Raw genomic sequence first — 121,335 nt, 5'->3', positions numbered from 1 at the left:
TTCTTCATCTTCTTCTAGATCAGGGGAAAATGTTCCAGTAATGTATTCTTGCAATTCCCCTCTGGCCAGTCCAACTTGTTTTATCTACAATGCAGATGAAGTTTCTGGCCATTGTTACAGACTAACTTAAACATGAGCCACTGAATTTTGATATGTTAATAATGTGTTCACAGTTCCAGAAAACGTTGTTTATATTAAACTAGCTGGCCCAGCCACGCATTGCTGTGGCAATTGTCCTTCTCATCACAGTCTGCAACCCACACAGATGTCCATACAGGTCCAATGATCCCCAGCATAGCTTTTTGGGGTGGTCAAATGGAATCCCTCTTTCCTTTTTCAATGCACATCATTATATGGGGCTGTCTTGTTTTTTTTAGTATGAGGTAACCCTTTCCATTCCACAACAGAACTGTTCAGAGTGTGAATACTGCTGTCCATGAGGCTGGTTGACATGCACAGTCCTGGCTAGGGTAAGGAAGAACTGGGGGAAGGAGGCTATCCCAGTCAGGCAGCAGAGGCAGGGTGGTGAGATGCTCAAATCGAGGCCAGCTCCCTGGGTTCTTAAAGGGCCATGTGCAAAAGAAGCGGAGCCAGTAGTGTTGGTTTGCCCTCACCCTGCGGATTTTCTTGGAAGAAAAAAGAAGAACTCCAGCTCACTTTTAGTAAAAGAGAGCTGTGGCGAATATGGGTGAGGAAGTGGGTAAGTGGTGGTTGGATGTGAGGGAGGGCAGAGTGAGGTGTGTGAGGATGAGCTGGATGTGTATGAGAGTACGTGTGTTGTGTGGTAGCAGTGGGTGAGGCACAGAGAGTGAAAGTGCTACCTGCATGGGGGGGGACACACCACACCTACATCTCACACGGCAAAGTGTGTATGTGTTTCACTTCCACCTCAGATACTTTACCAATATTACCTATTCACTGTTTCACTGCTCATATCTGCCCATCTGCACAAACATTCTAAGGGCATACCAAGCCCTCAGGCCACAGACATGCTGCATGAACATTCTAAGAGTGACAGTTGAACACAGCCAGCTTCATGGCCTGGTATGCCAGGAAAAAGACGTTTTACCTGACTCAGGTATGGACTTTCGGCGATTTGAAGGTCCGATTACTTGCCCGCAACAGGGAGGGATGTCCTGTGAAAATTTGGGGGCGATCCGTCCAGCAGCTTCTGAGGGAGACCATCAGGGACAAACACACTTTTAGATTTTTATATATATATGTGTGTATCTCAGTACACATATATATTAATTCCGTCCTGCAGGTGGCATTGAAAACCTACAAGCAGCAAATACCATACGGTCCACTAGAGGGCAGAAGAAATCTACAAGACATTCTATTTTTAAAGACACCATGGAAACCAGACATTGCTTTGTCAACCTAGAATTAATGTAGCCATTGGCAAACCTGGGTAATTTAGAATCTGGATTAATGACCTTATGGATGGTCTCTCCTGTGGGGATTGTAAGAACTGAGCCTAGTGCCATGTCCAGATTTTGTGGTGGTTCACTGTTACCCAGAGTAAGCTGTATCCACTTTTAGTTGGGGGAATTAGCTTTTGGAGACAGCGAGAGAGGAGGGTAACTGGAATTTGTAACCGATTTATACCAGAATAATTCAAATGGAAACTCTCCAATAAAGAGAGAGTTTTAATAATAAAGAGGTTTATTAAGAATGAAATAGGAATCAAATCACAATTGATCAATGTATACATTCACAGATGCTGCATACAAGAGTTAACTAAAAGCAAAGGGAGTGGCGGGGGAGAAGGATTTCAGAAATGGATTATATTTATCAAAACCAGCAGCATAGTGGATTCCAGGTTGCAACTCATAGCTGCTAAGCAGTGTGACAATCGAACTCCTCTCAAAAATTAATCCATGTAACAAAAAAAAAAGTTATTTATTCTCTCCCAAACATTATTGGAAGCAACATGGAAGGGACGAACACACAGGGAACTTGGTCTTGGCTTGCCCTGCTATTATCACCGCAGAAGTATGATGTGACACATGTTACACATGACATTTGTTTAAATAAAATTATGGATGGTGCCCAGTAAGATTTTACTGATATTGTACTATGATTTTTTAAAAGTATGTCTTAAGATGCTATTAACAATAGGGCGTTTTGGAGGATACTGATTCATAGGGTCAACCTGAGTCAGAAGCAACTTGATGGTACTTAACACACACCAACGCACATGAAGGAAAGTATACTTGCATCTACAGTCCAGTCAGGAAAGGTAGCCCTTAACTGTCCCCCGCTCTTCACTAGTCTTAACCCTGGACCCTAGCACCCTACTCCATTCCAGTCCCCAATCTGTCCTAGAAATGGCCACAGAACCATGTATATCTCCATGGCAACCCAACTTGGTAACCCTGTGTTTCCATGGCAACTGACATAGCAACTTCTCTATTGGGGAAAAAAGTGGGGTCCAAACAATCAAATACTGGAGCTTGGTTCTGTTTTGTCCTGGCTGCGAGGGGCCCTTCAGGCCAGGGGTGCACTGGAAACTTTCTCTGTGAGTTAAATAGTCTACCCGCCCCTGACTATGCCTGTTTGTCCTGTACCCCATCCTGGTATGTTGACACTGTGACTATACATTTTGGTTTCTGGTTTCCCCTTTGCACAGATTTTACATACCCTGTTTCCCCGAATATAAAACATCCCCTGAAAATAAGACGTAGTAGAGGTTTTGCTGAAGTGCGAAATATAAGGCATCCCCTGAAAGTAAGATGTAGCAAAGTTTTTGTTTGGAAGCATGCCTGACGAACAGAACACAGAAAAATAAGACATCCTCTGAAAATAAGACATAGTGCATCTTTGGGAGCAAAAATTAATATAAGACACTGTCTTATTTTCGGGGAAACACGGTAATATAAATTCAACATAGTGAAACATAAATGGTGTAAGTTTGACTTGCACAAAGGACAAACAAAACTGAAATAGAGTGCTTTGAGTGCTTTGGTTGTGTGTTCCTGCATTGCAAGGGGTTGGACTGGATGGCCCTTGGTGTCTCTTCCAACTCTACGATTCTATGATTCTAAATCAATCAGTGAGCTTTTCTTCCTTCCTGCTGTTATTTATAGATGGGATATTTTAATACCTTCGAGTGGACACTAGAGGGGTGTCATACAAAGCTGAAATGTGGTTGGGAACTAGTTACTGGATGTATGGATGTTGAGGGTGGAATTACTTCTGGGTGTGCTGGTGATAGATATGAAAGAGGCCTTCCAGAACTTACACTGTGAATGATGGAAACCTGGTAACCATGGTAGCCAGATGCAAAAAGGGAGCAAGAACTGGCCTCTGAAAACTCACTTAACAAAAGCAACTCATGTTTCTTTGGAAAAATTCCACTAGCCATCAGAAAGAGGGAGCTCCACAGCAGACACTTCAAATACTTAGGATCTTTCAGACATTATTTTGGTCAGTGACTCCTATTTGCCTTGCCTTGCCACTCACAAATTTGCAGCTCATGATGTCACTTATTTACGGCCCACAGCTTGACCATGTGCTGTTGGTAGCTCTGAGCATACCACCCCTCTGGACATTGGGAAAGCGTGAGAAAGAGTGGGCACAAGCATGCTGACCCTGTCCCTTCCTCTGCATGATTGTCAGCAACTCAGCACTGGGCCTAGGTGTGGAGGAAGGGTGCCTGCTAGGTGAGCAGCACAGCAGCCCCTTCACCTGCCCAGCTTGGCACCTCATATAGGGGCAATGGTCACCTTGCATGCATGGCCAGTTGGGTCATTGTGTGTGTAACCTCAGCTTGTGAGTTCTGTGGGGCAGAACTTGGAATGAGTTTGCAACAACAAATTTTAAAAAAAACAAAATGGTTTACTTTCTTAACATATAACATATCACATCAACATTTAACATCACACTTCAAGGTCCTGTTCAGGTTGCATTTTCAAGTCCTTATATTTACAGTCTACTGATACTGCCAAGTCCAATTCTTCTTTGCAAGTGGGTTGGCTCCTGAAGACTCCAAGGGCTGGATGAACAGGATTCAACATGGTGAAGGTTTCCAGGAGAACTCTCACCCATTACAACCACAAAAAGAAACCCTGAACAATAAACTCCAACATTTACAACATAGCAAAAACAAACAACTACCTTCCCAGTAGTTCCCAACATTATTGCAGTTACCTTAACAAGGTGTTAAGGGCTTATACAACCAAGGTCCAAGTCTGGTAGCCTTGTCTCCTCCAACTACATGAGGTCTGCTGCAGCCTCTTGCTGCTTTGAGTCTCCACCCCTTACTGGGTCAACCCATTCTGAGCATGGGGGTTACATGTGCTTTCTGCCCTCATTCTTGATGGCCTGCTATGGATCCAGTGAGCTGTGGGAGGGAAATGGGGGAAAGCAACATCACGGATGCTTTGACACCAATTCCAGTTGAAGACCCAGAAGTGATGTCACAGGATCCCACGATACTTTAGCAACAGACCCAAACTCTATGGTATTAACCCTGAGTGCCATGTGTGCATGTGTGACACCACTTCATCATAGGGTTGCCAGCCTGCAGCCAACAACCCTCGGGAAGGAATGTCAGGATGGGGCCTCTAGTATGCCTTGTGCCAGTGTGGTTGTACACTTCCAGGAAAAACCAGAAGCAACTTGGTGGAAACTGAGCATTTTGCAAAAACTATGATTTTCATACACTTTTTGCAAAATGCATTTGCTATGTTGCTTCTGGTTTTCACATGAGCATACTGGCATTATACCAGTGACATATACAGCTGGCATGATACCAGAAAGCATTCCTTTCCTCCATTTCCTTCCATCAGCACCTGAGGTTCCAGCTGGCAACAAAACAAAGTGCCAGCAAACCTCCTGAGACCCAGCATCCTATTTTCCCTAGGAAGTGACATCAAAGCTTCAATGACCCTTCCCCTTCCAGGATCAATCCCCTCCCAAGCGGTAATGTATTCTGTACTGCAGATGGGAGCAGGATTGTGCCCACTGACTTAACCCAAATGTCTACACATTCATTCTGGCAAACATCTGCACCCAGTCCTGCACATACAAATGTGAAGGTGGCATCGCAATCTTAAACAGACTGAAGCAAGTGGGCTTAAAATGATGTGACTTTTTAAAGGATTTTTTAAGGCAACCCCCCCCCCCCCCCCCCCAATTCCTAATTGCATGAAAAAACTGAAATGGAAACATGCAGACGTGCCTCTCTGAAAGCACAGATGTTGGTAGATCAATCCAATGGCCATTAACATGATCGCTTCTAGTCCCCCCGAGTTGTGAACTAAAATTTTGACAGAACGGTAGCTCTGCTTTCTGTTTAAGTGAGCAGCAGTCAGGATTTGAATTTGAACACACGGACAGTGGGGAAAGGCCCAATGACAAACTTCCATCCACTTGTACATATGGGAGCCCCCGCAGAGAATTATGGTAACAGGGACTGTGTGGACGAAGAGATGAAACAGCAAAGGAAAGTCTGTGCATTTCTGTCATGTTTTGTTAATCACAGAATTCTTTTGGAGGATGCAGAATGGGTTTCCTTGGAGAGTCACCACAGAACTTGCCTTAACCTTTGCGCAGCCATCTGTCAAGGATGCTGTGGATTTGGAATAATCAGTCCCAATGAAGGCTTAGAAAAGACAGTGAATGCTTTCCAAACACTGTAACCTTTATAGTTTCATCACACAGATTTTTATCCCACATCCTCTAAGGCAGAGGTGTCAAACTCACGGCCCTCCAGATGTTCATGAACTACAATTCCCATCAGTCCTTCCCAACGTGAGCATTGGCTATACTGGCAAGGGCTGATGGGAATTGTCATTCATGAACATCTGGAGGGCTGCGAGTTTGACACCTGTGCTCTAAGGAGTTCATGGTGGTTTTCAAGGTTCTCCTTTGCTTCTTTATACCCTTTCGATGGCTCTGTGAGACAGACAAGAAATAAATAAACTGACCCAAGGTCACCCACTGGGTTGCCTTCTGAGGGTGGGAACCACCAGGGTGAATCCTCTCCAATAACCACACTGGACACTTTGCTGGGATAAACATTTGGCCATAGCCATTTTATTAGCCAACCAAAAACAGAAGCGTGAGGCGTAGCATGGGTCTTGATCTGGCCTGTCTGTTTCATAGCGAAGCTCCAATGGGCGGATGCCTTGTATTGGACTTCGCTCCGCTGAAGGGCTCTGCCGGGCGGACGCTCCTGGCAAGAGGTGATCCCCATTTGCCGGTTCGGCAGGGCGGTTGCCTCTTGCCGCCATCGGCACTTCCAGATCATTACCCATGCGCCACCGCCAAAACGGCTATGACAGAAAAATACAACAACCGGACAAACCCAGGGAGAGGTGGGTGGGCAAATCGCTGGCTGGCCGAAGCACATGGCCAGAACAAAGGAGGGCTTCCCCTTTAAAGGGTCAATCTGCCCTCCCCCTTGGTGACGTCAGCCCTTGCCCAACATGGTTTGGCTTCGCCCTCAGTTAGGCGGAAGCAGTCACCTTGGCTCCACCCATCCCACCCCCAGAGGCAACCGCAGCCGGTGGGTGATTCACAGCTGTCTTTTTACTGGCAAAGTGGGGTTTCATTTATTTATTTAATATTTATTCCTCTTTTATCCCCAGCAGGGACTCAAAGTGGCTTACACCATTCTCCTCTCCTCCATTTTATCCTCACGACAGCTCTGTGAGGTAGGTTAGACTGAGAAAGTACGATGGGCCCAAGGTCACCCAGCCACCTTCCATGGCACGAGTAGGGATTCGAACCTGGGTCTCCCAGATACTAGGACAATGCTTGTAATCACTGCATCACACTGGTGTCATAATTTGAACCCACAGCTGTCAGATCTGACCCCAGTTTGCTAACCACAGTGTCATACTGGCTAAGGGGGCCTTCATAAGTAGACAGGTTAAATACTGTGAACAAAGATACTGAGTCCTATTAGGATTCCGTGGCTTCAACCGTACTGTTATGGGCTTTTACTGCTATTACATATATAATCAACAACTCTTTTAAATGACAGAATAAAGTATGTTGACCTCTGTAATCTGTTAATGAATAATTACACTTTTACATTATTTTATCTATCTATAGGTCTTCAAACTATGGCCCTCCAGATGTTCAGGAACTACAATTCCCATCAGCCTCTGCCAGCATGACCAAGTAGCAGGACTGATGGGAATTGTAGTTCCTGAACATCTGGAGGGCCATAGTTTGAAGACCCCTGATCTATACTGTTTGGATATGCCCTCAATTACTCTGCACACATAAAAATCCACACCAGTGGTGTATTTGCCGGGTGCAACTAATCTGGTTATGTGGGGGCACAAAATTGGCCCCTCACATAACCAGAGGCCTAGCAGCCAAGGCGCGAGATAAACTCACATTGCAGCTGCTGGGCAGGAGACAGGGGCTGCCCATGGCTCCTCTTCCTGGCCACGCAGCCGGGGCACAAGAGAAACTCACGCCCCCACTGCTGGGCAGGGAAGAGGGGCAGGAGCCCAACTCGCAGGTAAGCAAGTTGGGGGGTTGCCTCTGGGTGCCATTTGGCCCCCATATGCCTTTGATCCACACCAAGGATTTTTTTTTCCAACCTGGTCTTTCCCTGGACGTTCATTCATTTTATTTGTTTGATTTATAGACTGCTTTTCCCTGATGGGCTTTCCCCACTCTTTCTCAAGATGTAAAATCAAGGTCTTTGGGGAAAGCCAAGCCAAGGAGGAGAAGGTCTACTCGTGGCCTTTGGCAAAGCCAAACATAATGCAGTTCCCGATTTTAAAATGGCGGAGGTTGTGTGTGTCAAGAGAAGTTGCTCTCTTTGCCTCCATCCCATTTGACTCCAAACTAGATGATTTGGCATCCACCAAAGCCATATTGGTAAAGAATTCAGCCATTTTTAAGTGCTGAGGGCCTGATCCTGGTTGTGCCCACATGGCGCCAGGCAATCTTGCCCCCCTCCACTCCATCCCCAGAATACCTTTTCAAGCGCCAAAATGGTCCCCGTGGCTGTTTTGAAACTTGAAAGGTCCCATTGCCCCACAATTATTGGGGCAGGTGACATTTTTTAATTGACAGATTTCTCTCTAAAATTATTATTATTTATAAGGTTTAATATACTGCCCTACCCCTGAAGGGCTCTGGGCGGCATACAATAAAATCAACAATCAACAAAACAAAATACAATAGAATACAAACAAATTATTATTATTATTATACACATAACAACACAGCACAAGTGTCTGGAATTCATCTCTGAATATCGAGTCCTTCCCAAGGACCTAGGATATTAGGGGTATTTGCGTAGAATATGTGCAGTTCCTAGAAGTGCTGCTTTCTGCAGCATGTGGACTGATGTTCTGTCCAAGTTTAGGCTTTCCAGATGTTTTTCAAGATTTCTTGGGATTCCTCCTAGAGCACCGACTACTAGTGGGATTACTGTTGTTCTTTTTTTGCCACAATCGTTCAACTTCAATTTGTAGGTCCTTGTATTTTGTGATCTTTTCCAGCTCTTTGTCCTCTACCCTGTCCTCAGGGTAGAGGACAAAGAGCTGGAAAAGATCACAAAATATTATTATTATTATTATTATTATTATTAAACAATAACAATAACAACAACGACGAAGACGACGATGACAACAACAACAACAACAACAACACTAATAATAATAATAATAATAATAATAATAATAATAATAATAATAATAATAATAATAATAATAATAATAATAATTGTATACTGCCCTCCCCCGGAGGGCTCAGGGTGGTGAACAAGATATATGAATAGAGCACAAAATAAGTCAAATACCAAAATTAATTAAATAAATAATTATGGCTCTATACTCATTAAAAACCAAACCCATTAAAATGCAGCTTCTGAATACCAAACATGACAGATGGCGATCTACTATCAAATATTATCAAGATATAATCAGAAAATTACATTAAAATCCCTTAAAAACAGTAGCAGCAATGTATCTTGCCCCGCATTTATAGATGGCGTCTTATCCCAACTAAAATGGCACTAGTGTCCATGGGTCAGACCCCATAGATGCTGTAGAGCAAAGTTTGGCCCTGAATCTCTTGACTTTCCTGGTTACCATTGTTTTGGGGGCTTTCCTGGTTTTCTTCCGGTGACTCATCATTTTATTTCCTGGCCAAATACGTCTCCCAAAGTTGCTGACTCACTACCTACCTATCATTCAATATGGTGTCCAGGGAGTCACTTCCACTAAGGGTGGAGACAGGACTATTTCAGTAATTCTAGCTGCTCGTGTTTATCTGGTCCCCAAGGGCTTATATAGCCAGGAGAACCCCTCAGAATTCCAGAGCGGTGAGGTCCAGAGAGGAAGAGCCACCTGCTTTCCTGAGGGAGCAGAAGCCAAAGATTTTCCAACCATTAGGTATCAGTACCTGGACAATTTACTTGAGTTATGTAAAGGTGACCTTGGGTGAGGCATATGTTGGAACAGTGGAGGATGAGTGGAGGGCCTGAAGAATCAGGAAAGGCATTTGGTGGGGATTTATTTTGTAAAAGGAGAGATGGTGAATCCAGAGTTAAATCTAGATTAGTCTGAATGCATTGACTTGCAATGCAGGATAACTGTGGCTACCTGCACTCATCTAAGAATGCAGAGGAAACCTTCCTGGTAGTTGCATTTTGGAAAGTGAGCATTATTGGGTTCATTGTTTTTGGGAGTCACACCTATTAAATCCATTCTGCCTAATTTCAAGTTACAATGGCCCCTTTTGGGTACTTGATACTGAAGAGAAAGCACTTGGCACATGGTCAGAGGAACTATGTTACTAGTTCACATACTCTGAGGTAGAGCAGAGGAGCTGAAGTTTTGTTTCAAATGAAGTTCTGATAAGGGACTGTAATGGGTCAAAGTACCGTGTTTCCCCGAATATAAGACAGTGTTTTATATTAATTTTTGCTCCCAAAGATGCACTATGTCTCATTTTCAGGGAATGTCTTATATTTCTGTATTCTGTTCGTCAGGCATGCTTCCAAACAAAAACTTTGCTACGTCTTACTTTTGGGGGATGCCTTATATTTCGCACTTCAGCAAAACCTCTACTACATCTTATTTTCCGGGGATGTCTTATATTCGGGGAAACAGGGTATAAGAAGAACAAAAGGGGAGATGTTGGGAACTGAGATTCTGGATTAAAAATAAATCTTCCTCCTTTTCATGTTCTTAGCTGGACTCATACTTCTAACAGCCACATGGCAGACAAAATTTGTAATTCAGAATCCTTGTATTTCCATGAAGTAAATGGTTCTGCTAATTGGGCAGCTGTACAGTTCACAGGAGGGGGAAAGGATAGAAAAACAAGTGACAATCCACATTAGAGAAGTGTAGCCAGGGTGGGAAAGTTCCTAGGAAAACTTCTGCATAGCCTGCTCTAAGAAGTTTGTTTTTTTTTCATACCAAGTCAAGGTAAGCACCTTATAGTAAGTCTGAGTTTCCTCACCTATCAGAGCCAGTATTATGTCTCCAAACTGTCTTGCAGCCATGCAAGTTGAGAGAGCCGACAGGACTTCTGTGTACAGTATAAAATGGCTACAAGTCCCCCAAAGGCTGAGTTGTTTCAGTTTGCAGAGCATATTTGAGAACTTTCTGAATTTGGCTTTTGCTTACAACTGACCTGGGGAGAGCTGCTTTAGAACAGTTGTTGTCAGAGCAAGCAACTTTGTAGATTGTCAATCTAGGCTGGGTTAAATTGGGGTTTCCTTCAGGCCAGTCTGTAGCTGGTGACTTTAGGGGTTTCCTCTTATTCTTTGCTTAATAAACCCCGTTCAAAGGAGAGCCATAATGCTCACCAGGTTTAATGTTATGCCTTCTGCCTTGTTGCATGGCAGATTTAATAAGCAAGAAAAGGCTAAAAGATTGTGCCCATGTAACGATGGCTCAGTTGAATCTCTGGCCCACCAATTACTACACTGTCTCAGATTCAAGGAAATCAGATCCAAGTATGTGAATTTTACTCCTTTACATTTACCCCATCTCTCCGATTTAATGATTTTACATTTTATGTTTTCATTACTACTGATTGTTTCCTGATTGCTTACTAGACCTATATGACAATCATTAAGTGCTGTACCTTATGATTCTTGACAAATGTATTTTTCTTTTATGTACACTGAGAGCATATGCACCGGAGACAAATTCCTTGTGTGTCCAATCACACTTGGCCAATAAAGATTCTATTCTATTCTATTCTATTCTATTCTATTCTATTCTATTCTATTCTAATTAGATTACACTACTTGTTGGACAACCCTGCTCCTTCTCTCTGTATGATAGTGGCAGACTTTCTCCTGGAAATTACCAAACGCCATTTTTTATTATTGTTGTACTGTTGTCTATGCCAATAAAGGCTTGCTTCTCTCTTATTCTTTGGACCATCTAAGGCAGGTGTCCCCAACCTTGTTGAACTTATGGACGCTTCTGAAATTTTGTGGGCAGGTAGTACATGATTACCATAGGCAATGGGACCAATCACAAGACTTGGGGATGTTCCACAAAATTTTGGCAGGTTGTAAGTCAAACATCCTTCTATGACCAGAGGCAGCTATTTCTAAATTGGTGTTTCCTACAGGGACAGTGGTGATATCTCCTGTGATCTTCTGAAGCACTACCTACTCGGAAGGGAAGAAAGCCAGGATTGTCTGTTTGATTTGTGGACAAGTGTTTCAGAGAAGAAGGAAATTGGAACCAGGAGAGGAAACATATTTGCTAGTGCAGGAGCAGACTAATTATTAGGGAAATTTCCTGATGGACTGATGTTCTAGCGAGCGTCTAGTAATTAGGTGGATCAGAGCCAAGATCCGGCAACTTTGCCAGTCCCTTAGTGGCCACATTGATCCTTAAGCATCAATAATGGTCAGAGTCAGCTCACTAGTTGTCTTCTCTTGCACTGCTGCCAGCTTGTGGGAATAAACAATGGGTAAGCCAATGTCCATGTTTGGCATTGTGGACCTGAATGGTCCTGCAGTACTGGCTTGTAGCATCACAAGAGACACTCAACAATGCTTTCTCCCAGACCATTTAAACTTCCTAATCCATCCTTGGCAAGTGCCATGATATCCACAAGCACCATATTGGAAATCACTGATCAAGGGCATATTTTGCTAAATTTCTAGGTGGACACATCTTCTGCTAAATTTCTAGGCACATCTTCTGCCAAGGGGCACGTTAGAACTAAACTAGCGGGCCTGGCCATGCGTTGCTGTGGCAATTGTCCTTCTCATCACAGTCCGCAACCCACATAGATGTCCATGCAAGTCCAATGATCCCCAGCTTAGCCTTTTGGGGTGGTCAAATGGAATCCCTCTTTTCCTTTTCAATGCACATCATTATATGGTGCTGTCTTGTTTTTTTAGTATAAGGTAACCCTTCCCATTCCACAACGGAACTGTCCAGAGTGTGAATCCCGCTGTCCATGAGGCTGGTTGACACGCACAGTCCTGGCTTGGGTAAGGAAGAACTGGGGCAAGCAGGCTATCCCAGTCAGGCAGCAGAGGCAGAGGTGGTGGCTCAGGATCGAGGCCAGCTCCCTGGGTTCTTAAAAGGCCACGTGCAAAAGAAGCGGAGCCAGTAGTGTTGGTTTGCCTCACCCCGCCGGATTTTCTTAGAAGAAAAGGCAAACTCAGATGCGGCTTTTAGTAAAAGAGAGCTGTGGTGAATATGGGTGAGGATGTAAGTGGTGGTTGGATGTGAGGGAGGGCAGAGTGAGGAGTGTGAGGATGAGCTGGATGTGTATTGTGTGGTAGCAGTGGGTGAGGCACAGAGAGTGAAAGTTACCTGTGTATGAGGTGGGTGGAACCCCACCTGACGTCTCACACAGCAAAGTGTGTAAGTGTTTCACTTCCACTCGTATTACCTAACAGTATTACCTATTTACTGTTTTAACTGGTCATCTGTGGCCATCTGCGCGAACATTCTAAGGGCATACCAACCCCTCAGGCCACAGACATGCTGCACGAAGATTCTAAGGGTGACAGTTAAACACAGCCAGCTTCATGGCCTGGTGCACCAAGAAAAAGACATTTTACCTGGCTGAGGTATGGACTTTCAGCGATTTGAAGGTCCGATTACCTGCCCGCAACGCCCCAGAAAATTTTAAATGCATCCGGCCCAGCAACTTCTGAGGGAGACCATCAGGGACAAACGCACGTTTAGATTTTTATATATATAGATGACTTGACACTGGAGTACCATAATTATCTCATTTGATGGGAAATGTTGCCCAAATATTCTCCAAAGTGTAATTGCACGTATATTTAGTGACTATTTTATATTAATTAGCTACATTTGATATGGGAAGATTCAAAGTACAGGAAAAGAGATTCTACCTAAACATTAGGAGAACAGTAAGGGCTGTTAGACAGTGGAATACACTGCCTCAGAGTGTGGTGGAGTCTCCTTCTTTGGAGGTTTTGAAACAGAGGCTGGATGGCCATCTGTCAGGAGTGCTTTAATTGTATTGTTGATAGCATCCAATATGGATGGCAAGGCTAGATTGGAGCTATAACATGGCAAATATATGGCAAGGCTAGATTGGAGCTACAACAAGTATTTGTTTGATCATATCTGCTAACAACACTTAATATATTACTGTATCCGACACATGATTTGTGGCACTATCAAGGTATTAAGGTAACTTTCTCCTTCTGAATTCTCTAGGTCTGGATTCTCCTGTGTGGTATCAATATGTCTAGCAGTCATCCAGGGTCTGGTCCACCTGGTGTCCCTCCTATGCCAAAACCCAACAGTCCGTTGGTTCCAGTTCCACAGCAACCTTGGCCAGTGGGACCTCCAAAACCCACAGACCCTCAGCCACTGGGAACTCTGGTGCCTGGGAAGCCCTGGCCAGAAGGACCTCCTGCATCTCCAGAACCTAAGCCCCAAGGATCTTCTCAACCACCTCCAGGACCCAACAACCAGCGGCCATTTCTAGGACCATCTAGTCCTCCTAAGCCACCCTTGCCAGATGATCCATATCTACCTTCTATATTTCCTGTTGCTCCTTGGCCACCCTTGCCTGAGTGGGATGATTCGGAGAAGCCCCCTAAGGACCACTCTGATGAAGACTAATTTTCTTCCAGTTGTTTTCATCCGAGGATCCTTTCTGCTGCTGTGGAACCATGCCTTGTTTCCCCTACCTACACATTCCGATACCTATCTAATGCTACTAAATCTTATTCAGAGTTCAGACTGACTCCTGACTATAAACCTTTCCATTATCTTCTGTTTTTGAAAGCTGCTAAATATGGATTGAGGCCTCCTAAATTTGTATTCTGTTGATGAAGCAATTTAACATTGGTGTCAGTGAAACTGAGCAAATGTCCATCCAGCTTCTAACCAATCAGCCCATCCACCAGGACTTCATTCTGACTTGTAGTTTTATTGTCTTTTCAGTTCATCTGCTCTGAATGTGCGTCTGCCTTTCTATCTATCTTTGTGTTTAGCTTGACTTATCCAGAGCTAGTCTGGATACAATTTCAGCTGTTTCAATAAATGGGGTCAGGTTTTTCTGACTAATATTGTAAAAGAGGCTTCCAATAAAATATCTGGATTACAATTTTGTTTTCTGGACTCTAATGCAAACTTTTGACCTATTTAAATGTCTGTAAATGTTCTGTATGCAAGCAATCAAGAGTTCCAAAATTATCCATTCAAGGTCCCTAACATACTGTATAACTGAATGTCCTTGTGAGATAAATGACTGGGTTTTTTTTCTTTTTAAACTCAGAAATGGTGACCAGCCTACACTGTCTTCTGTTTCACCAAATATCATTGGGGTTTGCAGATTTATAAAGTAAAAAATGACAAGAGTATAAGAAAAGGGAAAGATATGAAAAAAGGAGAGAAAGAATTTAGAAGGTCAGATGCTTGAGAGATGAGATATGTTTTCATATGCTATTTAAACAGCTTCAAGAAGGGGAAAGTAGGTTTCTAAGGCGTTGTCTTGGTAGTATTCTGCCAATGTTAACTTAGACCTGTTTTTTTTCTTGCTGACTTGTATTTTTGTTGTTGTTGTTGTTATTATTATTATTATATTGATACAAAAACAGTTATACACAGCAAACAAGATCAATATGCTGGATTTTGTATTACATCACACGTCGGACACTTCCCCAGCATCTAGGACTGTGTGATACCACTATCAATGCGCGGCAGAGCCAAGTAGGGTGGCCTTTGCAGCTGACATATGGTGATTTTGTCAGCGCCGATTGTTTTTAAGTGCCGTCCAAGGTCTTTAGGCACTGCATCCAGTGTGCCGATCACCACTGGGACCACCTTTACTGGTTTGTGCCAGAGTCTTTGTAGTTCAATCCTTAAATCCTCGTATTGTGTAAGTTTTTCCAGTTGCTTCTCATCAATTCTGCTGTCACCAGGAATTGCAACATCAATTATCCAAACTTCCTTTTTTTCCACAATCATGAGGTCAGGAGAGTATTGTGTTCCAAAACTCTGTCAGTCGGTCAGTCAGTCAGTCAGTTATTATTATTGTTGTTGTTGTTGTTGTTTGTTTGTTTGTACAGCAGAATTAACGTTTCACTGTCCTGAATGAGATTTGAATGTTGGAATTATTTGGTTGGTGTGTTAAGTACTCCCGTGCCCTTACTGGGGACCATCCATGCAGAGCATAAATGCGACCTGCACTTAAAAAAGAAGAAGGGGAAAGTACAGGTGGTAGGAAGGAAGATGCTCCAGAGATAGTGTGGGGCGAGACAAAATGATGGAGGCATTTATTCAAATTACTTACACTCCACTTTCTTGGCATAAACAATTATCAAATTCTGGCAGAAGCCTAAGTTACCAAGTACAGTGCAGACCCATAAAATTCAAAGTAGAGTGGCCAACATCCAAGTAGACCCTGGAGAATTCCCAGAATTGCAATGGATCCCAGAGAAAATGGCTGCTTTGGAGGTGGCATCATGCCCTACTGAGACTGCTGTCCTCCCCAACTTAACCCCACCCCACCCCAAATTTCCTGTGAGTGCCCCCTCTACTCCCCATCCTTGGCCTTACAGGAGCTTTAGCTACCCCTTTGGAACAAACAGGACGCAACTCTGGCTTCTATTCATAAATGTAAAGGAATTAACAGCACTCCTGCAAGCCTGAGCCCCTGCACCACACCAACCTCCTCCTGCTTGCCCTGCCTTCCTTTTATTCCTCTCAGGAGGGTCCCTTCTTCCCGAGAGCTCTCTGCTCCAGCCTCTTAATGGCTGGTGAGCTGTATGTCTTGCCCTGCTGGCCTGAGATTGCCTGTTCAGCCTTCCTGGTTCTCCTCCTTGATTGCAACCCGGCTGCAGCTGTGCCAGCCCTGCCTCACTCTCTAAGGCAGATGTGGACTGCTGATTGCAGCTTGGCCAGGGCTGTGCTGCCTCCACCCTGTTTCCTGGACCTGCTGAGACTTGCTCTTGTTGCTCAGTCTCTCCTTCCGTTTCTACTGTTCCTTCTTGCTGCTGGCTTCCTTAAGGTCCCTGCTCCTTGGAGTAAGTCCAGGGGCGAGGCTGTTGGTTGTGGGATGCTCCAGGCTCCCTGGGCAGGCATTTCCCAAGCAACCATTTCCCAAGCAACCCAAACAACATTCAGTTATAGTTAAGACAATTAACTGGAAGGACTATCCAAGTACCTGACCGATGGCCATCCAGCCTCTTTTTAAAAACCTTCAAAGAATGAGACACTAGCACACTTGGATGTCGTGCATTCCACTGTTGAACAGTCCTTACCGTCAGGAAGTTTTTCCTGATGTTTAGGTGGAATATCTTTTCCTGTACCTTGAAGCCATTACTCCTGGTTCTAGTCTCAGGAGCAGCAGAAAACAAGCTTGCTCCCTCACCAACACGACATCCCTTCAAATATCTAAACATGGCTATCATGTCATCTCTCAACCTTCTCTTCACCAAACTAAACATACCCAACTCCCTAAGTCTCTCCTCTTAAGGCATGGATGCCAGACCTTTTTCCATTTTGGTTGCCCTTCTCTGGACTCATTCCAGCTTGTCAATATCCTTCTTGAAGTGTGTCCAGAACTGTACACAATATTCCACGTGAGGTCTAACCAATGCAGAATAGAGAGGTCCAATTACATCCCTTGATGTTGACGCTATATTCCTATTGATACTGCCCAGAATTACATTGGCTTTCTTGGCTGCCCCAGCACACTTCTGACTCATGTTCAGTTTGTGGTCTACTAAGACTCCCAGATCCCTTTCACATGTAGTGTTGTCAAGCCGGGTGTCACCCACCCTATATCTGCGTATTTCATTTTTTCTGCCTTAAGTGTAGTATCTTACAATTATCTCTGTTGAAATTAATTTTGTTTCTTTTGGCCCCGCTCTCTGTTCTGTCCAGGTCATTTTGAATTCTGACTTTGTCCTCTGAGATATTAGCTACCCCTCCTAATTTGGTGTTATCTGCAAACTTGATTAGCATGCCCTCTATTCCATCATCCGTTGATCGAAATATTGAATAGCACTGGGCCCAGGACAGAACCCTGTGGCACCCCACGGGTCACTTCTTTCCAGGATGAAGATGAACCAATTAATGAGCAGCCTTTGAGTTCAATCAGTGAATGAGTTACAAATCCATGTATTGCTTAGTCCACATTTCACTAGCTAAATTGCGAGAATATTATTGGGCACCATGTCAAAAAGTTGACTAAAATCAAGCTACGTCCACAGCATTCCTTCCATCTACCAAGCCTGTCACTCTAGGAGCATTTTGAGAACTTCACTCAGAGGGAGTGAATTATGGACTACAGGATTGCTCTCTGCCGTTACTTCCAGCATGGCCAATTGGCCATGCTGGAAGGGGCTGATGGGAATTGTGGTCCATAACATCTGGAGTGCCAAAGGTTCGCCACCACTGCTCTAGCTTGTGTCCTCATGCTTGCCGAGAGGGTCTCTGCAGCACTGGTATACCCCCACTTGGCTGTTTCAACATATGTATAGGAAACATCACATTTTCAAATCAGTTTAAAACCATGGCAGTCATGAAGATGCAATTGCATCAAGTTTGGCCCAGAGCAGGGACGTAGGTATAGATTTTTTAGGGGGGGAGGTTCGGGGGGGGCACAGCCCCACTCGCCCCTAGGGCATGGCCACGCCTCCCCAAGCCCCGCCCCTGGCCTAGCGCTTATAAAAACAGCTCTCCAAGGTCGGGGATGGCAGACTCCCCTCCCCTTCATGGGGGGCAAAGTTATGGATCCTCAAAGGTGTAGCCCCCATCTCCTATTAGCTCCCATTGGAAACAATGGGGGATGGGGCACCTCCTTTGGAAGTCCATAGATTTGGACCCCCTGGACCAAACTTCACAAAACCTGGGTGGTATAAATAAGAGACTCTACTGATAATACATTCCAGGTTTGGTGAATTTTGGTTCAGGGTGTCCAAAGTTATGGACCCTCAAAGGTGTAACCCCCATCTTCTATTAGCTCCCATTGGAAACAATGAAGGATGGGGGCACCCCCTTTGGGAGTCTATAGCTTTGGACCCCCTGGACTAAACTTCACAAAACCTGGGTGGTATCAGTAAGAGACTCTCCTGATGATACCTCCCAGGGTTGGTGAAGTTTGGTTCCGAGGGTCCAAAGTTATGGACACTCACAAGTGTAGCCCCCATCTTCTATTAGCTCCCATTGGAAACAATGGAGGATGGGGCACCCCCTTTGGGAGTCCATAACTTTGGACCCCCTGAACCAAAACTCACCAAACCTGGGTAGTATCATCAGAAGAGTCCCACAAACAATCCCTGAAAGTTTGGTGCTGCTAGCTAGCCCAAACAATGCGCCCCCTGCAGGCCAAAAACCAAAAAACACTAAACATGTTTTAAAAACCCACAAACGGAGGGGCGGAGCTTCGGACATGAATGGGGGGGTTGAACCCGAGGGAACCCCCCCCACCTATGTCCTTGGCCCAGAGTGAATGCCAAATGCACGTACCTTGGCCTGGCTGCTAATATGATAACTCATATTTCTGGCAAACTTTGGGGGGGGGGATTCTCTTGAGTTTGCAGAACCTCTTATGTTTCTCATGGCAGGCTTCCAATGTGCAGGCCTGGCTGTTTGAATGGGATCAGCTATTAAATAGAGGTCATGTATGCACTTGTGGTCTGCTGCTCTGCAGTAAGTGTACATTCACTTCAGGTCAGATTCTCCAGTGCGCAACCGTTTTCCCCTGCTCCCAAAATCAAAGATTAGAGAATCCCATAGTTTTTGCAAGCGTGTAAAGCACACATTTTCACCCACCTTTGCAGGGAAGTGAAGGAGATGGCCATGTGTTGCTTTCTCTTTGGTTTTTTTTCATTCCTTCCTGCCTTCCCCCATCCACCCAACAGCTCTTCCGGCCACACTGTGCTTTTATTTTCACACTGCTGGTCTATCAATTCAATAGACCTGTAAAACTGACATAACAACAACAACAAAGCCGCAGGCAATCCCTGGAAGGAAGTTTTATAGACAGGAAAGAAAGCAGCAGGCAGGTGAAATGGTGGATTGGATTGGTGTGGCTGGGGTCACTGCAGCTGGAGATTTCTCTTTTAAATGAAAAAACTGTGGGAAACCCCCGCTGCATAGCTCACAGCTGTGCATAAATGGCCATAGTGATTCCAAATCTGGGATGAAAATTTGGAGATGTGTGAAAGAACACATGTCCGTATTCAGCAATATTGCCCAAATACTTTCCCTTACAATTGACTTTGGTAAAAAAAAGACCTGGCGTAATTCTAAATGAAAGTTCCTTTGGTCACGGATTCATACGTTCATTTTGTGCATGCTACTCAGGAAAATATCAGGTAGATTAATGACAACATATGCTTATATTTTAAGAATAGCAAATAATCCCCAATCGCTTTATTATTAGCATACCTCCAAGAAGACTTGCTTTAATTTTCCTTGTTTTAACTATGAAATTATAAAACAACTTTAGGGAGCCATCCTAAACTGGTCCGTTGAGAGGTAAGTCCTATTTTAATCTATGGGGCTTACTCCTAGGAAAGTGTTAGATAATTTGATTGTTTGATTATTAGTAGAGAAAAAATAATCGACTCAGAGACAATTGCTGTGGTTATATAAAAACAGTTTACTTACTAATAAGGGTAAAAAGGGTTACATGGAATAAGCATAAGCATTTATTGTCATTGTGCACGCACAACGAAATTTACAGCAGCATTCCTCGATGCACACAAATTCAGACTCATACCCCATCCTCACTTTCCCCTTCCTCCACCCATCCCTACACAGCCCCAAACACATCAACACGAAGCCGCGGAGTTTAGCATAGCCACAGTTCTAGAGTAGAAGCTGTCTCTAAGCCTCTTTGTCCTAGTTTTTATAGACCTCTATCGTCTGCCGGATGGTAACAGTTCAAAAAGAGAGTGTGCTGGATGAGACGGGTCTCTCAGAATATTTTGGGCTTGGAATAAAACAAAGAACTGCTTTCTATCCTAGCACCAACAGGATTACTTTACTCAGGCCAATGTGAGCCCACATGGTGCCTATGAGCAAGGCAGGAATTCACCTTGCGTGAATCCCAACAAAGAACTTCTGAGCATGTGAGACAAAGGAACACAGATAACTTTGTCACCTCTGACCTACGTGCCAAGTCTCACCTATGCGATGCCAGGTTAACTAGCCAATGACTTAATCAATGAACTGTGACCTCAGTACCTAATTAACATGCACATAGTTAACCCCTTCTAGTCAGGATTGTGACAGACCCTTGCAAATCCTAACAGAAAGCATTGCTAGGATTGCAGCCTTAAGCTTCTGCTATGTGTTCCGAAGACACACATCATGGTAATATTACAAATGCTAAGGCAGGTGGGTCTAGCCATTGTCTGGTATGGGAGACTGCCTTGGAATCCAGTGTATACAGACTTCAGCTTACTGACAAAAAAGAGGTGGGTTTCAAGAGTAGATAATATAGCATTTTCTACTGTTTGTGTTTTAATGAGACATAGACCCTGGCGACTTTTGCCCTGGAAGCTCTCCCATGACTCAGCATTTGTTCGGTCATTTCTCAACTACAATTCAATATGGCATCTGGGGAGTTGCATCTGTTGAGGGTGGAGACATTGCTATTTTAGTAACTGCAGCCGCACTGGTTTATCTAGTCCCCAGGGGTTTATAAAGCCGGAGGAAGCCACCAGGGTTTGTCAAGCCAGAGGAAGTCATCTCAGGCTGAGAGAGGAGGAGCTACTCACCTTCCAAAGGGAGCAGAAGCCAGCAATTTCCAATCATTAGGTATTACCAACTGGGCAATTTACTTGAAAAGCTCTGTAAAGGGGATCTAAGGGCAGATGTATTTTGGAGGCTGGTCAGACTATCAGTGAAGAGGCATTCAGCTCCAAAAGATGTTAGCAGAGCCAACGAAGGATTATTTTCTAGTGCAGATGGTGTGCCTTGATTTCACTCACTTTCTGTGGGCTGTGGAGCTGTGGAGGCTTATCTGGGGTGACCTTGGGCTAGTCACAGCTTCTCAGAGCTCTCTCAGCCCCACCTACCTTACAGGGTGTTTATTGTGAGGGGGGAAGGGCAAGGAGATTGTCAGCCCCTTTGAGTCTCCTGCAGGAGAGAAAGGGGGGATATAAATCCAAACTCCTCCTCCTCTTCTTCTTCCCTGTCAAGCAGATGGAGAAGAAGAGATGTGAAAAGTTACCTTGTTAAAAAAAAAGTCTGTGCAGGCTATAATTGTCTTGGTTGATATGTCCCTGGTGTGTGAAGTCTGCAATAGATTGTGACTTCTGCTGGTGGACTGAATACTTCTTCACCAAGCCTGGTGTTACACAGATGAACGGACAGGTGAAACAGGAGTAGTGGCTTTAAATTGTGTGTGTGGATGGGGTGGGGTGAGGTAGGGGGTGGAAACCCTGGTTTTAGAACTGTAATCAATTTTTTTGCAGAATTTCAGATGTCTGAATTCAGATTTTGACATCAAAATATGTCACTGGAAACTGCCATTTGAAACGTGTTGAAATTAGACATCAGGGTTATGAAATTCAGCTGTTTTGATGGGTTGAATGAATTGAGTTAATAGTATGAGTTACTCGGTTATAAGAACTCTCTAGTGTAGAGTGGTAAGTTACATTACGGCAGTCAAAGTTCTCCTCACAACCTGAATTCAATCCTGGTGGAAGTTGGTTTCAGGTAGCTGGCTCTGAGGTTGGCAAAATGTGTACCCAGCTGTGGCATACCGCTAATGAGAACATGGGGTATCCCATGTCCCCTGGCACATGCCACTGAGCCATGCCCCCCTTCTGGCCTCCCTGCAGAGCCTGGGGAGGGTAGAAGCCAGCCTGCAAGGGGGCGCGGCGTCAAGCAGATGACCGCAGAGCCTGCCTGGGCTGCCCGCCGCAGTATCCCACCCTCCCAGCTTTCCTGCAGGCCGGCTTCTGCAGGCCAGTGGGTGGTGGTGGTGGTGTGTGGCCGTGGTGCCCCATCCTCCCAGCCTCCCTGCAGGTTGGCTTCTGCCCTACCCAGGGCCTGAGGAGGGCAGAAGCTGGCCTGCAGGGAGGGGCGGGAGGGGGACACTGTGGCAGGCAGCCCAGGAGAGTGTCACAGTGCAGGCTGGCCCGCTGCTGTGGCGCCCATCTGAGCCGCCCCCAGTCCCACCCTCCCTGGCTTCCCTGGTGGCTCCTGTAAGTACGGCGTGAAGAACCAGGTGGGGGGGTAGCGTGGGGAGGTGGTCGTGCCCCCGGGCTCCATTTAGGCCTGGTACGCTTGGTGGGGGTAAAAGTAGATGACTGAGGAAGGCAATAGCAAACCACCCCAAAAACGTAGCCTGCCTAGTAAACATCAGAATGTGATGTCACCCCAAGGATCAGTAATGGCCGGAGACTCCCTTTATCTTTAAATTATCTTGCAAGTTAAATGTTCGATGTAGTGAAATAATGGTTCACACGTTGCACTCTGGCTGTGTCCAATCTTATATATTGATCTTACATATAATTAAACAACTTAACACTTCTATTGTATTTACATTTCCTTATTTCTCTGACAGAATTCTTAAAGATACAGCATAAGGCTTCCAACTATTGTAACTAAAGTTAAATAATCACTTAGTCCATTCGATTCTTTGTTCAGAAACAAAGCTTCAGTTCCATATAGTCCATATTCCAATTCTGTAGGTTCTACATAAAAACGTCTCGCGCATATATAACGTTTTTCGTACGTCTTCCTCAGTATGCCTGCCTCAGTATGCCTCAGTATGTTCAATCAACTTCCAACAGTTCTTTGAGGCTTCTAATGGGTATATTGGCTCTCTGTTAAGAGTTGCCCGCTCCCATCTCTGCCTTCCGTTTGGAATATGGACTATATGGAACTGAAGCTTTGTTTCTGAACAATGAATTGAATGGAGTAAGTGATTATTTATGTTTAGTTACAAGAGTTGGATGCCTTATGCTGTATCTTTAAGAATTCTGTCAGAGAAATAAGGAAATGTAAATACAAATAGAAGGGTTAAGTTGTTTAACTATATGTAAGATCAATATATAAGATTGGACACAGCCAGAGTGCAATGTGTGTATTTTTGAGTTTATTTGGGCTAACGTTGACATTGCACTCTAAAAGATAGTGGTGATTGTGAAATAATGGCTGCCATTTTGCAATTACAGCGAAAAAAAGCAAGTTCACAGAAAGTATTTGGCAGTGAAATTAACTAAAGAGAATTTGAGTGGTCTGTGGCTCAGTGACAGAGCATTAGCTTGGCATGCCAAATGTCCAATGTTAAATCACTGGCATCTCCAACTAGAAAAGGAACATAGAGCTGGTGTTGTGAGAAACCTTTACTAGAGACCCTGGGGAACCACAGCCAGTCTGAGCAGACAGTACTGCCCTGGATAGGCTAATGGCCTGATTCAGTGTGAGGAGATTTCAAGTGATGTGTGTGGTGAATTCTGAAAAAAGGAAGGAGGGGTCATTTCTGCTCTAGTTCTGAAACAATTTCAGAAATAGCAGAAGCTAGAATAATCTTCACTGGGGGATTTCAAAGACAGAATAGAATGTGCCTCTTATGAGTCTGTTGGTCAACAATGCTCAAGTATATGGGAGGGGGGTCATAGCTCAGTAGTAGACCACTTTGCATGGAGAAGTTCTCAGTTTAACTTTCTGTCATCTCTTGTCGAACACACACAGTAGAAATCAGTGCGACAACCTTCATCGAAGACCCAAGAGAGCAACTGCCACCGGAATAGACAGTACTGACATTTTTTTTATTTATGTACATTTTCTCATAATGGACAAAAAATACATACACACATTATTAACTCAGATGGATCTTAATATTAGTCATATTCTATACTGAACAGAGCCTTTAAAGTTTCCTGACACTTTCCCACAAAACCCTTAACCATTAAATTTAGTCTATGATTTTAAAAATCAGCTATTACCAAAAATACACATTGTCAGTACTGATTTGGATAGGCCAAAAATCTGACTCAATATAAGACAGCTTCATATTTTAGATCAGGGGTCTGCAACCTGCGGCTCTCCAGATGTTAATGGACTACCAATCCAATTGGCCATGCTGGCAGGGGCTGATGGGAATTGTAGTCCATGAACATCTGGAGAGCTGCAGGTTGCAGACCCCTGTTTTAGATGGTATTGTGAGCTAGATCGGTTAACCCACTGGGTGCCTCCATTCTCTGTCATTTGATAGACAAAGATGAGGCTGTCTGATAGATGATGAATAACGTCATAACAGTATTTCCTCACACCACCAGCCAATTATAGTTTCAATTAATTATTTCTGGGTCAGACTGGGTGTTGTCCTAAGGAGCTGGGAAGATGTATTGAAATAACACTGTTTCCCTTTTCTGGATTCTACAGCTTTGGTCTTCAGCTGAGGTTTCACCATGTCTAGCCATCATTCTTTGTCTGACCCTGCTAAACCACCCAGTAGCCCTTTGGTGCCAAATCCTGGCCCATCGAGTCCTCCTGAACCACCACTGTCTGATGAGCCGAATCCTGCTTTTCCAGGCGTTCCTGTTGCACCTTGGCCACCATTGCCTGTGTGGTCCGTGAAGCCTCTCAACCCTGACCATCTTCAGCCATCAGGACCTGAGGTTCCTAAAGAACCAGAAGGACTTCCAGCATGTCCAAATCCTAGCTATGCTTTTCAGCCATCAAAACCTATAGAACCCAACAACCCAGGACCACCAACCCCTCTGCAGTCATCCCTGTCTGATGAGACAACCTCTTCTAGGTTTTCTGTTGCACCACTGCCCGAGGGGTCTCACAAACCAGTCAGTCCTCAACAATTGGGACCTGGGAAACCAGAAGGACCCCCTAAATCTCCAGGCACTAGGCACCCAAGACCTCAGCTATCAAAACCATCCCATCCTCCTAAGCCACCCTTGCCAGATGATCCATATCTACCTTCTCCAATGCTTCCTGTTGCTCCTTGGCCACCACTACCTGAGTGGGATGATTCAGGGAAACCCCCTAAAGATCAATCTGATAAAGACTAATTTTCTTCCAGCTATTTTAATCAAAGACTCCTTTTTACCTGCTATATAACCATACTTTGCTTTCCCCAAACGTTCATATACTCCCCCGATGCTACTAACACTAGTTCAGAGTCCAGAGGAGCAGCAGTGGCGTAGTGGCTAAGAGCAGGTGCACTCTGATCTGGAGGAACCGGGTTTGATTCCCAGCTCTGCCGCTTGAGTTGTGGAGGCTTATCTGGGAAACCAGATTAGCCTGTGCACTCCCACACACGCCAGCTGGGTGACCTTGGGCTAGTCACAGCTTCTCGGAGCTCTCTCAGCCCCACCCACCTCACAGGGTGTTTGTTGTGAGGGGGGAAGGGCAAGGAGATTGTAAGCCCCTTTGAGTCTCCTGGGCAGCAGAGAGAAAGGGGGATATAAATCCAAACTCTCTCCTCCTTCCTCCTCCTCCCTCCTCCTCCTCCCTCCTCCTCCTCCTCCTCCTCCCTCCTCCTCCTCCTCCTCCTCCTCCTCCTCCTCCTCCTCCTCCTCCTCTTCTTCTTCTTCTTCTTCTTCTTCTTCTTCTTCTTCTTCTTCTTCTTCTTCTTCTTCTTCTTCTTCTTCTTCTTCTTCAGGTTGGTCCCCAGCTGTAAACTTTCCCCTTCTTTTGTGATTCTTGAAATGACTAAGAAAGATCTGAGACCACCACGATGGTTATCCACTGATTAAGATTTTAGTATCCATGCGCACATGGAAGAAATTCATCTAACCACCAAACAAGCCTTCCTCCATATAACATGTCCTGATGCGTAGTCCTGGCAATGTTCCTGCTCATCTTATCTGTACACACCTGCCTTTCTGAGCATCCACCCATCTTTTTGTCTGGTTGAGAGCTATTTTCGGTAGCATATCTCCCTTTTTAAATGCATGATCATGATTGTAACTTGAATAAGCTTTCAATAAACTACTCAAGCTGGAAATATCTTTTCTCTGCTCTAATGATGTAGTTACCTGACCTTTTGTACCTCTTTTGGACTTGTAAGTGCACAATAACCAGTCTCCCTAGTCTGTGAAGTATTTATGAATGCTGTCACAAAAAGTGGTAGCCTGCAAAAGCTAGTGATCAAAGAGGATTTTATGGCTCAGAATCCTGACTTGCCCACCCAGTGGGTGGAGGTGCATCACACCCACTGCCGGTTTCATTGTAAATAATAATGTACTATTAGCTATATTTATCTAGTGCCCAGACAATTTGGTATTTAGAAAATGTCTTGCAAACTAGTCCCCAACATGGGCTGGGTATGAACGTCTTCATCCAACCAATGACTGAAGATAGCAGAATAAGTAAATGCTTTGGCAACTGAGAGCTTGTGTGGTATAATGGTAAATCAGGGTATCTTCTGGTGCAGATCTTACCACAAACTCAGTAGGTGACCTTAAACACTATAACCACCTGTGCTCGTACATTCTCTGTTGTGGTTTTTACCTTATGGAATGGCCTCTTGTGGCTTTCTGCAAACTATGAAAAACAGAATTATTCAAGAGGACTTTTTGTGTAGTTAAATGGGACTCTACTGAAATGAAATGGTACAGAAGATTGCATTAGTAAAGGGATAGGGATTCTATACTACTCTGTTGCTGCCTATCATTGTAAGTATGGTCTAGGTCAGCCATTCTCAACCAGGGTTCCCTGGTACCCTGGGGTGCCGTGAGCATGTCCCAGGGGTACTGCGGCAACACTACAACCCCACCGGCGCCAGCAAGGACATAGAGCTGGCCCATGGGGTAGGGCCAGCCACAAAGTCAGCAGCCACCCCTCCCTCCGTGCTACCCTTCACCCTGGGAGGGGAAGGTGGGGGTGTGGCAATCAGGGGCAATGGGAGGGGAAGGTGGAAGGTGGCGGCAGGGGTACCATGAGATATGAAGAGTGAGGTCAAGGGTACCCTGACCTTGAAAAGGTTGGGAAACACTGGTCTAGGTTAATTAGTTTCTACACCATTTAACATATCCTGAAATGCTTTGTTTCAGGTTTGTTTCAATTCTGTTTTAGATTTCTGCTTTCAGATTCTGAAATTCAAATTCTACCGTAATGTTAATTGGATATCCCATCTTGTTCACTGTAAGTTGCACCATGTAATTCAGCTTGAGTCTCAGCAAGAAAAGCAGACAATAACTAACCTAAATAAAATAACCTAAAGGCCATTGCTTTCACATCCTGCATGTGAGCTCCCAATGGCACCTGGTGGGACACTGCGAGTAGCAGAGAGCTGGACTAGATGGACTCTGGTCTGATCCAGCTGGCTTGTTCTTATGTTCTTATGTTCTTAAAAGAAAATAAATTATAGAGCTGGCTTTATGAGGCAGTAACCTCAAATGGCAGATGGGGGCAGCAATGTCCAATCCAGCCTGCCAGTCTTTCTACCTGACAGTCAGATGACTGCCGCTCCCACTTGGTAACAGAGATCTTTCTTGCCTCCTTGCCCTTATCCCTCTTTAACAGCAGTGCAGTAAGCCACATAGTCAGTTCCCAGATTCTTTCTTGTGAAAGCTCAGTCACATTTCTAATTATTTGTGGCCAGAACAATGAAAATTGTACCTGGGTTCACAAGAGGAATCCATAGAATCATTGAATCATAGAGTCAGAAAGGGCCAAACAAGCCATCTAGTCCAACCCCTGCTCAATGTAAGATCAGCCTAAAATATTCCTGACAAGTTTTCGTCCAGCACTGCTTAAAGTCTGCCAGTGAGGGGGAGCTTACCACCTCCCTGGGCAGCTGATTCCACCGCTGAACTACTCTCACTGTAAACAGTGTTTTCCCTAATGTCCAGCCAGTGCCTTTCTGCCCATAATTTGAACCCATTACTGAAAGTCCTAACCTCTGTTGCCAACAGGAACAGCTTCCTGCCCTCTCCTAAGTGACAGTCCACGAGTTTCAAATCCTGGAATCCTAAAGACTCTTTCTTGGCAGTCGGCCCCAATAACATGAGCAGACCTACTTAGAATTGCTCATACAGTGAACATGGCATCAAACTAGATTGCCCCAAGACTTCAGATATGACTGGAAGGATTAGAGAGAACTGATTTATTTTATTTATTTAATTGAATTTGTATACCGCCCTCCCCCTGAGGGCTCAGGCCGGTGCCCAACAGTCAAATACAGACATTTAAAATCCATTAAAAGCAATCAACCCCACTAAAAAATAAGGAACCATAAAACATAATTTACATAAGTTCAGATAGCATTAAAAAATCGCCCCCCTTTCCTTGCGCTCACAGGAGGCCAGATGTTCATTAAGAACATAAGAACATAAGAACTAGCCTGCTGGATCAGACCAGAGTCCATCTAGTCCAGCATTTTGCTACTCGCAATGGCCCACCAGGTGCCTTTGGGAGCCCACATGCAGGACGTGAAAGCAACGGCCTGCTGCTGCTGCTGCTCCCGAGCACCTGGTCTGCTAAGGCATTTGCAATCTCAGATCAAGGAGGATCAAGATTGGTAGCCATAGATCGACTTCTCCTCCATAAATCTATCCAAGCCCTTTTTAAAGCTATCCAGGTTAGTGGCCATCACCACCTCCTGTGGCAGCATATTCCAAACACCAATCACACGTTGCGTGAAGAAGTGTTTCCTTTTATTAGTCCTAATTCTTCAATGAATGCCCCCTGGTTCTAGGATTGTGAGAAAGAGAGAAAAACTTCTCTCTGTCAACATTTTCTACCCCATGCATAATTTTATAGACTTCAATCATATCTCCCCTCAGAAGTCTCCTCTCCAAACTAAAGAGTCCCAAATGCTGCAGCCTCATTATAGCAGATTTTCGATGATATCCCGGCTGGCCAAATGCCTGGTGGAACAGGTCCATTTTACAGGCCCTGAGGAAACTTTGTATGTCCTGCAGGGCCCTGATCTCACCTGGAAGCCTATTCCACCAGGTAGGGGCCAGGGCTGTAAAAGCCCTGGCCCCTGTAGAGGCCAGCCGGATCGCTTTGGGGACCAGGGATTACCAGGAGGTCAGCCTTCAATGAGCAGAGGGGCCCAGCGGGGCAATATAGGGAGAGACGGTCCCGCAGATATGGCTTTAAAGGTCAAAACCAAAACTTTAAACATGACCCGGTACTCGATCGGCAGCCAGTGCAGCTGGTACAGGACTGGTGTGATCCGGTCTAGTGCCGCATTTTGCACGAGTTTTAATTTCCGGATCATGGCTAAAGATAAGCCCGCGTATAGCGAATTACAGTAGTACAACCTAGAGGTGACCATTGCATGGATCACAGTGGCTAGATCAGGGCAGGAGAGATAGGGGGCCAGTTGCCGAGCCTGCCGCAGATGATAAAAAACAGCCTTGGTCATTTGGGTGACCTGGGCTACCAACAATAACAATAGGTCCAGGACCACCCCAAGGCTTTTGGCGGACGAGGCTAAAGTTAATGCCTCACCATGCAGCGTAGGCAGGCCAAAGGCCACTGGACACTCCTCCCGACCCAGCCACATGACCTCCGTCTTTGTAGGATTTAACTTCAGCCAACTCGCATTAAACCAACCAGCCACAGCATCTAAACAACACTGGAGAGCGTCAGGGGCCGAGGTCGGGTGGCCCTCCATTGTGAACAGAAGCTGGGTGTCATCCGCATATTGGTAACACCGCAACCCAACACTCCGAACTAGACTTGCCAGGGGGTGCATTTAGATGTTAAAAAGCATCGAAGAGAGTATCGCTCCTTGCGGCACCCCACATACAACGGGCCGCCATTCGGAGATCTCACCCCCCGATGCTACCTGCTGTCCCTGGTCTCAGAGAAATGAGGTCAGCCAATCTAGGGCTGAACCCTGAACCCCAACACCCCAATACCAGTTACTAACCAGGGCTATCCCTACTTAACTTCTGAGATCTGATGAGATCAGGCTATCCTGGGCATGAATAACAATTTTTTTTTTAATATTTAGTTTTTTGTATACTGAAGAAGGTTCAGAGTTGCTGTATGGTGTTATTGATGGATGAAACATCCCCTGATTAAGTACCAGAAAAAAGAATATTATGAATTCTACTGTATGTGAAAAGAAATTATTCAGAATAAATGTAGTTAAACCAGTGGAGCACCTTGATTTAATTATATACTAACAAGCAATACTAACAAGCAATTTCCTCATGTTTTATTATCCCAATAAAGTTTAACATCTTTGCTGGCATAACAAAAACGTTCCAGCAGGTATTGAAATTGAAACCTTATGAAACAGAAGTTTGATTTTTGTAAGATATTCATTTATTTATCCAAGGATGGGGATAGCCAGAGAGATTAATTTTCCACATCGATGCATTAAAATTGTCTGTAAACAAGTGGTCTGTCCATTTGCCCTAAGAGAGTTTCTTATTTCAGGGTATGCAAAGTTGAATGCCCAGTTCTTTAATTCTTTCTTGACCAAATGTATCTGGGATTATGTTTAAAATTAGTCATAAATTACAGTCATGGTTAAATTACAGTTACGATTTTCTGTCTGTGAAACTGTGTCAATGTGTGATTGGTGTTTGGAATATGCTGCCACAGGAGGTGGTGATGGCCACTAACCTGGATAGCTTTAAAAGGGGCTTGGACAGATTTATGGAGGAGAAGTCAATCTATGGCTACCAATCTTGATCCTCCTTGATCTCAGATTGCAAATGCCTTAGCAGACCAGGTGCTCGGGAGCAGCAGCAGCAGAAGGCCATTGCTTTCACATCCTGCATGTGAGCTCCCAATGGCACCTGGTGGGCCACTGCGAGTAGCAGAGAGCTGGACTAGATGGACTCTGGTCTGATCCAGCTGACTTGTTCTTATGTTCTTATGTACTTATGTCATGAAGGTGGCAACCAAGGCTAGAGGGCGCCTTGCCCACAGCAGCTGCTCCAGGATAGGCAGGAGCAGTATGGCGGCCCCAGCAGGAGCAGAGGGGCACCACCCACAGGAGAACATCCCCCCCCCCCAAACTGGCTGCTGAGCACCATGATGAGGCAGGGAATTTTGCTGGCCTGAGGATTCAGCAGAGGGTGGGGCCAACAAGTCAAATCCAAATATGATACAACATAAGGAAGGGGTTAAGAGATGAACAGGGTTCAGAGAGGGGAAAGACAGAGCTGGACCGGGGATAAAAAGATGTTGGGAGAAAAGGGGAAAGATTAGGGTTGCCCGTGCTGCTGTGATGGGAAATCTTCCGTTAGCAGCCCCTGCTGCCAACCGCCACTCTGTCAGCAGGTGGAAGAAAGACAAATTTAAAAATTATGACATTTCTGGAGAGAAGTTACACCATGCCATTCTTGAAATTACTGGAACTCTATGCTTTTTACCACAAAGTTTCTAGTGATTTCTAGATTAGCAAGACATCATGTCTGGGTTTTGGGGGGGGGGGGCACAACTGAGAGACATCTATGGGTCAGCTGGTGGCAGTGTTCTAGCCTTGGTGGCAGACCGATTGGCTTTTTGGCCAGGGGCTAAACATTCAGACCCCTGGCCAAGGAGCCAATCTGGGTTAATACAAATTACAGGCAGAGGTGGGATCCAGCAGGTTTTCACAGGTTCCTGAGAGTAGGTTACTAATTATTTGTGTGTGCCGAGAGGGGGTTACTAATTGGTGATTTTGCCACGTGATTTTTGCCTTAGTTACGCCCCTCCTCTCAGCAGTAGCGCACAGAACTTGAAGCAGTCTAGCAGGAGGTGCACCGGCGTGCGTGGCAGCCTGCGCCTGCGTGCATTCGTTTCCCGCCCAAGGACCGGCGCAGCAGCTTCGTCCTTGTCACAGCCCCACCCAGGAATGCCCCGCCCCCAGAATGCCCCCCGTTGTGCCCCGCCCAGCCCCATTGGCGCTACGCAACAGTTTTAATCCAACCACCATGGGAACCTGTTACTAAAATTTTTTGGATCCCACCACTGATTACAGGGTTACATTACAGGGTTAAAATAAAGAAGGAAGGGGCTAAATAGGGATGCAGGAGCTACCACCCAATCAGCCCTCCAGCTCTTGGGGGAAGTCTAGCCCTCCTGTGAGAGCCAGGAAGCTGTGGGTAGATCCACTTCCTCTTTAGACTGGCCTGCAAATGTGACAAAGAGGCCAATGAACAGAGACCAGTCTGTGCTCCAGGTAGTAGAGGAGTTATTTAGAGAAGGGGGTGGGTGAACCTATCCACAGCTGAGGTCTTAAGAGGTGTAGGTAAGTGGCCTGCTGTATAGGGTTTTGAAAGGTGGTAAAATGCATAATGTGACATGCCAGTGGTTCATTTTAAACTTCTGTCACAAAGATTTATGACACTTGAAAATGGGGGTGGGGCGGAGAGAGAAAAAGAACTGTGGTGAAGCAAAGGGGTAATCAGACATTGTAATTACTTGTCAGGGGGATGTTATCTATGCGATTGAGATGCATCCCCAATTCAATGTAACTGCTTAAAACAACAAATCAGTGCTGCTAGAGAAATATATGTAACTAACCTGCTAAATGTAACCACTGCCATCTGTGCATTCTTTCCTTAATCTTTACTTTATGGTTTCACATGCTTTGTAGACAACTAGGTTTCCCCTGGTACCTCTGTCTGATGAGGAAAGAATTACATCCGTTATCTCATGGGGCAGGAAGCCAGGTGTCTCTTTCTTGCTATCTGTTGCCGACCTTGGGTCGCCTCAGCTCCAAAAACTGTTTTTTTTACAAACTCTTGGGAAACGGGAGGGGGGCTTTCAGCAGGGGATAAAGGGGACTTTGAATGCCAGTTCTGTCAGAACTGACTTTGCCAAATATGGTGCTTCGATGCCACGTCAATAAACACTACTGATCAATACTTCAGAGTCTGTTTATTGGCTTAAGATTCTGAGACATAACATTACTTCAGAAAGTGTCTGCGTATCTGCCACACCGTTCTTGATGCCAGGTTGGTTCCAGCCCTCCTGGAGAGCTTTAGGGATGGCACATAGGGCACAACTGATCTGAGGCAATGTCAGATGATGTTTCTGGCTGAAAAGCTGGACGTGACATTACATTGGACAATGCTTTGGCTGTTCCTGAAAAAGGTACGATAACTAAGATCATGGAGTTTGGGGTGGGGAGGTGGCCAGAATTTTACCTGACGTGTTTGTGCTGCATCTGTGATTTATGGGTCATCATGTGCTGTGCAGCATCATTTCTTCCCCTGGACCTTTCTCCTCCTGGTCCAAAAAGCAAGGGCAGGAGGGTGAGCTCACAAGTAGGCACTTGGCAGCCTTACCACAGTCATTTCTCTTCCCCTCCTATCAAAAAACCTTTAGCTGTCAAATTGCAGCAGCTGCTTTGACCTCTGTTGAGCAAAGGTTCAGGGTAGGGGTTTGCGTCCTATGGCTACAGAACTGAAGATGGATCAGTATGGAAGCGAAATAGCTCGTATAAAAATAAAAGTAAATCTTAAGGTCTGTTGGAGGGGGTTGGTGGGATGTTATAATAACAGGTTATGGGAGGAAAGTGACAGGAAAAGACTTATTGAACAGAGACGTTTCTTAGGCCCTTTCCGCACGGGCAGTTAATGGCGCCCTGGGGACGGCAAAAACGGTGTCCCCAGGGAGCCATTCGCACAGGGGGTGCAGCTGCTTTGCAGCCGCGCCGCCCTCGTGCCGCCTGACTGGTGCAAAGCCGCCGCTTTCCAACCTCGCTCGGGGAGTGAGGTTTCCAGAAAACTGCGGCTTGGAGCCGCTGCCGTACAAACGGCAGCGGTTCCAAGGTGCCCTCCCCCCTCGCACCCTTCACTTACCTTGTCTCTGGCCGTCCGGTGCGTCGCCGAGGCCTGGGGACACGCCCCCTGCCCTGTGACGCTGGAGCAGTCGCGCAGGGCCAGGGTGGCGTGTCTCCAGGCCTCGGCGACGCACCGGACGGCCAGAGACACGCCGGGTTGGCCGGGCGACGGTGCTCCGTGGCGCCGACGTCCCGGCTGTTTCTGGGACTGTTCATGCGAACGGTCCCAGGGGGGTTGGGTCGGCGTGGGATGCGCTGACCCAACCTCCAACGACGCCGTGCGGAAACGGCCTTAGAGACTTTTTAAAGAAAGGAAAATTATACAGGTGATCTGTTGTCAGCAATCCAAACACGAACCTTATGCAGAATTATGCCAGTCAACTAGAGCAATCACACAGGGTATAACTGTGTATGTTTATCATTCATTGTGCGAGAATGTGGGTGTGCCCCCTATTAATATAAGACTCAGCAACCAGAATGTAGCTGGCAACAACTTTTTAATATTAATCATCACATCAGAGGGCAGTAATGTTGTTATTGCACTTTCAGGTATACAAAATAGATCTTTCTTGGTTGATTTTTTACTTTGAAATTTGACCATTTGGCTCTTGAATGTCATGTGGGGTTCCCATCAGATTTGTTTATCCATTTATCCATTTGTTTATTGTTTATCCATTTGTTTATTGTTTAGCAGCAACTCCTCTAGAGCTGCCAGCTGACATGTGGAGGTCTCCTATTACTACGATTTATCTCCAGATTACCAAGATCAGTTTCCCTGGAGAAAATGACTGCTTTGGAGGGCATTATACCCTTCCCAAATCCCACTCCACTCCAGGTATTTTCCCACCCAGAGTTGGCAACACTACCTTAACACTTCCGCAGCTCACCCTATAAACTTGGGAATATACACACTAAGTATGTTCATGACTGGGCATTCAGGAATTTAGGTTATACATTCTGGTGATCTCATTTTGTAGGATAACCAAGGAGCCGAACTTTGTATGCATCAGAAGGAGAGTTTGAGAAACTGGGAAGGGAGGTGGAGAAGGAGAGGAGAAAGAAATCTAATTCAACAATATTGTGATTGCTTTATGCTGTGTTTCCAACATTTTGAAGCTTTTCTTTCTTTCTTTCTTTCTTTCTTTCTTTCTTTCTTTCTTTCTTTCTTTCTTTCTTTCTTTCTTTCTTTCTTTCTTTCTTTCTTTCTTTCTTTCTTTTTTTTTTTTCTTTTTTTTTTTTTTTTTTTTTTTTTTCTTTCTTTCTTTCTTTCTTTCTTTCTTTCTTTCTTTCTTTCTTTCTTTCTTTCTTTCTTTCTTTCTTTCTTTCTTTCTTTCTTTCTTTCTTTCTTTCCATGCTTGTTCAAGAATGTCAATGTCCCGTTGGAGGATGCTCTGGAAGTTACCCTCAGCCCAAGCTTGATGGACCTTGGTTGTCAAGAATAACAGCAGTTTTTCTTGCTATACTCTTTTGTCTTTGCATTCAAGGTTACATATTATTGAACAAGATGATCTGAAGATCTGAGGAGAAGAGCTAGGATGCGCACATCTTAGAAATTATTCTTCTAGAAGAAAGGCAAAAACATATTCTGGTTAGGAGAGAGGAAAGTGGAATTGTAAATACAGAACTAGGATTGACCACTGCTTGGAGGAAAAAAAAAGTTCTGTTCCTTTAACAGAGGTTTAATGGGATACTGTTTTCCTAGTGGTGTTATTCCCTCTATGCCAAGAAGGTTCAGCTGCCAATTTCCATATATTTAGCCTTTATTAAAGGGGCAGGACATTTTTCTCCAGGCCTGTTTGCCAACTTATACAGAACATAGCAATAAGTAATTGGCAATATATTAGGACCAACCAATCAGCACATCTCATGCGACATCCTTGTTCTATCAATTAAGATCAGATCTTATCATACATATATTATGTTAAAGTGTCTGCCAGCTCTTTGAAGAAATTTGATTTTCTTTCATTAGGCGCACATATTCCCATTAAAAGAATTTTTGCTTCATTCAGCATCACCTCCACCCCCACATATCTTCCTCTATTATCCTGAACAATCAATTTGGGTCTTAAATCTTCCTTAATATATATTGCCACTCCTTTTTTTTTTCTCAGCCAACGACACAAATAGTTGTCCTAATTTTCTACATTCTAAGTATTTTCTGGTCTTTTCCCCTTATATGCGTTTCTTGTACACACACCAGATCATGTCCTAAATGTTTTAAATAGTTGAAAACCTTTTTTCTTTTGTTGGGGCTGTTCATACCATTCACATTAATTGACAAAAATTTATATGACATTTCAATTGATAATAATTTAGTTTAACGGAGTGGTCAAACTTATACAAAGGTGTTTTTTTTAAAAGGGTTCAACGGAGATGTATAGATATAAAGAAGTAAAGAAAGATAGTAAGAACTAGGGTTGACCACTGCCTGGAGGGAAAAAAAAGTTCTGTTCCTTTAACAGAGGTTGAATGGGATGCTGTTTTCCTAGTGGTGTTATTGGTGTTATTCCCTCTATGCCAAGAAGGTTCAGCTGCCAATTTCCATATATTTAGCCTTTATTAAAGGGGCAGGACATTTTTCTCCAGGCCTGTTTGCAAACTTACACAGAACATAGCAATAAGTAACTGGCAATATATTAGGACCAACCAATCAGCACATCTCATGAGACATCCTTGTTCTATCAATTAAGATCAGATCTATAGACTATTTTACAGGGACCTATGATCAGGGCTTAGGTCTCAGATGAGAAACCTGGGCTATCTTGTTGGATAACTATATTGAAATGTAAAACAGCTTCATTTTTGTTTTGCTAGAAGATCAGCTGTGCCTTCAACAACTCCTTGATAGGCAGACATTTAATAAGCATAGCCTTCATTGCCTGGAAGGTATTACAAATGAGGAGAGCTCTAATGTGGTGAAGGGAGAGATGGCCTTAGCAACATGCTATGTTTTTTCTCAGACCTTCCCTGGTTCAAAGGTGTATTGGCAATTCTATGCTGAGAATTCAGTTCCTAGGTTCCCAGGCCCAATTTGGAGAAGAACCTGTCTAGGGTTGCCAGGCTGTGCCTGGTAGCCAGTTAGAGCCTGAGTGTGACCAGAACATGGCAGGCATCATCAGTGATGGCATGATGTGACTTCTAGACAGAAGTGACAACACAGCTCTCTAGGAAGTGCTGGAAACTCTATGGTAAATCCAGGATATTTCAGGTGATTCCTAGAGAGGATTGATGCCACTTCTGGCTTTTCCCTGGAAACTCTAAGGTAAATTCAGGACATTTCTGCTGATTCATAGAGAAGACTGATGTCACTTCTGGCTTTTCCTTGGAAGTGACATCATGCTGTTGGCTCAACAGCATTTTTTATTTGTTTGTTTTTCTCCTGCCACCACTTGGTGTTGCCAGCATGAGGTGTCCCACCTGGTGGTAACCCTAATACCACACACCAGGCACATGGAGAGATAGTCTACTCATGGAGAACACATAGGTTTCCCCAGCAGGACAAACAACATATCTCGAGTCAAGAAAAGGACACAGTGGGAAGTCTCTTCCTGTGCATTGCAGCACCAGTTTAAATTTTGCCCATGCATATATGGACATTAAGTTCATGATGCAGAAATCACCATAGATGTCTGATTGGATGGACCTGGAGTAACCCAGGGAAAATTTAATTTGTAGTTAAGCCCTCTGAATTTAGGTGCTATCCCAGAGCAAAGATATTTCCTCCACATTGGACTGCTTGCTTGAAAGACTGCTAATATCAGGTCAGTCCTCCACTCTTGTACCTTCATTGGGAATGCACAATTGAATCTTTGAACAGTTATTTCCATTTTACAGAACTGGCACCTGAATGAAAAAGATTTGCCCAGGACCACTCCACAAATTAAACTCAGGCCTTCTGGGTCCAAGTCTAACATTCTCTCATTCAGAATCATATGGGTGTTCCTCCATCTTTGTGTCTAGAACAGCTGCATTTCCAACTTCACAGTGCTCTGGAACTGGTTGCTATATTCATTTTTGTATTTTCTAGTAAACTGACCTTCAGATACTGAAAGATAATAAGCAGAGTGAAATAATAATCACACTATACTGTAACCAGAATGCCAAAGCTTATAATTAAGAGAATGTTTGCAAATATGCCTGTGTTCTATCATTTATTCCATTGCACAGTTTTGTACTTTGGTGCAATCTTGATGTCTGGGGGCCAATATTTAATCAAAGGCAGAGGGCAGGAATGGGGAAAATGTTTCAGATTTATACAATATTGGGGGGAAGTTTGAGTCCAGTGGCATCTTTTTTACCAGCCAAGTTTTATTCTTGGTGTAAAAACATTTGTGTGCGTGCACACGTCTTCAAAAGTTTATACTAAGAATAAAACTTGGTTGGTCTTAAAAAGTTTGTCACTGGACTCCACCTTTTTTTCTGCTGCTTCAGACCAACATGACTACCCACCTGAGTACAACTTTGGGAAGGCAATGAAGCTGTAAAAATGACTGTCGACATCTGTTGCCCTGCAAAGTTGTGCAGGACTCAAACGTTTCCCACCTTAATTGTTGTTTCCTTTTATTTTATGTGATCATCTTGGAATGTCATGGAGGGCGGGCTTTAAGTACTTCAAACTTTGTCTTGAACGTACAAGGAAATAAGAGGTTATAGGATCAGTGACCTTTTCCCAAGGCTCCAGTTGTTTCTGGGCTGGCCTGGGCCCTTTTCACACGGGCCAATCAAACCGAGATAACACCGGTAAAAAAACCCAGGTTGGGGGGAACTTCTCATGGGGCCTTTCCCCACTTGAGGAGAGTAGCGCGGGGTCCCCCGGCACACCCCACAAGAGGGGTGGCAACAGCGCAGCCGCCACGACGCTGCCGCTGTCGCGCCTCCTCAGTGCGCGGCATCCCTTTGCTCTTGCAAAGGGCGCCTTTGGGGATGCCGGGGCGCGCGCCAGGGATGCCGCGCGCTGAGAGCAGCGCGCGGCATAGGGGGGATAGGGGACAGTGGGGAAAGGCCCATGAATCCTGCTCCTAACACAGATCTACTCCGTGTTCCCTTCAACTCGGGTTATTCAAGAATCGCGATTTCTGTGATTCTTTCGTTTTAACGTGCCTCGCAGCCACGGCTGAGTGAACGGCCACAGCTGCGAGGCGCATTATGCAGCTACGCTTCCCACACAGCCCCCGGCTCCCTCCTGCAGAACCACACAGGCATTGCTGGCTCCAGCAAGGCTCTGGGGGAGCCTGTGTGCCTGCTTGGGTAGTGAGCTTCGGAGGGAGGTAAGTTTTTAAACAGGCTTTTTTTTAAAAAAAGCACCTCTGTGCAAAGGTGCACATCCCGGCAAATGTGCTGGCTGTCCATGGGACACCCAGCCATGTGAATGGCCCAGGGCTATGCCGGGCTGCAACCCCAGTCTAAATTTGCTGTGTGGAAAGGGTCCTGGTGGTTTGGTTCAAAATCAGACTGAGCATTGTGCTTTTCTGTTGTCTAAAATCACAGGATTCTAGCGATCTAGACAGCTAGTCCATTGTAATGGGTGTATGCGCCCTGGAAAGATCCTGATTCAAATCTCAGGTCTGTGAAATCACACGATGGTCATGTACAAGCCACTGTTTCTTGTCTTCACGCTTGCAACATAGGCCGTTTCCCCACTTTTAAAATGACGTCGGTTTCGTCTGGTCCAGGACCTTTTTAGCGTGAGGGTCGTGTTCCCGGGCTTCCACACTGCCTCACGCTCCACGCGGGGTCATCAAAAGGCGCCATTTTGAGCAGCCGAGCCCATGACCTCCAGCAGGCTTAAGGGCGCATGGAAACGACAGAGTCGGGGCTATGCTAAGCGTTGTTGCCGCCCCTGTAGTGGGGAGTGCAGGTGGACCCCACGCTACTCGGCCAGAGTAGCGCACAGCAAACGGTGAGTGGGGAAAGGGCCATAGCGGTTATACTGACTTGCTTTATATCCCAGGAAACTCTAGGTCATTTCTCATGATTCCATGTTGTGGAGGAATTAACAGGAGGGTGGAGCAGCACAAATGCATGGGTGGGGTTATTAATAGCTTGGAATGACAAAATACTTTGAAAGTGCTGTGAAAGATACGGCAATGCAAATTGCCCGGAACCCAGTGCCTCCTCCCTCCCCAATAAAACTTTTACTCAGCTCTGGTGAGATCATCAACCAAACCCTCATTGATTTGAGCAAAGCTGGAACTCCTGCCTTACTCTGAAAAAATAGCAGCACCCGACGAATCCGGCAACAACCGTCGCCGTCACTGCTAACGAGATCAGAATGATTCCCCAGAACTTCAATCGTTGATTCTCTGGCCTTGTGCCTACAAGGGAAAGATGACAAGGGATTGCATTAGAAAAGCATAGACAGATGCTGATCTTCAGGGCTAGAGCTCAAGTATCTGGGATCTGAACTCAGCCAGCTTGGAACACTTATTAAATGGTCTAATTTTCCTATTTCTTTGACTTGCTAGATCTCAGACTGAATATTTCCATGCCCACCACTGGAAATCTTAATCAGAAAGTTAAGATTTCTCGATGTTTCTGTCCACCTTGCCTCCTTTCCATATCCCTTTTCCAGCTGTTTACTGGAGCCATCTTTACATTAGCATGAATATTAATAAACAATATCAGCACATAAACTGATTACATGGAAAATAACACAAAACCAAAATTAAAATTCACAATTCAATCAATTAAATGTAGTCCTAAATAAACCTGTATTCAGCTGTCTCCTCACTTTTGGTCTTTAGGAGACAGTTGAGGGAAGTTTGATTTAGGATTGCTCTTGATTAAATTGTGATTTTAAACTTTGGCTTTGTGTTTTTCCCTGATGTAATCTATTTTATGTATTTTATTAATATTGTAAGCTACCTTGGGCTCCACAAGGGAAAAGGGGGCTAACAGATACTTTAAATAAATAAATGCCATACATCCTGCATGTACATGTGTCTATGAGTTAGTAAGAAAGAGTGAATGTGTGTTCACTTTACAAATGAAACTGGGGACCTGTACCTGGATGAATGTGTGGTTTCAATATCACCTGTTAAAACATAAGAATTACTGAACATATATATACACACACATACACACACACATACATGTACACATATATACATATACATATACATATATATATACACATATACACACACACACACATATATATACATATACACACACACACATATATACACATATACACACACACATATATACACACACACATATATATACACATATACACACACACAAATATACACACACACACACACACACACACACATATATTTGTGTGTGTGTATATGTGTGTATATATATGTATGTACATATGTGTGTGTGTATATGTGTATATATATGTGTGTGTGTGTGTGTATATATATATGTATATATATGTGTGTGTGTATATGTGTATATGTGTATATATATATAAAGAAAAATCAGTTATACACTGTGCCCAGATTGTAGGTAGCTCTTTGGTTACACATTACAGTGACCGCATGTACATCCTTCATGTATGTGCGTATATCTCCTTGTAAGAAAAAGCTAATGTTTATTCACTTTACAGATAAAACCTGGGAGCAACACCTGGATAAATGTGCCATTTCAATCACGCGTTCTGCAGTACATGCAGTAAACATCAAATGAGAATTATTTAATGTGCATGAAGAAGAAAAAAATAAACACCTGTGCTGTACACAGACTGTACATGCATGCACTGTAACCTGTGAACTTGGGCAGACTGCAGTCTTTGCTGTATCTCTAACCAAGCCACTTATGATACTCCTGTAGACAAGTGGCTTTTAGATTTAGTATATGAAGGAAGTACTTTCACATTGACTTTTCTGCTGATGAAGTTCCTTGCATCTTCCACAGAAACCTCTGAGCATTAGATTCTGCAGTATGTTTTAGGACACATAATATACGTGGAACACTGACAAGACATGCTTGGCCTCACTATCATCTTGTATGACTTGAATGGATGACGGACCATCCATTAGTTCTTTGTATACAACATGAGGCAAATGCGCATTGACAGGATGAGATCAGCAAACTTGGTTGGCACTGCTCTCCTATGTGAGCTGAGCTGTAATCTGTCTGTACTGCACATAAGGCTCCTATGGAGCATATTGGATGGGAAGCAGTTTTTTCCCCAGGAAGCTCGCCCTCCATTACTGATCTTCTCACTGAGGAACATTTGGATAAACCTGCAAGGAATATAAGCGTTCCCTGTAATACAGCCATGAATAATAGATCCATAGTGAGCTCTGATAAAGTTTGTCATTGTTGTATTAAAATCCACTTATTGTTCCCAGAAAGAACTCAGATTTTATCACCAAAATTAAAGCATTGGTCTTTGCTCTTTTTTCCATGAAAAACTTAAACAAATTCCAATAAACAGGCCAAAAAAGTATCGACACATTTCAAATGAAACATTTCAAAAACTAAATTTCACATTCAAAAATGTGTAAACTTCTATAATGTCAGTTTGTAACAAAGGTCCCTTCCGCACATGCAGAATAATGCACTTTCAATCCACTTTCAATGCATTTTGCGCCTGGATTTTACTGTGCGGAACAGCAAAATCCACTTGCAAACAATTGTGAAAGTGGATTGAAAGTGCATTATTCTGCATGTGTGGAAGGGGCCTGAGTAGCCAGATGAGTGATGATGGGAGAGTGCTATCAAGTTGCAACAAACCTGTAGGGAAGGGACATTTTCAGGGCAAGAGAAATTCGGAGGTGGTTTGCCATTACCTGCCTCTGCGTAGCAACCTTTAACTTTCTCGGTCGACTCCCATCCAAGTACTAACTAGGGCTGACCCTACTTAGTTTCTGAGATCTGATGAAATCAGGCTAGCCTGGGCCAACCAAGTGAGCACCTGCAATGTTTATCTCTTACCATATGTCCCAAATCGGCAATTTTTATCTCTTACCATATGTCCCAAATCGGCCTCTGCGCTCAGCAGAGGCCAATTTGCTGGTGATCCCTGGCCCCTCAATGACGCGGCTGGCCTCCACTCTCTACCTCCACGCTCTACCTCCAGCTACGTGGGCCCTGCGGGATCTTAATGAATTTCGCAGGGCCCGCAAGACGGAGCTGTTCCACCGGGCCTTTGGGGAGTCCGGCCGCTGATGGCCCCCCCTTCTATAACATCTGTGGACCCTGCCGTCCCCCCCTCTCCCCTTTCTTCTCAGGGGATTTATTAGTAGGACGCCATCTGTACATCTGATATTAGGACGCTGCATTTTAATGGGGTTGGTTTTAACATATAGGGCCATTATTTAATGATTATTTAAATCTTCATATTATGGATTTTATTTGTGCTCTATCTATCTGTTTTGTTCACCGCCCTGAGCCCTCCGGGGGAGGGCGGTTAATTAATAAACAAACAAACAAACAAATTATTATTATTATTATTATTATTATTATTATTATTATTATTATTATTATTATTATTATTGATACAAAACAGTTACACACAGCAAGCAAGATCAATATGCTGGATTTTGTATTACATCACACGTCGGACACTTCCCAAGCATCTAGGACTGTGTGATGTATCGACGAATAATGCATGCAGAGCCGAGTAGGGTGGCCTTTTGCAGCTGACATATGGTGATTTTGTCAGCGCCAATTGTTTTTAAGTGCCGTTCAAGATCTTTAGGCACTGCACCCAGTGTACCGATCACCACTGGGACCACCTTTACTGGTTTGTGCCAGAGTCTTTGTAGTTCAATCCTTAAATCCTCGTATCGTGTAAGTTTTTCCAGTTGCTTCTCATCAATCCTGCTGTCACCAGGAATTGCAGCATCAACTATCCACACTTTCTTTTTTTCCACAATCGTGAGGTCAGGAGTATTGTGTTCCAAAACTTTGTCAGTCTGAATTCGGAAGTCCCAGAGTAGTTTTACGTGTTCATTTTCAGTGACCTTTTCAGGTTTGTGATTCCACCAGTTCTTTGTCACAGGCAGATGGTAGTTGTGGCACAAGTTCCAGTGAATCATCTGAGCAACAGTATTATGCCTCTGCTTGTAGTCCGTCTGCGTGATCTTCTTGCAGCAGCTAAGTATGTGATACTGTTTTCAATGTTGGCAGTCTTTGCCTTTCTTCCTTTGATGCAGCATAGGTCAAAATTTTCTCTTTAAGTTCTTGTTGCCTTGTGGTCAATGTGCCAGGCGTACGAAAAATGACCACAGGTTTTTCATGCAAAATTTCTGCATTTTCTTCTGGCTCAAAATGTTCAGTGGACTCAGATATTGTTAGAACTCCTACAATTGTCTCCACAGTTGCCTGTTCTACTGTTTCATGATTTTTCCGTATTTCTTCAAGTTCGACTTCACTGAACACCTTGTTCCTGGTTATGAATCGGCTCTGGTCAGCAAGTCTCAGTTCAGTTACAGTTGAATCTGGATATTCGAGTTTCCACAGCCGGTACATCCGTTTTTGGTAGCCACGCTTTTGGGGTTCCGATTTATGGTAGCAGTTCATGACAGTTCGATTCTCTGACATTGAAAATTTCTGCCGCTTTGGTAGTTGTTTTGCTTCCAGTTGCCCTGCAGGCCCATGCCCTGGTTGCTCAGCAATGGGTCCTGGTTCCTGTAGCCCACTTGTCGACGGATGCCCAGGTTCACCAGCACCCGCCGCGGTCCTTATTATCCTGGGCGACGACCGAGCCAGTATAGACTTCTTTTGAGTTTGTTTCACCATATTTTAATGGGTTGGGTGCACTTAGTCCTTCTCCTCAATTGAGACCACTCTGGCATGGTTGAACCTGCCGGTAGTTTGCACTACCGCCAGCACAGCTCTCAACATCACAGAAGCAGTTAAGCCCCCCGCCAACGACAAGGCGGCACCCGGTGGGGGTATTATTATTATTATTATTATTATTATTATTATTATTATTATTATTATTATTATTATTATTATTATTATTATTATTATTAATAACAACAACAACAACAACAACAACAACAACAACAATAACAACAACCACCGTCTATTTACTTTGGCAGTATTGGTAGTAGAGTTTCTTTACCTGATGTAGAGTTACTTGCTACGGTACTGGTTCCAGTTGATGCAGCTGAGGTGTTGTTGTCCATTGGCAGGGCAGTGTTGCCTAGTGGCCGGGCAGTGATGCCACTTGTGCTTGATGGGTGGGTGCCATTGGTGGCCATTGGTATAACTGCGGTAACAAAAGATGACCTGATTGATAGTGCTGGCAGTATTATTTGATGTGGTCATGTGGTCTGTTTGTTTCAGTCTGTTTATGCATTCTGCTATTTAGAACTGCTTTCATAAGTAGTTTACAACCATCATTAAATAAAAATTTTTTAAAACCATAAAATTATCATAACCTGTAAAATTATCATCAATCATCAATCAGCAGCACAAAAATCATGAGCACAGCAACCAACAGAAAGGTGGCCTGAATCACAATGATTCAACTAGAGAGGCTGGTCTGAACCTGTTCCTGAAAACAGTCAAGCAAAGGGAATAAGTTCCTCATGGCTACTGAAACCTGGTCCTTATTATGGGTGACAACCTTGTCTTCTCCACCCAAGACAGGGCCAGCAGCAAAGGCTCACCGGCACATCTTAAAGAGTGGGAGACTCCCTAGTGATTCAGAACATTGCACCAGGGTGACAAATTGGTCCCAGCACAAGATCACTCCTCTCCAGACCCACCAATTCAGCGTGTCAAAAATTCTAAAAACGCCTAGCTTGACTCTGCCGCCTTGTCACCACCCCCCCCACAACAAAAGAGAAACAATTTGTTACATATTCATTTATTTTTGAAAAAAAAACATAGTCCAATCATGTGTGGTGCTATGTATTATATATTAAAAATCAAATAATTACAGACATGACTCAAACTCAGACAGGGAGACTAGTTGTTGTCAGGTGTTGGTGAATGCTGGTGTGTCACCCAAAATGTTGTGGCATGTGACCTTTGACACATGTGTCATAGGCCCTTTCCGCACGGGCCAAATACAGCACCCTGGGGATGGCAAAAAAGCCGTCCCCGCCCTCGCTCCTCCCCAGCGGTGCGAAGCCGCTGTTTCCCAACCTTGCTCCCCGAGCGAGGTTTTTGGGAAACAGCGGCTTCCAACCGCTGCTGTGCGAACATCCCTCCCCCCTTTCCCAATCAACTTACCTTCCCTGCGACCGTCCGGCGCGTCGCCGAGGCCTGGGGACATGCCCCCCCTGCCCTGCGACTCCGGAGCGGTTGCGCAGGGCAGGGGGCGTCCCCCTGGCCTCGGCGATGTGCCGGATGGTTGCAGGGAAGGTAAGTCGATCGGGCGATGGCGCAGCGTGGCGCCGTCTTCCCGGTAGTTACCGGGACCGTTCGTGCAAAGGGTCCCAGGGGGGTTGGGTCAGCGTCATGTACGCCGACCCAACCCCCAGCGTGGCTGTGCGGAAACGGCCATAGGTTCAGCATCACTGGACTAGTTGATTCTACACAAAAAGGTAATCTGGATAGGCCTTCAGAGAATCAAAATGTGAAACAAATAAGAAAGAGGTAAATTACCAGTTGTGATGTCCTCTCTTGTAGGCACAGCTGTGGTGTTGGATGGTGAAGAGGTAGGTGTAGCACTGTTGATTGTGCTGACTGGTTGTGCGGTTATGCCAGGCAAGGGGCTCTTGGTAGAAGTGGCATCTGCTGGTGCCAGTGTGGTATTAGTAGCCTGTGATGTACTACCATTGGTAACTACCGAGGGCATTGGTGTAATGGTGGAGGTTCTTGTTCCGGTGACTGATTATGAGAGAGGAAAGGGTATATTTTTGAAGAAGAAGAATCCAACCATGGTAATAGACTAATAGGAAGGCACCCACCAATTTTTTTAAAGAAACCTTTTCCTGTTTTTTTGACAGCAACCTGTCCAGTGGTGGGATCCAAAAATTTTAGTAACAGGTTCCCATGGTGGTGGGATCCAAACTGTGGCATAGGGCCAATGGGGCTGGGCGGGGCACGACAGGGCATGGTCGGGCATTCCGGGGGCGGGGCATTCCTGGGCGGGGCTGTGACAAGGACACAGCCGCTGCGCCGGTCCTTGGGCAGGAAATGAATGCACGCAGGCGCAGGCTGCCATGCACGCCGGTGCACCTCCTGCTAGACTGCTTCAAGTTCTGCGCGCTACTGCCGAGAGGAGGGGCGTAACTAAGGCAAAAATCACGTGGCAAAATCACCAATTAGTAACCCCCTCTCGGCACACACAAATAATTAGTAACCTACTCTCGGGGACCTGTGAAAACCTGCTGGATCCCACCTCTGAACCTGTCACAATAAAGTCAGACTTACTCTCAAGTGATTGTGTACAGAAGTCATCATTTTTTCCATTACAGACACAATGGTGGGGAAAAACTCACATAAATTTTCCTACAGGAGGAAGCTGTAAAAGAATCTGTTACTGAATCAGTAAAAAAAGTGGCAACCCAATAATTTTCTTTCCCAACACTGTATATTATCAGACAACCTGGAAATATACAGGGCTCTTGTCGTGTTTCATGTGTCACTGGTAGTAGATATGCTGAAAACAGGTACTAGAGGCTTAGGTTCCACCATACGCTGCTTTCTTAAAATTTGTCCTTTTAAAATCTTCGCCATAAAATCTTCTCTTTTTAAAAATGCCTTCAGTTTGGAAAGCATTTTTTTGAAGTGACAATTTCAGACCAGCTCTTTCAATTGGAAAGCTTCCAAAGAAGTCAATGGAATGTAAGTCGAAAGTTTTCTCTCTCTTGCTCATGGCTACCAGCTTGCTAACTTGAGAACAGTTAGAACTTTTGAAATTGTCAGCCTTTATTTATTTCAGTTGGATTTGTTGACTGGTCTCCCAATCAAAACGGCATGACTTCCCTAGACTTAAAACACTTAAGATGTGTTTTTTTTTTTAAAAAAGAGATCCTTGGCCATGACAGCTACATTAAATATATGGTATATGAGCACTCATAATTGCTGCCAATTGTAGTTTCCCTATCCATGCTTAAATGTACATATAAACATACTAGCGGGGCCCGGCCATGCGTTGCTGTGGTTTATTGTGGTGAAATGGGAAAGGAACAGTAGCAGCAAATCAATTGCAGAGGCCAGCAGTACGTGCTCATGCAAACATGCAGCCTGATACTGTGCGATGTCAGTGATGTGTGTGCCCGCATTCCTGGGGGGCGGGGAATGGAAAGGCACCCCTCCCACACATCTAGGCTGGCTGGTCATGAACCTTTACCTGGGAATAAGTTTGGTTGGTGGCAATGGGTGTAGCTTCTGAGGAAACCCTCTGAGGGGCACGATGCAGCCAATCAAAGTATGTCACGGTTGCTGTACTGAGCTTACTCCTGAGTAATGCGTGCCTGGTTTTCTTAACTGTAACCACAGTATTCAGGGAATCTAGGGTGCCTGGCCCCTCCCTCCCATCCCTTGCATGTCGTCCCTCACTCTCTTCCCTCCCTCACTTCTCTTCCCTTGCATGCCACCCCTCCCCCTCCCTCCCTTCCCTTTCCCTCCGCTAGGGTGGGTGGGTCATATCAAGATGCTGGGCCCCCTGCCTCCCCCCTTGCATGCCACCCCTCACTCTCTCCCCTCTCTCACTTCTCTTCCCTTACATGCTTCCCCCTCCATCCCTTTCCTCTCCCTCCCTCTCTTCCCTTGCATGCCACCCCTCCCTCCTTCTCCCTCCCTCCCTCCCTTCCCTCCCCCTCATGTGTATGTGTGTGTATGTGTTTCACTTCCACTCGAGTCACTGCCTATGTACTGTTTCCACTGCTCATATCTGGCCATCTGAGTGAACATTCTAAGCAGCACGAACATTCTAAGGGTGACAGTTACACACAGGCAGCGGCATGTCCTTCACCATGGAGCGCCAGGAAAAAGGCATTTTACCTGGGCCAGGTGTGAAATTTCAGATATGCGAACATCTAAAAACACTCTCACCTGGCTGACTATAGTGGCTGGGAATTTTCAGAGGAATTGGCCCAGCAGTTACTGAGGTATACTGTCATCAACAAAAACACTGTTAGCTTTTTATATATATAGATTCCTGGAGCTTGTGCTCTCCATCCTTCTCTTATGCACAGACAGAACATTAGCAATTTCTGACTTTGTGGCAAGACATTGTTGGGAATATTGGCAGCTCTGGACTCCAAGTTTGAATTAATCTATATTTGATATTTGGAGTAGCAGGGGAAAGTGCAGGCCATAATGGGCACGTCTGAATGTAAGCAAAGATTTCTAATACACCCTCACAGGGTTGCTGTGAGACTAACTTTACAATCCAAAGGGGGCGGGGCTGAAGCCACATTGGAAGTAGCAGAAGAGTTGCCCCAGCATCTGTGCCACTGGTGTCCAGCAAACTGGTGTGGATGCCAACACCAAGGGATTTACCCTGGCGGCCAGCCACCACAGTGCCCAAATTTGGAAGCTGGCCCCTGTGACAGCTGGTTGCAGCTGCAAATGCCCATGCTGTCATGGAGAGGGGTGTTCTGGGGGCTTTCCCAAAGAACTGTCAGTTTGGGAATGAGCCCCCTTCCACGGCATAGACTTGGCAGCCCTGTCCCTGGCCACCGCTCTACTCCCCCTCACAACAATCCTGTGAGGTAGGAAGTTGACAGTACAATCCTAAACAAAGTTACATGCTTCTAAGAGGATAACTTACTCAGGCCAGGAAGTTTTGTTGCTGAGGTAAAATATGAACTCCAACCAGAGCTTAATATTTTAACCATAATAAAGCCTTGTATGCTGCTCTAACCTCCTTGTCGATTTGGGCCTTCCAGATTTGGGCACTATGGTGGCAGCTATTGATGTGAGCAAAACATTAGGAACAAAAACTACTAGAGCATGGCTACGCAGCTTGAAAAAACCACAACAGCCAGTTGATTCTAGCATGGATAGATTTGAGCCTTGGTCTTCCTGATTCTGGCCCAGTATTCTAACTACTGTACCAAACTGGATGTCTGGCTGGGGAAAAAAAAAAGAAATAAGCAAATCGCAGAGTTGGTAAGACCCAATTTTTTTTGCAATTCACGTAGAAATTTCCTTTCCTTAAATATTGCAGGTCTGGAGGAAGTCCACACGTTGCAGATGCAGACTGCCTGTTGAAATTAGTGGGATTTATTCCCAAGTAAATAAACATAACATTGAACTTTCAGTTCCTCTGAAAAAAATCAGCTGCTTTGGAGGGTGGACTCTATGGAATGATACTCTGTTGAAGTTCATCCATCCTGCCCCACCCCTGGATGCCACCTCGAAATCGCCAGGGATAGCAGAACCCAAAGCTTTCAACCTTATCCCTGACCAATCCAGTTGCTAACCACTGGGTTCAGATGGCCTACCTGCTAAGAGGATAGACAACAACAGGAAGAGCAGATAATTGATCCCTGATGCCAGGCACCATAGAAATCTCATCTTGCTGTCTTGCCCGGAGCAGGGGCGCGGCTGCATCTGTCCACCTGGGTCTGGATTCTGTGCTCGTAACAGCCGAAGGTCTCATCGATGCCTGTTTTTCATGGCCCTACCTACATACTTTTACCCTCTTGGCATTCCTAAAGGTGCGGCTCCTCCTCAGTGCTGAAAGAAAAATAAAAGCCCTGCTCCCGCTGCATCATCTCCGCGCTGGAGAGGAATGTGTGTGAAGAGCTCAGTTAACAGGAAGAGGTTTCAGTCAGGTAACGGCTGAGTGGCAGCAAGACATGCGCTTGTGGCTCTCTTCAGATTGGCATGCCTGAGGGAAGGATCACTTTGCGACTCTGGAGCCAAGAGAGGGCTAAGAAACCAAAATACGCCTTGAGCGGCATTCATTGCCAATGCCCTGTGGAAAATGAAAGCACTACACATTTTTTTCTTCCTACAGGTCCTCATTTTTGTAGCCTCTTATTTCGTGCCTGCTGTCCCACTCACACAATAGAGGGGCACTGTTATTATGATCTTTACATTTCAGTGATAATTGTATTGTCAAAGGCTTTCAGGGCCAGAATCACAGGATGTTGTGGGCTTTCCGGTTTGTGTCGCCGTGTCCCAGCAGCATTTTCTCCTGACGTTTTGCCGGACAGCCACAGACGCAGGCGCAACGTCAAGAGAAAATACTACGGGAACATGACCACGCAACCTGGAAAACTCACAACGTTCTACTACAATTGGTGGCTTGCCACCCTTTTTTTCCAGCAAGGACATTGCCACACAGCCTGGAAAGCCCACAACAGCCAGTTGATTCTGGCCATGAAAGCCTTTGACAGTACATCACTCCTTGAATGGCTGCATAAGAAGCGGAAGTTCAACACTTTCTGTTTCACTGTACTGTGGAAGGAAAGGTTGTTGTGGCTCAGTGGTAGATCATCTGCTTGGCATGCAAAAAGGTTCCAAGTTCAATCCCTGGCATTTCCAGTTTAAAAGAACCAGGTAAGAACATAAGAACATAAGAACAAGCCAGCTGGATCAGACCAGAGTCCATCTAGTCCAGCTCTCTGCTACTTGCAGTGGCCCACCAGGTGCCTTTGGGAGCTCACATGCAGGATGTGAAAGCAACGGCCTTCTGCGGCTGTTGCTCCCGATCACCTGGTCTGTTAAGGCATTTGCAATCTCAGATCAAAGAGGATCAAGATTGGTAGCCATAAATCAAGGTAGTATATGATGAGAAAGATAGCTATCTGAGATACTGGAGAACTGCTACCAGTATGAGCAGACAATAATGACCTCCTTGGACTTAGCGTCTGATTCAGTATGGCGGCTTCATGTGTTCATGTGCTGCTTGCTTGTTTTCCTAACCTTTGCTCCTTGCCACTAAAAAAGCTACTATTTGTATACTTTGGCCTGCAGATGCCAGGAGGTGAAGATGCTTCTATCTGTGCCAGGAAAAGTTTACAGTCACAAAGATCCTATAGGCAACCCAGTTTGTATGTAGGGGCCCCTAACGTGATGGCTGCAAGTGCCATAGAATGTGCTGACTCCTTTCCTGGTTCTTCCAAGGGTTTTTAGAAAGTGGAAGGGGTCAAGTGGGGCTCCTGTCCAACAAGACTTCTGATTGGCCATTAGAGGTTACATTGACTATGCAAATTAAAACAATGTTATTTGGGTGGCTGTTACCATCACAATGGTGGTTTTATTCTATATCATTCTGCTCTTCCCCTCCATATTTTTAAAAAATATTGCAATGTTTCCTACACTTGGGCTTCCTTTCTGTGTGGATCCATCACCCACAGTGGCTGTTTTATGGTTGTGCCCACCATCTTGAGCCAGAATTCCAAAGAGGCCACGAGCTCAAAAAGGTCGGGGACTACAGTTTTAGTGTCTGTGATGCATCCATTCCTTGATTCTAGCTGCTCTTTTTGAATGCCCTGAATGGACTGTTGACCAGTCCATTCTAGACTATATAGACTACCAGGATAGAGGGCTTGCGGAGGAAGAATAGTGGAATGTTTTGTGTGTGTGTGTGTGTGTGTGTGTGTGTGTGTGTGTGTGTGTGTGTGTACAAAGGAAATGTTGAAGTCTACCATCTGGTTTCTTCAACATCAGCCAGTTATTTTTAACGCTCCCAGTACATCAGGAAATGATAGTGATTACTTGACCATATCCATAGAACCACAGATTGATTATTTTATTTTATTTATTTATTAAACTTATAGGCCGCCTCTTCCCCGAAAGGCTCGAGGCGGCTCACAAAATGGCTGTTCTCCAAACAGCAACTCAAAACAACATAAAACTTAAACCTATTAAACCGGTTAAAACTTAAGCAGCAGTTGCTCACAACAAATATAAATTAAACAGCAAGGTTGTTTAGCAAGAGTTGATTAAAAACAGGTGCCCGATCTAAAGGCCAAAGAGAAGAAAGAAGAAAGGGAGGGAACAGGCAGGGCCCATGATGTAATACAGTAATGTCACTTTTATTTATTAACAGCATCCACAATAAATTAGAACAAATACATTCCGAAGCTCAAATGTGTAAATCTGGAACCATTAGGAGAAAGCCTAACCTGTTTTTAAAGTAACATCATTTTCCATCTAATTTTTTGGTTTGGTTATAGTGATATATCCAAGGGCATTCAGAGAAATTCTTGTTTGGCTCAGCCAGGGGCTGTTCACAGCTGAGCATGGAATGGAACCCAAGTCTTCCTTGGTTTTTTGCATTATGAATCTCAACACTCCTATCCAGATGGTGTATTACTGAGAATTGGCTTAGTTCACAGACTTAGATTCCTGTTGGCTTGCTGGATAAAAAACAAGGAGACAGTCCCCAAATATGAATTTCTTTCAAAGATGCTTGTTTGGACCCAGTGTTTTAGTATCACTGTTGTGCTCTCAGAGGAGACATTACACACTTGGTAAGATGCCCAAATTTCATGCCGAAAAAGATAGGAAGCATCACAGACAATCAGGGGTAGGTCCACAGCAGTGTCTCTGAAGAAGGTGATGGCTAAAATTGAAGATCAATTCCAGATTATTAGTTTATATTACTAGAAGATGTATTACTTTCCCAATGATGATCTCAGCAGCTGTTTCTGGCTTGGTGATTCTGGTAAACAGGACAGGAGGCACTAATGACATTCCCCGGTTTTAGTGCGTAGAAAATCTACAGCAAAGACAATGGAAAACAAAGATCATATGAGCAGAAAACATACTGTGTTTGCTCCTTACGTATTAGAACCAAGCACTCTTCAGTGTCGCTCCGAGGCTCCTTTTGCACGTGCAGAATAAGGCACTTTCAATCCACTTTCAATGCACTTTAAAGCTGGATTTTACTGGGCTTAATAGCAAAATCCACTTTCGAACAATTGTAAAAGTGGATTGAATGTACATTATTCTGCGTGTGCAGAAGGGGCCCGAGATATGTATTGGGATTTGTTGCACACATACCCAACACTACAATCAGTCAGTTCCAGACACTCTAGACCAGTGGTGGCGAACCTTTGGCACTCCAGATGTTATGGACTACAATTCCCATCAGCCCCTTCCAGCATGGCCAATTGGTCATGTTGGAAGGGGCTGATGAAGAGTAGTCCACTAACATCTGGATACTCAATGGCTCCTAACTAAAGCTCTAAAGCACAGATTCAAACTTCGCGGCCCTCCAGATGTTATGGACTACAGTTCCCATCACCCTGCCAGCATGATGCTGGCAGGGGATGATAAAGAGAACTGTGAATCCACCTCTGGCACATCTGGAAGAAGGCCGCGAGTTTGACACCTGTGCTCTAGACAATGAGCACAAAATCTAAAAGTCTTGTTACCGTCACCTTTCCTTGCTACAACCCAGTCCTGTTCAGGTGACATCGCTGTGCAGAATGAAATCGACTCAAGTCAATTAACACTTCTTCCTCTTTATATAATGCTTGAGAGTGTTTAAAGCATATTCATTATTTTTAGCAATCTTTGTAGCAACCCAGCAGGCTGCAATTGATACTCCCATATTACTGATTTTATTTATTAATTAAATTAATTTGTACCCTGCCTTTCTTCCCAGTTATTTTTTTGGGGGGTAAAAAAATAACAGAGTGAAATACAAGCAGCAAGGGAATTATTTGGCATCATAATATGGATTAGTAGTCTACCTTAATACTTTTGTCTCTCTAATTTCTATGGTTCGACTAGCTTGTGCAGAATGCTGGGCTTACCACAGCAATCCTTTCTATGCTGCACTTTTAGCAGTTTTAACATACTATAGACAAGATCCAGAATGTTCCTTGGCAAAACAAAGAAGCCTCCCCGCCCAAAATGCAGCTTACATTGTTCTCTCCTACGTTTTATCCTCATAACAACCATCTGAAGTTGGTTAGGTTGAGAGTGTGTGAGTGGCCCAAGGTCACTCATCAAGTTTCCATCCAGAAGTGAGGATACAAACCCAGGTCTTTCAGATACTAGTCTGACACTCTTAACTACTGCACCACGCTGTGGAGTGAGTAGGGCTGAGAGGTGCTGGCTTGCTTAAACCTGCCTAGTAAATTTGTGGTGCAAGAAAGATTTGAAAGGGAGACTAGGCTTGGAGATTCGGGTGCACCGAATCCTGGATTCGGCCAAAACCTGGGTGCATTCGGGCAAAAATCAGACCGAATATGTCCTGCTTGAATATGAGCACATCCGAATGCAAGGCATTTGGGCTTTGGGTGTGTGTGTGAGTTTTCGCGTTTTGGTTTACAGGGGGGTGCATTTTTAAAGCTAGTGGCACCAAAATGTCAGGATCTCATCTGTCCTGATGAAGATTGACCACTCAAATTTGGTGACGTTTGGATCGGGGGGGGGGCAAAGTTATGGACCCCCAAATTGGGTGCCCCAATCTCCCATTGTTTCCAATGAGAGCTAACAAGAGATGGGGCTACCCCTTTGAGGGTCCATAACTTTGAGGGTCCATAACCCTGAACCAAACTTTGCCAAACTCAGGTGGTATCATCAGGACAGTCTCTGGATGAGACCCTGAAATTTTGGAGCCAGTAGCCTTACAAATGTACCCCCTGACAGGCACCCCAAGAAATTTGCCCAGATTCAAATGTTGGGGGAGGGAAGTGAGAGATGATGGCAGCTGCTGGGCTTCTTTCAGAAACAGGTTTTTAGAGCCCTGGAGCAGCCGTTCAGTCAGGCTGGTTGGGGCTCTGAAAGCCCCCTCGCTCCCCCTCTCCTGGGAGACTATCTCCCAGGAGAGGGGGAGCGAGGGGGCTTTCAGAGCCCCAACCAGTCTGGCTGCAAGGTGCCTGACTGCCTGGGGCTATGAAAGCCCCCTTGCTCCCCCTCCCCTGGGGTGGTGTGATTCATTTAGCCGGTTCGTGGAACTACAGAAAAAATTAACTACCGGTTCACCTGAACCGGTGCAAACTGGCTGAATCCCACCCCTATCTTGACCCTTGACAATGACTTTTGCAAGGCATCCCATTCCTTACCAACCAAGCGAAGATCCCAGAAGCAACAGCAATAGCCACACAGGTCAGAATAATAGCCCAAGTGGGGAATCTGGTTGTATCTTTGACAAGTTCTGCAGTTTTAGGGGGAAAACAAAGGGGAAAGGTATGTAAATTATAAACTGAACAGGGATTATGCAAATGCATCCTTTCCCATACTTGAGGTCCATAGTAGCCATCCGCAATTAGAGTCTCCAAAATCAAATATGACCTCTTGGGGGAGTACCAGTCCTTCTTCCATTTCACCTAGTTGCCAGTCCAGAACTAGGAGGAGAAATTCCTTAAGGATCTGGAATGGCTATAGCTGACTGCCAACGTTGTGCCAAACTAGAGGCTGGCTAGAGGTTTTTAAGACACTGCACTGCTAAAAAGAGTTGGAGTATTTCTCTGCCCAACTTTTCATGCATTTGTGGGCCCTTCATATTTCTATGTTGGGCTTCTGATCTTTGGTCCTAGATGAAGAATATATACATTTGCCAGCTTTAGAAAATTTGCAGTGGAAAGCACTTTGCTACAAAGCACTGCTTAGCTCAAGAAGAGCCTGCACTGTTCCCAAGATGCTAAATAACTTTGCAATGAATCAGAAATGTGCTGCCCAGCATTTTTGTCTTTCTTCAAGGAAAATAAACTGTTGCCAAAACTGATCAGAATGGCACAGAGAAAGGCCGATGAGCTCTGAACACTGGCACCTCAAAACCTGACTGATTAGGGGAAAAGTACTTTTTTTTCTTTCATAGTTCGTTTCTCTCCCTGTCTCATAAATGCTTGAAATGAAGACAAAGCAGACCCTTTACTATGAATGAGTCAAGTATACCAGAAATTTGCTGAGATGGAACAACAGCCTCCTTTTGAAGAAATTCTTTTTGAGTTTTGTAAAAGAGTGAAAAGGTGTAATCCAGGCAGAGGTATTGGTCAGAGGAGATGAAAGTATTGATGTATTAAACTTTTGGTGTGTAAGTTTTCTGTGACTATCTATTTACTGGATATAGGATCCCGTGACATCTGAATTTTGCAGACATTTAAGTCTCTGAGGGAAGGATCTTGAGCAGACTAGGGGTCAATACCACCAGATAAAAAGCAGCAACTTGTGTCTGAGAGAGTCCCCCTGGGGTCTGGTATGTGCCCTTCAGGAAAATGAGTCAGGGTTAGTAACACGAGATAGCTTGATCAACACAGCAAAATCCCTGGAGATACATTTCTACATGATGCTTGATTCCCTTAGCCGATTACAATTGCTGAATCCCAAACTCCAGAGGGGTATCCAGGTTAGTCTGTTGCAGCAAAATTTTGAAATTTAATTCCAGCAAAATCTTTCATGAACTAAAGCCATGAACATTTAAGCTGGAATTTAAAACAAGTTTTGTATTGTACCACAATCTTGGTAACTATAAGGCGTTGTACCTGCAAGACTTTGAACTGTTCCCATGAGGCACAGCTTGCAGGTTACATGAATGGAGAGCTGGCACAAACATATAAATAATATCTGGGCACTTTCATCCCAGTTTGGGAGTTCAGACAGTTGTTTAAGTGAAGAGCAAACGACTCTTACAAAGGGTTAGAGTTTACAGTAGAATCATAGAGTTTGAAGAAACCTCAAGGGCCATTCAGTTCAATCCATGGAAGAACACACCATCAAAATACTCTTGACAGACGGCCATCTGACCTGTTTAAAACCTCTGACGAAGGAGACTCCACTACCCTCCAAGGCAGTGTATTCCACTGTCAAACAGCCCTTACTGACAGGAAATTCTTCCTAATGTTCAGTGGAATCTTGTTGAATCCATTACTCCCTGTCCTAGTCTCTGGAACAGCACAAAACAAGCTTGCTCCATCTTCAACATGGCAGCCCTTCAAATGTTTAAATATGGTTATCATATGAGCTGCTGACCTTCTGTTCTCCAAACTTAACATACCCAGTTCTCTAAATCTTTCCTTATACAGCATGGATCCTAGACCTTTTACCATTTTGGCAAAAGTGCGAAAAACAGTTTCCTGGGCTTTGCCATGTCAATGTTTATGTGGGGGGATCCATGCTAGAATTAGCTATTATGAAGGGGGGGGGGGCATCCCTGCCAATAGAAGAGGATGAGTATGTTTTTATTTCTTACTTTTCTCATTTCTTTTCTTACTTCTTTACTTTTCTCTTTTAAGGAGTATCAAAGCAGCTTACAACAGACTTCCCTTCTCGTTTCCACAATAGGTTCCTTGGGAAGTAGATGGGGTTGACAGAGTTCCAAAGAACTGTGATTAGCAAAAGATCAGCCAGCAGGCTTCATGTGTAGAAGCAGGGAAACAAATCCAGATAACCAGATTAGAGCTCACCACTCATGTGGAAGAGTAAAGAATAAAACCGGGTTTCCAGATTAAAGTTTGCTTTTTTTTAACCACTACACCATACTGGCTCAAATGGAGCAATAAGGAAATACCAAGTCAAATCAAGGCTAAAACCTTCTATCTGAAATGCTAGTGGCAAAAAAACTATTGATATTATTACTTGAAGGTTTTAGTAGATATTTTCTAATGATAGAAAGGAAACCCACCTGTACTGGGTGTTGAGTCCATAATAATGACAGGGACAATTCTGGTAAAAGTAGAAAGAGTACTGAACGCAGGAATAGCAGGGGTCCTTTGGCCAATTCCAGTGATGAAGCCAGATCTGGTCGGGAAAGGAGGAATAATTGGTCCTGGAACAGCAGGGGTCCTCGGGCGAATGCCAGTGATGAAGCCAGATCTGGTGGGGAAAGGAGGAATAATTGGTCCTGGAACAGCGGGGGTCCTTGGGCGAATGCCAGTGATGAAGCCAGATCTGGTGGGGAAAGGAGGAATAATTGGTCCTGGAACAGCGGGGGTCCTTGGGCGAATGCCAGTGATGAAGCCAGATCTGGTGGGGAAAGGAGGAATAATTGGTCCTGGAACAGCGGGGGTCCTTGGGCGAATGCCAGTGATGAAGCCAGATCTGGTGGGGAAAGGAGGAATAATTGGTCCTGGAACAGCGGGGGTCCTCGGGCGAATGCCAGTGATGAAGCCAGATCTGGTGGGGAAAGGAGGAATAATTGGTCCTGGAACAGCGGGGGTCCTTGGGCGAATGCCAGTGATGAAGCCAGATCTGGTGGGAAAAGGAGGAATAATTGGTCCTGGAACCACGGGGGTCCTTGGGCGAATGCCAGTGATGAAGCCAGATCTGGTGGGGAAAGGAGGAATAATTGGTCCTGGAACAGCGGGGGTCCTTGGGCGAATGCCAGTGATGAAGCCAGATCTGGTGGGGAAAGGAGGAATAATTGGTCCTGGAACCGCGGGGGTCCTTGGGCGAATGCCAGTGATGAAGCCAGATCTGGTGGGGAAAGGAGGAATAATTGGTCCTGGAACCGCGGGGGTCCTTGGGCGAATGCCAGTGATGAAGCCAGATCTGGTGGGAAAAGGGGGAATAATTGGTCCTGGAACAGCGGGGGTCCTTGGGCGAATGCCAGTGATGAAGCCAGATCTGGTGGGGAAAGCAGGAATTATTGGTCCTGGAACCGTGGGGGTCCTTGGGCGAATGCCAGTGATGAAGCCAGATCTGGTGGGGAAAGCAGGAATTATTGGTCCTGGAACAGCAGGGGTCCTTGGGCCAATGCCAGTGATGAAGCCAGATCTGGTGGGGAAAGGAGGAATAATTGGTCCTGGAACCGCGGGGGTCCTTGGGCGAATGCCAGTGATGAAGCCAGATCTGGTGGGAAAAGGGGGAATAATTGGTCCTGGAACAGCGGGGGTCCTTGGGCGAATGCCAGTGATGAAACCAGATTTGGTGGGGAGAGGAGGAATAATTGGTCCTGGAACAGCGGGAGTCCTTGGGCGAATGCCAGTGATGAAGCCAGATTTGGTGGGGAGAGGAGGAATAATTGCCCCTGGAACAGCGGGGGTCCTTGGGCGAATGCCAGTGATGAAGCCAGATTTGGTGGGGAGAGGAGGAATAATTGCCCCTGGAACAGCGGGGGTCCTTGGGCCAATGCCAGTGATGAAGCTCGTTCTGGTGGGGAGAGGAGGAATAATTGGTCCTGGAACAACAGCAGTCCTTGAGTCAAGTGCATTGACGGAGCCAGAAATGGCACGGACAGAAGGAGCAGTGGGTATTTCTGCGGCAACGCTTGTCTGAGAAACAGTAGGATGGCTGGAATCTAATGAAGAGATCATGCCTGCCAAATATAAAGAAAATGCAGGAATTTAGGGAAAGGTATACTGTCGTTACCATGTCTTGTATTTCCATGCATAGATAGGCTTCCTTGTATTGGTGGGCACCTTCATCGCTTAGGATAATGTGTTCTGGGCTCAATCCTGCCAGGAAGCAGGTTTTTTTTCTCTTGAAGTGGGCCTGTGTTCCCATGCAACTAAGTTCTGGTCATGGAACTCTCTGATAGGATCTCCAAGTTCCCCTGGCCACTGGTGAGGGGGAGGGGGGGAGGGCTAGAGATGCCAGATCCAAGTTGGGAAACTTCTGGAGATATGAAGATGGAGGCTGGGGGTGGGGGGGGGGGAGACCTCAGCAGGGTACAATAGAGTCCACCTTTCAAAGCATCCATTTTTTCCAGGGAAACTGTCGTCTGTCGTCTGGAGATGAACTGTAATTCCAGGAGATTCCACCAGGGGTCTGGCATCCCTTCTGCCAGAGCACCTCTTTTGATAGGATCCATGGCAGACATAAGCACACCGGAACTACCTCATGTGTGAACTGCCTTGACTGATTTGCCCAGTCAGTCAGTGGCCGAAGTGAGAATTGAACCTGGTTGCCAGCGTACAGGTAATCTGTGTTAGTTGTATGATCCTTTGTGTATTCGGGTCCCTACTCTCAATTATCTCAGCCTGCTGATAACTCAGTTCTATGGAACCTTTCCCATATAAGACAGCCACCATGGTGGGGTGGTTATAAGTAAGTGGACTCTAATCTGGAGAACCAGGTTCGATTCCCTGTTCCTTCACTTGAGCAGCAGAGTTTTATCTAGTAAAACTGATTCGTTTCCCTTCTTCTCCACATGAAGTGACCTTGGGCTAGTCACAGTTCTCTAAGAATTCTCTCAGCCCCAATCACTTCACAAGGTGTCTGTTGTGAGGCGAGGAAGGGAAAGGAGTTTGTAAGGCTCTTTGAGTCTCCTTACAGGAGAGAAAGTGGGGGGGGGGGGGGCGGTATAAATCCAAACTCTTCTTTTTCTATAGCTCCGAACCAAAGAAAATAAATCCTTACTACTCGATGATGTCGCCACACTGCATTTTCTGTAGGCACACAAGGCTTTTTTGCGCAAATATGTAAAATTTCCGGGCTGTATGGCCATGTTCTAGCAGCATTCTCTCCTGACATTTCGCCCGCATCTGTGGCTGGCATCTTCAGAGGATCTGATAGAAAATTCTATCAGTTCCTCTGAAGATGCCAGCCACAGATGCAGGCGAAACGTCAGGAGAGAATGCTGCTTGAACACGGCCATACAGCCCGGAAACCAGACAGCACCCCAGTGATTCCGGCTGTGAAAGCCTTCGACAATAAAGAAGTAAAACGTGACTCACAAATACACATTCTGAAGCTCTTGCCCATTTGTGCTTGTATTTGCCATGGGAAGGCAGAGCGAACACTTTGTGTGTCTCTGACAAACATGATTTTTACTGAAGGCGCTCTTACTCATTCTTACAAATTGTCTCTTAAGGCTGATTTCTCAGTAAAGTTGTAAACCTGTTTCTGCGCAGAGCCGCTTTAGGTTATGAGTACGGAATGGCACAGGAGAACTGTTCCGCATGAGGGAAAAACAGCCGACACACAGAGAGGATTTTTGTGGGTGGTGGTGGTAGAGGGGGGAACCATTCAGTCATGTGACCCACCCACTCCTGCTTCTGAAACAGTACTGTTCATAATTTTTTAAAATTAAAATCTCAGGCCCCTTCCGCACTCACAAAATAATGGGTTTTCAAACCACTTTTCACAACTGTTTGCAAGTGGATTTTGCTATTCCGCACAGCCTCAAAGAGCACTGAAAGCAGTTTGAAAGTGCATTATTTTGCATGTGCGGAATGAGCCTCAGTGAAAATTTAGCCTACATCATAGGAGAGGAGAAGGAGGGAGCACACATAGTCTGGGAAAACGCATAACACCAGATACATTTTTTAAAAATAAATGAAGTTAAGAAATATTAACAACTCAAAACCTAGACTGCTGCTGCCAGCCAGAATACATAATACTGATCTTAATTTATCAGGGGCCTGACTCTGAATAAGGCAGCTTCATGCCAGTTAAAAGCACTGGTTCATCCAATTTAGTATTGTTACCTCTGACAGGTTGAGAAAGGTCTTTCCTAGCACCTGCTCCCTGAAATCCTTTCTACCAGAGATAGCAGAATCTGGGATCTGGGGCTTTCTATGCAAAATAGATGGTCTACTACTGTGCTACAGCCTCTCAACAAGATTTACCCAGGAAAAAGGAAGGAATCGGGAGGTAAGACAAGGATTAAGCCCCCTTTTGCTTTTGATTCTGCCTTGCAGGCCTTCCCAGTTTGCATAACGGGAACACTTTTTCCCTCAAAAAAGCCATCCTGCAAGCCAGCAATGGAAACCCAGAAATATGTTGCCATAGTGACATTTGAAAACCTTTCTTACCTATCAAGTTGAGGCACAAAGACAAAATCATCCATGAAGCAGACTTGGGAGGTTTTCGTAGGTTGCCCATTGCAGTGATAGAAGGCTTCAATGGAGCTCTGGAAATACTGTTCTTTCTTACACGATTTGTCACAAAATGGGTATCATTCCTGCACGGCCGCTTTATAAAGGTGGGTAAGATCAACTGTATGCCACTCGTAGTCCTGAAGGTGTGGCTTACCTTATTCGTGCCGTTTTAATATGTCCATCAGTGGGTAAGGCTGAACATGAGTGTTTGGATGTGCCACATGATTAATCTTCCTGAGTAGGTTTCATGATTAAATCAGCACGGTAATCCTTTTTCAAAAGAAGAGTTTTACAGCCAAGGAGAAACGGTGTGTTTATGTGTTGTTGTTGTTTTAACCTTTGAGATCAGGTATGAGACATTCAGTTTCAAATGTACAATTAGTGTGTACGGAATGGCAAATCAAGTATCTCACAAATGCTCAATATTCGCTCTATATCAGAATGACAATGGACACATACACACAGAGGAACAGTTTATTGTAGAAAAGGAAGATAGATTAGATTAAGGCTACAGGTCAAAAATAGAGTTGTGAACTGGGTTGCCAACCTCCAGCTGGGACCTTGACATATCCGAGAATTATAACTGATCCTCAAGCTACAGAGGTCAGTTCTCCTGGGTTGATTCCGCACTTGCGTTATCGACCTAAGTTCGAGCTGCGTTCGACCTAAGTGCTCCGCACAACCACTGGGATCGACATGGTTTTGTACCAGCTTCACCCCGTGTAATGGTCAAATTTCCGACTCCAGTTGGGAACTACTACTTTTTCAGGGAACCATGCTTGAACTCGGCTCGATTCCAGTACAGTGCGGAATCTCTGGTGCCAGGAGTCCCCCATTCAGCCAATCACAGCTGAGTGTTTCGGGCATGCGTACAGCTGGCCAATCAAAAAATGCCACCTTCGTCCCTCCATTCCTGAGGCAGGTTTTTTTATAACGTGTGTGGAGATAGACGGAACATGGCTGTAGAACAGTAGCCAATCAGAACGGAGAGATGAAGAGGCACAGGATGATTTCGCCCTCCGAGCTGGGATCAAGCTGGTTGCAGTGGGGAACAACAATGGCTTCGACCTAGGTCTGTACCCTTCTCAGGGAATTCGGTCGAACCTATTTTACTCATGTGCGGAATCGCCCCTGGAGAAAATGGCTGCTTTGGAGTGTGACAGAAAAATGATAATTTTGACAGAAACAGGCTTGTAGTTCTCATAAGGGCTGCAATCTTATTTGGTTTGAAGAGTGGAATCTATGGCACAATACCCCACAGGCGTCCCTTCCTTCCCCCTCTCTCCTTCACAATCTCTATCCCCAAATCTCTAGCAATTTCCCATTCTGGAGCTGGCAACCCTGGAGAGAGATCCATTTTTATCCAAGAGCTGCTCAAACAAAGTAAACTGCAGTTTAAAGTCTCTAGTTCCGAGAGACATCTAAATAAATTTTTTAAAAACTGACAGTTACTAAACTGTCATTTGGCAGGTAATGTTAAGAGTCTCCAAAACGTTACCAGCTCTGCTCACAGACACCTTCACCTTTTTTTCCTCTCACATATATATGGCTCATTTATGTGCCCATATGTACACAACATCTCCTGGATTGCCTGTGGGTCTTCATGATCCCTTCTGTAATACATCACAGTTCAAGAAGGATGTTTAGATCGATAGATCAATAGATCGATAGATCGATCGATCGATAGATAGATAGATAGATCGATCGATAGATCGATCGATCGATCGATCGATCGATCGATCGATCGATAGATAGATAGATAGATCGATAGATCGATAGATCGATCGATCGATCGATCGATCGATCGATCGATCGATAGATAGATAGATAGATAGATAGATAGATAGATAGATAGATAGATAGATAGATAGATAGATAGATAGATAGATAGATAGATATGGAGCTAAATAAATTATAATTCTGGAAACTTAAAAGCCAACATACTTGTGCAAATAATCCCAACATATAATTCACTAAGAGATGGAATGTCATGTCATGATGACACACACACCCCACCAACCAAGGGGTGCCCTAGACTCCTGAATTCAGTCCTGCATGTGCATTGGTTGGAAATGTATCCGTCATATTCCAATCACCCGCCCTAGCTGGGATAGTGGCAGGAAGCTGCTCTCCCTTCTGGCCCATCCAACAGCATCCCCTTTCCTGCCCAGCCTCTTCCCATCCCCAAACCCAAGCCCCCATGGGGCTTGGCAGAAACCTCTCATTTTCATGTCCTTCATCTTTCCCCCCCGGAAGACCAAGCCCGGCCCTCCAGAAGCTCTCCCCATTCCCCCATGCACCCTCCACCCACCCAGAAACCAACTAGGGCCTGCAAGATAAAGGCAGCAAGCCACTCTCCTGCTGGGCATGCCAGAAGCCCTCCCCATTTCCCTATCCCAAACACCTGACCCCAGAGCAAACTCACCCAATCCAAAACTGCAAATGGTGAATTGGGGGCTGGGAGAAGTGGTGGAGAGGTTGCGAAAAGGAGGGCAGGGGACTTGGCCAGTGCTTTTCTTCCTCCCCCTGTCTAGAGCCCATTTTATGGCCTTTTAAAATGAGCTTTTACTGCTAGTATTCTATGAAAACATAAGAATACTCAATGGAAGCCAATAATGATTTAAAAAACATTAATATATAAATACCATTGTTGCTATTCATACTTGTTACCTAGCTTAACAGTATGAATATTTTTCTCAAAATAGCAATGGGGAAAATGACTCAGCTTGGCAGTGCGGGAGGCAGGCTAGGTGGGATCTTTTAGACAGCTATACCAGAATTGGCTTTTGAAACGTTCTACAGAGAATACAAAGAGACCAAATTGTAGATTAAAATACTTCTATATAAATTTTGGTTGCAAACAATCACACAGTAAGATATGGAGAAGCATACACACAGTTCCTAAGTGATATAAAAAGGGAGGAGAGGGTTAGATTTGGATGATAGACCCTCTGCTATCCACCCATACAAACATGGAAACTGGCATCTTATAGCACACTGTGTAAGAAATAATATGAAAATCCAATATTTCATAAGGCAGGGGATGAAGGCCATGCTAACATGCTGTTAACATTTTCTTATTTAATGTACTTTTCCATTCTGTTTTTCCCCAATATTTTTTGTTGTTACTGAGCCTAGATAAACTATTTATTTCAAACAGCACATCAACAGTATTCTACTTGATTTATTACTCCTTTTTCATTTATGAATAATATAAGGAATACATTTTCCATTTATCTTGGAATTCTTCATTAGGTCTCTTATTCACATAATTTGTTAGTTTGGCCATTATTGCCTATTCTCTTGATTGATATTCCTAGTTTTGCCTATTCTCTTGATTGATATTCCTAGTTTTCTAAACTAGGGCTTTTTTTTGCTTTCTATTTTGTTGCAAATACAACTCTAGCAGCTGTTGTCAAATAATCTCAGTTTTTTGAAATATTCTTTGGTAATGCCTTGTAACATAGTCCTGGCATCCATGACAAATTTAATCTTTAATTTATTTTGTATTTCTGGTTATATCTCTTTCCATTTTTTCCACTTTACAACATGATCACCACATGTGGTAAAAAGAACCATTATTTACATTTCCAACATTATAGTTCTTGTCCATCTATTTAATGTCTTTCAGAGTGGTATACCAGCGATAGAACAACTTATACCATTTTTCTGTTTAAGCTGTAAATTTTGACAAGCTGTAAATGTTATTCCTTTTACCCAGAAAGGTTCCCACTGTTGGAAAGGAATCTCCTCCATGTTTTGTGTCCAATTAATCATACATTTTCACTTGTTCTGTTTTTGTATCATATTGCAGAAGTAGTTCATATATTGGTTGTCCTTATTTCTGCAGGACTGCCTGTTTAAGATAAAAATCCTCTTATGCTGATTTCTTTTCTAAATCTGAAAGTTAGCTGAAAATATAGTAACCATTGTATGTTCTTTGCCTTTATCTGTTATTCTTTGCCAGAGTTTGATTTTTCCTTGAGCATCTATCATAGTCTGATATCTTAGAAGATCTTGTCATAATATACTTCAATTGGTGACATTGATGAGGATATTGGAGCTTCTGGGAATCATGGTGACATGAACGTGGAGTCTGTTTAGGGCTCTGAGACAGAAATCTGTCAGTGAGAGGAAATATATGCCCTCTCTTCCCACTGTTAAGGGGCCTAATTGTGAAAAGTGGGATTGCAGACTTCTTCGGATGAGTTGCAGTCCTCTGAAATCAGCAAAGATTGGGGAGAAATACACAAGTGGATAAATCCACTTTCCGGGTCAGTCTTGCCCACTCTGAACTGCTTTTATCTTTTCTTTTATCTATTTGCTTTTTCAAAAACAGATCTATCTAACATCAGCATCTGAGAAACACAAGTCATTTATTACCAGAAGTGATTTATACTGGCAAATGTTGAAGGGGGCTCAGCAGACACAGAAATATTGTGGACTGCTTGCTTCTGGCTAGGGTGCTTAAGTAAACACACTCTTTCCTTAATTAATCTGCTGAGAAATTCAAGCTTGATTAATCTAAACTTTGGCAACAGTATTAAGAAAAATATCTGTGTGTGTGGGGGGGGGAGAGTGGGGGAAGAGAAGATAACAGAAGAAAGGACAGATTAGCCACCATTGTCGGTACTTTGTTCCTTAAAGAAAATATGGAAATGCATAAAATGGGGAGTTAGTTTTTCTCCTCCTTTTTCTCTTCCTTTTCTGCAAACTCTTCCTGAGTTCAGGAAGAGACACAGTGTGAAACAGACTTTTCTTTGTGGTACACCTCTGAAGATGCCAGCCACAGATGCAGGCAAAACGTTAGGAACAAGATCTACCAGAGCATGGCCACACAGCCCAGAAAACCCACCAGAGCCAGTCTTCCTGAGTTGTTTAAAGGCCAAACTGAGAAATTAAATGGAGCTCTGTAAAAGTGAGGAGACTCCCCCTGCTTTTATGTGTGTGTCAATATTTGGGACTATAAACTGAGGACTAGTTCAACTTGTGTATAAAGAAGGTGACAAGCGCCCTCTGGAGTATTTTCAGCAATTTTAATAAGCAGCAGAAAGAAGCTGACAAGCGCCCTCTGGTGGACTTTGTGGAAAGGTTAGGCAATAAGATAAGACATGTACATTTTAAGGTTTTTCTTTTTCTTTTCTTCTAATATGTTGAGAGACTTTGAAATTTAATTACTATTTTTTTTGAGTACTTAGTTGGATTTTTTTCTCTTTCCCCCTCTTTTTGGATATATACTACTGAATATAGGATTCACCGCCCAGAGCCCCTAGAGGATGGGGCGGTATAAAAGTTTAAAAAATAAATAAATAAATAAATAAATAAATATATTCAAAAAGAGGGGGAAAGAGAAAAAAAAATCCAACTAAGTGCTAAAAAAACACAAAAATAGTAATTAAATTTCAAAGTCTCTCAACTTATTAGAAGAAAAGAAAAATAAAATTAATAAGAAAAGAAAAATAAAATTTTATTAGCTAATATAACAATACAAATTTTATTTGGTTATAAAATACTAATTTAATAATATACTAATATTGTAATAAATACTATTCTTTTATTTTCACTAATTAATTTCTTTTTTAAATCATTTTGTCATGGGCCCAGGTTTAGCCTGTGAGGGTTCCTGGGGGGAAGAGAACTGGCAGAATGACCCAGCAACATCAGAACCCCAGCTGATATGAATCCAGAGCCTCGCAGGAAGGAGGCAGTGCAACCCACAGACAGCCAAGAGCAGGAGGACAAAGTGCTGACAGAATCACCCCCAATTATAGATGCCACAGCCAATAGCCCACCCAGCTCACCTGAACTGGTTAGGTAACTCCATGTCTATGGCCATCAGGAGTTGCAAGCTAAAAGATACAGTGTGAAGTTAGAGACTCAGAGTTGCACTAGGGAATGCTCTAAGTTCTCCCAGAAGCCAGACTAAGTAGAGGGAAAGACTCATACAAGATAAGAAAAATGAATCTGATGTTGCAGGAGCAACTTTGTTGAAAGCCTTGTTTGTCTGCTGCACCTGCTCTTGGACTGTTTTCTCTAGACTTAGTGACCCCAGATTGGATTGCCTTACCTGACCTACATTTGACTCTTGGCTGTTTCTTCTGAACTACACTGGACTTCTTGTTCCTCTGAAACTTTCAGTAAGTGTTTTCTCTCCTTCCTTCTAGGCCGTGCCTGCTAGTGGCTGTAATTCCACACTCTCTGAACTCAACAGGCCAGGATACTTTTATTCTGTATTTTGGACTTTCTTTCCTTTATCTTTTTAATTTTTTTAAAAAATTGGTACATTAATTAGAGTTTCACAATTTTTTATATATTCTTTATATTTGATTTTGATCATTAGAGTAATTTGATAACTAAGAATGGCTCTGATTCTAAACTACTGGGTTGAGTGCTTTATATTTGATTTAAAAATAGATCATATATATACATTGAATTGTAGTTGTTGGTAAAGAGTCTTATTTAAAAATACTGTAATAACATTGTACACATAGTTAAAATGGAGATAAACCACCTTGAATTTTGTTGAGCACCTAAAATCAAAATATATGATACCAAAATATATATGAAATAGAACACAGAAAGATTGTATATAATAACTGCAAAAAGAAGAAAGATTAAAGATCATGGAAGAAGGAACTCACCAGAAATCTAAAACAAATAATTGAGGAAGAATAGCAAGATGTTATTTATTTATTTATTTATTTATTTATTTATTTATTTATTTATTTATTTATTTTATTTTTGAGGCTTTTATACCACCCCATCCCCGAAGGGCTCTGGGCGGTGTACAACAGATAAAAGCAGCAATACAGAATTAAAACGTTAAAAGCAGCGAACAATATTTAACAGGAATGAGAATATACGTGGCGTCCAACAGCTTAATTTTAAAATTTTAAAATGTTGTAGATAAATTGTCAAAATTACTAAGGCAGTGAGTTCTTATACAATTGCAGTTTGTTTCAGATTTAATCAGAAATCTGAAGAAAATACACAAGACCATAAAGATCAAATTAAGGAATCAGAAGAATCATTAAAGAAAGAAACACAAGGTATAAGACAAAAGATTTATTCAGGCTTGATGGAAATTAAAAAGAGTATAAATGAGAACATAAGTGAAAATCAAAGAAAATACGTGAAAATCAAAGAAAAATAGAAAGGAATTGAATTTCATTTGGAAAGTCAACATTTCTGGATGGAGAAAGCAGAACCAAAAATAGAAGGAAGTATGAGATAGATGTAATAACCTAAGATGTGGAGGTGTTCTTGAGGAATTTAGAAACATAGATTTAGAAGAAAAATTCAGAAAGCTGTTACAAGAATATATGCAGACAAAAGGAGACTTTTCAGATTGTAATTTTTATAGACGATCCTTTAAATAAAATAGACAAAGTACTACACACAATAGAGGACTGTGATAAGGTCCTTCAGTTGGCCTGGTCTCCCCTGCTACCCCTTTTGACTGGGGAGTCTCTAGTTGAGTTGCAATCCAAACAGCTGGCCCACTGACCCAGTCTGTGAAGGTGACCTCCTCAGCATCATGGCTGCTTTCCTCTACTGTGGAGTCACCTTGTCCTGAAGCATTTAGGATATTGCTTTCATTCACATATGTAATACTGCACACCTTCACTTCAAAGGTCTCAGGATTCATGATTTGATGGCCTTTGAAATGTCGGTTGTAACCAACCAGTATCCCAAACTCCACTCAGGGGTCTAGTTTTCCATTTTTCCTGGAGAAGCTGAGCATTGGCTCTTGTCCCAGAAGCTTTCAAGAGTTTTAAACCAAGCTTCTTATTATGCCACACTTCAGAAAGTTTTTTTTCCCAATAGCCTTGCATGAACTTCTATTGTGGATTTACAGCTTTTGCACAGCAGGGGTTAGGCAGCCCTGCCTGCATGAACAAACAATGTATAGTCTCCTTAATTGTCCCATTGAAACATTCAGCAAGTCCGTTGTATTTTGGCATATACACCACCGATCTGGCACGCTGTATGCCTTCATTCTCCAGGCATCTTTGGAACTCAGTGCTACTGTATTTCAGTCCCGTTATCCATTTACAAAATCAGTGGAGCTTTGATAAACTTGTTTCTGACTGCTTCCACATAACTTTTGACTTTCTCAGGCACCTGGTCATTAGACCTGATCAGGTAAATATAAGCAAAAGACTGGTGCTGTCAATGAAAGTCAGTATGTACTTAGCACCACCTAGAGAAGACTTCATATTGCTTGGAGTGGCTGGGTGCAGCTGATTTTGTTTTAAGACAGATCTCACATCCCTGCTTTCTTTTACTACATGCAATCAACTTCAAAACACTTCCATATGCCGATGGTCAAGTTTTGAGTGCCAGGCATAAAGGCAGTTTGTGTGGGAGAAACCATTTTCCCTCACATGAAAAACTTCTCTTTTACAATTTCCAACATCTTGCAAATAAAAGTAGGGTCCACATTTCTCTGCCAAATACTCAACTCCAACTTCATCATCAAAAATTCTGCATGATTTCTTATCTCATCACAATCTCATTTCCAGCACTCAAAAGTTTAGGCACAGAAATCAGATTTTCAGGAGCACTGGACACATACAGGGTATTAAGAAGACTGCGCTCAACCACTCTATGAGAAACACTTAACACATGGGTTTTTACTGTGCCTTTTCAAAGCATTTTAAGCGAATCATGCAAAAGATTCATTATATGATTCTGTAGATGTGCTGCCCAGTGCCAGATTCATCCCCTTGCTTCCTTTTGCCAGCACACCAGTAAAATGGCTGTGGCCAAATTTTACCCACACAATGGAGTTTCTGTATCTCCTTCTGCACCCTTGGACCACTTCCTCCCCTTCTCGGGCAGCAAAGGGTCTCTTCTCGCAGAGGAGGCAAACCTGACACCATAACCTTTATTGGTGGATATACATTATTAGCAGAGTTTAGCAGATACCAATAAAGACCCAGATACTAATGAGTAGCATAGCATAAAAGTTTACTAACTGAAAGGGTAGGGTAACATGTAGATAAAACAATAAATACTATACTATACTGTTACCTATTCACAGTTGTCTCAGTATATGACTAGAACTGACTCTGAATCTCTGAGAACAAAGAAAGCAAAATAAGGTTATAACTTTATAACACATATACTATGACAGGTATATGTGCTCACAAACCTGTAAGCAATGGCTATTCAAACTGGCCAACAGCTAATCAATAGGTCTGCCCATTAGAATGTGACTTCAACATCCTGTTTACACAAAGATACATTGCCAGATATATACTAACTGCACTTGACTCCTGCATTTCCTGCACTCTGTCTCTCAGAGAGCTAGTTTGGGGTTGTTGTTTTTTTACTGTCAGCCATTTGTTTAAATTCTGTCACACATTCCAAAAAGCTCAGGGTAGCAAAAATTGTCCTTCCCTTTTAATTCTCACAACAGCAGATCACAAAAATATCCAGTGACCATCATGGCTGAGCAGGAATTTGTATTAGGAATTTGTATCCAGGCCAGGTCACAGCACAGCCTGTTGAAGCTGCTTTACACTGTCTCTAAATGTGTGAGGTGATAGAAAAGAAAGGGATAGAAGAGGAGGGAAGTCCTTCTACCCAATCTCTTGCCGTTCGCATGAACGGTCCCAGAACCTACCGGGACGACGGCGCTGTGCTGCGCCGTTGTCCGGTCGACCTACCTGCTCTGCGGCCCTCCGGCACGTCGCCGAGGCCAGGGGACACGCCCCCTGCCCTGCGCGACCGCTCCGGAGTCGCAGGGCAGAGGGGGCATGTCCCCAGGCTTCGGCGACGTGCTGGAGGGCCGCAGAGCAGGTAGGTTGACCGGGCGTGGGGAGAGGGAAGGCGCCTTCGAGCCGCTGCCGTTTGCACGGCAGCAGCTCGAAGCCGCCGTTTTCTGTAAACCTCGCTTGGGAAGTGAGGTAGGAAAACGGCGGCTTCACGCCGCTCAGGCAGCGTGGCTGCAAAGCAGCTGCAAAGCAGCTGCGCCCCCTGTGCGAATGGCTCCCTGGGGATGGCATTTTTGCCGTCCCCAGGGCGCCGTATTAGGCCCATGCAGAAAGGGCCTCTATTAAAGGTTTGCTCCCTGCCAGGTGGGGCCTGGAGATTTCCTGGTATTACAGCAGGTGTCCATTCTGCACAGATCAGTTCCTCTGAAGAAATGAGATGCTTTGGAGGGTGGACTCTATGGAATTATATTCTGTTGATGTTCATCCATTCTGCCCCACCCCTGGATGTTGCCCCCAAATCTCTAGGAATGTCAGAACCCAAAACTGGCAACCTTATCCCTGACCAATCCAGTTGCTAACCACTGGATTCAAATGGCCTGCCTGCTAAGAGAATAGAAAACATCAGGAAGAGCAGATAATTGATCCCTCATGCCAGGCACCATAGAAACTTCATCTTGTTGTCTTGCATGGAACAGAGGCATGGCTGCACCCGTCCACCTGGGTCTGGATTTTGTGCTTATAACAGCAGAAGTGTAGGGTTTTTATGATATATTCAAAGAGATACTTAGCAGAGATGTGGAATGGAAAATAAAGACAGCTAGAGATACTTTTGAATTGCTTTTGTATAAAAATACTTTATTAGCTTAGGGGAGGGTTACGTGGGATAATACAACAACAAGCTATACTTCTCTGTTGCATATTTACAGAAGACAGCATCTTGCAGCTAATTTTCTAACTAGCCACATGGCTTTCTCTAGTGTTCTAGTGGTGCTCAAACAAAGAAATAGAGTTAACTTAATAACCTTAGGTTATGTGGCACGTAAGCAAGGTCTGACTGACTGACTAATAGCTAATCAATAGAGTAGGTCATAAAACAGTGACCTCAGCAACTGGTTTACTGCACTTGGGCTTCCTGTTTGCGTGGATCCACCCCGCATGGTGGCCATTCTGTGGTTGTGCCCACCACCTTGAGTCAGAATTCCAAAGGTGCCAACTAGCTCAAAAAGGTTGGGGACCACAGTTCTAGTGTCTGTGATGGATCCATTCCTTGATTCTAGCTGCTCTTCTTGAATGTCCTGAATGTCCTGAATGGACTGTTGAGTATAGACTACCAGGATAGAGGGCTTGCAGGAGGAAGAACAGTGGAAATTTTTTTGGTGTGTTGCACAAAAAAAGTATTGAAGCCTAATCTACCATCTGCTTTCTTCAACATTAGCCAGTTATTTCTAATGCTCCAAGTACATCAGGAAATAATATTGATTACTCGACCATATCAATAGAACCATGTATTGCTTAGATGTCATATGTAATAATTATTATTTTAATTTAACAATACATCTAGCTAACATTGTACATTCCATAGCTCAAATATGTAAAGCTAGAACAATTAAGAGAAAGTATTCCTTTAGGTTTGTAGCCTAACCTGTTATTAAAGTAACACCATTTTCCATCTAATTTTATGGCTTGGCCATAGTGATATCCACAGGCATTCAAAGAAATCCCGGTTCGTTTCAGCCAGGGGATGTTCACAGCTGAGTACAGAATTGAACCCAAGTCTCCTGGGTTCTTTGTATTTTGAATCTCCACACTTCTATCCAGGTTGAGAAACGACTTAGTTGACAGACCTAAATTCCTGTTCACTTGCTGATAAAAACACAGCAAGCAAACAGTCTCAAATTTCTTTCAAAGACACTTGTTTGGACCCAATGTTTAAGTATCCCTTTGCTGCTCCCAGAGGAGACATTACATACTCGGTAAGAAGCCCACATTCTATGCTGAAGGAGGTAAGAGACATCAACAGCCCATCATGGATAGATCCGTGGCGGTGGCTCCAAAGAAGGCAATTGCTAAAACTGAAGGTTATTCCACATAGTTAGCTTATATTGCCAGAAGATTGAGAAGTTGAATTCCTTCCTTAATGGTGATCTCAGAAAGTGTGGAGGACGTGGTGTTCCCGGTAAACAGGAAGCGAGGTACTGGTGAAATTCTCCGGTCTTAGTGTGTAGAAAACCTACAGCAAAGACAAAGAAGAACAAAGCTTGTTTGATCAGAAAACATACTGTCTGACAGTCTGGAATCGACTGACTGTTGTGGGTTTTCTGGGCTGTATAACTGCAATCTGGTAGTTTTTGCTCTTAACATTTCGCCCACATCTATGGCGGGTATCTTCAGAGGCATGTCACCATGAGACGTGCTTCTCTCCGGGACACAGTGTGGAGTGATTGTGTGGAGAGGTATATATCACTCCTCATTGTCTCATACGGAGGAACTCATCTCACTGTGACATGCCTTTGAAGATGCCAGCAACATATGTGGGTGAAGCGTTAGGAGCAAAAACTACCAGTCTATGGCTACACAGCCTGGAAAACTCACAACAGCTGTACTGTTTATGTTTCTTAAATATTATTTATTTATTTATTTATTTATTTATTTTATGAGGCTTTTATACCGCCCCATCCCCGAAGGGCTCTGGGCGGTGTACAGCAGGTAAAAGCAACAACACAGAATTAAAACGTTAACAGCAGCGAACAATATTTAACAAAGAAATAGGAATACAAGTGGCGTCCAGCAGCTTAATTTTAAAATTCCCTCCCCACCCCCACCCCACCCCCCAGAGGGAGGCATAGTGGTCTCATTGGTTGGCAAACGACCCAGATGTCAGGGTCGGACGAGGGCCAGGAGGGCCAGGATGGGGGGCACCACATCAGCGGCCAGTGCCTCCAAAGGCCCGGCGGAACAGGTCCGTCTTACAGGCCCTGCGGAACTCACTGAGGTCCCGCAGGGCCCGGACCGCTGGATATTAGAACCAAGCACTCTACCATGGCCAGACCCAGTGTGTTTCTGAGATGAGTACTGGGATTCTGCCAGTGTCGAAAAACTCTAGAATCAAGACAGTGACTGATCAGCTCCACATAAACACAGGAAAACTATAGACTATAGCAATCAAAGGGAACAAAGACCAGGATACTTCTATTCAGATCCATTCAACTATTGACCTTGCTATATTCATTGTTACTCCCATACTACAGACTTCTCTGTAACTCACATGCCAGGCTACTCTATTCAGATGGCCTCACCTTTTGACCTCACAGTATATATACTCCACTTGCTTTCCATTCCTACCATCAGATGCTCTGAAGATGCCAGCCACAGATGCAGGCGAAACGTCAGGAGAGAATGCTGCTAGAACATGGCCATACAGCCCGGAAACCACACAGCACCCCAGTGATTCCGGCTGTGAAAGCCTTTGACAATACATAGTGCTGGGATTCGTTTAGCACACATACCGGTACACACAACACTATAATTGGTCAGTTCCAGACCCTAGGCAATGAGCGCAACATCTAGGAGTCTTGCCACAATCACTTTTCCTTGCTACAACCCACTCTTGTTCAGGTGACATCACTGTGTGGAATGAAATCTACTCAAGTCAACTAACACTTCTTCCTCATGAAGACTCCTCAGGAACTGAAGCTGCCCTGAGTCCCAGTCTGGACCAGAACGGCATATAATATATATAACGGTATAAATATAATAAAATACAAAAATAAAGCATACGTATTATTTTTAATCATATGTATAGCAACCCTGAAAGGGAACAATTTTGTATTTCCACATTACTGATTTTATTTATTAATTTGTACCCTGCCTTTCTCCCCAATGGGGACCAAAAGCAGCTTACATTGTTTCCCTTGCCTGCATTTTATCCTGATAACAACCATGTGAGGTACATTAGGTTGAGAGAGTCTAAGTGGCCCAAAGTTACCCACCAAGCTTCTTGGGCCAAAGAGGGGGATTCGAACCCATGTCTCACAGTTATTGGCCTACCACTTTTAAACACTACACCACTCTGGGTGAGGCCGAGAGACTGCGACTCACTTAAACATACTCAATAGATTTGTGGTGGAAGTGTGGTGTCAAACTCAGAATGAAATTTTACATTAAATCATCATTCAGGTACTTTGGATGAATATGTTTCCCCTCTTCCTTATGTTCACAAGTATGAGCTTAGAAGAGTAGAAGTTTGTTTTCTTAAGAACAGTTCCAGTCATTCATGAGATTGTAGGCTTAGAATGCAAACCATAGCTATTTGGTTTTTTGGAATGAATCCCAGAGGAAGCCAACCTTGAAAGAAGCGTCAGGTGCCCTCTTCATGGTGCTAATAGAATAAAAAGGCTGCTTTATACTCTCTTAAGAGACAACCGTGTGAAACAATTGTAACAATACTTAGAATGTCTTCAGAACAATCTTCTCTTCCTGTTAGGCTGCTTCTGCACATGCAGAATGATGCACTTTCAATCCACTTTCAATGCACTTTGCAGCTGGATTTTACTGTCGAAATAGCAAAATCCACTTGCAAACAACTGTGAAAGTGCTGAAGGGGCCTCAGTTAGGTGTTCTAGTTAAGCTCAGATGGTTGCGTTAACCACAGCCATAAAACAACACAATGCTGACCCACATAACATAACAAATAATGTAGCAAAGCGAGACCTGTGATGCAGGAAGAAACTGATGTGAATAATCTCACACAAGCTTTTGTATTCTTTGCTTCTGCCTCAATGAGAATTGGTGCTGCAGCCAAATAAACTGATATTTGCTTTATTTTACCTCTCGTCTCTTCTTTATTGGGCCAGAACTTTAGAGTTGAATAACGGATGTAAACCCTAGACACATCAGAAGCAAGATCTGAAAAGGGGACTTTTCAGTTCATCCTTCTGGCCTTTTAACTACTACAGTTTGTGGATCCAGAACCTAGGTTTCATTCCAACCAGGGGTGAAAGTATGAGCTGATATGAAATTCAAATATGAAATTCCATTTAGGGAGTGGCTAAAAAGGTATCATCCTCCTTTCTTCCACCTCAAACTTCCTGACAGAGACAACCATTATGGCTGCCAATCTCGATCCTCCTTGATCTGCGATTACAAATGCCTCAGCAGACCAGGTACTCGGGAGCAGCAGCAGCAGCAGCAGCAGAAGGCCATTGCTTTCACATCCTGCATGTGAGCTCCCAAAGGCACCTGGTGGGCCACTGCGTGTAGCAGAGTGCTGGACTAGATGGACTCTGGTCTTATCTAGCAGGCTTGTTCTTATGTTCTTAACCATTAAAAAATTTACTTCCACCCCTGACTTCAGCTCTAGCTGATTACAGCTTAAGATTTCCTCTATGCAGAAGAAGAAGAAGAAGAAGTAGTAGTAGTAGTAGTAGTAGTAGTTTGGATTTATATCCTCCCTTTCTCTCCTGCAGGAGACTCAAAGGGGCTTACAATCTCCTTGCCCTTCCCCCCCTCACAACAAACACCCTGTGAGGTGGGTGGGGCTGAGAGAGCTCCGAAAAGCTGTGACTAGCCCAAGGTCACCCAGCTGGCGTGTGTGGGAGTGTACAGGCTAATCTGAATTCCCCAGATAAGCCTCCACAGCTCAGGCATCAGAGCTGGGAATCAAACCCGGTTCCTCCAGATTAGATACACGAGCTCTTAACCTCCTACGCCACTGCTGCTCGTTAATTCTGTTACTTGCCTATCGCTTGCAGGTACATACTCATACAAAACCCATTCATTCACTCACTCATTTATGCACCCTCTGCCATGTCGACCCTTGTCAGTCACTTTTGTGAGATGTCCCATTCCTTACCAGCCAAACGATGACCCCAAAAGCAGCTGCAGCAGCGATACTGGTCAGAATAATAGCCCAAGCAGGAAATCTGTTTGCATCTTTGGGAGGTTCTGCAATTTTGATGGGAAACAAAAGAAAAAAGTACGTAAATTGTAAACAGAACTGGGGATTGTGCAAACACGCCCTTTCCCATGCTTGAGGTCTATAATAGCAATTGCAGTCTCCAAAATTAAATATGACTCCTTGGGGAGCACCAGTCCCTTGGTCCTCCTCCTCCAACCCAGTTGCCAATCCTGAGCCAAAAGAAGTTTGTGAAGAAACTGCGATGGCTATAGCAACAAATCTAGCTGGCTGCCTACTTTGTACCAAACTAGAGACTGGCTAGAGGTCTTTAAGAGACAGCCCTGTTAAAAATGGCTGGGGTATTTCTGTGTCCCACATTTTGAGCATTTGTGGGCCCTTCATATTTCTGTGCCCTGCTTTCCGATTTTTGGTGCAAGGTGAAGACTACGTACATTTGCCAGCTTTAGAAAATTTGCAATGGAAAGCACTTTGCTACAAAGCACTTCTTAGCTTTCCCAAGATGTTAAATAACTTTGCAATGGCCCCTTCCGCACACGCAAAACAATGCGTTTTCAAACCACTTTCACAACTGTTTGCAAGTGGATTTTGCCATTCCGCACAGCTTCAAAGAGCACTGAAAGCAGTTTGAAAATGCAATATTCTGCATGTGCGGAATGAGCCAATGAATCAGGAATGTGCTGCCCAGCGTTTTGTCTTTCTTCTAGGAAAATAAACTGTTGGACAAGCTTAATACTGGTTCCCAAAACTGACCAGAATGGCATAGATAGAGGAAAGCTAATGAGCTCTGAACACTGGCACCCCCTAGTTCAAAAGCTGACTGGTTAGGGAAAAAGTATGTTTTTTTCTTTCATAGTTCCAGGGATAGTTTCACACTGTCTCATTTTCTCTCCCTCTGACATAAATGCTTGAAAGGAAGACAAAATAGACCCTTTCCTATGTGTGAATCAAGTAATACCAGAAATTTGCTGAGATGGAACGTCAGCCTGCTTTTCAAGAAATTCTTTTTGAGTTTTATAAAACAGTGAAAGGGTGTAATCCAGGAAGAGATATTGATCAGGGGAGGAGATTAAAGTATCGATGTATTAAAATTTTGGCTTGTAAGTTTTCTGTAACTATTTACTGGATATAGGATCCCGTGACATCTGAATCTTGCAGACATTTAAGTCTCTGAGGGAAGGATCTTGAGCAGACTAGGGTTCAATATCACCAGATAAAAAGCAGCAAGATGTGTCTGAGGCCGTTTCCGCACGGCCGCCATGCGCCCCCACGCCACCAAGAGATCTGCCGGCGTGCGAGGCTCAAACTCCATCGCGACAAAGCGTGCGAAGCAGGCCAAGCAGAGGCCCCACTTGGGAGGCTGACTCCGCCGCGAGTGCCGCCTAGATCTACTCTCCGCCCACTCGATGTCTCCGTGGTCGCCTGCTGGCCGTGGAAGCCCATGCCCACGCTGCCCTCCGACCCTGGAGGTGGGAGGACAGTGTGGGCCCAACCAACAGGCGATAACCAGGCTATCTGTCATGGCGGGCTGGCATCTTCGGCAGCTGGTTACGCTGCCTGCCCGAGAACTCTTCAACAACAACCCTTTAAAGGGGGTGTTGTTTAGAACAGCCTGGCCTTACGCCCTGGGGGCGCAGTCAGGTTGAGTGCTGCTGCGTTGCAGCAGCGCCCCTGAATGGGCGGCCGGCCTGGGGCGGCGTTTTACCTTGAGCCGCGTCGTTTTTGGGCCATGCGGAAACGGCCTGAGAGAGTCCCCCTGAGGTCTGGTATGTGCCCTTCAGGAAAATGAGTCCGGGTTAGTTGTAACCTAAGGACCGTTTTATTCAAGATAGTTTGATCAACACACCAGAATCCTTGGAGATACATTTCTACATGATGCTTCATTCCCTTAGCCATTTATAATCCCTGGAATTACAAACTCCAGACAGGAATCCAGGTTAGTCTGTTGCAGCAAAATTTTAAAATTTAATTCCAGCCTAATCTTTCATTGACTTTTTAAAAAAAGTTTTTTTAATTGTGCCACAATCTTTGTAACTACAAGGCATTTAAAGTGTTCTAAAGAGGCTCAATGTATGGGTTACGTGAATGGGGCCAGTAGAGCTGACTCACACATAATACAAATAATAACTAGGCACTTTTATCCCAGTTTTGGATTGCAGAAAATTGTCTAAGTCAAGAGCAAAAGACAAAGGGTTGAAGTATCCAGTTTGAAAAACAAACTTTTCCCCAGACTGTTCGATCTCAACTTTCATGTGGGGACTTCCATGTTAAAATGAACTACTATAGTAATCTCTGCCACTAGAAAAATAACCAGATGTATTTGATGCACTGGTGGAGCTAGTTTTGGAAGAAGCAGAAGGAGCACTGGAATCTGTCGTGGACATACTCGTACCGGGAGCAAAAGAGGTGTTTGATGCACTGGTGGAGCTAGTTGTGGTAGGAGCAGAAGGAGCACTGGAGTCTGTAGTGGACATACTCGTACCCGGAGCAGCAGACATATTTGATGCACTGGTGGAGCTAGTTGTAGTAGGAGCAGAAGGAGCACTGGAGTCTGTTGTGGATGTACTCGTGCCCGGAGCAGCAGACATATTTGATGCACTGGTGGAGCTATTTGTAGTAGGAGCAGAAGAAGCACTGGAGTCTGTCGTGGACATACTCATACCCGGAGCAGCAGACGTATTTGATGCACTGGTGGAGCTAGTTGTGGTAGAAGCAGAAGGAGCACTGGAGTCTGTTGTGGATATACTCATACCAGGAGCAACAGAGGTGTTTGATGCACTGGTGAAGCTAGTTGTGGTAGGAGCAGAAGGAGCACTGGAGTCTGTCGTGGATATACTCGTACCCAGAGCAGCAGACATATTTGATGCACTGGTGGAGCTAGTTGTGGTAGGAGCAGAAGGAGCACTGGAGTCTGTCGTGGATATACTTGTACCCGGAGCAACAGAGGTGTTTGATGCACTGGTTGAGCTTGTTGTGGTAGGAGCAGAAGGAGCACTGGAGTCTGTTGTGGATATACTCGTACCCGGAGCAACAGAGGTGTTTGATGCACTGGTGAAGCTAGTTGTGGTAGGAGCAGAAGGAGCACCGGAGTCTGTCGTGGACATACTCGTACCTGGAGCAGCAGACGTGTTTGATACACTCGTGGAGCTAGTTGTGGTAGGAGCAGAAGAAGCACTGGAGTCTGTCGTGGACATACTCGTACTCGGAGCAGCAGAGGTGTTTGATGCACTGGTGGAGCTAGTTGTGGTAGGAGCAGAAGGAGCACTGGAGTCTGTCATGGATATACTCGTACCCGGAGCAGCAGAGGTGTTTGATGCACTGGTGGAGCTAGTTGTGGTAGGAGCAGAAGGAGCACTGGAGTCTGTCGTGGACATACTCATACCCGGAGCAGCAGACATATTTGATGCACTGGTGGAGCTAGTTGTGGTAGGAGCAGAAGGAGCACTGGAGTCTGTTGTGGATATACTCGTGCCCGGAGCAGCAGAGGTGTGTGATGCACTGTTGGAGCTTGTTGTGGTAGGAGCAGTAGGAGCACTGGAGTCTGTTGTGGATATACTCATACCTGGAGCAGCAGACATATTTGATGCACTGGTGGAGCTTGTTGTGGTAGGAGCAGAAGGAGCACTGGAGTCTGTCATGGACATACTCGTACCTGGAGCAGCAGACGTGTTTGATGCACTGGTGGAGCTAGTTGTGGTAGGAGCAGAAGGAGCACTGGAGTCTGTCGTGGATATACTCGTACCCAGAGCAGCAGATGTGTTTGATGCACTGGTGGAGCTAGTTGTAGTAGGAGCAGAAGGAGCACTGGAGTCTGTAGTTGACATACTCGTACCCGGAGCACCAAACGTATTTGATGCATTGGTGGAGCTAGTTGTGGTAGGAGCAGAAGGAGCACTGGAGTCTGTCGTGGATATACTTGTAACCGGAGCAACTGAGATGTTTGATGCACTGGTTGAGCTTGTTGTGGTAGGAGCAGAAGGAGCACTGGAATCTGTTGTGGACATACTTGTACCCGGAACAGCAGGGATACAGACTGCCAAATATAAAGAAAAATATGGTAGACACTGCCAAATATAAAGAAAATATATGAAGATATTTTAAAGGGTATATTGTGTTTACCTTGTCCTGAATTTCCAAGTGTAGATGTCTTCCTTTTTAAGCATGTACTTTGCTGGAGACTTTTCACAGGATAATATGCCTCAAGTTCAATCCTGCTAGGTAGCTGGGTTTTTTCTCCTGAATTGGGCCTTTGTGTTCTTGGTATTAGGTTTTGAGCATGGGATGTCCTATCAGGAACCTAACACTAACCCTATCAAGAAGTCCCATGCTCAAAACCTAATACCAAGAACAGAGATATTAGCATTTTTTGCAACCAAAAAAGTCATTAATCTTCAGTTGCTTGTTGGCTGGGGGTGAGTAAGACTCTTCAAGGTCACGGGAACGTTTGCCGGACGCCATGCAGGCAAAGCTGTTAATTGTTGGATATAACTCACAGAGTCTGTTCTCCAAATTGCTTATCACAGCCGATAGACTTAAGTAAACAAGGCGGCTAACAGCAGAGTAGCACAGTAGAATGTGCTATATAGCAAAAACATTAAAATAAGCAATGAGGTGATAAGAAGCTAATAGCTAAAAAAATAATTACTTAGAGTTGTCCAGGAGCTCAGCAGGACTCAATAAGTAACGTGCCGCCATCTTTTCCTCCCACACAAGAACGTAAAGGCCCAATTCAGGAGAAAAAGCCCAGCTGCCTAACAGGATTGAACCCCTATCAGAGTTTCCAAGTCCCTACTGGCCACTAGTGGGGAATGGGGGCTAGAGTTGCCAGATCCAAGTTGGGAAATTTCAGGAGATATGGAGATGGAACCTGCGGAGGACAGAAACCTCAGTAGGGTACAACAGAGTCAATGCTCCATAGCATCTATTTTTTCAGAGGGGAAATTATCTCTGCAATCTGGAGAGGAGCTGTAGTTTTAGGGAATCCCCAAGGCCCATTTTGTGGCTGGTTTCTATCCTGCCAGAAGATCTGTATTAATAGGACCCACGGCAGACATAGGCACACAAGAACTTTCTCATATATGAATTGCCTTGAGTGATTTGCCCAGTCAGTCAGTGGCTGAAGTGAGAGTTTAACTGGGTTGCTAGTGAAGCAAGTAATCTCTGTTGGTTGTATGAACCTTTGTGTATTTGTGTCCTACTTCTCAGTTACTTGGACCTGCTGTTTGCCATTATTATTATTTTATTACTATTACTATTACTATTACTATTACTATTACTATTACTATTACTATTTAATAGACCGCCCTACCCCCGAAGGGCTCAGGGCGGTTCACAAACCAATCAACATTTGAATACAACAAATAGTTTCAGTTGAAACAATAAATAAATTAAACATTAAAACACTAGCAGTAGTGATCTTCCACAATTAAAATAAGTAGATGATGTCTGGCATTAACCCCCCAGGAGGGGACTGGCCGATATTCAGTCAGCAGATGACAAAGCTGTAAGGAGCAACGAAGCGGCCAGCCTCACCAAAGGCCCGGTGGAACAACTCTGTTTTACAGGCCCTGCGGAACTCCCCGAGGTCCTGCAGGGTCCTGACAGATGGAGGAAGAGCGTTCCACCAGGCAGGGGCCAGGGCCGTAAAAGCATCATGGAGGGACAAGGGACCACCAGTAAATTCGCCTCTGCCGAACGGAGAGGCCGAACGGAGAAGTTCCATATGTGGAACCTCTTCCATATAGTTCCTCACAAAAGGAAGGAAATCCTAGTTTTTTTACAGTAGCTGATTAATTGATATAGTCACTGCATTTTCTGTAGGCACTCTCGTCTTTTCTGCCGCAAATATGTAAAACGTGACTCACAAACTCACATTGTGGAGCTGTTGCCCATTGCAAGGCTGTCGTTCATGTTCGTGTTTGCCATAGCAAGGCAGAGTGACCACTGTGTATCTCTGACAAGCATAATTTTTTTAAAAATGAAGGTGCTCTTACTCATTCTCACAAATTATCTACTGGCTGAATTCTCAGTAAAGTTATAAACAGTGGTGGGATCCAAAAATTTTAGTAACAGGTTCCCATGGTGGTGGGATTCAAACAGTGGGGTAGTGCCAATGGGGCTGGGCAGGGCCCGACGGGGGCGTGGCCGGACATTCCGGGGGCAGGGCATTAATAATTTCTCTGTTACTGTAAAAAACTCTTACTGTAAAAAAGTTCTTAATTTCCAGCTGGTATCTTTCTGTCCATAATTTAAACTCATTATAGCAAGTCCTATCGTCTACTGCCAACAGAACAACTACTTCTCCTCTAATTGACTGCCTGTCAAATACTTAAGACTTTCAAATACTTAATTTTGTTTGTAGAAATCAAAAGAAGGATCCTTTCCTTAAACAAGGAACTTTACCATATTTCTAAAACATGTTTTTTAAAACAGCCCAACAGGGAGAATAATCCCGTTTTCTACCTTCGCTAACCAGCCGCATAGGAAGCAACAGGACTTTATGATTTTTGGACCTACTGGAATTTCTAACGGAAAAGCAGACCCAATTAGTAACCCCCTCTCGGCACACACAAATAATTAGTAACCCACTCTCGGGAACTGGTGAGAACCTGCTGGATCCCACCTCTGGTTTTAAACCTGTTTTTGCACAGAGCCACTTTAGGTTACTATTGTGGAATGGCACAGGAGTGCGATTCTGCATGAAGGAAAAGCAGCCGACACACAGAGAGGAATTTTTGGGGGCGGAAGGGGGGAACCATTCAGTCATGTGAGCTACCCATTCCCCTGCTTCTAAAACAATAGTGCTCAATAAAAAAAAATTAAAATCTCAGGGAAAATTCAGTCGAAATCTTAGGAGAGAAGAGTGGGGAGCACACATAGTCTGGGAAAAGTCATAACATTAGATACATTTTCTAAGATAAATGAAGTTAATTAATTAACAACAGCAACAATAACAATAAAAATACAGATGGACCTATAGGTCAGTGGTGGCGAACCTTTGGCACTCCAGATGTTATGGACTACAATTCCCATCAGCCCCTGCCAGCATGGCCAATTGGCAAGGGCTGATGGGAATTGTAGTCCATAACATCTGGAGTGCCAAAGGTTCGCCACCACTGACCTGTAGTGTTGCAGAAGGGGGTGGGATATGGCTGAGTGCAAGAGTCTCTGCCTGGTATGCAAAAGAACCCAGGTTCAATTCTGGACATCTCCAGTTAAAAGGACAAGGTAATAAGTGACACAAAAGACCTCAGACTGTTCAGCTGCCGCCAGCCAGAGTACATAATACTGATCTTAATTTATCAAGGGCCTGACTCTGAGTAAGGCAGTTTCATGCCAGTTAAAAGCACTGGTTCATTAAATTCAGGATTGTTACCTCTGACAGGTCGAGAAAGGTCTTTCCTAGCACCTGCTCCCTGAAATCCTTTCTACCGGAGATGGCAGAATCTGGGAACTGGGGCTTTCTACACAAAGTAGATGGTCTACTACTGTGCTGCAGCATCATCAAAGTAGATGGTCTACTACTGTGCTACAGCATCTCAACAAGATTTGCCCAGGAGCAGCAGTGGCGTAGGAGGTTAAGAGCTCGTATATCTAATCTGGAGGAACCGGGTTTGATTCCCAGCTCTGCCGCCTGAGCTGTGGAGGCTTATTTGGGAAATTCAGATTAGCCTGTGCACTCCCACACACGCCAGCTGGGTGACCTTGGGCTAGTCACAGCTTCTCGAAGCTCTCTCAGTCCCACCCACCTCACAGGGTGTTTGTTGTGAGGGGGGAAGGGCAAGGAGATTGAAAGCCCTTTTGAGTCTCCTGCAGGAGAGAAAGGGGGGATATAAATCCAAACTCTTCTTCTTCTTCTTCTAAAAGGAGGAGATCAGGAGTTAAGACAAGGATTAAGCCCCCTTTTTGCATTGATTCTGCCTTGCAGGCCTTCCCAGTTTGCCTAACAAGAACAATATTTCCCTCATAAACTCCATCCTGCTAGCCAGCTATGGAAACCCAGAAATATGTCGCCATAGTGACGTTTGAAAACCTTTCTTACCTATCAAATTGAAGCACAAAGACAAAATCATCCATGAAGCAGACTTGGGAGGTTTTTGTAGGTTGCCCATGGCAGTGATAGAAGGCTTCAATGAAGTGTGGAGCTCTGGAAATACTGTTCCTTCTTACACGATTTGTCACAAAATGGGTATCGTTCCTGCACTGCCACTTTATAAAGGTGGGTAAGATCAACTGTATGCCACTCGTAGTCCCGAAGGTGTGGCTTACCTTATTCGTGCCACTTTAATATCTCTTGTCAGTGAGTAAGGCTGAACATGAGTGTTTGGAAGAGCCACATGATTAATCTTCCTGAGTAGGTTTCATGATGAAGTCAGCAAGGTAATCCTTTTTGATACAAGAAGAAAAGCTCTACTGTCAAGGAGAAACGGTGTGTTTATGTGTGATTGTTGTTTAACCTTTGAGATCAGGTATGAGGCATTCAGTCCCAAGTATACAATGAATGTGTACAGGATGACAAATCAAGTCTCTCACAAACTCTCGATACTAGCTACATACCAGAATGACAGGCAACACATACACACAGAGGAACAGTTTATTATAGAAAAGGAAGGTAGATTAGATCAATGCTACAGGTCAAGGCACAGTTGTGAATTGGGTTGCCAACCTCCAGCCGGGGCCTGAACATATCCTAACATTACAAATGTTCTGCAAGCTACAGAGGTCAGTTCTCCTGGAGAAAATGGCCGCTCTGGAGAGTGGAATATATGGCCTTATACCCCACTGGCGTCCCTCCCTCCCCTCCCCCCTCCACAATCTCTATCCCCACATTTCCCATTCTGGAGCTGGCAACCTAGTGGGGAATCCATTTTTGTCTAAATTTCACCAGAGCTGCACAAATGAAGTAAACTACAGTTCAAAGCTTCCAATTCTGAAGGGCATCTGAATATTTCTTCTTTTTTTTACAATGACCAAATTGCCATTTTGGCGGTAATGTTAAGAGGTCCCATTACTTTACCCACAAATGGCAATTTAGTAATTTTTTGTTGTTGTTTTAACAAAGTGTACTTCAATCAATCAATCAATCAATCAATCAATTTTATTGAAAGCCATAGGCCATTACAATATTACAATATTATTACATTAAAACTTCTGAGCCAACTTGTTATTCCAACAGGTAAGAAAAAAAAAATTTTCACTAAAAATCCATCATGTGAACACTAAGTCCTTCACTTTCCCCCCTACAGTATGTCTAGATTGTATTCCCACCTAACTTATACCAATTTAGGTTTGATCATTTACTTTATTACGTTGTTGGAGCGAATCTTTATAGCTGCCAAGGCGAATAGGCCAACCCTATAGGATATATAGGGATCCAAATCCGCAAGGAGAAGGTATAATTTGTCTGATTCATAATATACCTGGGACAGGGATATGAAACTATTCAGAAACTTAGCCCTAGGCTCTGCGTACAGGGGGCAGTTCAGAACATAATGAGGTAAATCCTCTACTTCCTGTTTGCAGATACAAATTCGTTGTTCAACTGGTATTTTGGCATATCTGCCTTCTAAATAATTTGTTGGCATTGTTTGAAATCGTAATGCTGTCATAGCCTTCCTTATCTTAAACTGAGTAATGCCAGCAAGATAGGAGGCTCTATGATGATCCTTTTTAAGGTGACTATACCAGGGAGCAAACTTGGAATGTAAAATTATATCTCTGTCCATACAGTTATCTCCTTTGAATATCCAGTCCCGAAGGTCGTGATTTAAAATTGGTGAAGAGAATAAATGATCAGGAACAGAATAACTGAGCAATATATTATTTAGGGAGGTATTATGTAATTTTGAGGCCTTTAGTAATATCTGCAGACTTTGATTCCCAAACGAAGTCGGTTTTAGTGAACTCTTTTTAACGTATTTCAAAATTGCCAATTCAGCTCGAGCTTTAATAGAAGGCAAACCGAGTTCTGCCCTAAGGAGGGCTGCTGGCGTTCCTTTAGGGAGTAGGAGAATTCGTTTAAGGAAGGAGTTTTGAATAGTTTCTATTTTATGTAGGACTTGGACATTCCATCCCCAAATCTCTGTAGCATAGAGTAACATAGATATAACTTTAGTTTTAAAGATTTTTAGGGCTGGATCAACTAAATGACCTCCTTTTGTATGATAAAATCTCAATATTGCCCCAACAGATTTTTGGGCAGCTGCTTTGACCACTGCTAAGTGGGCATTCCAATTTAGTGAAGGGCTGAATGTAACACCTAAATATTTAAAATAATTGCATTGCTCTATAGGAATATTATGGATGTTCCAACTGTATTTTCTTGGTCTTTTCTTGAACACCATTACCTTAGTTTTGGAATAGTTTATGGAGAGGGCCTCCTCTCTGCAATACTCACCCAAACTATATAGGAGTCTCCTTAAACCATTCCTTGTAAGTGAAACTAGGACCATATCATCTGCATAAAGCAGAATTGAAATTTTCTGTTTTCCTAGCGAGGGGGCAACAAATTCATGGCCAGTCAGCTTAGGAATTATATCATTAATATAAAGATTGAATAAAATGGGGGCAAGTAAACAGCCCTGCTTGACTCCTTCCCTGCTCTAAACCCATCTGTTAGAGAGCCTGATGTATTTACTCTGACTTTGATCCATGTATCCTCGTGCAGCTCTCTAATAAGGAAAAGTAAGCGTTTATCCATATTTGTGTTCAGCAATTTCCACCAGAGTCTTTCTCTACATACTGAATCAAAAGCAGAGGCCAAATCAACAAATGCCGTATATAAGGCTTTCGTTGGGCCTCTTATGGCTGAATGAGCTAATTGATATAGTACAAGGCAGTGATCAACTGTAGCTTGTCCCTTCCTAAATCCTGCCTGTTGTGGGTGTAATATGTGATTCTCAATTTCCCAATCTTCTAATTTTCCAAGGAGATATTTACCATATATTTTAGAGGCAGTGTTCAATAGGCTTATTGGGCGATAGTTCTTTGGGTCATTTTTGTCTCCTTTTTTATGTATAGGGACAATTATGCTGGTTTCCCATCCACTGGGAAAACTGCCAGTATTGTTAATCTGAGTGAAAAGTTTGGCAAGAATTGGTACCCACCAAGATGGAAATGTTTTGAACACAAAGTGTACTTAGACATTTAAATCTGGCAGCCTCTTTATGTCCTCATCCAGATTTGGGAATCACATTGCCAAACTGCTCACAGACGCTTTCACCCAGAGGTGGGATCCAGCAGGTTCTCACCAGTTCCCGAGAGTGGGTTGCTAATTATTTGTGTGTGCCGAGAGGGGGTTACTAATTGGGTCTGCTTTTCCGTTAGAAATTCCATTAGGTCCAAAAATCATAAGGTCCTGTTGTTTCCTATGTGGCTGGTTAGCGAAGGTAGAAAACGGGACAATTCTCCCTGTTGGGCTGTTTTTAAAACATGTTTTAGAAATATGGTAAAGTTCCTTGTTTAAGGAAAGGATCCTTCTTTTGATTTCTAGAAACAAAATTATTTGAAAGTCTTAAGTATTTGACAGGCAGTCAATTAGAGGAGAAGTAGTTGTTTCTGTTGGCAGTAGACGATAGGACTTGCTAGAATGAGTTTAAATTATGGACAGAAAGATACCAGCTGGAAATTAAGAACTTTTTTTTACAGTAAGAGTTTTTTACAGTAGCAGAGAAATTATTAATGCCCGCCCCTGGAATGCCCGGCCACGCCCCCATCGTGCCACACCCAGGCCCATTGGCGCTACGCCACTGTTTGAATCCCACCACCATGGGAACCTGTCACTAAAAACTTTGGATCCCACCACTGCCTTCACCCTTTTGTTTCTCTCACATAAGTGTGGGCTCATGTATGTTCCCATGTGCTCACAATGTCCCCTCCTAGATTGCCTGTGAGATTCCCTGATCCAGGTCCATCGCCAGAAAAATTTTCACTGGGAGAAGCAAATGCATAGAATGGTGGTCAGCCCATCATTACGTATTTTCTTTATTCTTTCTTTATTTGTGTATTATTATTTATTTACCAATTTTGTCCTTGAGACTCAAGGTGTATACTTGGTATAGCGCGATGCAGTTGAATGGCATGAGGGAACTAGTGACCAAGGCCCTAGATCTAGAATTACAAAAGTTAGAAAAGAGCAAAAAAAGTTTCAAAGAAAGGAAACAAAAAGGGGGATGGGTGGCAGCAATTAGCATAAGGTGTCAACGAGCCTTAACAACAACAAGATCACCCACACAATTGGCTCCTGCATCAGCATTTATTAAGGAATCAGAGGATACAGATATATCCACAGCAAAGACACAACTGGAGGCAAAAGCAATATAATACAGCATGCACAACCCCAAACAGAATGAACTGAAACTGACAAGTGCATAAGCTGCAGAAAAACAGGTCCATCCACAGCATAGAAAGTTTAAGCCTGCCCAATAATGGGTTTGATTTAGCCACTACAAAATTAATTTATGTACAAAAGAACAATAAATAACAGGTGTATAAATATCATAAAGATTATAAGGATTACAAACATTTTGTGGTTTATAAATATACGTATTTAATATCAAAAACAGAGTTATATTTTATAATAAAAAGGTTAATATAGGTCTTTTTACATGTTATAATAGCTATAAATATTTAAGTCAGTATCATCATCATCATCATTATTATACACATAACAGCACAGCACAAGTGTCTGGAATTCATCTCTGAGTATCGAGTCCTTCCCAAGGACCTAGGATATTAGAGGTATTTGCGTAGAATGTGTGCACTTCCTAGAAGTGCTGCTTTCTGCAGCATGTGGACTGATGTTCTGTCCAAGTTCAGGCTTTCCAGATGTTTTTCAAGGTTTCTTGGGATTCCTCCTAGAGCACCGACTACTATTAGGATTACTGTTGATCTTTTTCGCCACAATTGTTCAACTTCAATTTGTAGGTCCTTGTATTTTGTGATCTTTTCCAGCTCTTTGTCCTCTACCCTGCTGTCAACTGGGACTGCAACATCTATGATCCAAACATGTTGTTTTTCTACCACTGTTATATCTGGGGTGTTATGTGCCAGGTGTTTGTCTGTCTGTATTCTAAAGTCCCAGAGTATTTTTGCTTCTTTATTTTCTGTGGTTTTCTCTGGCTCGTGCTCGTGCCAGGTTTCCTCCTCCTCCTCCTCCTCCTCCTCCTCCTCCTCCTCCTCCTCCTCATCTTTATTTGTTTGTTTGTTTGTTTGTTTATTACTCTTATATACTGCCCTCCTGGAGGGCTCAGGGCGGTGCGCAACAAAAGTAACAGATAGAGCACAAGCAACCATAAATAATATAGGCTCTATTCACATTAAAATACTAATCCCCATTAAAAACAGCGTGCCAAATTTCAGAATACAGCAGATGGCATCCAACAGTTTAAAAACCTTCCTGAGAGGGGAATAGCAGGGCCCATCGATTTTATGGAGGGGGGTGCTATAAGGCAATAGACTCTCTGTAAGTCTGCTTCAAGTATGCTGCATTACACAGAACTATAACTAGCTTCTGTATGTAAGTGCTTGACAATTAAAAAGAATGTAATCAAAGGAAACACATTACAGAAGTGATGATGTGTTTCAGACATCCTATGTCACACCCTTACTTTGCTTTTTTAATTAGGACCCTTCAGCCCTTCTGCTAATGATTTATTGCTGCTCCTTGTTCTTCCTTCTTAAAGTTACTTGTAAGTCTTCACTATGCCTCTGCCTGAGTTTCTGTTCTTGTGAGGTCTTCTTTTATGGGTAGAATTCAATTTATGGAATGCAATTATTTATAGAATTCAGAGAAAATTTGGGGAAGGGAGGGTGAAGGTTTCTTATGTGATTATTAAGTTGAATAAATAATGATGATGATGATGATGATGATGATGATGATGATGATGATGATGATGATGATGATAATGATAATAATAATAATTTATGCAAGAATATAAGAACATCTAAGAACTGGTGGGAACATTGTCCAGAGAAAGTAATGGAAAATGAGAAGGTGAAGATCCTGTGGGACTTTCGAATCCAAATGGACAAAGTGTTGAAACACAATACACCAGACATCACCGTGATCAAGGACAAGAAAGTGACCATCATCGACATAGCAGTCCCTGGTGACAGCAGGGTCATTGAAAAAGAACACGAGAAGGTCACTAGATACCATGATTTGAAAATTGAGCTTCAGCATCTATGGCACAAACCAGCTGAGGTCGTCCCAGTGGTAATCGGCACGCTGGGCGCCATCCCGAAAACACTAGGGCAGCACTTGAAACATCCTTCTAGATTGACAAAATTAACATCTGTCCAACTTCAGAGAGGCAGCCCTGCTGCAGGATCCTCGCGACGAATACTACGCCGATACATTACAACTTCCTAGGCCTCTGGGTGAGGCTCGAATTGTAATGAAGACCAACTAAAGATCTGGCAGCTGTGAAATCTACAATAATAATAATAATAATAATAATAATAATAATAATAATAATAATAATAATAATAATAATAATAATAATAATAATAATAATAATAATAATAATAATAATATGAAGAGTGAGGTCAAGTGTACCCTGACCTCGGAAAGGTTGGGAAACACTGACATAGGGGCAAAGAATCCAAACTTCACATACATGCTACAGGGGTCAGTGCTATCAGTCACAGACCAGGAAAGGGATTTGGGTTGATAGTTCCATGGGGATGTCAACTCAATGCATGGCAGCTGTGAAAAAGGCAAATTCTATGCTGGGGATAATTAGGAAAGGAATTGATAACAAAACTGCAAAGATTGTCATGCCCTTATATAAAGCAGTGGTGTGACTGCACTTGGAGTACTGTGTTCAGTTCTGGTCGCCACATCTCAAAAAGGATATCGAAGAGATAGAAAAAGTGCAGAGAAGGGCAATGAGGGTGATTGAGGGATTGGAGCACCTTCCTTATGAGGAGAGGCTGCAGTGTTTGGGACTCTTTAGTTTGGAGAGGTCTGAGGGGGGGATATGATAAGTCTATACAATTATGCATGGGGTAGAAAATGTTGACAGAGAAATTTTTTAATCTCTTTCCCACAATACTAGAACCAGGGGGCATACATTGAAAATGCTGGGGGGAAGAATTAGGACTAATGAAAGGAAACATTTTTTTCATGCAACGTGTGATTGGTGTTTGGAATATACTACCACAGGAGGTGGTGATGGATAGCTTTAAAAGGGGCTTGGACAGATTTACGAAGTTGATGTATGGCTACTAATCTTGATCCTCCTTGATCTGAGATTGCAAATGCATTAACAGACCAGGTGCTCAGGAGCAGCAGCAGCAGAAGGCCCTTGCTTTCACATCCTGCATGTGAGCTCCCAAAGGCACCTGGTGGGCCACTGCGAGTAGCAGAGTGCTGGACTAGATGGACTCTGGTCTTATCTAGCAGGCTTGTGCTTATGTTCTTATGAAAGGCAGGTGCCATTCCTGACACTCACCCATTCCCGCTCACAAGGAACAAATAGTCTACACCAGAAAACAGGAAACGCTGACAAACATTCAGCGGAGAATACAACTGATATGACTTACTAAGGTCACACGTAGTTTACAGTTGACAGCTATGAAATATAGTGCAATCTTTCTTCCTTGTAACTGAAATATTGCCTTGCTTACTCATTAGTTTATCTTAATAATATTCCAGCGATACATTTTTTTCCCTAACTGTCAAGGAATCTTGTACAGGTTTTCCCTGATCTTCTACCAGATCAGCAAGAAAAGCAGCACCTGGGGAGGATTTGGTAAAGCGGATGTTTGGGAGCTAAAATATTTGAGGCCACATCGAAACCGGATCCAACTGAAAAGAGACCAGTAATCGAGAGTAGGGAAATGAAGGACCAAAAAAAAATAGTGTCAAAACTTTCAGCTTTAGGACCATGGCAAATGGCTCCTCTTCCATTTGCTCTGCTTATATGTATGCTTCCTGGTAGTGGTAGTAGTAGTAGTAGTAGTAGTAGTAGTAGTAGTAGTAGTAGTAGTAGTAGTAGAAGAAGAAGAGGAGGAGGAGGAGGAGGAGGAGGAGGAGGAGGAGGAGGAGGAGTTTGGATTTATATCCCCCTTTCTCTCCTGCAGGAGACTCAAAGGGGCTTTCAATCTCCTTGCCCTTCCCCCCTCACAACAAACACCCTGTGAGGTGGGTGGGGCTGAGAGAACTCCGGAAAGCTGTGACTAGCCCAAGGTCACCCAGCTGGCGTGTGTGGGAGTGCACAGGCTAATCTGAATTCCCCAGATAAGCCTCCACAGCTCAGGCGGCAGAGCTGGGAATCAAACCCGGTTCCTCCAGATTAGATACATGAGCTCTTAACCTCCTACGCCACTGCTGCTCCAGGTGGACAAAGAAAAGCTTGGGGTGGGGTGATACTGAGCTCTGGAAAACAGCTTGGGGGAAGGGTTAACTCAGCTTGCCTTGCAGACCAGCACCATGGCCCTGAAACACCTTTTAAAATTCCCACAGGAAATCTAACATCATGTTGACATCTGTGGTCGCATGGGTTGAGCAAGGGAAATAACCCCGTTTGCCCAAGAAGTTTGCACGGTTCCCAGTCCTAAAGCAGGTTAGTCCCGCAATATTTCCCTTATCCAGTTTCCATCCCCTCAAACTGCTAAAATCGTGATCTTTTTACAAAATCCTGCATTGAGCTCACTTCCGTGCAAACACCATGGGAGCAAAAGCGATTTATTTTTCCCACCCTGCTGCCTGATCTTCCTGCCCCATCACCTGATCTTCCTGCCCGACGTCATGTCAGTTTCATCTCTGCTGAGCTGGCATGGCAGTCTGGCCTTTCCGAACGTTCCCCCAGCATGTTTCCTGCTTATGGTATCTACCGAGTGCCATTTCACCTGGGTTAATTGGGCGTGGATTCCCAAAAATGTCCCGTTTTCTTCTCTGTATATGTACTGGTTGCTCGAAGCATGTCGCTAGGGAGACACACACCCTGGGCTGAATATTACTGGGCATATGGGGGTGGGGGAATGTCTGGTTTTCTGCAAAATAAAAGAATGTAGAAATGTGATGCTCTGCCCCATTGCTGCTGAAACACACTGGGACTGCAATTGCGGCAGCCCACAAAGGGATTAGTGGCAGCGGATTTGCCAGCTAGACCAGCTTGCAAAAGGCATTGGAGCGTTCTGTAGCCTCAGGCTGGAAACTTGTCTGTTATTGGCCAGCAGTGCTGAGGGAACCCGAAGCCGCTCAGCTTTCTCTCGGCAGTCTCGCCAAGGGCTGCCAGGACTTGTAGGTAGCCCACAAAGCACATAGCAGCAATGGGCATGCCAGCTAGATCCGATCTATAGCCCGAGACAAGGCATTGTGTGTGAGGCAGAACACACTCAAACGAAGTCGACTTTGAAACAAAGGAACAAACTTTATTGAGATGTATCGCCCTAGGTACAGGGTGCTGGAACTGAGGGTTCTTGCCCTCAGTTCCAGTATATATACAGGTGGGAGTGGGCGGTCCTTCCCAGTGGCGGGAACGGGGGGGGGGGGAAACCTGGGAAACCGAAACTTGATATGCAACCGGGTTTAAGATGAGGGTCACATCCCTGACATTGGGGTTATGAATACTTAACGACACTGATAATTAACAGTCAAAAGTGCCACACACAGCTTGAAATCCCCAAAAAGCGGATTGGGCAATCCTGTTGTCTTGAAAGAGGCACCCAGAACTGCCTTTCGCAGCCACTTCCATGCACTTACCTGCACCTTGAGGTCTGCAGAGGCAGACCCCAGAACCTATTCAGGCAGGCATCTGGGGAGCGGAATTTCAGAATCTGGCAATTGGCCGGCCCATTTCACAATGAGAAAGCTCTGCACCTGTGTGGATACAGAGGTTTCTTGCTGGGCAGGCACACTGCAGAAGGTGTCACAGTTGACGTATAGTGACCCTGTAAGGACTTTAGGACAAGATATGAAGTTTTAGAGGTAGAGTTTAGTTTTAGTACATCAGAGTTGTTTTAGAGTTTTAGAGTCTCACAATACTAGAACCAGGGGGCATCCATTGAAAATGGTGGGGGGAAAAATTAGAACTAATAAAAGGAAACACTTCTTCACGCAACGTGTGATTGGTGTTTGGAACATGCTGCCACAGGAGGTGGTGATGGCCACTCACCTGGATAGCTTTAAAAGGGGCTTGGACAGATTTATGGAGGAGAAGTTGATCTATGGCTACCAATCTTGATCCTCTTTGATCTGAGATTGCAAATGCCTGAGCAGACCAGGTGCTCGGGAGCAGCAGCAGCAGAAGGCCATTGCTTTCACCTCCTGCATGTGAGCTCCCAAAGGCACCTGGTGGGCCACTGCGAGTAGCAGAGTGCTGGACTAGATGGACTCTGGTCTCATCCAGCAGGCTCCTTCTTATGTTCTTATGTTCTTATGTCCTGACCAGCTTCCTGGCTTTAAAAAAAGTGGTACACATGGGGGCATTGACTCATGCTGGCACAACCATAATTGCCTGGTTCCAAAATAACTGTTCCCACTGCCAAAAAAAATATGGGCCCTTGATGGGCCCCAGGGGAAGTCAAATGGAGCAGTTGGCCTCCCCACTCAGTGCTGTGAAAAGAAAAACAGCCACCAAATGGTGGAAGCCTCCATTCAGGCAGGCGGCACATAGGGGGTACCTCCGGCCATGGCTTGCAGACCATGGAGTGGCCTGCAACCTCAACCCCTGCACCTGCCAAGCCAAGGACCCCCTGGGAAGAAAAGTGAATAGCCAATCAGAACCTAGGAGACTGGGGATGTGTGCGAGTACGCTTGTTGTATAAATACAAAAAACCCGGGCTCGTGCGAAACAAAGTGGAGCATTTCCTTCCAATCTTTACTCGATTCCTTCGCGGAAATCGGCACCCATGCAAAGGGAGAACCTGGGATGAAATAGACCCATTTTTTAAAAATGCTGAAGGTAACCCAGTATAATTATGCTGTGCAGAATGGACCTGAGTTGACAGTTAGATTTTGTACAGCAATAAACTGCCCACCTATTGCATGTCAGCCACTCCAACTGACCCAGTCTTTGTGAACTTGTTTCAGTATAACAACACTAATCTAAATTTATTAGAGTGCTTTGGAGAAATGCGGGTGGAGATGAAATTACTGTACTCCCACAAAGTTTTCTGTGAATGTTGATGCTGATTTTTTCCATGTGTTGACAACACACACACACATATTCAAATAAAGAATGTTTGTATCTTATTATATTTCTTTTCAGCATTGGTGTCCTAGTCCTGCTGAAGTGAGAAATGACTAAGTCAGCAGTAGGCTCGGTAAACACCCTAGAAATTTGGTAAATTCAGTAAAGGGGGGCAGGTTGGGAGAGTTCTGAGAGAACTCAGCAATCAAACTTCATGTGCAGGAGTGGGGAAACAAAATAAGCCTTTTGGGGGCCCATAAAATTGAACCCCCCAGAAGCAAAGTTCACCAAGCCTGGATGCTATTACCAGGAGGGCCTCCTGGAGCCACGTTGAAAGTCTCGTGCCTCTATCTTAAAAAATGTGCAGCCTGCTTACACAGAAATTCCCATTGGCTACAATGGAGCCAAGACACTGCAGAGCAGAGAATCTTGAGCAATTTCTTGGGGCGCCTGTCAGGGACGCATTTTTAAAGCTAGCAGCTCCAACATTTCTGGGTATCATACAGAGACTGTCCTGATGATACCACCCAAGTTTGGTGAAGTTTGGTTCAGGGGGGGCAAAGTTATGCACCCTCAAAGGGGTATCTCCATCTCCTGTTAGCTCCTATTGGAAACAATGGGGGATGGGGCACCCTTTTTGGGGGTCCATAACTTTGGCCCCCTGAATCAAACTTCACCAAACTCAGGTGGTATCATCAGGACAGTCTCCGTATGATATCTGGAAATGCTGGAGCTGTTAGCTTTAAAAATGCGTCCCCTGCAGGCCAAAATGCAAAAAACACACCCCAAAATGCAAAAAAAATAAAAAATCAGATGGACCCGAATTTTTCGGGTATTCCTGAATATTCGGGTATATCCGAATATATTATTTGTCTTATTCAGGCATACAGATAATTTTATGCCCAAATAAATCTGAATCTGGTATTTCTTGCAGCCAAATCTCCAAGCCTAGGACCCAGCAGCCCTATTGTCCTTCCTTGGGAGCATTGGGTTTTACTTTCAAGTAAGCATGAAGAACATTTGTTTGTAATTTTCAGGCCACGTTACTCTCCAGAGGGAGTCAAAGTGACTTCGGAAAAAAGGGGGAAAGTACCAATTACAAAAACAAATAGACACAAACATACAAATCTGTGGTGGTCCAGTCTGTCAAGTTGTCTCTCACAGGCTGTGAGCCATGCTGTAAGAACCAACAGGGCCTTTACCCCTTTAGCCCAAGGGCTCATACCTTTGTCCTCCCTCAGGTTGCAGGGCCAATTAAAATGGGTTGAGGCTCTTTTAAAAACATGGAGGGGAGTCCCACAGAACTCACCCCCCAAACTCTGCTAACCTGTTTTAGTAGCCAGAATCTGGGTTTTATGAAAATCACTAATTCTGTGACGTTTTCCTTAAACTCAGGTTGCAAACACTTCCTGCTTGCCTGTGTGAACTACAGCAAACAGAAAGCGTTCACTCCCCACCCCCTTCCCTCCACCATTATGGCAGATTCCCTAGGTGGCCGCCATTAGAAGGGATACTCTGATAGGCGGCTGCCATGCCATGCAGGTAGGTGAGGGGGGGATTCTTGGGGGGGGGGATTCTCGGCTGCACGGTTTGCACGGAAATACCTCATGCTGCTGTGCTGCTTTCTGCCTCTGGGATCTCAGTGATCCTGACTGCCCGTGCAGCCGCTGTGCAAATGGCAGCAGAGACAGCAGAAATGGGTTCCATAAACCTGTTGCTGCCCGAGCAGAATCAGACACAGGAGGAGAAAACAGCTGGATGGAATTCACCACTGCTAGCTTGCTGTCACCAGAATCTTTCTTACTTCCCTCTGCCAAGAATGCAATATCATACAGATATTGGTCTATATGATTGTGGACATTCTGGATCATTTCCTTCTTTATGAATTAAAGTCATGTGTGCTTCTTGCCAATCACAGGAAAACTCCGTTCGAGACAAAGCTCATACATTTAGTTATATTTTGTCCCCAGGTGGGTTCAGTCTAATTCCATTGCCAAGGCCTAGGTGTCTACACCTATTTGATTGTTTTGTGAAACTCACACTGCAAGTGATCCACCTTGCTGAGAAATGCAACAGCATATGTTTTTCTTTACATATTCATGCAGGTGTATATATTCATAATCAAAAAATTAAACAATTCTACCTACTAATCATTAGGACCTTTTTTGTTTACTTTGACATATAAGAGTATTCACCACAAAGTAAAAGCTACCGTTTTACTGGAATCATTGGCCCCTTTAACAAAGTACGTCTGCTCGTGGGCCTATTTTCTGCTTACATTTTGAAGGATTATTGCTTTTCCTTGTACTTAACAATATGTTCTGCTAGGCTCTGTTAAGCACTCAAAAATGGAACATTATTAATAACAAAAATCATTGTCTTGGGAAGATATGAATCTTATTGGTGTTTATTCTTCCTCAAAACGCAATATTTGGAATTGGCTATACTGAGACATTAATTTTTCCTGTCAATATGTTAAAATGGCTTTTAAGAAAACTACTGTGTTCTCAGTTAACCCCAAAATCTCTAATGTGTCACTCTGTTTAACTTTAAAGTATTGAAGAATATTTTTATGTTCACCTTAGTCTTTCTAAAATCAGAGACGGCCAGTTTGGCTTGTTTTCTCAAATAAATTTATAGATAAACCTATTCTTGTAAATCTTTGTCGACGCACCTGATATTATTAGGTATCCTGTGTAGCTCCAAAATGCTCAATATATACATAAGCAAAAGGTTCAACTGAATGGAAGAAGGTACTAAGTAAAGTATGTGGAATATATTCATTCATTTGTTTGTTGGGATTTAATATACCGCATCTCCCTTTTTCAGGCTTGGGATGGCTGACAACAGTCATGACGTGATTTAAAACTTTTAATATATGACAAGATAATTCACATCTATATTCTACATTCATGACTATCTTCAAGGTGGTGAAAGATGATAATAGAATTCATGGAGGGATTAACGGTGGAAAAGGGGAGACCAGGTGGTACTGTAGCTGCCTCGACTATATGCTTGGTGGAACACCTGTTGCCCACTCTGCACAGGCCAATAAACACAGGTTTAGAACAGGGAAACCCGTTTGGGGGGAGAACTTTGCACAGATCCTGCCCCTAAAACAAGTCTGCCCTGTGTTATAGTCCCCAAACTGTTTTATTGAGAATCACACTATTCACGAGTCTTTTAAAAAATCCTGGGTTGAAGCCGCTTGAGAACAAACAACCAGGCAGGAGGCACTTTAGTTGCCTCCGTATTCCTTTTTTTTTAAAAAAAAAAACTCAGCAGCCTAAATTTGTTTAGCAGGTGCAGTTGGTTGAATCGTGAGACATCAGTATGGCTTGAGGGGTTCATTTTTGCATGCCAGCGTAGCTACCCATTGGTGGAAAGTAAATTTCCATTGGTGGAAAGTAAAGGCGCAACTGCAACTCGCATTGTTTCCATGTGCTTCAATCACAGCCTGCAGAGATGCATGTGAACACACAACCAGGAAAATGGGTTGCTTTGTCCCAACTTCAACCTGCTATACAAGTGCTGTGCAGAAGGGGCCGCTGTCTTACAGGTCCTGCATAATTGCGCAAGATCCTGCAGGGTCCTGGTCCCATTGGACAGAATATTCCCCCAGGCTGGGCCAGGTCCAAAGAAGCCACCAGTAAATTACTGTTTGCTGAATAAAGTGTTCTTTGGGAACTCAGCAGGATGTTCCCCCCCCCTTTTAAAAATGTAACCAGTAAATAAACCATGCAGTCCTAAACTGATTTACAAACTTCCAAAATTCCATGGACTTTCATGGATTTAGACAGGTGTAACTTTTTTTCAACTAATCCATGTCAATAAATCTTACTATCACTTGCCATCAATCTACTCCCTGAGATTCTTGTTAAAAAACAAACTAAAATCAAGCTCAAACAGCAAGTTCAGTCAGTAGGATGACAAATTAGCTCAATCAACATGAACGCTGTTGACAAAGAGACCTTTGGCTCTCCCAAGATGATCCCTCCAAAATCTTGTTGGTCTCTAAGATGCTGCTGAGGTCGAATCTAGCTGAACTACTGATAGCATTTGGCATTATTTTGGAAACTTCTGTTCCTTTTGATGATAAAAAAGTCAAGGGATGTTTACAGGAACACTAGCCGATACCTACTGCTCTGCATCACTTCTCTGGGGAAGGTCACTAGATATAAGCTTAGTGGAGCATTTAATTTTAGTAGAACCAGATGACCTCAGGACCCAATAACATCTCATCTGGCCTTATTTAACTGATATCTCAGGTTGAGCAGCTGGTCCTAGGCTTGACCAGCTGTTGAAGAGCAGCACTTGAAACATTTTCAAGAGCCCCTACATTAAATTGCCTATCTTAAGCCCCGGTTGGGCAAGAGACTTTTTGAAAGCACCCTGCCTTCTGACAAGGTCCGTTTCTACACCACAGGGCTCGCTGGTGCAGTGGGCTTTTTCTTGGATAAGGGACACCCATGGCTCCAGCTTGGCTACTTGCGGTCTTAGTTTTCATCTGCCTTGGACAAAGAGGTAAGCCCCACTTACATGAGGTAAGGAGCGAGACGTTTTCTAGTGTTTGGGTACTCTTCATCTATTTGATCCCCCTTCTTCCTTAAAAGCAACAAATCCCCATGCTGCTGCCTTAACTGTAAAAGGAACTGAGAATGTTCTGGAGGAAATATCTTCTGAAAGACTGACACATAGGCAGGCCACCATGTACTTTGGCTATTGTGATGACAACCCACTAGCCTAATCCCTGTTAATGTCAAGGCAAGCAAGTTGTAGACAACCGTGAGAGGAAGGGTCTCTCTCTGCCTCTCTTTGCTCCACAGGGTTCCTGTTAGTAAACGATACAATAGCGCAGGGCAAAGAGCAGTAGGAGGGTAAATTGATGGCAGGAAAGTGGTCCAAGGGGAAATTCTAAACTCCCTGCACTGCAAAGTGTGTCCAATCTGAGTGTTCTTCATCTGCAGTGATTCCAATGCACCGAACCGTGGGCAGGGGCAGAAACACAGCTTCCTCTCTCTTGACACTGAAGAAATCTGCTGATTACCCCGTGATCCCTGGTCTTGACATCACGATCTGGTTCTCCCGCCTGCTTCTCCATCACACCCCAACCTTCCATCTTCTTTCATTTGCAGGATGTGGGAAGGATGGAAGGGTTCTGGCTCAGTGGTAGAGTATCCATTTGGCATTCAGAAGGTCTGAGGTTAGATCACTGGCATATCCAGTGAAAAGGGTGAAGTAGTACACAATGTGAAAGCCCTCAACCTGAGACCACACAGAACCACTGCCAGTCTGAAAAAAATGCCTTGATTCGATGTGACCCCACCATAATAATCAAGGCAGGTGTACAACAGGTACTGTCACAAATATTACACCCATGCGTACTCCAACTCACTAGGTGAGTAACATTTCAACATTATCTTATAATCATAAATATACAAGAAAGATTTTTGTAAGTCAGTACACCGTCAGGTATGGCTATACAACCTCTAGATTAGGTTTTTATTTCGGCAGTCCTTTGTCAAGCCAATAATTGTTGTACAAAGTATTCTTTTTCCTACTCCTCTAGGAGCACAACTGTTTTTTCTTACGCTAGATAGTTTCCAAAGTGAATTCAAATTTCCCTTGAAGGGCTCTTCTTTAAATAGTCCTTCTCTCTGGATATCAGAGTTTTCCCCAATCCCCATAGGTAATACACACACACGCACCCCACTTGGTTTGCAAAAGCTGGATCCCAGCTGTACAAAGGGGAGCCAGTAAAAGGGTCACCTGAGCAGATGGGGACAGCTGTTCCCATCTCTATAGGCACCCCCTACACTGTAAAGCCTCTGCTTCCAGTAGCCTCTGGATATTGCCTCTGTCCCAAGAAGCCCTCCCCCATCTCTTCCAGAAACAGGGGTCACCGAGGCTCTCTCTTTAACTCCAAGCAGCACAGCGAAGGGCATGTCACACCAAACCCTCTCCCAACCCCAGGCTTGCTGGTAGAAGTAAAGGCAAAACCTGCTCTCTGTTCCAGACCCAACCCTTTTCTGAAAAGATCTTATTTACTTTCTCTAATATTTGGACGGGGTTTTTTTGCTATGAATGGTAATATAAAATGTCCTCTTCTTTGCAGTGAAAAAAGGTGTACGTCCAAGGAAAACAGGTGACGTAGAGAGGTCATGTGTCTCGAGGAAATTCAAGCTCTGTGAAAAACGATTATTTTTTAGCCCTCTTAATTTTATTGACTACAGTTGCTGTAATAATTCTGACTTCTGCAACTCCTGAGATGTAGCTCATCTGGAAGCACAGCTGAAGACAAAGATGAAATGTTGGGGTGGACTGATGGAATATGAGACCGAAAACAGATGTAAAAAACACCAGCTGAGGTCAAAGCCTGTCTCCACCTGGAGACAAAATATCACAAATATATGAGCTTTGTCTCGAGGGGAGTTTTCCTGTGATTGACAAGAAGCACACCTGACTTTAATTCATAAAGAAGGAAATGATCCAGAATTACCACAATCATATAGACCAATATCATATTGTTAAGTAATGTGGGATTTCACAAGAGCTAATCACAACTTGATGATAATGGTGACTTAGATTAACAAAATGTATTCATAAGATGATACATGAAGATCAGGCAAAAGATCTATGAAAGATAATTTGTTGAAACCAAGAGAAACAAACAGCATTTACCTTCTTGGACGCAGAGAAGGGTTAGGGTTAGGGTTTTTCAGTCCAGGGTAGGAAAAGCCCCTTGACAATAATGTTAATTGTTACATCTGAAAATTTAAATGTTAAGTGGTATCTCTGTCCGGATGTCAAGATGCGCTCCTCTGTTTTGCTCAGCTTCAGCATTCAGTAAAGGGCTGTGGCCTCCAATTTCTAATCAAAGCTTGGGTCTTGTAGTTTATTCACCCAAAAGGATCTGCAATATCTGGCATAAATGATGGCACTCTTGAGTCAACAAGGACCCGTGGTATGACAGGGGCAGGGCATGGGGTGAATTTCACGTACGGAGTATGCATGGCCCTGGGTGGCTATACGGTGGAGCTTTTCCACCCGGCAATGTCGTGGATCAGGCACAGGGGGATGGGTGGAGCACGCTCCCTATATATTAGGCAGCACGCGGTTGCCTCCTCCGCCCTCTTTTGGTGTCCTTTCAGCAAACTGGACTCCACCCTCTCTCTCCACGTTTTGGGATGGGGTTTCAGATGTGCTGCCACTCATGTCAGAGCCCTAGCGGCTTGGGCAGAGGAGTGCATCCTGGTGGGGAGGCTGAAAATACACGACGGACCTCCCTGCGGTTCGGGGCCTCCGAACAGGGTTTAGGCTTCTGGTCAGGTCTCAGGAGCATGTCGTGAAGGCCTCTGCAGGAGAGCCCGACAACCCAGCAGTTAGGGGGCCACAGGGGGCAAACGCCCGGCGGCCTGGGACCTACCTGTCCACCCCAATAGGCATTGGTGTTGGGGCTGGGTCAGCTGTGATGCTGTCCGGCTGTTAGGATGCACTCCTCTTGTTCACTCAGCTTCAGCATTCAAAATAGGATCTTGGGCCCGGAACAAAATAGGATCTTGGGCCCGGAATAAATTGGATTTTAAAAAGGCAAGATTACTTTAGACCATTGTATGGTCCTTCATTTAATATCCTCAAAATACTTTTAAGAAGGAAAGTCTAACCTCTATGCTGCCTTTTTAGATATGAAAGGGGCTTTCGATTCGGTTGACAGGAAGTTGCTTTGGAACAAACTAGATAAAATGGGTATAGACACTAGACTCCACCTACTTAATAAATCCCTTTAAACACCTTGCAAAAGGTGTTAAACAGGGATGTGTTTTGGCCCCTGTTCTATTCAATTTGTTTTTAAATGACTTAGCACCCACTCTCAAGGAAGTACACTCGCACTGTCCCAGTTTGGGCAACACCCAGTTACCAATTCTGCTTTATGCAGACAACGTCATTCTGCTTTCAAGATCTAAGGTTGGTGTAAAACGTCTTTCAACTGCATTTAATGAATACTGCTTCAACAACCTGCTTGAAGTAAATACAGCCAAATCAAAAGTAATGGTTATTTCAAGTAGGTCTAATCCCAGCTTACTTGGCCTAGAACAAGTTAAGATATTTAAGATAACAAGTTAAGGCCTAGAACAAGTTAAGATAGCAGCATTGGCCTAGAACAAGTTAAGATATTTTAATACCTGGGCATTCACTTCCACTTTAGAGCAGATTGGGCAAACCATAGAGAGGCAGCAATCTCGGGATGTCAAAATTCTGTTGATACGGTTGTGCGGTTCTTTTTCTCTAAAGGACATGAATTCATGCAGCCTTAAAACTTTTTTTTCAATGCAAGGTGACACATCAACTCCTTTATGGAGTTCCGCTGGATTAGAGCTTGGAACCATCGTAGAGTCCCATTCAAATTTCTATACAAGAATTTTGGGGTACCCTGTTCTGTCTCAACTCAGGACAGCACTTGTTAGAAACCAGAGGGTGGATGACTACTTTAAAATTCTGATCTCATATTTGCTTTAATACTGAGGCCAAAAGCCTCGCCCATTTAGCCCGCTCTGAACTGCAAGTCTCTGAATGGTGGAAATATATAGACACCAAAACAACCTCTTTAGGTCTCTCCTTAGAAGCCCTTTTAATGCAATCGGCAAATGAAATTTGGCTGTCCCTAAAAAGAAGGCTACTGGACCAGGAATACCAGTTGCTGTTGAGTGCAGCCAGGACATCTTGTTCTCCCTTGCACTGTGGAATCTATCCTGAAATTAGCCTGACAGCTAAATATCTACCCCCACTGTCAGAGCCCAGGCAGAGATGGATCATCACTCGAAATTGATGTAACGCATTCCCCTCTGCTGTTCTTAAGGGCCGACAGCTGGATATGCCACTTCAAGATAGAGCATGTGCATATTGCCAGGATATGGTTGAACATATTATGTTTTCTTGCCCATGCTGGTAGGGTGGTGATTGTGGAGTCCCTGAACATCTGGAGAGCACTTGGGTTCCTACCCGACCTAGACTCCCTACTTGTCCCGGCGCAAGGGAATAAAAAAAGTTGGTTGGAGCGTACAAAGACTATTCACCTGCTGAATAATAGCAATGGCGGGATAACTGGAAAAACCGCTGGATTTTTATTAGGCGTGCTCAAGACAAAGATATAATGGAAGCTTGATCACCTCTTCTGTACCAACCTTCTGTTGCTTTGTCCAGTTTTATGTCCTGTTTAACACCCGCTTGGTCCTGTATTTTGTATTTTTACTGATATGTCTAATAGAGGTCAGTTTAGGTTAGGTTGAAGAGCAGTGGAGTGGGGGGGAATGGTCCCTGGGGAAAAATGGTTCCCGGACCCGCAGCTCAACCCTGTGTGTGTCCCTACTAACACACCTTAGTTGGTGAGTTAGAGAGTAAAAGCAGCTTGGCTAGGTCTGGCTTTTGGGGTGGGGTGGGGTCCTGCCCCTTGTGAGGACCCACCCTAGCAAGACCTCACCCCCTGCCCCCACCCCCACTAACTTTAGTCCAGCCAGCTGCTCTTGCAGCCAGCTAAAAAAGTAGCCTGACTGGGCTGCTCTGGGCCTCGAGGCCTGGCTGGAAGGGTGGGGCTGGGCAGGGGTACCCAGCTGCAGCTTCCGCTGGGCCTAGTGGGGGGAAAGGGGGGAAAGGGGAGCAGTGTGGGTGATTTTCCGCCCCCCCCATGACCCCAATGGCGTGCGCAAGTGGCTAAGCAATCCCCCCCAAACCGCATGGTAGCTCTGCCTTTGTAAGAGGACTGCTGGTGAGATGTCTCCTGCCATAATCAAAGGCCTTGGGAATCATAAATACAATACCATACCTTGGCTTACAGTGAAAAGACTGAAGACTGAAAAGTCAAAAAGCTGAATGCTCTAAGACTAACATCAGTGAGAAAAACTTGCTAACATAAAGGACTGTGTAAAGAATCTGTATGTGTAGTGTCTATTTATTTAAATAGAGTTGCTTAAATGATGCTCTCCCAATGGAAGTGCTGTCTAGCGCTAATAGTGCTTAACAAACTGAAAAAAATAAACAGCCTGGCGCTGATCGCGCTAATGAAAATTAAAGTAACACACAGTCAATATGAATGCTGAAAGAAAGCCCTAAGTGCAAAACATGCTCCCATTCTAAACAAAAATGGAACCCATGTGCTGAAATGTAACAGAAAACACTTTAAACAAGCACTAAGAAATGTCTCTATTCAGAAATGTCTGTATTCAGGATACTTTTATTCAGATCCATCCACCTATTGACCTTGCTATATTCATTGTTACTCCCATGCTACAGACTTCTCTGTGACTCACATGCCAGGCTACTCTATTCAGATGGCCTCACCTTTTGACCTCACAGTATATATACTCCACTGGCTTTCCATTCCTATTATCAGATCCTCTGAAGATGCCAACCACAGATGCAGGCAAAACGTCAGGAGAGAATGCAGCTAGAAGACGGCCATACAGCCCGGAAACCACACAGCACCCCAAGGCCACTATTAACCACAGATAAAACAGAGGAAACAATATTATCTAAAATTTATAATAATAATTACCCTCCAGGAACAGCATTGTAACTATCCCGCTGCATAAAAGTAACACAGATTTCAAAGAAATTCACTTTTCACAAATCAACAGTATTCACCCGCTTGTGTCCTTCAATGGTCCGTTAACCTATCTTGCCATTAATTACTGTGATAAAACCGGTTGCAACTGTAGCCACTAATTCTGTCAAGTCAAAATTTAAATTAAATTCAAAGGGTTCAGCAGTTTCGATTCCGTGAATTTAATAAGATTTGATCCGCAGTCGTCTCTGATTGTTCACATGCTGATTTGTGGAAGTTTCTACTAATGCCAGAACAAAGAGTATCAGTGAGTCAGGTGAACCCACATTTACTCCTGCCATCCTCCATCCTGCAATTCAAGTGTTTGAAAAAATGGTAATGAAAGACATTCTTAACGCTGAAAAACCATCAGGTAAGAGAATTTTTCATAATTTTTCTAAAAGCCAATATGAAATTCTCAATGCTTTAAGACAAGATAGCAACATAATCATCAAAGATGCTGATAAAGGAGGAGCAATAGTGAGTTTGAATAGACGAGATTATCTCACTGAAGTGATGCGTCAATTTAATGATCGCACCTTCTATACCCCTTTAACCATGGATCCTACACATCACATCACCTCCATTATTAACATTTCCGAACAGGAAGCACAAATAGCAGCCTGGATCAATGCAAAGATAGCTGACTTCTTTATTCAGTTATTTCCGCGAATTCCCCTATTTTACATTCTGCCAAAAATACATAAAGCAGGGTTTCCACCCCCTGGCCGTCCCATTGTATCTGGGGGGAAGTGACTAGTGGGGTACCACAGGGTTCTGTCCTGGGCCCAGTGCTATTCAATCTATATATATAAAAAGCTAACCATTCGTTTGTTGGTCTTGCTACTTGAAACAGCTGGACGGATTGCCCCCAAATTTTCACAGGACATCCCTCCCTGTTGCGGGCAGGTAATCGGACCTTCAAATCACCGAAAGTCCATACCTGACTTTTTCCTGGCACACCAGGCCATGAAGCTGGCTGTGTTTAACTGTCACCCTTAGAATGTTTGTGCAGCATGTCTGTGGCCTGAGGGCTTGGGATGAGGGCTTAGAATGTTCGTGCAGTTGGGCAGAGATGAGCAGTGAAAACAGTAAATAGGTAATACTGGTAAGTAATATGAGTGGAAGTGAAACACATACACACTTTGCCGTGTGAGATGTCAGGTGGCGTTCCCCCCCTTCACATGCAGGTAACTTTCCCTCTCTGTGCCTCACCCACTGCTACCACACAACACACAATACTCTCATACACATCCAGCTCATCCTCACACACCTCACTCTGCTCTCCCTCACATCCAACCACCAGTTTCCCACTTCCTCACCCATATTTGCCACAGCTCTCTTTTACTAAAAGCAAGCTGGAGTTTGCCTTTTTCTTTTAAGAAAATCCGCGGGGTGGGGGCGAACCAACACTACTGCCTCCGCTTCTTTTGTACGTGGCCCTTTAAAAGCCCAGGGAGCTGGCCTCGATCTGAGCGCCTCACCACACTGCCTCTGCTGCCTGACTGGGATAGCCTGCTTGCCCCAGTTCTTCCTTACTCAAGCCTGGACTGTGCGTGTCAACCAGCCTCATGGACAGCGGGATTGGCACTCTGGACAGTTCCGTTGTGGAATGGAAAGGGTTACCTTATACTAAAAACCAAGACAGCACCATATAATAATTTGAATTGAAAGGGAAGAGGTTCCATTTGACCACCCCAAAGAAGAAGAAGAGGAGGGAGGAGGGTTTGGTTATATTCCCCTTTCTCTCCTGTAGGAACTCAAAGAGACTTATAACCTCCTGCCCTTCACCCCCACCTCTGGCTCATACCCTGTGGTGGGTGGGAGCTGAGAGCTCCAATCTTGACTGTCCCAGGTCACCTGGCTGGTGTATGTGGGGAGTGCACAGGCCCCAACCTGAATTCCCCAGATAAGCCCTCCACAACTCAAGCTGCAGAGCTGGGGAATCAAACCCGGTTCTTCCAGATCCAGAGTGCATCTGCTCTGTACTATGCCACTGCTGCTCCCAAAGGCTATGGGATGTTGGACCTCCATGGACATCTGTTTGGGTTACTTGGGACTGTATTAGAGAAGGACCAATTGCCACAGCAGCAGCATTAGCCAGACCCATAGTATTTTTTTATAAATGACTTGGATGATGGAATAGAGGGCATGCTTATCAAATTTGCAGGTGACACCAAAACCCACCCCCACCCCATGTCACACTACTCTATCAACCACACCTTGCATAGCAAGTTCCACCCAACACTTACTGATTGGTTCCCCACCTGAGGACATGAGAATTTATACCCCACTAAAACATTCCCTTCTCACTGGGCACAGTGTGTAACAGACTTCCCTCTGTGTTACATTTCAGAAGATGCCAGATACAGGTGCAGACAAAGCATTAGGAACAAGATCCACCAGACCACGGCCACACAGCCCAGAAAACCCACCACAACCAGTTTCAACTAACAATCAAATATTCAATTACATTTTTAAAATTTTCTTCATTTAACATTACTTTTAAAATTTACATATTGCAGTTATACTATATCCAAATAGTCAAATTATAAAACTGCAAAGTATCCTATAAATATTTTTGCTGTCATGTGATTTATTTATTTAAATGATTTAAAAATAGATTCCATGGTTTATAAAAAAATTTCAGGATGTCCTCTCAATGTCCATGTAAGTTTTTCTATGGCCATTATATTAGCTATATTTCTTTCCCAGTTTTCTAGCTGTGGCAATTTATTTGTTTTCCACTTCCTTCTATTTTTGCAGTTGTTAATACATAGATCAATAAATTAATGTGTTTATTTACTATTTTATTTTTGATCATTCCCAGTAATATGTGCATTATATAAGGACTATATTCTTTGGTCTGCAGGAGAGTCAGAGTGGTTGAAAAGGAGGAGGAGGAGGAGAAGGGTTTGGATTTATAACCTGCCTTTCTGTCCTGTAAGGAGACACAAGGTGACTTAAAAACTCCTTTTCCTTCCTCTCCCCACAATGGACTCCTTGTGAGATAGGTGGGTCCGAGAGAATTCCAAAGCATTGTGACTAGTTTGTTTTCTGCTGCTCCAGAGACTAGGACTGGGAGTAATGGTTTCAAGGTGAAGGAAAAGGGATTCCACCTACACATCAGGAAAAACTTCCTGACAGTAAGGGCTGTTCAACAGTGGAACGCACTACCTCCAAGTGTGCTGGGGTCTCCTTCTTTGGAGGTTTTTCAACAGAGGCTTAATGGCTATCTGTCCGGAGTGCTTTGATCGTCTGTTCCTGCTTTGTAGGGGGTGGGATTTGATGGCCCTTGGGGTCTCTTCCAACTCTATGATTCTAGTGCAAGGTCACCCATCACGCTAAATGTGTAGGCGCGAGGAAACAAACCTGGTTCACCGGATAAAAGTCCCCCACATGTGGAGGAGCAGGGAATCCAACCCTAGTCTCTAGATTAGAGCCAACCTCTCTTAGCCACTACACTACATTGTGTAGTAGTTAAGAAGAGCACCTGACTCTGATCTGGAAACCAGGTCCATTCCCCATTTCTTCCTATGAACACTTTACTACAGCTGACCCTTTGGGCCAGTCATGGTTTTTATTGGGCCCGCTCTCAGCTCCTCCAGTGGCAGGCAATGGCAAATCACCTCTGAAGGTCTCTTGCTTTGTAAACCCGATAGGGTCTCCATAAGTCAGCTGTGACTTAACAAAAAAATCACACACACACACACATAATGGGTAGAAACAGGCTTTGATCTCAGCTGGTCTTTTTTACATCTGTTTCCAGTCTCATATTCCATCAGTCCACCGCAACATTCTATCTTTGTCTTCAGCTATGCCTCCAGATGAGCTACATCTTAGGAGTTGCAGAAGTCAGCATTATTACAGCAAACGTAGTCAACAACAAGAGAGCCTTGATTTGATCGTTTTCCACAGGACTTGAATGTCCTCGAAACACATGTCCTGTCTACTGCACCTGTTTTCTTTGGAGCTACACCTTTACTCACTGCAAAGAAGAGGACATTTTATATTACCATTCATAGTAAAAAAGAAAACATCCAAATATTAGAGAAAGTAAAAGCAGATCTTGTCAGAAAAGGGTTGGGTCTGGAACAGAGGCTCCTTCCGCACATGCAGAATAATGCACTTTGAAATTTCTTTCAATGCTCTTTGAAGCTGTGCGGAATGGCAAAATCCACTTGCAAACAGTTGTGAACGTGGTTTGAAAACGCATTAGCCCTGCGTGTGCGGAAGAGACCAGAAACCAGGTACTGCTACTTGTACCAGCAAGCCTGGGGTTGGGAGAAGGTTGGGTGCGGCATGCCCTTTGCTGTGCTACTTGGAGTTACAGAGAGCACCTGGGTGACCCCTGTTGCTGGAAGAGACGGGGGAGGGCTCCTTAGGACAGAGGCAATGGCCAGCGGTTGCTGGAAGCGGAGGCTTTACAGTGTAGGGGGTGCCTATGGAGATGGGAAGAGCTGTCCCCATCTGCTCGGGCACCCTGCTGTCTCCCCCCTTTGTACAGCTGGGATCCAGCTTTACAAACTACGTGTGTGTGTGTGTGTTACCTATGTGGATTGGGGACCCCCCCCCATCTTCACCGGTACACTGCTGACCCTCCTTTTCAAAGCCAAGATTCAGGGAGTGACAAAAGCAACAGTTTTCTAGAGCCTATTGTATTTTTTTTTTGCATGACGAACAGTATTGCTAGTCAATTGCCATCAATGGGCAAAGGCCAAGTGGGAGAAAAGATAGTCTGAGCCAATAGTTAAGTATGCCCCCCCTCAGATTGTAGCCTCCACTCTCATCAGGCCTGTTTTTAGCATTAGAAACACAATCAGATTGTACCAGTTTCAAAAGAACAAATTTGGTGGAGGGACCTAACCGGGCATCAGACAGGAGGTGGTCAATTGACTTGGCTTCAAACAATTTACTCTGAATGGCAGCTGTTCTCAGAGGTCTCAGAAAGAGGTCTTTGCGTCACGTGCTACCTGATCCTTTTAGCTGGTGATGCTGCCGACGGAACCTAAGACCTTTTGCGTGCAAGGCAGATGATCTACCACTGAGCCAAAACCCTTCCCCTAAATACAAGCCTGTGAAACCCTGTGTGAGTTCTCGTACAACAAAACTGATTGGGGCGTCAGCTTTCTTTAGGCAGGGACATCTTTTCATACTGAGTGAAATGTTGTATGCATACTTGTCATAATGATTGTGGACGAATCCTCCCCTCCTTTACATACCCCAGTGCATGATATTTGTCAGGGAGGAGGAAGAAGAATCCCTTACGTGACATTTTCAGCTGTGTTCCTGTTACACAGAACCCGTCTTTCACAGAACATGCCCCAGAATCACATTTTTCACCGGATTTTTTAATTACACAATGATGGCATGTTAGGGCATCCCCTAAAAGAGAGAGGAAATTAGTTTATTCTCACCAATCTATAAACATCTCCGTTAGTTGAAGGGTCACTAAATGAATTGTGGCTTCCTTAAAATGAAACTAGGGCCCCTTCTGCACATCCAGAATAATGCATTTTGAATCCACTCTCTTTGCACTTTGTCGCTGCATTTTACTGTGCAAAATAGCAAAATCCACTTGCAATCAATCGTGAAAATGGATGGAAAGTGTGCTATTCTGCATTTGTGGGAGGGGCCTAGGAGCCACTGACGGCAGGACAAGGCATTGCTGGGATGAACCGGGTCTTACATTCATGTTTCATGGTGTCTGCCTATGAACACATGAAGCTGCCTCATATCGAATCAGGGCATTTTTTCCAGACTGGCAGTGGTTCTATATGGTCTCCAGTTGAGGGCTTTCACATTATGTACTGCTTGACCCTTTGCACTGGATATGCCAGTGACTGACCTGGGACCTTCTGAATGCCAAATGGATACTCTACCACTGAGCCACAACCCTTCCATCCTTCCAACATCATGCAAATGAAAGAAGATGGAAGGTTGGGGTGTGATGGAGAAGCAGGCGGGAGAACCAGATCGTGATGTCAAGACCTGGGATCACGGGGTAATCAGCAGATTTCTTCAGTGTCAAGAGAGAAGTGATACTGGAAGCTGTGTTTCCGCCCCTGCCCATGGTTCGGTGCATTGGAATCACTGCAGATGAAGAACACTCAGATTGGACACACTTTGCAGTACAGGGAGTTCAGAAATTCTTTTCCCCTTGGACCACTTTCCTGACATCAATTTACCCTCCTACTGTTCTCTGCCCTGAGCTATTGTATCATTTACTAACAGGAACCCTGTGGAGCAAAGAGAGGCAGAGAGAGACCCTTCCTCTCACGGTTGTCTACAACTGGCTTGCCTTGACATTAACAGGGATTAGGCGAGTGGGTTATCCTTACAATAGCCAAAGTACATGGTGGCCTGCCTGTGTGTCAGTCTTTCAGAAGATATTTCCTCCAGAACATTCTCAGTTCCTTTTACAGTTAAGGCAGCAGCATGGGGATTTGTTGCTTTTAAGAAAGAAGGGGGATCAAATTGATGAAGAGTTCCCACACACTAGAAAACATCTCTCTCCTTACCTCATATAAGTGGGACTTACCTCCTAGTCCAAGGCAGAGGAAGACTAAGACCACAAGGAACCAAGCTGGAGCCATGAGTGTCTCTTATCCAAGAAAAAGCCCACTGCACCAGCGAGCCCTGTGGTGTAGAGATGGACCTTGTCAGAAGGCAGGGTGCTTTCAAAAAGTCTCTTGCCCAATCTGGGGTTAAAATAGGCAATTTAATGTAGGGGCTCTTGAAAATGTTTCAAGTGCTGCTCTTCAACAGCTGGACAAGCCTAGGACCAGCTGCTCAAACTGAGAGATCAGTTAAATAAGGCCAGATGAGATGTTATTGGATCCTGAGGTCACCTGATCCTACTAAAATGAAATGCTCCACTAAGCTTATACCTAGTGACCTTCCCCAGAGAAGTGATGCAGAACAGTAGGTATCTGGCTAGTGTTCCTGTAAACATCCCTTGACTTTGATATCATCAAAAGGAACAGAAGTTTCCAAAATAATGCCAAATGCTGTCAGTAGTTCAGCTAGATTCGACCTCAGCAGCATCTTAGAGACCAATAAGATTTAAGAGGGATCAACTTGGGAGAGCCACAGCTCTCTTTGTCAACAGTGTTCATGTTTTTTTAATACATTTTATTAAGGTTAAAATGGTTACATAATGTAAATATGTTACAATGTTATAATGAAAAACAATAAAAGTATAAGAAAAAAAGAATCAAGATCTTATTATTTCATCCTTACTATAATCCAACAACAGTGTTCATGTTGATTGAGCTAATTTGTCATCCTACTGACTGACCTAAATCCTTCAATGAATTTTATTATCATCTTTCACCATCTTGAAGATAGTCATCAATGTAGAATGTAGATGTGAATTATCTTGTCGTATTTTAAAAGTTTTAAATTGTGTCATGACTGCTGCTCTGCTCGCTCACCCGCTTACCTCGTTTCCTTTAATTTCCGGGAAGGGGCAGCCACGCAGGGAGCCTCACAAGAAGCTGTGAAGAAAGCGGCTCCCGAGCCGCGGGTTCCCGACCCCTGCTCTATCCTAAGTACGGATATAAAAGAAAATGCATACAAAATAATACATAGATGGTATCTAACTCCAGTGGCCATAGCCAAGATAAACAATAATTACCCGATATATTGCTGGAAATGTGAAAAAGAAATAGGCACCTTTATTCACTCTTGGTGGTATTGTAAAAAAATAAAAAGATTTTGGTCCAAGATTCACATACAAATGCAAAAAATACTTAAGGTACAATATAATATGGAACCAGGGCTGTATCTATTGGGACTATACAATATAAAAGAATTACAACCACATACAGTACTGATTACTTATCTCACGGCGGCAGCAAGGATGTTAATTGCAGCTAATTGGAAATTAAAAAAGGTCCCTGCTTTGGAAGAATGGCTGGATAAAATTTATAATCTCATGGACATGGACTGTATCACATTATCTCTACAGGAAGAAGATACAAAGAAGAGAGAGAATATATGGTCACCTCTAAAGATTTTCTTCGAAAAAGAAAGATGAAACCGAGATAGATAATTTTTTTTATTTAGTGTTGTAAGATAATTGGTATATTGTTACTTATATGAAATTCTGTAAGTTAATTTTTTCCCCGTAACTTTGTTTATAGAATAAGATAGGTAGGATATTTAGGAAGGGGAGCCTACATTAATTATTCGGCAGTTATGTACTCCCAATTGGGAGAAGTTACACCAAAAGGTACCAAAATATGCCGACTGCAAGGAAGATATATGTACAACATAAAATTTTATTTATTATTATTTATGTACATCATATATGAATTATGGTTGTAACATATTTTAATATATTAATAAACTTCAAAAACTTTTTTAAAAGCCATTTTAATATATAGACAGGAAAAATTAATGTCTTAGTATAGCCGATTCCAAATATTGCGTTTTGAGGAAGAATAAACACCAATAAGATTCATATCTTGCCAAGAGAATGATTTTTGTCATTAATAATGTTCCATTCTTGAGTGCTTAACAGAGCTTAGCAGAACATATTGTTAAGTACAAGGAAAGGCAATAATCCTTCAAAATGTAAGCAGAAAATAGGCCCATGAGCCTATTTAAAGGGGCAAATGATCCTTTGTTAAAGGGGCAAATGATTCCAGTAAAAGCGGTAGCTTTTGCTTTGTGGAGGAATACTCTTATAAGTCAAAATTATGGTAAAACAAAATCTCCTAATGATAGTTAGTAGGTAGGGTGTTTAACTTTTTGATTATGAATATATACACCTGCATGAATATGTAGAGAAAAACATGTGCTGTTGCATTTCTCAGCAAAGTGGATCACTTGCAGTGTGAGTTTCACATAACCATTAATTTGGCAGGTGTAGCCACATAGGCCTAGGCACTGGATTTAGACTGAACCCACCTGGAGACAAATATCACAAATATAGGAACTTTGTCGAGGGGTTTTCCTGTGATTGTAGGAAGCACACATGACTTTTAATTCATAAAGAAGGAAATGATCAAATTACCACAATCATATAGACCCATATCACTGTTAAATGTGGATTACAAACTAATCACAACAATAATGGTGACGATATTAAGAACATGTATTCATAAGATGATACATGAAGATCAGGCAAAAGATCTATGAAAGATAATTTGTTGAAACCAAGAGAAGCAAACAGCATTTACCTTCTTGGACTGAGAGAGGGCCTTTGATAATATTTCTTGGACATTTTTTGTTAAAAACATTAGAATAGTTGCAATGTGGACCTAAATTCTTCGACTGGAAATGGAGAATATACACCAGACAAAGAGCAATTATATTAATGAATGGCATTTTGACAGAAGACACCCAGCCATGCGGAAAGTGGTTAATGTAGTGGGCTCTTCAGAAGGCATCCTCAGTGTGGTTAATCCAAATGTACCTTATTGGAGAGGTTAAGCTCTTAACGCCCTGAACGGCATGACCTGGACTAGTCTGATCTCATCAGATCTCAGAAGCTAAGAAGGGTCAGCCCTGGTTCATACTTGGATTAGAGACCACCAAGGAATACCAGAATAATGGCAAACCACCTCTGAATGTTACTTGCCTTGGAAACTCTACTGGGTTGTCAGAAATCAGCTGCAACTTGATGGCATTTCACACACGCAGTCCAATAAAACACAGAGGTACAACCCAGAAAGCATCAATTCAACAACTTTTCATCAAACGTGACTTTGGATGTCTCTGAATGGTTAGTGCCTGAGATCATCCTTTATGTGTGGAGTAGGTTTGTGTTCTGGACCAAAAAAGTGAAAGCAGATGAGACATAATGGATGACGTGTTGGATTAGGATCTGGAAGACCCAGATTTGAATGCCAGTCTGCTGGTGCAGGTCATCGGGTGATCTTGGGCATATCACAGTCTCTCAGATTAATGTGTCACAGTGTTTCCCTAGGAGAGTACAGTGTTGTCAGGTGTATTGGACAATGGGAGAATGGGTTTGGTTCCAGCCTGTAACGGTTAATGTAGACTTTGGCTTTCTGTCTCTCAAAGAGTGATGCCCCTCTGCCCCATCCTTGGGTTTACCTGACATGACAAAGCCATTCCACTTTTATGTGATCCCAAGGGAGGGGCACATGATCTCAACCATGACCCAAAAGTGGGGTGGGGTGGAACAACCCATTGCTTACTTCTCCCGACTACTGGATTCATGACCGAGACACACAGCTAGTATTTTTCCATATCCATCCATATCAACTTCTCCCATATCAATCTCTCCCATATCATGGGGAGAATGAAAGGTGCAAGTATCTTAATAAATACATAACAAGAATGAATTAATGGATACAGGAGTGTTCATACATTTCTTTATTTTTTAATTTAAGGTATACTTATTACCATCAGCAAAGTCCCCTGATGTTTTAATGGTCGGCCTCTTTTGTTTTTGTAGTGCTTTAGCTTAATTGTTTGCTATTAATTGCAGGTTGTTATACTGTTAATGTTATGCTGTTACACTCTCTTAATTGCAGATGATACCAAATTATGTAGGGTGGTGAGAACAACAAAGGATTGCGAAGAGCTCCAAGCGGACCTTGATGAATTAGGTGAGTGGGCTAAGAAATGGCAAATGCAGTTCAATGTAGCAAAATGTAAAGTGGATGCACATAGGGTTAAAAAATCCAAACTTCACATACTGCCTTCTACAGGGGTCAGTGCTATCAGTCACAGACCAGGAAAGGGATTTGGGCGTCTTAGTTGATAGTTCCATGGGAATGTCAACTCAATGCATGGCAGCTATGAAAAAGGCAAACTCTATGCTGGGATCACTAGTGAAAGAGTTGATAATAAAACTGCAAAGCATTGTCATGCCCTTATATAAAGCAGTGAGTGCGACCGCACTTAGATGTGTGTCCAGTTCTGTGGTCAGCAGCATCTCGCCAAAAAAGGATATTGTAGAAGAGATAGAAAAGAATGCAGAGAAGGCAGCTGAGGGATGATTGGGGACGGCTGGAGCACCTTCCCCTATGAGGAGAGGCTGCAGCTGTTTGGGACTCTTTGGTTTGAGAGAGGAGTGACGGCTAAGGGGGATATGGATTGAAGTCTATAAAGGTATGCATGGGGTAGAAATGTTGACAGAGAGAATTTTTTCTCTCTTTCTGCTAATACTAGAACCAGGGGGGCATTCATTGAAAATGCTGGGGAAGAATTAGGACTAATAAAAGGGAAACACTTCTTCACGCAGTAACATGTGGTTGGTGTTTGGAGATATGCTGCTCACAGGAGGTGGTGATGGCCACTAACCTGGATAGCTCTTTAAAGGGGCTTGGACAGATTGGATGGAGGAGAAGTCGATCTATGGCTACCAATGCTTGGTCTTTGATCACAAGGATTGCAAATGCCTTAACAGACCAGATTGCTGGGAGCAGCAGCAGCAGAAGGCCATTGCTTTCACAACCTGCATGTGAGCTCCCAAAGGCACCTGGTGGGCCACTGTGAGAGTAGCAGAGAGCTGGACTAGATGGACTCTGGTCTGATCCAGCTGGCTTGTTCTTATGTTCTTATGTTCTTAATTGTAGCATGCAGTTTTTATATTGTTACTCTGTCTTAAAGTTGCAATACCCTGCAGCTGATTTCATGTGACTTCCACCACCTCTATTCACAAATATGGACGGAGATGCCCTTTTTCACACATGATGCTGAGTATGTTTTGATCCTGCTAATGGAATGTTTCCCCCCCCCCCCACCTTGGAGCTCCACACTCCCCCTCGTCCAGTTTGGTGGCAGAAACATGTACAAGGGCTGTGGAAAACGATTACGTTTATACGGTCTTAATTTTATTGACTACACTGGCTGTAATAATTCCGACTTCTGCAATAATAAGATGTAGCTCATCTGGAAGCATGGCTGAAGACAAAGATGGAATGTATTGTCGAAGGCTTTCACGGCCGGAATCACTGGGGTGCTGTGTGGTTTCCGGGCTGTATGGCCGTGTTCTAGCAGCATTCTCTCCTGACGTTTCGCCTGCATCTGTGGCTGGCATCTTCAGAGGATCTGAAGATGGAATGTTATGGTGGACTGATGGAATATGAGACTGGAGACAGATGTAAAAAAGACTAGCAGAAGTCAAAGCCTGTTTCTACCCATAGTGTGTGTATATGATTTTGTTAAGTCACAGCTGACTTATGGAGACCCTATCGGGTTTATATGGCAAGAGACCTTCAGAGGTGATTTGCCATTGCCTGCCTCTGCATGCCTCTGCCCCTTTAACAAAGGACGTCTGCTGGCAGGCCTATTTTCTGCTTACATTTTGAAGGATTATTGCCTTTCCTTGTACTTAACAATATGTTCTGCTAAGCTCTGTTAAGCACTCAAAAATGGAACGTTATTAATGACAAAAATCATTCTCTTGGGAAGATATGAATCTTATTGGTGTTTATTCTTCCTCAAAACGCAATATTTGGAATCGGCCATACTGAGACATTAATTTTTCCTGTCAATATATTAAAATGGCTTTTAAGAAAACTACTGTGTTCTCAGTTAACCCCCAAATCTCTAACAATGTGTCCTTCTGTTTAACTTTAGAAGTAGTTCGAAGATTATTTCTATGTTCACCTTAGTTTTTCTAAAATCAGGCGGCCAATTTGGCATGTTTTCTCAAATAAATTTATAGATAAAACCCTATTACTGTAAATCTTTGTCAATACACCTGATATTATTAGGTATCCTGTGTAGCTCCAAAATGCTCAACGTATACATAAGCAGCAGCAGCCTCATCATCACTGGAAGAAGGTAATAAGTAAAGTATGTGGAATTTATTCATTCATTTGTGTATTTGTTTGGATTCAATATAGCGGATCTCCCTTTTTCAGGCTTGAGATGGCTTACAGCAGTCATCACACAATTTAAAACTTTTAAAATACGACAAGATAATTCACATCTACATTCTACATTCATGACTATCTTCAAGATGGTGAAAGATGATAATAAAAAAAATTCATTGAAGAGTTTAGTTCAGTCAGTAGGATGACAAATTAGCTCAATCAACATGAACACTGTTGACAAAGAGAGCTGTGGCTCTCCAAAATTGATCCCTCCAAAATCTTGTTGTTCTCTAAGGGCCTTTCCCCACTTACCTTAAGCCCAGCGCTACTTGAGGAGAGAAGCGCGGGGTCCCTCCTCACTCCCCCAGAAGGAGGCTGACAGGCGCAGCCGCCCGAAGCTGCGCTGTCGCGCCCCCCTCAGCTGACATCCCAGGCACGCTCTTCTGAGCAGCATTTTCTTTGGCTTGACCCCGCGACAGAGGCGCGGA

At 43.9% G+C, this 121,335-nt stretch overlaps 4 protein-coding genes across 6 annotated transcripts; 1 reads left to right on the top strand and 3 right to left on the bottom strand.

Annotated features, from left to right (window-relative positions):
• Positions 1-21,144: 21,144 nt before the first annotated feature.
• On the top strand, positions 21,145-25,490 carry LOC125428977 (vegetative cell wall protein gp1-like). The gene is made up of 2 exons (XM_048489671.1): positions 21,145-21,230; positions 24,813-25,490. The coding sequence occupies exon 2, from the start codon at positions 24,839-24,841 to the stop codon at positions 25,451-25,453; it is 615 nt and encodes a 204-aa protein (XP_048345628.1). The 5' UTR covers positions 21,145-21,230; positions 24,813-24,838; the 3' UTR covers positions 25,454-25,490.
• Positions 25,491-35,389: 9,899 nt separating this feature from the next.
• On the bottom strand, positions 35,390-50,686 carry LOC125428976 (cell wall integrity and stress response component 4-like). Of its 2 annotated transcripts, none has more exons than XM_048489670.1 (5): positions 50,448-50,686; positions 46,654-46,878; positions 45,161-45,307; positions 40,336-40,445; positions 35,390-35,692 (listed from the first exon to the last, which is right to left on the bottom strand). In XM_048489670.1, the coding sequence occupies exons 1-5, from the start codon at positions 50,554-50,556 to the stop codon at positions 35,678-35,680; spliced, it is 606 nt and encodes a 201-aa protein (XP_048345627.1). In that variant the 5' UTR covers positions 50,557-50,686; the 3' UTR covers positions 35,390-35,677. The 2 variants fall into 2 exon arrangements, with proteins under 2 accessions (XP_048345627.1, XP_048345625.1); XM_048489668.1 differs by having other exon boundaries at positions 46,654-46,865.
• A 2,158-nt stretch (positions 50,687-52,844) lies between these two features.
• LOC125428961 (formin-2-like) lies at positions 52,845-62,726 on the bottom strand. The gene is made up of 4 exons (XM_048489650.1): positions 62,607-62,726; positions 58,535-60,166; positions 55,977-56,068; positions 52,845-53,677 (listed from the first exon to the last, which is right to left on the bottom strand). The coding sequence occupies exons 1-4, from the start codon at positions 62,674-62,676 to the stop codon at positions 53,594-53,596; spliced, it is 1,878 nt and encodes a 625-aa protein (XP_048345607.1). The 5' UTR covers positions 62,677-62,726; the 3' UTR covers positions 52,845-53,593.
• Positions 62,727-73,228: 10,502 nt separating this feature from the next.
• LOC125428960 (flocculation protein FLO11-like) lies at positions 73,229-86,487 on the bottom strand. Of its 2 annotated transcripts, none has more exons than XM_048489647.1 (4): positions 86,350-86,487; positions 80,701-82,341; positions 78,246-78,337; positions 73,229-74,624 (listed from the first exon to the last, which is right to left on the bottom strand). In XM_048489647.1, the coding sequence occupies exons 1-4, from the start codon at positions 86,417-86,419 to the stop codon at positions 74,541-74,543; spliced, it is 1,887 nt and encodes a 628-aa protein (XP_048345604.1). In that variant the 5' UTR covers positions 86,420-86,487; the 3' UTR covers positions 73,229-74,540. The 2 variants fall into 2 exon arrangements, with proteins under 2 accessions (XP_048345604.1, XP_048345605.1); XM_048489648.1 differs by having other exon boundaries at positions 80,701-82,372; positions 86,350-86,480.
• Between the last annotated feature and the right edge of the window lie 34,848 nt (positions 86,488-121,335).

Source organism: Sphaerodactylus townsendi, linkage group LG03 (genome assembly GCF_021028975.2).
Source record: "Sphaerodactylus townsendi isolate TG3544 linkage group LG03, MPM_Stown_v2.3, whole genome shotgun sequence".
Lineage (NCBI taxonomy): Eukaryota > Metazoa > Chordata > Lepidosauria > Squamata > Sphaerodactylidae > Sphaerodactylus > Sphaerodactylus townsendi.
The sequence above is the reverse complement of the archived record's forward strand: the minus strand, read 5'-3'. Positions and strand labels throughout refer to the sequence as shown.

Coding starts and splice junctions, on each gene's coding strand:
- LOC125428977 (XM_048489671.1), top strand. CDS start 24,839: ATGTCTAGCCATCATTCTTTGTCTGACCCTGCTAAACCACCCAGTAGC.
- LOC125428976 (XM_048489668.1), bottom strand. CDS start 50,605: ATGAGACCTTCGGCTGTTACGAGCACAGAATCCAGACCCAGGTGGACA. Junction 46,866..50,447: donor GTTGTCTATCCTCTTAGCAG/GTAGGCCATCTG, acceptor CACCGGAACAAG/AACCTCCACCATTACACCAA. Junction 45,308..46,653: donor AAGAGAGGACATCACAACTG/GTAATTTACCTC, acceptor TTGTTACCGCAG/TTATACCAATGGCCACCAAT.
- LOC125428961 (XM_048489650.1), bottom strand. CDS start 62,676: ATGGGCAACCTACGAAAACCTCCCAAGTCTGCTTCATGGATGATTTTG. Junction 56,069..58,534: donor GGACTCAACACCCAGTACAG/GTGGGTTTCCTT, acceptor CTAAAACTGCAG/AACTTGTCAAAGATACAACC. Junction 53,678..55,976: donor CTGGGATCTTCGCTTGGTTG/GTAAGGAATGGG, acceptor TCTTTGCTGTAG/ATTTTCTACGCACTAAAACC.
- LOC125428960 (XM_048489647.1), bottom strand. CDS start 86,419: ATGGGCAACCTACAAAAACCTCCCAAGTCTGCTTCATGGATGATTTTG. Junction 82,342..86,349: donor TTTGTGCTTCAATTTGATAG/GTAAGAAAGGTT, acceptor TATATTTGGCAG/TCTGTATCCCTGCTGTTCCG. Junction 78,338..80,700: donor AAACACCTCTTTTGCTCCCG/GTACGAGTATGT, acceptor TCAAAATTGCAG/AACCTCCCAAAGATGCAAAC.